The sequence below is a fragment of the Callospermophilus lateralis genome, unplaced genomic scaffold (genome assembly GCF_048772815.1).
Source record: "Callospermophilus lateralis isolate mCalLat2 unplaced genomic scaffold, mCalLat2.hap1 Scaffold_63, whole genome shotgun sequence".
Taxonomy (NCBI): domain Eukaryota; kingdom Metazoa; phylum Chordata; class Mammalia; order Rodentia; family Sciuridae; genus Callospermophilus; species Callospermophilus lateralis.
In genome coordinates, this window is record NW_027514713.1 from 7289570 (window position 1) to 7433748 (window position 144179).

The 144179-nt window shown below is 46.2% G+C and overlaps 1 protein-coding gene and 2 pseudogenes across 2 annotated transcripts; 2 read left to right on the forward strand and 1 right to left on the reverse strand.

The window, feature by feature from the left end:
• The first annotated feature begins 52328 nt into the window (after positions 1–52328).
• On the forward strand, positions 52329–101838 carry LOC143389482 (protein-tyrosine kinase 2-beta-like; annotated as a pseudogene).
• A 3249-nt stretch (positions 101839–105087) lies between these two features.
• Positions 105088–113494, reverse strand: LOC143389555 (neuronal acetylcholine receptor subunit alpha-2-like). Of its 2 annotated transcripts, XM_076842537.2 has the most exons (6): positions 113470–113494; positions 112342–112493; positions 111937–111981; positions 109565–109674; positions 106255–107209; positions 105088–105213 (listed from the first exon to the last, which is right to left on the reverse strand). In XM_076842537.2, exons 2-6 carry the CDS (start codon positions 112387–112389, stop codon positions 105088–105090), a joined length of 1284 nt encoding a protein of 427 aa, XP_076698652.1. In that variant the 5' UTR covers positions 112390–112493; positions 113470–113494. The 2 variants fall into 2 exon arrangements, with proteins under 2 accessions (XP_076698652.1, XP_076698653.1); XM_076842538.1 differs by lacking the exon at positions 113470–113494 and having other exon boundaries at positions 112387–112494.
• A 27824-nt stretch (positions 113495–141318) lies between these two features.
• Positions 141319–143031, forward strand: LOC143389480 (rap guanine nucleotide exchange factor 1 pseudogene; annotated as a pseudogene).
• The last annotated feature ends 1148 nt before the right edge of the window (positions 143032–144179 follow it).

A 144179-nucleotide genomic window follows, 5' to 3' on the forward strand; every position in this document is an offset into this window, starting at 1 on the left:
TCTGACTCTCCAAGGAGCATGTGACCCATAAAGATTAGGAAGGCCTCTTATAAGATGTTATCAGCATTACAGGTCATTCATACCCATGGCCATAAACTTGGGCTCCTCTTTAATTCTAGGCTGAAAGCCCAGTGGACAAAAGAATAACACTGTTCTGATGGCCATGATTGCCGCCCTAGGATGCAGCCTGGTGCCAGACACATGGGCATCATTCAATGTATACAGCATGCACCCGAGTGTTATCCTAATAAGGAGGGCTTTTAAAAAAAGAAAAACATTAATTTGAATATGTAAAATTTTTAGGATAATATTTTATATATTATTTTAGTGATGGACCTTTTAAATCACATACTATATAAAATAATACATTATCTTAAAAATACTGCATTCCCCAATGCTCTCTGATATAGATGGCTTTGAGCAGTTTGCCCGTCTGTGACGCCAGCATCCATCTCAACACTAGGGTCTTCCTATATCAACTCTTGGTTCTGCACATACCTCCATCCCCATAGTCTAGGGAGAAATGGCTGTTTCTTATTAATCCAGAAGGTGTTTATTTTTTAATAACAGCCTTTTTGAGAAATAATTCACATTCCATAAAATTTACCCTTTAAAAATGCACAATTCATTGGTTTTTCAGATTGTGCAATCATCACTATTACTAATTGCAAAATGTTTCATCACTACAAAAGAAACTCTGTCCCATTAGCAGTAGTCTCTCCAGCCGCTGGAGAGTTTCTATTTTTATGGAAAAATCTTTTCTGGTCATTCCATGTAAATTGCCTTTTCTGAATGACTTCTTTTATGTAGCATGTCATAGTATTTATCAGCACCTCACTCTTTTTCATTGATGAATAATATTCCATTGTATGGATCTGCCACATTTTACTTACCTTTTCATTTACTGATAAACCTTTGTGTTGTTTCCTCTTTTTAACCATTATAAATAATATCTCTATGAACAATCATGTACAAGGTTTTTTGTTTTCATTTCTCTTAGTTATATACATAGGGGTGGAGTTGCTGGGTCACATAATAACTCTGTGCTTATCATTTTGAGTAATGACCTAACTATTTTCCACAGTATTTGCATTATCTTCTATCTCCACCAGCAGTGCATCGTGGCTCCAATTTCTCCACGTTTCTGCTGACGCTTTTTGTTGTCTGTGATTTTGATTTTAGTCAAAAAGGGATCTTAGTTGGGATGAAGTGTATCCTATTATGATTTTCACTTGTGTTTCCCTGATCACTAATGATATCGAGTCTCTTTTCATGTGTTTGTATGTCTTTTTGGAAAGATGTCTATTACAATATTTTTGAAAATTTTTATTTTTATCCCAAGTGCCCCCCCCCAAAAGATGTTATTTATTTTTGATGCCCACAATCTAACCACTTAGTTCATTTCTTTTACAAAATGCCCTTCTATAGATTTGTTTATGACATTTAGCATTGGTTTTGATAAAAGTCACTGAATCTATATCATAGTAGTACCCCACCTGCTTAAAAAAGTCAAACCATTCTATCAAATGACCTTTGTAAGCACCCCAAACTAGCAAAACTACTGAAGTGGTTTCAGGCTAATATTTTTTCCCCAGTCTATTTTTGTTTAAAATAAGGCAGTTGAGAAAGCAACCCAAAATATAAAGATCTGTAAGGATTTGACTATAGAATTCCTCATTTCTGACAGATAGTTAGGGAAGGAGAGGTTTACCTTATATTTTACCATATGTAACATTGAAACACAAATGGATGTTGGATAGAAGAATGTGGATGTGGATGGATGAAGGGATAGTGGGTAGATGGATGGATGGATGGTGGATGGATGGATGACACTCAGATGGATGATGGACAAGCAGACCAATGAATGAATGAACAAGAAAAGGGATGAGTGGAACAGCCATGGCAGTCTTTCCCTCTGTGGGCTGGGGCTGTAGCTCAGTGGTAGAGCACTTGCCTAGCACAGGTGAGGCACTAGGTTCAATCCTTAGCACCACCTAAAAATAAATAAATAAAATAAAGTTATAAAAAATGCTAAAAAAAGATTTTCTAATATCCACTTAGAAAACTGGCATTAGCCTTTAAATTACATTTCATAGAACTGTATATAAAAGAGTTTTAAAAACAGATTTGTGGTTACAGTTTAGAAGTAATATGCATTTTCTGTTGCCTCATATATCTTGACTATGTTCCTTTAAAATGGGGGAACCTGAGGCTGCCCAGTTTCTGGATGTGGTCAAAACTCGGTGACCAAGTGATGTAGCTTCTGATTCTTTGTCACTGGAAAGGACCTTTGTGTCTGTGATTCACACAAGGATGTTGGGTTTGCCTTATTCAGGTCCCATCTACACTGAATCCTTGCTCTTTCCCCAAGCACCTTTCCTTCTCTCGCCTCAGCATGGGACTGTGTGGTCATCTCAGGGACCAAACTCACCATGATTCACCACCAGTTTCCACAGAAAGACTCCCTTCCCATTCTTCCCATTTGGTCCTCCCCCAGAAGACATATCGGAGCTGGCAAAGGGAACTTGAAGTCTAGGGTGAGAGTGAGGGAAACAAAGAGGAAGAATATCAGTTAAGAAGATAAGAAGGGAGCTGTGCCCAGACATGAAGAAGTGGCAGACATAGTCCCACTCTCCAGAGATGACTTTTAAAGGCTCAGACCCTGAGAGAGAAGAAGGGAAGACAATATTGCTCTCTGGAGAAAGCTTCACAGAAGCAGCTTGAAGGGCAGGTTCCTGTGAAGTTGGTGCTGGGAGCTGTGGTGGGGGAGCAACTGCAAAGGGCAGCGTGGACAGGGCCGGGACCCCTTCCTGTTCCAGTGGGGTGCAGGGGGTTGAAAATAGGGCTTCAGATCTGCATGGATCAGATGAGCATCCAGATCCTTTCCACAGGACTTTAGTCCACTTCTAGATAGAACTGAGTGTGTTCCAGTGGAGTGACAGCTAGTCCTTCCACGCTATGTCAGGAGTGTCTGTCTGTCCTCCAGGTGGATGTTTCCCTGGATTTTGAACATCTGCAAGGAAAAAGCCCTTATTCTTCCCCAAAGTCATGCTTCCTTTTTCAGGGGTGTGGAGCTAGTGGCTTTGAAGCAGTGAGTCTGGAGACCACTGCATTCCAGTCAGCCCTCTGTTTAGGTGGGTTCCGCATCTGCCAGTTCATCTAACAGTGGATGTAATGGGGCCTATGATGTTCACATCTGTACAGAAGGTGTGCAGATTTGTTTTCTTGTCATTACTATTTTAACAATGCAGTGTAAGGACTATTTACCTAGCACAAACACTGTATTAGGTATTATAATATGCAGATGAGTTGAATGTACAGAAGGATGTATACAGGTGTGCAAATATGGAAATACTGTGCCATTTTATATAAGGCAAGAGACTTGTGCATCCATGGGGTTGTTATCTACGGTGTGGGGGGGGTCTCAGCACCAGTGTCCTGTGGACAACAATCATGACTGTATTTACTACAGATCAGGAGCTATGCTGAACACTGGGGATGCAGAGGGGAGCAGGAAATTACCCTCAAGATGAAATAGCCATGCACACAGTCATGTGAAAACCAATTGTGCTGCCAGATAGTGGTGCAAATGCCATGGAGCCACCAGGCCAGAGCTACCAGTGTCCCCAAGGAAAGGCTCAAAAGGCATCACAGATGAGGAAAGGCTGTGAAGAGTGGATAGAAGTGACCTGGACAGAAGAAGGTGGTGAGGTGCTTTCTAGAATGAAAGCACACGTGCCACTGGGGATGCTATGAACAGCCCAGGGGGCTGGACCTAGCAGGATCATGGTGGGAATAATCCTGGTGGGATGCAGACAGGCCTTCTATCACAGTGGCTTGCCATTAATATTATTCTCCGGCATCAGGGAGCTGTGGGATGTGTAGGATAGGATATGTAGCTGTATGAGTTTTCATGAGAGGAGAGTCAGAGTTTTGTTTTGGAGAGGAGGACTCTGGCCCCAGACGAGTGCTTGTGTCAAGCACAGAGAAGCTCTGAGTGGGAGATCTGCAAACAGGCATTCTGGCCAAGGGCAGCAGGCAGGGCCGGGCCTGTGCACAGCCACAGGAAGTGCAAGCCCTCCAGGGGCATGATCAGGTCCACAGTGCCTGCTGCCTGCTGCCAGAGAGGCTGGTGGTCAGGGCTGGTCCCTAGGAAGAGCCCACTTTCTGCTTTCTTTCCCTGTACTCCTGTTTGCAATAGGGGCATGGAGAGAACAGTGGGCTTGGCCAGGTGAGCAAGATGAGACCTGCCTCCAGCAGGAGTCACAAAGGGTGAGACGTGCTTACTCCACAGGGTGGGGAACCCACAAAGAGGACACCTACCTGAAAATCAAGAGGGTGACCAGGCATGTGTTTTTGCCTGAGAGTTGGAAGGGAAATTGCATAGGAATGCTGGAGCAAGGAAGAAGTCCAGGAAAAGGCTCTAGGGGAGGCTGAGGGCTTGGGCAAGGACAGAGGCTGGCATTCTGCCTCCCCCTACCCCCCTCCCAGAGCACTTGGATGCTGCATCCTGTTGTGCCTGGCACATGTTTTCTTGAGATAAAAATTATTTTTCACAAGTACACGCCTTGCTAAATGGAGTGGTGGGAAGGCAGGGGCCTTGCTTTGTGCCCTTTGCCTCCTTATCCAGCAAATATAGAGATTCACAGCTTGCACTCAGGGAACATTCATCCAGATCTGAGGAAGTTTTAGGGAAAATACCTATGGAAAAAGTACAAATGTGGAGATGGTTTCCAGTCCCTGTGGGAACAAAGGATATCAGAAGGATTCAGATTCAAAAAAGATGCACAAAGTCTCATAAGCTGGTGAGGGGAATTCAGACACAAGGGAGCCCTGGCTCTGGGATGAGACCACTCAGGTGGAGAATGTCCCAAGGGAAAGCATATGTGATGACCCAGGGGAGTTGGTGGCAGCGATGGCCACTTACTGACCACACAGTGCCAAAAGTTCCTCCAGTGTAGAATGGGGGTCATGCTTCTTCAAGGTATCAGAATCACCTGGAGGATCTTTAAAACCTAAGTCCACAATTCCAGCTCCAGGGCTTCTGACAGCATGTGGAGGCTGGGGCATGAGAACTGCACTTCTGACAGGGTGGCAGGTGGCCTGGAGGTGACACGTTGAAAACCACCTGGGCACAGGCCCTGTAGGACAGCACCTCAAGTACCTTTCCATTTTCCTTCCTCAGGGGTGTGCATGTGAGGCCGCTCACCCTGGGGTGCCCTTCTCACATTCCTGTGCCTGTCCATGGAAGGACTCAGATGGCCATTTCTCCCTCTTTCATTCAGGTTTGCTCTTAGAGTTCCAAAGATTGTTCTGATGCCAATCCTGGTTGAAACACTCTGCCAACTGTCTGCCCACGGTGCCCTGACCACCAGGGTGGCTGCCCTGGATTGCCTTTGTCCACAGTGTCATCTCAGTCAAGACCCCTCCCCCATATTCCCACCTTCCCCCTAAATGGGTTCCTGTCCCTGACTCTGCTGGGACTATCCTTCTGCCTTACTGTACCCTGTATTATATATATGACTTTCCCAGTTAGTTGTGGAATCAGGGGGACAGAGTCAAAGGTCCATGCCCCTCATGGGTCACAGTGGAGACCATGTACCACAAGGGTTGGCTGAACCACAGAGAGGAGCTGAAAGCAAACCAAAACCAGCCAAGAGCAGTTCGCATTGGCCCTTGCTGGCCACCTTCTGGAGAGTGACCTACAGAGGCCTAGGTGATGGGGAAGAGGTGGCTATTGCAGAGCCCACCATGAGATGAGGTGACCCAGAGCCAGAATTGGTGGGCTCCTCAGTCTTGACAATAATGCAATTACTAATCTTCTTACTCAGTGAACTGCCACCCCCAGAGCTGTATTAGGAATGTTTTCCTCAGGCAAAGAAATATGCTGTCTTTGATATCCAAGCCTGCCTCAGGAATTTCATTTTATGATTTATCCCTCTTTTTTTTAATTGTTGGTTTTTTTTCCCTACATTCCTGTACTTCTTCCAGATCCTTTCCTTCTGGATCTCTTCATCAACACAGCCAAGCCTTCCCCTGCATCCCTTCAACACTCACATGACTTCCAAACACAGTTGCTCTGCACCAGGCCTATCTTTATTTCTTGTCCCTCATTCCTCTCCAACAAAGCCACCATGTCCCCCAGGTTCAATGATTTCCCCTGACCTGCAGACCCCACATGAGTCCCATAAACCTGAAAAGTTCCAGATGCATCTCCGGGACACCTATCTAATAAAATGGCAGCATCATCTTGGAGAGAATTCAATTCACATGACATCCTTGAACTGGTTTCAGTTCAGCTTCTCCACAGAGGTACTCTTGGAAACTGCCCTTCAACTTGTACCTAATTCATTAACCATTACCATTGTCCCCTGAATTCTGGCCTTTCTCTTAAAAAAATAATCCCTCTGAGTACATGTCTCAGATTGAAGAAAGGACCATTAGTCTTGGTTCCTGATCCTGTCTTTCACTTTTCAGGAAAATGGCATGTGTGTCCCCTCAATTATTTGTGTGCCCGCTCTGCTATGTCCTCCCAGGCCTCCCTGCCCCAGCACAAAGTTGGAACTGATATTTTTGCTTTTTAAAATATGGATCAACAAGTCTCCCAGTTTTGGGTGATGGACATTGATTTGCACTTAAGCAATTCTCCAGTCTATCAGGGAGGCAGGCCATAAGGCTGAGACAGGACTCAAGCTCAAGTTGTGGCCCCTCTACTTCCCAACCATGTGACCCTAAGCACTTCTCAGCCTCTCTCAGCTCAGCTTTCCTACCTGCTAAATGTTCCTGGTAATCGTGTTTTTCCTACAGCAATATTACAAAAATTAAAAGGAGATATTCGCATTCATAATGCATTACACAGAATAGGTACTCAGTCCATTAGCTATTCTGTGTATTGGTGGCCACCACATCACTAGAGGACAGATTAAAGGTCAGTGGGGCATGCCTCTTGCCTAGCTGACCACACTTGGTGCAAACCCGAGTTCCTCAGCCAGTGTCAGCCCCAGGGCCTCATAGGATCTCTGCTGGTTTTAGGGCACTCCCTGCTCACCATCTCTGTACTGACCTCTTGTTTAGCCACATCACTCCAAGGTGCACAACTCAGCTCTTTCACCAGTGACCCAGGAAGTCACAGACCAGACAGAAAACTGATGATTTTGTGGGCTACAAAGGAGAAAAAGAGAGAGGAAAATGTGTGATGTGAAAGCATGTAGCAGTCACCACTCCTCTGGCCTCCTCTCCTCCTGCCTTTTCCTTCTTTCACAGAGCAAGGCACTAATTACCCCCTCCTCCCATCCTGGCTCCTGGAGCCTCACCTTCTAGCTTTAATGGGGCAAATTTCTACACAAATACTTTTCTTCCTAGAGGGACTTCTGTCTCCATCTCCTCTTCATCTCTTACAAGTGTTTAAATAATGATTCTGTGTCCTTGAGGCAGAGAAGACTGTGCTTACATCTGGGTGGTCCTGAGAGGCAAGTGGAGGAGCTGCCCATCACTGGGATGGAGGCCTCAGTGGCCTGGAGAACAGCCATCATCTGGAACTGACATCCTGGGAATTTTGGCAAAGTGAGCCAAAGTGAGGTGCAGATGGCTGCTACTGTTTGTGAGGGGAAGGGGTGCTTTCCCCAAACTGCAGACCTGACATTCTGACTATGGGACTGGGTAACTTATTCATAAAGAATCAAAGCACTGACTTTATGGTGAATGAGGAGATGAAGGAGAGGTAGGCTGGGAAACAAATGAGACCTCCGACAGGCCTGACATGTTCACGGGAGGGTGAGTCAAAGAAGAACTGCAGCAGGAGCTGCAGATACAACAGCTCTTTGGAACCCAGGCACCCGGGCCCTGGAGTCCGCAGTGAGGGCTGCAGGCTGCATGGAGGAACTTAGGAATGCAGGAGATACGCCAGTCACTGGTTACAAAGTGACTGAGCCTGGCAGGATCCTCTGGTCCCCAGATGGTTTTCACCTCTCCTTCCTTTGCCAGAAGAGCTATCTCTTCTACCCAAGCATTCCTCATCCCCATCTTGCTTCCTATTTCTTCATGTTCACCTTGAATTCCTCCCCAACTTTCCACCATACCACATCTGTGAGGCTGCCTGGCCCCCCTCTTGCCTGGGTCAGATTTAGTGGCCACAGCAGGCACCCTCCTCCTTCAGTGTGTGAGTGAGCCTGCAGAAAGCTTTGCCTATCTTTAAATCCATTTTCAGCCCTGTCTAGTGACCTGGGCATTATCTGGCATGTAATCAGTTCTCCACGTAGCTTTTAGAACTCCATTCAACACGTCATGAAGGGTGGTTCACTGTGATCCCGGCGTCGAGGACCTGATTCAGCTACATATCTGGTGCTCAAGGCCTTGGTGGGTGTTGGAAGCACTTCTCCACTTGTAGCTCCAGTGTTCCATTTGCACATGGGAAATAGCCCAAGAAAGAGGCTGTGTAGGTTCTCATGTTGAGTCTGTTCTCCTAGAATTCTTTGTTTTCTGCTCCATGCTGCCATAGTAGAAAGTAACATAGAGTCTCCTCTCGTCTCAGAGAAAGGGAGCATCACAAAGGACTGGAAATGTCCCCAATGAACAAAGCATTTGGGAGAAGAGGGTGGACTGCTCAAAGTCAGCTAGTGCGAACTCCTTCTTGGAGAGAGGTTTTATTTTCCTCCAGTGCCTGCTAGTTTCGTCCCATGTGTTCCATTATTAGATGCTTCTTACTTCTAGAAGGTTGTTCCTCTCACTGAACTGAAATCTCACATGTCCTGGTGCTAGAACTGCACTGTGCAATAGCCCAGGATGGTGGCTGCTCCTTAACACAGCCCTCAGAGATAAGAGGGCCACCTCCCACTCACTCTCTAACCTCGGCTTAACATAGAAAGTTGTTCCCATTTCTTTGCTTGCTGTAGTGGTCCAGATGCACTGCCTCTGTGGCCCTCCAGGGCTGGACGAATAATTTTGTTACCATCTTGAAAAGTCCTAGCCAGCGGTAGACATAACCACAAAAAACAGAACCTCACAGCTGGTGGTTTGCAGCCTCCTGCTGTTGTGAGCTCCTATCTTCTCCTCTATACATAAACTTTATGTTTTGCAATACTTTTTTTTGCTAATTAAGTTTAATAAGTAACATGCATCTACAAATCCCTTCATGTTTGAATTCCTCAGCCTGACATTTACGACCCCACAACTCCTCTGCGGTTCTCCATTCTCCCCACCTTGTTCCTCATCAGTCCTGTGTTAGTCAACTCGGGCTGCCATAACAAAGCACCAGACCTGTGGCTTCAACAGCAGACCTTTACTTTCTCCCAGTCCTGGAGGTTGGAAGTTAAAGGTCAAGTTGTCTGCAGGTCTGCTTTCTTGGAAGGCCACTTATCTTGGCTTGCAGATGGTTGTCTTCTCCTTGAATCTTTTCAGAGTCTCCCTCTGTGTGTGTTTGTGTCCTAATGCCCTCTTCTTCTAAAGTCAACAGTCAGATTAGACAAAGGACCACCCATATGAACTCATAGTATCCTAGTCACCTCTGTGAAGGCCCATCTTCAAATGAAGCCATATGCTGAGATACTGGGGGTGGAACATGTGAATTTTGTGGCTCATAATTCAGTCCAGAGCTCTATGTTCTACTTTCATCTAGTTATGCTGACCTCATCTCCTCTTTTCAGAGCACACCCTTTATTTCCATCTCTGTGCCTTTGTCTCTGCTACCCTCTTGTCTTCCCGGGATGCTCTTCCATTAATCTCTGATGCTAAGCATCATCCAGTCTGCTTAGATGCCTATGGAGATAGACTATTTCTCCTGATGTATCCCATTCTGCTTGCTTCTAGAGACTCACCTCATAGCAAAGCTGCCTTGTTTCACAAACTGAAGGTGCTTTTCTATCCAATTTAGATAAAATGATCTCTAGATAAAATGAGATCTGAGTAGCATATGAAAAAAAATATTCAAAGATCCCAGGAAGGTGAAATCTGATACCTGAAACCTGTCTATTGGAAGGTAATGCTCTTGGGGAGCAGATTTTTTTTCTTTTGAATTTTTTTCTAATTAGTTATACATGACAGTAGAATGCATTTTGACACATTGTACACAAATGGAGCACAAATTCTCAGTTCTCTGGCTGTACATGTTACAGAATTACAATAGTACTGTAATCATACATTATATAGGGTAATAATGTTGGTCTCATTCTACCATCCTTCCCATCCCTACAGCCCTACCCTTCTCATTCCCCTCTGCACAATCCGAAGTTCCTTCATTCTTCCCCACCCACTCCCCTCCCCTTATGGATTAGCACCCACTTATCAGAGAAAATATTTGGCTTTTGGTTTGTTTGGATTTGCCTTATTTGGCTTAGCATGATAGTCTCCATCTCCATTCATTTACCTGCAAATACCATAATTTCATTCTTCTTTAGGGCTGGGTAATATTACGTTGTGTATATATACCACATTTTCTTTATCCATTCATCACTGAAGGTCAACTAGGTTGGTTCTATAGTTTAGCTATTGTGAATTGAGCTGCTCTAAACATTGATGTGGCTGTGTCACTTTAGTATGCTAATTTTAAGTCCTTCATCTATAAACCAAGGAGTTGGATAGCTGCTCAAATGGTTGTTCCATTCCCAGTTTTCTGAGGAATCTCCATACTGCTTTCCAGAGTACTTGTACCAATTTGCAGTTCTTGGGGAGCAATTTTAAGTAAAATCTGGCCCTATTCCTATGCTGAAAATACTCAAATGGTTCTTCATTTGACCCTGATCATTCAGAAGTCCTGTGATCTCTACCTGTTTCCTCTGCAAGACAAAATACTCCTAAACAGCACTTGCCAAGACCTCTCAGTTGAAGCAAAATCAACAGAGCCTACTTTTTATATTTCAAAGTATAAATCTGTATTTTATTTTCAATTTTTATTTGTTCTAATTAGTTATACATGACAGTAGAATGCATTTTGACACATCACACTTAAATGGAGTATAACTTCTCATTCTTCTGGTTGCACATGTTTAGAATCACACTGGTAGTGTAATCGTGTGTGTACACAGGGTAATAATGTCTGCCTACTTTTCTTACCACTTCACTTTCTAGCTCTTCCCCAGCCTGTGCACTCCAACATGCACACCTCCTAGAACTTCAGCCTTGTGCATCATCTCAGTGCTGTTTCCTAGTAATAATATGCTTAGCAACCAGTAAGGGAAGTGTGATCACACCTCCCAGCATTGTACTTGGAGCACTGCAGACAATACAAACAGTTCCCTGGTTTCTCTCTGCAGCTAGAGGAAGGTAACTGTCAGAGGTGACCAGCATTATGCTCCAGAGATAGTGCTCATCATCTGGGGGCCTGAATTGGTTGCTCTTTGGCTTTTACTTGGCATTGGGTAATATCTTTGTGGGGGCGGCTGGGTAGGTTGGTTCTTGAAGGGCCGGATCTCTCTGCTTGCACTTGGTCTCAGGATGCTTGCAATGTGGGCAGGGCAGCTAGCAGAACCCTCTCTGCTCCCACACAGCCCTGCCCTTCACCAAGCCTTTGTCCCACTATCCCCAGCCGCCTTGCTCCCCAATGAATCATCTACTTTCAGGGAGTCCTTCTGTGCTCTGGCACTGCCCTGGCCCCTGCCTGGTGGCTCTCTTGCTCTTCCAGTGCCCTGTGTCTGCCTTTTGGATGCTTTTCTGTGATGCTGGACAGCACCAACTTCCTGGTTGAGGCATGTCCTTCCCTCTCCCTTTTCCTCAATTCATGTGCATCCCAGTGCCCAGTCTTTGGGCCAGACACCATACAAAGTGAGGTGAGGCGCCCCACCTCCTGCTCTCATTGGCATTATGATTAAAAACTGGAGACTTCGCTGGGGATTCATGGGTGTCCATGTGTGACACAATATAGAAAGGCAGATGTCTGAGTCTGAGATATGTGTTTCATACTCAGATATTTTTCTTTACTGTCCCTTTGACTATGTAATTTAGGCCACATTTCCTTAACCTAAGTATTAATATTCTAAGGAAATAACTTTGCTGTTAATCTAGAAATTTCACAATGACCATGCTGGGCACTGGGCCAGAGTTGAGGGTAAAAATAATATGGTCTGGTCAGAGCGTTATACCCATATTCATTTCCTGGTTTTGATGTCATAGTCCAAAATGTCACCATTGGGGAAAGATGGATCATGAATACACAGGACTCTGTGTGCTATTCTGAAATTTCCTGTGTGTCTATAATTAACTCAAAATGAAAAGTCGAAAAAAATAGCTACAGGGTAAAAATCCTGAGAAGCTGCATGAATCGGACCATGGAGGTGGTTATTAATATAAACACTTCTCAGAAAAGGTGATGTTTTTGTTGAAGACCTGCAGTCAGTAGCAAATTTTTAAAAATGGAAGTAACCCACATGACCTTCATTGGGTGACTGGTATATCCATTCAGTGAAATACTACTCAGCAATATAAAAGGATGGAATCACAGAAACACACAAACACCTAGATTAATCTCAAGTGTGTTATGTGGGGTGGATAAAAGTCAATCTTGAAAGGTTATATGCTGTTTGATTCCATTTACTAACATTCTTAAAAGGACAATATTGTGGAGACAGAGAACACAAGATAATTGCAGAGATGAGGGGCTGAATATGACTATAAGGGAGTCCTTTCATAGTGATGGAGCAGATACGTGTCTTGATTGGGGTGGTAGTTACATGACTATGGACATGAGATGAAATTTCACAGAACTACATGCACACACATACATGCACACAAACAACTCCATGTGAAAAGTGGTGAAAATGGAAAAAGGTCTGTGGTCTGGTCAAAGTGTTATACCCATATTCATTTCCTGGTTTTGATGTTATAGTCCAAAATGTCACTATTAGGGGAAGATGGATCATGAGTACACAGGCCTCTGTGTGCTATTTGTGCAATTTCCTGTGCATGTATAATTATTTCAAAATGGAAAATAGAAAGAAATAGCTACAGGGTAAAAATCCTGACACTTTTGTCTCCTGGGCTTTTCTTACCACCCAGATAGTTCCAAGGCCATCTGAATTGGGGTTTACCTCATCTTCTTCCCATCATGGCCAGTCATTTGCTCATGGACATGTGGAGAGGGAGGTGAAACCAGCCTCCCACCACAGAGGGGAAGGGAAAGCTCATATCCTCCCAGATCCTCAGGCCACCTCGTGGCTGCCTGCTCCCTCGCCAACGTCCAGGCACCATTTCCCAACCATCAGCCTAAAATTGGCTGTGTTTGTGAGACACCGGTGATGCTGTGCCATGTGTCAGGAGCCAGGCTGTCTTTCTCTTTGCTGTCTCAGTGCCAGGCATCACTTTGCGGGTTGTATGAGCAGGCCAGGTAAAAATGGCAGCTGGTCTCATGAAGATTACATCAGGTGGTCTGGATGCAGACTTCCTGGCTCACCTCACATATGACCTCGAAAATTTCTTATTATCTTTGAAGCTTAGTATTTTTTTGTTGTTTGTTTGTTGAGGGATGGGTTACTCAAAGCAATTGGATTAACTAAACCAACCTCCTTGGATTCCTCTGTAGCCACATGAGAGGTTTCACCTAGTACTTAGCACCGTGTCTTAAATAGGAGCTGCTCTGTGTTCTCTCTAGGTTTGCCCGTCCTCTGTGGACTCCACTCCCATATGCACTGCCTAGAATTGTCTGAATTCCAGCAGGTTATGCACAGGGCTAAGGACACAGCTTAGTATGGAAGGTTCCTTTGACTTGAACACTGCACAGTTCTGCTAAGCTCAGGCCAAATGAAGTTGTGAAGGAGAAAAGGAGGAATTCTTTTTGTCTTTCTGCTGATATTTGTGTCATATTCTTTTAAATTCTCTGTGTTTTGGTGCATATAAGTTTATGATTGTAACTTCTTGTAAATTTTTCCTTTTTAATATCTTAATTTCTCATAACTGTGCTAAATGGTTATTTTATATGTCATCTTCCTTTCATTTATTTTTTTTTGTTATATTCCTATTTATTCTGTATATATACATCATAGGATGTATCATTTGATCCACAATTCACCAATTGATATGCATATGATTCACTTTCATTCACTCCCTGTATCAGAACCCATGTATTTCTCCATGTTGCTTTACTTGCTTTTTCAAGAGATTTCTTTTATAACATATTACTTTTAAATTCCATCATCATTTTCGAAGCAAAACTCAAACACAGTTTGTTATAATTAGTAACCGTAATATTACCACTAGATGTATAACTACTTGGATTGAGTGTTTCTATGTGAAGACCAGTATTCAAGCATCATCTCTATATACGTAGACCCAGGGTACACCTATTTTTATCCCCAAACTCTAAATGATACTGTTTCAAAACATGCTCCCAGAAATGGTGGAAGAAATACGCATGTCACCTGCTCCATGTATTCCTTTCATCACATTATCTTCTGGACACAAAATGCAAAACTCACACTTATCTTATTCTTCTACCACAGACTAATTTTAATGAGAGCATGGATTACTAAAATCATCAACATCTGCAGTGCGTATTGTTTTCAAATTTCAATCCTATGGTGATTATACACATTTTTCTTCCTAGGATAGTGTATTCAACCAGCCCCCTGTTGAAAATATCCTGATCGTATCACTCATTTTGTACTTTGCCAGATCAACTAACATTCATATTGATATTTCCCCAAGTGCCTCGTTGTGACTAACTCTTCATGTGTGCTGACATTCCCATTTATACTCTAATAGAAATTCATTCGATGGCAAAAAGGGCCTCTGGTCCAAACCCTAACCTCACTCTTCTTCTTTACCCTACACTGGAATCCTGCCTACTATCTCTATTTCACTGGAAGTTCTCTTTTACATTCAGTAGTCCCAGGTACATGATCTTATGCCATTGTATATGGATTTAGAGGATTCATCTCTGCAGAACATAATTCAAAACTATGTATCCAAACCAAGGGCCCAACACACTTGTGTGCTTCAGATCTTACCTACTTTTCTATTTTCCTACTTACATTTCACCTTACATTCTTATGAATATCCCAGTTTCCCAATTCCTGTATTCATTCAGCAGAATGACTCCTAATCCAAATGGAACATGATATGACCCTTAATCATACTCTGTTCCCCCTATCTATTTTCACATAACAGCATGTCCTGAATTGATCTTGCCATACAGGTATGTAGGGAATCCTACAGCTGCTGAGAAGCTCAAAGGTAGATGCAGAAATGATCCCTGGAGCAAATGTAGGCAGCTAGGTAGGACCTGTGAGGTCTAAAGTCACCTTCTATGACCAACAACCCAGTCAGGATGAAGGGATGTGGGTGAATCAGCCTCTCTCTTCTCAATGCAGGGAAGATGGACCCAATCAGGCCTGTGTGGATTGCTGATCCCGGGCTCCTAGGGTATATAGACCTTTCTGTCTTGTGAAAATGTCCCAGGAAGGTGGGGCAGCCTCCATCTCATGGGACCCTTGGAAACAACTGTTAGGACAAAGTGGTTGCCATGGCAGTGACCTCATTCACTTCCCTGAAGGAAGTGACCTCACCTCACTTCCTTGGTGATGGAACTCTCTGAACTTGGGATCCAGGAGGCAAGGCACCCAGAGGCAGTTCCAGTCCCAGTGGGCTCACTTGTTTGTCTGTACCAAGGCCAGAGTCATTCTTTCATGGCACCTAGTGATGTGTGGAGAGCCAAATGCCTTGAATGGTCTGAACAGGGGACTTTCCTAAGAAAGAAGTGTTGGCTCATTGCAGGCTCCTGACAACTACACAGAAATGGCCAAGGAGACCAGAGCTGAGACAGGAGAGGCCACTGCTAGGGAACATATTTTCACCCACCATTCAGAGGACAGAGTGGATAGATGCAGATCAAATACAGGGGTGGTTTGTGTGTCTTAGTGGGTGTGTGTTTCAATTTGTCATTTTGTCTCATGTCCTGAGAACATGAAGGCAAATAGTTTTTGTTGTTGTTGTTGTTGGTTTGAAATGGACTGTTAACTAGTGAGTCTTTCTATGTCAATGGATCCCACTGGGTTTGTGGTTAAAGAGAGTGAGAGAAGAATGCAGCCGTGAATGTGTCCTGTCTAGTGAAAAACTTTGCAGGACTCATCATGGCCAATTTATGAATGGACTGCTGCTTGCCTTGCAGATGGGCAACACCTACCAAGATCCTTAGTTCCTTTATTCTTCCTGAATTTTGGCCACTCTCTTCCTGGCTTTGTGTCCAAGATGTGTACCACCTTCAAGCTCTGTGACATGGCCATGGACTGCATTGCTGAAGGGAATGCCAAGCATCTCAGAAAACTCAAAAATTAGCATGACTGGTAGGATCTCTCTAGGGAATCCCTGCTTGGATAGATAGCAACCCAAGTTGCATGATTAGGAGCTGTCAGTGCCACAGTGTTCAATTAAAGAGAAGCTTTTCTCCAGGCTTCTTTCTTATGTATTGTTTTGTTCCCCTGAATGTCAGGGAGGTTTTTGCCTGGGGGCACTCCTTTGGGAATCCTCAAGAAAACAGTTTCAAATGGAAATGAAGAGGCCTAATCTGTGCCTTTTTAGGTAAAGTGCTTTGTAAAAGCTGTGTCTGAATCAGACTCTTGGCCCTGGGTGTGGCTGTGAATTACATTCTCAGCACCCCAGGAAACTCAAGAAAAGTCCCATGTGTCCATCCAAATCTAAGAGGATGAAAAAGAAGTGTAATCTTGGATGAAGTCTCTTGCCTTCCTCTGGTCAGGCTCCTGACCCCTATGAAGTAAGAACAGGGATCCTCTGGGTCAAATGAGTTGTTGCAAGCCCTACAGTAACTAGCACACAGGTGTTTGGGTTTTTTCATGAGTCCAGTACACATAAAGAATCTACCCCTGGCTGGCAGGAGGCCTCTAATTGGAGAAGCAGGGTAGTATTAACTACAGGACCATTTTATCTATCCTGTTTCTCAGGAAGGGTGTCCATGCCACCATGACATTTGGCATATGATGGGCATGAGAGCTTACTTTGCACACCATCTTAGACTGCTCCCCTTGTGGAAACCCCCAGCCAGAATGTGATGATGAGTGTCTGTATGGAAGAAGATGAGGGCCATGTGGGAGTGTTTTTGTTAGAATCGTGGTCTTTTGTGTGGTGGTTGGAAAAGATGACTGGGTCCAGCTCAGCTTGAACTCTGGTGTGATGCCATTAGAGACAGTTCTGGAACTGATCTCAGAGAACTATTGCCATGAATTGTGTTGGGATTTTAAAAGGCCAGGCATTTGAGGAGCCTTTGGAAACTGAGATCTAGGCCAAGGGTGGCTTTCTCCAGAGCACTGGGAATCTCAGCCAGGAGTTTACATCATTTTCCTGTTAAAGCCTTTTCAGCTATAGTTGAGAGCCAAAACTCACATGAACCTCACATTTTAGACCCCAGTGGGCCTGGATTCCTGTCACCTTTTGCCACTCCTCAAAAAGCCTTGCCTGCATGGGATCTCCAGAGCTTTTACTGAAGGGATATTCCTCAACACTTAATGGCTCCTGAATGAATCAAAACCCACAGTGCCAACTTCTTCATTCTTGAAATATGGCTAGGCCAATACCTTGAAGTTTTTGAGAATCCCATGACCAGAAATCCCTGGAGAACCTTTAGATCTCCTGTTGCTCATCATGACTGAACCAGCGAGTGCCATTTTTGACTGAGTGGAATTCATGACCATGGTGAAGAACAGAGATGCCAGTGAGTAGGATCCAGCAGGGAACTGGGCCTAGAGAAATGGAGTGCAGGTGTGTGATCCAACATCTGTGGTGGGCCCCTGTGGTTCTGTCATTGGCTTCCAAATGACATGTGACTGACAAGAAGCAGCCAGCAGACCCATTTCCTGGCTCTCAGGGTTCTCAGCGTTCTCCATGTGGTTTGTTTTCAGATTCTGCATAGCACAGACACCTGGGCTCCGGATCCAGGACAGAAGCCTACAAAAAGATTGAAAAAAAAAAATCTTCCTTTTATTTAGTAATGGACTGATTTATATTTTTCTACCTCTTTCTTTCTATTTTGTTTTAAGATTTTAGATTTAGTTCTTGTAAGATTCATATTTAATTCACAATTAATCCAGATTTTTTAAAAAATACTAAATCTAAAGATCTTTATATTTTAATGGGAAATTTAAGCTATTTATTTTTAAAATTTATTTATTTTTAAATAGTTTTAATTTTATTTATTTATTTTTAAAATTCTGATACATCTGAATGTTTCTCCTTTATAATACACTTGTCACTAATGTGGCAGTACTAAGAGACGGTGCCTTTAAGAGGGATTGGGTTATGAGGGCTATTCCCTGGTTAAGGCCTTTTCAAAAGAGGCTTAATAGCTGCTCCCATGCAGCTTGCCAACTTGCCCTCTGCCTTCTCCCATATAAAGTGTGGGCCCTTGACTTTATACTTCCCAGCCTCCAGGACCAAGAGAACAAATCTGTTTTGTTTTAATAAATTTCCCAGACTCGGGTGTTTTGTTATAGCAGCACAACATAGACCAAGACAACTTTTCATATATTTAATACATTCCTACTGTATTATTTCACATTTTCAATTAGCTGTGTCTTATATTAGACCTTCCCATGCTCTTGCCTTTATTGGATTGATTGCTATTATTTCCTCCTTTATTGGTTCTACTCTCTTGGTGGTTTTATGATTTTGAACATGGACTTGAATTGAAAGTCTAAACATGGGTTAGTTGCATTCTCCTCCTCCTCAAGGTGGAATGGCTTGGTGACACCTTGACTCTAGCCTTTCTGCCCCTTTCTTCTAAGCTATTGTCAACTAGCGTTTGAGTGTGGCCTTCCTTTTAACATTCTCATTCCAGGTTAGCAAGTGTTCTACCACTCAGCTGCCCTCCAGATCCTCTACTTGTTTTTAGTCCTCAATGGCTCTGCTCACTGCAGTTCTTGATTTTTGATTCTGGCTTGTGTCCCCTGCCTCTTACTCAAGGTTGGCAGAGGATGCATGTGGATCATAATTGTGAACCAGGAAGGGAGTGAACTTTTCACATATTTTTGATTGTGGAAATTTCCTGCAGAGTGTTCCTTGTTCCTCTGCCTGAATCATTTGTCGCCATTTCTGGGTTTGTTTATGTTTTAATTACTTGGGTTGGAATTCCTGCTGCACTGAGTAGAATAGCACAGACTTTGGTTATTATTTTTTTTTCTTTCTTTTTTTTTTAACTGGAACCTGGCCAGAGGTCAGGCTTCCCCGTGTTTGGAGAACTGGTAATCAGTGTGTCTAGAGCCTGTCTTTGAGTTAGGGCAGCTGTTTTTTCTCTGTGTTCTGTTTCTGCCTCACAGGGATCTGAAGTCTGATGTTACCATTCTGCATGAACATGAATCCCCAGGCCCAGCTCCTGGGGATGATCCTCTGATACCGCTGGGGCCTCCCCAGCTTTATCACCCACCCACTGCTCTGAATTTGAGTGTCATTTCTGATAGCTGGAGATTTCCTTGGTGCCACATGGTTGTGACTGAGGCTTTTTTGTTATGTCCGCCCCCACCCCCACCCGGAGCACCCATGCATTTGGAGGGGTGAGGCCCAGTCTGCATAAGGTCCATTTGTTGGAGCCACTGTAACCCACACATGCCCACATGCCATGGGTGGAAGTTTACTTCATTTATTCAGGCAGCAAATGTCACTGAGGGAACTATATCCTAGGGCTACTGTGATAAGGCAAGAGAAAGAATCCTCCCCACCCTCCCAGAACCCCTCAACCGGAGGGGCACACAGAGTTGACTCCAACAGCCTAAATAAATATGACTCTGCAGCTCTGGAAATGCTTCCAAGACTGTACCTGCTGTCAGGGAGGCCTGGTCTAGCCAGAGGTCAGGAAAGAGGCAGGGAAAGGTCACAGAGGCCAGGACAGCTAAGGGGGGCCAAGCTACAAGGCCCTTCCTCCTCCCAGCCCTCCCACCTTTACCTGGGAGCTAACCTGCTCCTTAATCAGGTAGAAGAAAGCCAGAGTGATTAATACCTGAGGGTAGGGTCAGGCAGGGGGCAGGCCTTACCCAACATGAAGCCCAAATGCTGTGAAGCAATGACATGGCTCATGCTGGGTTAAGAAACAGAAGCATGAGCAAACTCTGCAGGTGCTGAACCTGCCAAATCTTGACAAATGGAGTGGGGTGTGGGGGTTAAGATTCCATTTTCCTTGCCCTCTGGGTCTAGATTTCAGAATTTCTTCTTCTAGATGATATCAGGAAGAAGGAATCATAGTTATTCTCTAAATACAATGTGTTGGTCTTTGAAATATCAGAGAGGTGATGAAGGAAAGGTCAGGCAGGGTTTGAGATTTTAGAGGCAGGAGAGTCTTGGACTGGGAGGGGCAGAGCTCACCCTCTGACTTGGGTGGGACCGTGGGTGGGGTTCATGGGCACCCACCTTCTCTGTAAAATTGGGAGGGTATACAAAGGCTGGAAGGACCCTCTATCTCAGCACCCGGCATTTCCAGGGCTCCCAGGGTTACCTCCTCCCTGGGCCTGGCACCTGGATTGATTGGCCTGGAGCTTGACAGCCCCCTGCTGCCTCACCCTCCCCACTGTGTCAAGAGAATGCAATCTGTGTGCTCTGAAGGCCCTTGCCAAGTGTGTTCATGGCTTACTAACCTGGCCAGGTCTGCATCACGGGAGGGGAAGCCTGGATCTCACTTGAAACTTCCTTTTATGCATACAAATTGCTGAACAATCCCCAGCAGCCTGTCCTAATCCAGGTCTGGCCCTGAGCCTCTGATCATTTTGCTGACCCAGTTTGTCATCCTGGAGGCAGGGCCTTGAGTTGAAGTCAGAGCCTCTGGCAAGGCGTGTGTCTCCCTCTCCCCTCCCCTCTCCAGCCCTTCCCTGAGGCAACCTTCTCCCACTCCACTTCCGGGGTGTGATTCATAGGCAGCTCTCTATAAGTATGGCAGGTATGTGTCATTTCATTATGCTAGAGAGAAAGATGATGACAGACAGATGGCAGTGTTAACCATTCCTGCTACTTCCCTGGCCTGAGCAGGGCTGGACAGTTGCATCCTCGTAGGGATCTGTCCTGTCCTTGGCACCTGTTCCCACCTATCCCTCCTTCCCTGACACCTGGAGTCTTTGGCAAACCAAGACCCCACTCACTCCCAGCACTGTCTGTTTCCCAACCAATGCTCCCCTGCAACCCTTTGCCATTGCCCAAACACCATTGCAGCAGCCTGCCCATGCTGAAAGAGAAAAAGGAACAGTTTTCCAAGTCCCCTACTGGTCATCTCTCAAAGGAACTTAGCAGACCAGAGTGAAAGTGTCGGATGTGGGCAGAGAGCCAGCCCCTCACAAGGCTTTGGAAGTGGGGTTCAGTAAGCTTTGTAGTGTCACAGATCAGGAGCATTGTCCCAATTCTTGGTGGCAAAGGACACCTGAGATCCCCAAATGGCCAGACTGGGCTGGGAATTCTTGTATTTCTCCTGCAATAGCATCAACTTCTGCCCTGCTCATGGTGGGAAGTGGGAGAAGGCTCAGTGCCTGTTGCTGGCTGAAGGCCCTGAGTCTGGGATGTAGGACGAGGGCCAGCTCCTTCTGTTAGGTCGTGGCACTTCTGTGCTTGGGCCCAGTTCTGAAGGATCCTCTTCAACCCGCTAGAAAGGCTTTGGGGCAAGAAAGGTGAAGGACCTGAAGAGGACATCTTGTGAGAACTCTTTGAGGGATTTGAGGCATCTCAGAATGAAAAAAACTGGGAAAGCAGATGAGCGGCTTTCTCATAGCTTAGGTGGCCATGTTGGTCCCCATGGCAGACCCAGAAAGTTACAGAGAAGTACATTGGGAATTTTTTAGCATATTTACTTTTTAGCTTTTTAAGTGGACATAATATCTTTATTTTACATTTATGTGGTGAGGAGGATCAAACTCAGTGCCTCAAGTATGCTAGGCAAGCCCCCTACCACTGAGCCACAACTCCAGTCCTCTATGTTGGGCTTTCTAAGGAAAGCTTCCTAAACCTTAGATCTTGGAGCCCATGGAAGAGGCTGCAGAAATGCTGAGATAGGGAGTCCCCTTTGTTACCAAAAGAATTCAAGCAGAAAGTGGCCAAGAGGGAATGCCGATCTGTGCTAAGCTCAAGTGAGGCCAGGGTGACCTCTGACAGCCCTCTCTACTCTGAGCCTCTGTGACTCTGATTGGGATCTAGCAGAGCCCTGTAGCCAATCCCTGACTTTCCCATCACAGACTTCCTCTTCTGAGCAAGGCAGAGGCCAAGGTGTCACCAGGCCTATATCTGGGGTGGGTTATTATGTGATGACTCTTGGATGAAGCCCCAGGAATGTCTGCCCTGTGATGAGCTGGTATGGTCACTTAGCATCTCTGGGACATGGATGCGTAAATTCTAACCAGTCGTTTCACCATCCCCAGTCTTGTGGGTCACGATTACTCTCCCTTGCTCTGAAGAGGAGGAAGTGAGGATATAGCCAGGCTGCTGCAGAGCTAAGATTAGATAGCCTGGTGGTTGTTGCTCCCAACATGCTCCTGCATGCAGAGCAGCCAGGTGCTTGCAAGCTGCCAAGTGTCCTGGAGCCTGGCACTCTCCATACGGCCCACATGAATCCAGCTGGCTTTCAATCCTCACGACTCCTAAACAGCTGCATTATTATTGCCTTGTTACAGGGGAGGAAGCCCAGCCTGAAACCATTGGCAAAGGGCTTGTGATATGGCTGGCCAGGGGTGGAGCTGTGACCTGCCCCCAGGATGCTCTGTCTATGCTGCCAGCTGCCAACAGGAGCTGGAAGTGAGCATTCAAGGAGGGTCCCATTCACCTGAAGAGCACAGCCCAGGGTCTTGGGCAAGGCCCATTCAGCTCCACACTCACCAGTGAATGATAGACTCCTCTGGATGTTCCAGGTCCTATGCCAAATATGACTTAGAAGTATGTCCCATACTATTCCAATTTATGAGAAACCGGTAGCCCCAGAGTGAACGTATCTGCAAGTTGTACCATAAAGGGTGCAAGAGCTTATCCTACTGTGGGTGTGAAGAAAGACTTCAGGGCGGAGGTGGCACAGTTAGGTGGACTTGCAGAAAGGAGCACTGGACAGGCAAGAGATGGGGTGAGGGGAGCAAGCTGCTGCATTCAGGGCTAGAGGGACCAAAGAGAGTTTTGCCATGAATTCTTGAGCTAAGGGAGCACTATTGACTTCCCCACTTTCTCTGCCCTTCCATGGATGGCCCCAGGGCCAAACAGAACTTTCCAGACCAACTTCTCACCTGACTTGATGACTGGCCTAAACTTGGTCCCTCTTATTGGCTGATGCTTCTCCCCCAGTCAGCTATGGATTCCTGTAGATTCCACCTTGGAAATCTCCCTTCACCTGTCCCTTATTTCTCTTCAGTGTTGTCCCCAATCTTGGTGAGACTCTATTCTTGCTAAAATCAATGCATGGGCCACCAAGATGCTGCCCCAAGGGTCTTTTCCTGCAAGTCCATTCCTTACTGTGAGTAGAGTCACCATAACCTTTGTAAACCCTGGCACTTTTGACAAAATTGTTAGCAAGTCCAGAATTTCCTGCTGCTTTGTCCCCATTCGCTCTGAGTTTTGCTAACAGCTTTGCCACCCTGCTCCTCTTCTTTACAAGACCATCTGCCCTGAAAGGCTGGGCTCAAGCAGTGCCACTCTCCATGAGGTAAGATTAACTGCTTGCACTTGCACAGCCCCCTGTGTAATCTGTATCTCTCTTGTACTTTCCACACTGTTGAGTGGCATTTTCTGGTGGAGAAGTCTGCCCACCTTGATGTTGGTTTCTGGGTCATTCTTTCCTGGTATTTGTATTCTCTCTTGCCCACCCACCGGGTAGATACTCAAGAGTGTTTATTGAATTAATTGTAATCTCAATCTTTGCAGTTCAGCCCCAGTCCAGCCGAGGGAAGGCAGGAGGAGACAGGTCACTTAACCTTGGCAGCTTTTTGGTCATTGTTGTTGTTGTTGTTGGAAAAGGAACAATTAGCAAGAATAGGGACCTATCCAAGACCTGCTTGCTTTCCTCATGATCCAAGGTAGATGCCATATGTCTCCTTCAGAGATGGTATTGTGTGCCAGTTAAGGATAGAAGAGCCAGATCTGCCATTTCATAGCTCTGTGATGTTGAGAAAGTCTCTTTGATCTGTCCATGCCTCACTTTCCCCATGTGCATCATGGCTGGAAAACAATAGTACCTATCTCTGTTTTGCTTTGAGAAATAAATATATTAATAACATTTGTCATTGGCACATTTAAAAAAGTATAAAATAAATGTTTATTACCATAAAGTTATTATTATCAATAGCCTGTGTCCACTCCTAGACACAACAGGCCCACAGCTTACAACTAGAAAGGCTTGAGATGACCCTGATGATGGGGACCACTTGGTTGGTAATCTGCCTTCCTTCCACCAACCAGAAGCTCAGGATTGGAATATGGAGCAAGATGATGAGGGACTTAATGCTTACAGTCCTGGGGAAGGACACCAAATGACACGCATCATACTTTGTTCCTTTTTCTTTTTTTTCTTGGGGCTTGAACCAGAGTTACTTAACCACTGAGCCACATCCACAGCCCTTTTTATTTTTTATTTTGAAACAGGGTCTCACTAAGTTGCTTAGAACCTCACTAAGGCTTGTTGAGGCTGGCCTTGAATTTACAGTATTCCTGCCTTGGCCTCCTGAGTTGCTGGGACTACAGGCGTGCACCACCATGCCTGGACATCATGCCTTGTTTCTGTGCATTTCCGTTGACACCGAGACATTGTAACCTGGCTGGCCTGCCTTTTGTGACTTCTCTCCTCTGCCACATACACCCTGGTCCAATCAAGCTTCTTTGTCAAATAGGACATGATCAATCTGATACTCTACTTTTCTTTGTCAAATAGGACACGACCCACCTGATACTCTACTTCCTGTGATTGGAAGGAAGTCTGAAAACCCAAGAGGTGACTCATAGCTCTCTGGTCTTCGAGTGGCACAGAGCTTGGAGTGACTCCATCCCATACCCAACCTGAGAGTTAGTTCAGCTCCCCTGGCTTCAGCCTCTTCAGCACCTCTCACACCCCCCTCCTCCATCTCTTTATCCCAGGGGTGGTGGCTCCTTCTGTGGGGCAGGGCTATGGATAGCTTCTCCACTTCCTTTTATGCTAACCTAGTTTGTCTCCTGTGTGGACAGCACAGTCTCCCCAGCAATGTCCAGCTTCCAGATTTGAGTGCTGGTGGTTCTTGTGGTGGTAGGCCAGCCTTCACCTAATCAAATCTGGGAAGTCTTTCCTCCAGCCAGATCCTGCTCTGCCCCAAATCCTACAAGGTCAGAGGCCAGAATCAGAGCAGGCATCTGGGCCTGGCAATAGCTTCTAGTGCACTGAGTTCTCCCCTACCAGCTAACCTTCCACTCCCAGGCAGATATTTCCTGAGCAGGGGTCCTGTGCAGGTCAGTCTTTGCGACATGCAAATTTCCTGGGACTGAACTATGTCCCCTGAGAATACAGGAAGTCTCATGTGAAACACAGAGCACAGAGTAGAGGTTGGGAGAGGACCAGGCCTGAGGTTTCTGCTCCCAGTATGTCATGGGTGTTCACGTTTGTGTGTGACAAGAGCAGGCACTAATGGGAAGGGATAGGGGTGGGATATGTAAAAGGGAAGTAGTCAGGCAGCCCGAGAAACAGATCGGAGAGGAGAGAACAGGAGGGAGGCCATCCTCTGCTTGCCTGGCATTTGCAAGCTCAATTTGAGGAGGTAGAGAGTGCTGAGAACAGAAAGTTCTAGAAAGGTCTGAACTACTTCCATTTTTAGAGGCTCTCTGGATTATAAAAGAAGAAAAAGAAATGCCAAAAGTAGGGCAGCAGACTGTATGATGTATTTTAAATGTTGACTTTTACCAATTAATAATTTTATGCACACATGCACACACACAGGCACACAGGCACTCACGTACACAAATTGAGTTGAATAGATTCATGTAGAAAAAATGTTCATGCTCATCTATTCCATGAGCCTGAGCCAGGTGGCTTTCTGGTTTGAGGAGTTGCCCAGCAGCCTCAGCCTGAGAGATTCTTTAACAGACTTAGGGAGGCAGGTTTTATCGACCATTAAAGGAAAAGTCCCAGGTGCTATGTCAGGATAGCTCCTGGACCCTCATGACCTGCTGGGGCCCAGGAGGGGCTGAACAATCTAGGTGTGGAAGTGTCTGGGCCTTCCCAGATGGGTCCAGCCAGTCAAGTATCCATTTCACCAGGGAGACAGGCTGTGGGCCCCCAAGAAGACACTCTCTCCCTCTAGGCACCCTAAGTCAGGCCTCTGCAAGTACAGAATGTGTTGCAGGGGAAACTCCTGTCAGGGTCTCGGATTCCTCATCGGGAGCCAGGAGACAAAGCAGCCCCTACAGAATAGAATGCTGAGGACTCAGGCCAGGCTGGGCCTGCTCTGGGCCCAGGTTGGCAAGCCTAGGCTGCCCTTGTTTTAACCTGCCACATAGCCTTGGGTCATTCTTTCCCTCTGCTGCAGGGTGACCGTATGACAGTTAGGGACTCATTAGAGCTGATGCTCATGTGGTGTGGGGAAGGGAAAGAGCTATGTCCCCAAACACACTGCTCTTTCTACTTTCCTTCCACTGATGAGGATGCCCTCCATGTCCTAACTTCCTCTTCTTGACCAGACCGCATCCTTGACCTGCTTAACCCTGTTCACCCTGCTATCATTGCTGCTTAACTAAGGTCCTCTTAGTAACTGTCCATCCTGGTTCCCCCTCCTTGCCCTTGGCTATAAGTCCCCAGCTGCTCCTCTGTGGTTGGAGTTCAATACCAACCCCCCCCCCCAGCAAGTCTTGGCTTCTTAGTAATACTCTTGAAAAAGTCTCTCCTATTGAACTCCATCTGTTGTGATTTCTTGTGCACTCAACACACATAAACTATTAACTCGGGTGCTCCACAAACCATCTTCTCTCCTGCTCTTGGAAAAGTTGCTTGGGAAGGAGATTGAGGTCTATGGAGACATCACCTGTCCCGCGTGGCCAAGGTGTCCCTGTGAGGTACCAGCTGGCCAGGCTCCCTGTGTTCTAGGAGTGACTTTGCTCCCTGGAGCTCTGGAAAGATAAACCAGGACTGCCTTGAGGAGAGAAAGTGGGAAAGGGTGGGTGGGAGTAGAAAGAACTCTCAGGAGCATCTCGCCTCTCCTGGCCCTTCTGTGCTCTTATCCCTTGGAAAGGGCTGTTCTGAGCTTGGTTCCTACAGAAGCATTCTCTGTCATTAGAGCCGTTTCTCAGCATATCTATTTTGGAGTTGCAGCTGGATGCTTCCCAGAATAAACAGAACTGTGATATGGGGATAAAAGAAGAAAGGAACCTCATCTCCTCTTTGTGTTTTTGCTCGTCTCAAAAGCTTCCCAACCTCCTCTTCCCTCTTCTTAATGGTCTTGCCCTAATACCCCTTCCTCCACACTCCCTGCCCTATAGCTCTTCTTCTACCATCTTATAACCATAGAGGTTCTTCATAGGCATGTAGGGAACCCTGCTATGGCCAGGCTGTGTCCTGGGCTCAGAGGCTCCAGGCATGTCTACCTGCAAAGACCCCGTGTCAAGTGACACAAGGATTCATATACAGATTGAGTGGTCCCTTCTCTGAAATGCTTGGATGCCAAAAGTATTTCATATTTTGGAATGTTTATATATAAATAAAAAGAGATCTTGAAAATGAGACCCAAGTCCACAGGTGAAATTTATTATGTTCCATGTATACCTTATACTCATAGTCCGAGGGGTAATCTGAGACAATGTTTGAGTGCATCTGCATTTAGACTGTGACCTGTCACATGGGATTGGATGTAGAATTTTTCACTTGTGGTGTCGTGTCCATCCTCAAAAGGTTTTGGATTTTAGAGTATTTCAGATTTTGAGTTGTCGGACTGAGATGCTCATCTTGTACTAAGGACTTAAATGGAAGAATGTAAAAGCTGACACAGCCGCTTCCTGCTGCAGTGAGGCAACTGAGGTCCCCTCCTGGGACTGCTGTGCTCAGGTTCTCAGGGCTCCTGAGAGGTCAGATAGGGCCATAACACCTGACCACACAGGCTTTCCTTGGGTCTCCCTCTGTCTTTATCAGCACAGCTGTGTTGTAAAAGTCCTTAAAAAGGGAGCTGCAGGGGACAGAAAGATAAACCAGACTATTGTTTGTCTCAGACAAAGCTGTTTTGCTTACCCAGTGTATTTATGGAGTGAATTGGCTCCCAGGGAAATTAGGGATGCTTTCTTGAACCTGGAGTGAGAGGTTCTGGTTATGAACAAGCAAAGGAATAGACTTGTGTGTAGACACATCTGAAGCCAAGTCATTTGTCATCTTCTAGCACCTTCTACAGCAACTGGGTCTGGCACCCTTTGGGGACATGTGAGCCTCTCACCTCTGCGTTGGTCACAGGGTCCTTTGCCCCTGTGCTCAATGTGTTTTTTCGTTGGTGAGTTGTGCCCAACTCCACTCACTCCCTGTCCCTTCTCTGCTATCCTGCCCTGTGGCTTTCCCCACAGGCAGCTTGAGAGCACAGGAGTTGGTAGTCCTGGACCCTGGACATGGGGTCTCAGACGCTTGTCCCTCCCTCGGAGTGATCAGCCTCCTCTTGCTCTGTGGTCTCACTTTTTGTCCTGAGCATCAGGTGGCCCGGCTTCTCTGATACCAAATGCAACTCTGAGTAAAGGGGGCAGCTTGGACTTGTGCAGTGGATTTCCTCTCGTGGTTTTGTTTTATTTTTAAAGATGAAAACTGTGGGTGGATTTCTAAATGAGCCTTTAGAAACCTCAGTGGATAGCTCATAGCAGAGCTGTCTGTCTAGAGGTGGCCATGGCTTCCTGAGTTGCAAAGGGCCACACACTCTGGGCATTTCCACCACCTAGGAGGGTCATAGGTGTAAATTTAAATGTCAGTGGAAACGAGACTGACTCTTACATGTAGAGTGGGAGGAGAATGTCAAGACAAGAACGTGGCTCCTGCCAATCTGGAAGGCAGCATGGAGATTCCTCAAAAAACTAGGTATGGAACCACCATTTGACCCAGTTATCCCACTCCCCAGCATGTATCCAAAGGAATTAAAATCAGCATACTACAGTGACACAGCCACATCAAAGTTTATAAGAGCACAATTCACAATAGGTAAGCTATGAAGCCAAGCAAGGTGCCCTTCAACAGACGAATGGATAAAGAAAATGTGTCTTATATACACTATGGAGCGTTACTCTGCCATAAAGAAAAATGACTATGACATTTGCTGTTAAATGGATGGATCTGGAGACTATCATGCTAAGTGAAATAAGCCAATCCCCCAAAACCAAAGGTTGAATGTTTTCTATGATATTTGGAAGCTAATCCATAATAAAGTGGGGAGGAGAAAAATGGAACTTCTGTGGATTAGATGAAGGGAAATGAAGGGAAGGGTGGGAGGAGGGAATCAGAAAAGGAAAGACAGTGGAATGAATCTGACATAACTTTCCTATGTACATATATAAATACACCACAGTGGATTTCATCATTTTGTATATCCACAAGACTATAGAGTCCTAATTAGAATAAGATATATTCCATACTTATAGAATTATAACAATGTGTACTCTACTGTGATTCATAACTAAAAGAAAGAAAGGAAGAAAGGAAAAAAGAAAGAAAGAAAGAAAGAAAGAAAGAAAGAAAGAAAGAAAGAAAGAAAGAAAGAAAGAAAGAAAGAAAGAAAGAAAGGTTCTAAATTCAAGTGAATTTGGGAGCATATCTCAGTTCCACCATTTCTGAACCCTATGGCCTGAGACCTTACACTAGTTATTTAGTTTCTCTGGGAGTCCATTTCTACATATGTAATATGAGGATATTAACAGTTTTAAAGAACAGCACATTATTTAACTCGATGAATCACATTTCTGAGCACCTTTTCTGCACCATGTGGATTACAGCTTGGGAAGGACTGTCACAGTTCTGTCCTGAGGAGGCTTGTAAGTTCTGCTGTTACATGGATTACACAAGAAAGCATATAGGCATTGATTAGTACCATGCCTGACACATAAAAGGTGCTTGATAATTGGGTGTCTTTTCAGGAACGGTGTCTTTAATTCTCCTTGAGATTAGAAGCAGGAGAGATGGGCCTTGAGATCAAATCTTCTAGAACTATAGAATAGTGAAAATCATGCCACCTCACTTCTGAGCACCTCAGGGAACAGGTAGTGTGACATGGGACAGGAAAAACTTCCAGAGAGCTCAAGGCTCCAGCTTTTAAAGATCTGAAGAAATGTCACATTGGAAAGGGATTGGAGAGGACAGATGTCCACCCACCAGCTAAGAGAAGTCAGGTTTGTGCTGGAGGGAGAAAGGCTGGGACAGAAGGCAGTGAAGGCCCAGGCTGAAGGGCATCAGGGGCTAGAGAGGGCTTCATTGTTAGTCTGCAGGCTGCTAGGGGTGGGGGGTTCCAAACGTTTTTCATGAATGCATAAACTCTGAAAATTTTGCAGAGCACACAAGAGGTAAACTGGAAGGTATTTGGAAACCCAAAGCAGACTGTGTAAAAGCCTAGAGTATCTAGGATTACTTTCAATCAGATGCTACAAGACTCGCGTGTGCAGACACAATGTCATTAAGGAGGAAGTCTGTACTCACAGATCCCTAGTAATAGGAGCCACACAGGTCATGCAGGGACCCTGTGCAAGTCAGGAGGATGAAGGAGCATTTATTGTGGTTTCCATGGGAAGGAATAGGTACAGCAGGGTGAGTAGGTTTAGGATTGGCTGGAGTGGGTGATTTCAGCAGGCTCTGGGAACAGGGGTTTTCCCCAGTTTTCTGATACTTAGCTGGGGTGCTTAGGGTAGGAGGATATTGAGCCAGAGGTGACCTGAGAGTCCAGCCTTACTTCCTCTTCAAAGAGACCTGAGCCCAGGAGAGATTTGAACCACTCTGTTCAAAGTCTCATGGTTAATTAAACCAGGTACCTGGAACTCAAGGCTTTCCCACATTCCATGAGGTTGGAAGGCACTGGAGGGAGCAGGCATGGGGTCCTCAGTTGTGGGAGTGCATGGACACTGTGATATAGAGGCTCAGAAATGCCTCCCACCAACAGTATTGCAGCTCCCTGAGGCACTAGGAAGATGGGGGCAATAGGAAGGTAGGGGCTGTAGGGCAGACCCTGCCAGACTAGTGAGGCTGCCCTAACTCTAAACCTGGCCTGGACACAGGGAATTCTTAGAACCCAAGGTCTTAGAGCCTGGATGCAGCCTGGGATGAGACCTCGATCCAGTCACAGCTGTGCCCTGAATCAACTGCTTCTGCTGAAATGAAGATCCTGTTCCCCACCCATTCATTCTGACTGGTAGGTCTAGGGTATTTACGTGTTTCTAATGATTTTAACCAAGAAGCATCTGAACTCTGGAAACCAGCAGACCAGATGCTCTCTGAGACCCTTTGGTCTGGGCTAGTCTACATGGGTAAATCATCACCACTAAACCACAGAGAGGGTTGGACAGAGGAAGCTATGCTTGAAGGTCACAAGCTACTAGGCCACATGGGCTGAGAAGCAGAAATCCTGCCCCTGGGGCATTGCTCTTCCTCTTGCCTGGAGCAGCCCCTTTCTCCCTGAGCAATGAACTGGGGATGCCCACTGTATGTAAGGTGTGCCTATTCACATGGACATCTGGTGCAGCATTTGCCCACATGACCTTTTTTTCCCAGAAGGGCAGTGGGCTGCAGTGGTGATCAGGGTAGCCTGTGCTCTGGATCCTCCTTACCCTCACCTGGCGCACAGCCAGGCAATTAGACACTTGACAAATGATGGCGATGTTGACAGCCAAGAATAGAGCACAGAGTGGGAGGTTAGTCTGCTCAGCCAGTGCTGTGTGCATGAAGTGGATGTAGTTGCCACCTCAGCTGGAGGATGAGCAGGGACCAGAATTCAGAGTGGACAGAGCGCCGGACAGGAGCCACACATATAGACTGCAAGGCCATGGGTAAGGATCAGGGTACTCAACCTTCAAGGCTGATTGAGCTCCCAAATTCCAAGACCCCAAGACCTAGGCCAAGAGAAGAGGAACTATAGGATAGGTTCAGGCTGGGCAAATATGGGCAGGGCCACCAGGCATAGCTGTCTTCCTGGTCCCTGCTGGGAGTGGCCTTTCAAAGCTTCTAGCTGCCATCACTGATGTCACCAGACCTCATCAAAACTGATGCCTACAGGTATCTTGAGGTTGGGACTAAAATGCATATGAATAGCAGATGGTCCTGGTACAGAAAGATCTGTGAACCCCAAACTCTTGTGCTTTCTATAGTTTAGTGTTTAGAAACAGAGACTGGCTGTGCAAAGCCAGAGCAGGGAGGGCCAGACTCAGACCCTGCACTCCAAGGTAGCCTGTGCTGGAAGTTGTGGAAAATTCCTTCAACACATTGTCGTGAAGACCTCTTGGACACTGAAAATGGTCCAGCAGTGGAACAGATGGCTGTTCTCAACAAGATGGATCCCTCTGTCCAAAGCATTTATGCAGATTCTTGAAGGAACAAAAGGATCTGTGATTATTACTAGTAGCTGGCTTTGGAGAAGTGTAGTTTACAATTAAGTGCTTTATATACATAAGTATTGCTAATCGTCACAACAGTTCTAGGACAAACAGTTTCACATGCCCAACCTCAGTGAACAAGCACACTGATATTTGGGGAGGCACCAGGATTTGTCTCAGAGGAACTGATTGATGAGTTTCCTCCATACCCAGAATGGTGGAACTTTCCCTTTCTGGAGTCCCTCCATAAACAGACCCTGAGAGGCTTATTCTCGCTCAGTTTCTGGCTCCAGTTGAGTGTAGGTCTTAGTCCTTTCTGAGCCAGTGTCTCCTCCCTATAAAGGGCCAGCATCATCTCCAGAGAGGGGAGGGAGGAGGGAAGCTACCACAAGCAATGTGTGAGAGGGAGAGCATTTGTATTGAGGTCACCATTAGATGAAGACTCAGGGCCTGGGCAGGGAGCACATTGGCTCAGGCCAGAAGAAGCCTTTCCATGAGGGCAGGGCTGGGTAGAGAGATGCTGGATGTGGTAGAGAAGCTTCTGGAAAACAGCCCTCTTCTGTTTAACTCTGTACCTAGGATCATCTGTACAGTCAGCCTGAGGGCTCACATGGTCTCCAGCAGCCACCAGGGGCATACTTGAGAAGGTGGGCCTCCTGACAAGCTCAGAGGTCCTTGGTCCTATGGCAGCAGAGGACCCCTACTCTGTTCCCCAAGGCCTCAGCTTTGTGCCTTTGGAAGTCACTTCTGCTTGCTCTGCCAACCTTGTCTGCCCCGGAAGGTGACCCACATGCAGTCCCCTGAGCCTCTGGGCTCTGTTCCCTCCCTCTGGCCTTCAGACTGTGATGAGCTGTGAAGTGGGCTTTTTTCTGACTTCCTGTGTTCTTCAGAAACCTTAATGAACGAGAGTTGAAGGAAGAAAGGCCAGGTACCGTTACACCAAACACCAGCTTTTATCTGATGTGAGCTGAATTCATGACTTTGACAGATAAAACCCATGATTCTGACTACTCTGTCCCCAGCTTGGCTACAGAGCAAATGCAACTGCTTGGGGTCTTGAAGTAGGGCCTAGGACCCTCATTATTTTCAGACTTGGGTCAAACTTATCTAAAAGAGAGCTAAAGTGATCCTTCACCATTGAAACCAAGCCAGCGTTGATGGGAAAAACTTAATTTCCTCTCTACTACAACTGCTTTAATTTCTCTATTTCCTCTTATTATAAAACTCAATGTAAATATGCATGTTATCAACTTTTTGTCACTGTGATAAGAACTTGAGAATAACAAGTGAATGGAGGAAGAATTTATTTGGCTCACAGTTTCGGAGGTTTCAGTCCATGGTTGCTGGCTCCATTGCTCTAGGACTGAGGTGAACGAGAATATGATGGTGGAAGGCTGCAGCACAGGAAAGCTGCTCAGCTCATGGCAGCTGGGAAGCAGACAGAAATAGAAGAGAAGGGGTAAGACCAAGGGATGAGGTGTAGTCCCCAAGGACATGTCCCCAAGGACCCACTCCCTCCACCAGGTTCTACCTCCCACAGCCTCCTCCACCTCCCGGATCCATCCAGCTATCCATGGATTAATTCACTAATGAGATCATGTTCCAGTGACTTCTCAAAATATCCCACTTCTGAACATTACTGCACTGGGTTCCAAGCCCTCAACTCACAAGTCTTTGGGGGACGCTTGATATTTAAACCATAACACTATGGGAGTACATTTGTATAGTGACTGTGCATATAATATTTGGAGTTTGCATATTCCTTTAATTGAATATGAATTACTTTAATTGAACCATCTGCTTATTAATTAATTATGAATGAGGCTCTGTACCCAGGTGAGATGGTACTATGGCAAAAACATGATGTTGCTTCTATTTTTTTTTTTTTTTTTGGAATGCTAAGGTATCTGTCCACAAACTCCCATTCTCAGGGTCTTGCTACTCAAACTGTGGTCCACACTCAAGTCTAAGGGTTGGTTCTTTCCTGCCCAGTCCTCTCCCAGGTCTAAACTTTTATGCCTGGCTCTGGTTCCATGTGATCATTTTCTTTTATAACTCTTAAAACCCCAAGAGTTGTCTTTCTACTGTTCACGTTCAGGAGAATGTCAATGAGGTTTTCTCTTTTATTTAACTCTCTAATCAGGGAGGAAAACTACTAATCAGATTGAGCAGTGGTGGGGAAGTTTCTGGAGAAGAGCTTTGTGCTGGGGAGTTTCTTGGGACTACACCCAGACTCTCCACTTGGAACTTTCACAGCTGGAGTTTCAGAAGACCAAAGTTCCCCCAAATTTTGTAAGCTGTGAACAATTGAAACTGTTTTTTTCTCTTTCTGCCCATTTCCCAATAAAGGGCTTGGATAACCAGAAGAAACTAAAATAGAAACCAGCACTGTACTCTGAAATAAGAGGTCCAGAGACACATAGGCATTTACCAATTGTAACTCATTAAGATCTGTTGCAACACCAAGCTTGGCATGGACACCACCCTGAACACTGAACGTGTGGTTCGGAGGAAGGGATGCACAGTGGGAGGTCTGCCACCTGTGAACTGGGAGACCCCAGTTCCATCCGAGAGACTGCACCACTTAATCTCTCAAACTCAGTTCTCACCAGTGAGTCAAGGACCAGAGCAGTAGCTCCTCATTCTCACTGGGCAGGCATTTATCATCACCCCCTGGAAAATGGGGAGATGGTTGTCAAAGGAGACAGAACTTCTAGGACACGAAATTTGATAGCCCTAGAGGTCTAATGTCCTGTGATTTATCACACTGTATTACTGTATTATGTACTGGATATCTGCTGAGAGTGGATCTGACATGTTCACACACACACACACACACACACACACACACACACACACAGTAACTCTATGGAGAGATGAATATATTAACAACCTTTATCACAATTATCACTTCATTATGTATATGTATATCAAAATATTACACATTGTACATACAATTGGACATACAATTTCAACTAAATATTTTTTAAAAAAATAAAGCTGGGCATGGTGGTGCATACCTGTAATCCCAGCTACTTGGGGGACTGAGGCAGGAGCAACTTAGCGAGATCCTGTCTCCAAATATAAAATAAAAAAGGGCTGGGGAATGTAGTTCAGTGGTAGAGCACCCTTGGTTTCAATCTCCATTACCACAATTTTTTAAAAACATTAACTAAAAACTATTAAAAATCAAAACCAGGCTTGATGGCACATGGCAATAGTCTCACCACGTGGGAGGCAGTAAGAATTGCTTGAATCTAGGGGTTTAAGGTCAGCCTGTGCAACATAGTGAGACTGTCAAAAACGTTTTTTTAAAATCACAAATAGAGAAGGCTGAGCCCATCCACACAGGTCTGCACTCTAGTATGGAGCTCAGGCCTGGGAGGTCCTAGCCTCACCTCCCCTGGTGACACACTGATCGACTGTTTAGGGGGAGGGATGCATAGTGCTTCTCCAGGTTATGTTTCTAACCTGGAAAGTTTAAAATCCAGAGCCCCCAGGGCACTTCTCTGGGTGTTCTGTGGGGTAAGGCCTCCTTGGTGGAAAGGCCTGGACTCTGGCTTACTGCCAGGCTCTTCATTACTGTGGGTCGGGGCAGCAAAGTGCCCTCATCTGGAACCCTGTCCAACTCCATTGGAGTCCCATTTCTGCTCTCCACTTGCTGTGTGACCTTGGGAGTTACCTGCTCAGCCTCAGTTGCCCCATGGATGAGACAGGGGATACCAGTACCTCCCTGTTGAGCTATTATTAGGACAGAATGGACTCATGGTGTAGGTGAAGTGCTAGGCTGGGACAGGGTGAGGAAAGTTCTCTGTTTAATTTCTCATAAATGAGCCCTTTGAAAGCAGGGAGGGGTGAGAAAAGGGCCCAGGTGGGGCTAAGGTATGAGGGCTGCAGAGCGACCCACAGTTGCAGTGTAGGAAGGAATCTTGAACCCTTGCAAGACACTCTGGGTTCCTGACAGACTATTTAGAATCAGGGACAACTCCTGTGGTCTCAGTCTCTCCTGTCAAATTTCACTGAGATGTCTCTCTGCATTGTTTACCCCAAACCTGATTTTTTTTTTGATAGGATCCAGAAATTTCCATTGTAGGTGCCATATGTGCTCTCTAGTCTAGCTTTGTGGCAAGAACATTGGCCACCCTCTCCATGGGCTGCATGAAGAGCACAGGAAATCAGACCACAAGAAAAGGCTCTAGAGGCAGATGCACAGGAAAGGGGGACAGCTTTATCCTTGGGGACAGACTGTACATATTTTTAAATATGTTTAACCAGTTTAACAGTAAGAGAACAAAGACCTTTTAATTGCATGTAACTTTAAATATAGATGTGTTTTTGTAGTTATAATAAGTATGTAAATTCCATTCTCTGTCACATTACATTTTTATATAAATCTTTTCATGTGCAACTATTCCCCATATTCTTTTCATAGTATATCATGATTGGTATTGCTTAGCTTTTCCTCTGAGAATTTCCCTGAGCACTTTGTCTGGGTTCTCATGATTTCACTATAATCAGTGTTACAGGTGTGAACATCTTCATGCAAATGACCCACACCCCCTGTGCGGTATGTTTCCCACAGGTGGAGGACCAGGTCAACATTTAAGTTATTTTATATTTAACTAAGTTGTTATTTAGGAAGCCAGTGCTGAGTTCATTGGCAACTGTACCAGTTTCTTCATAAGATATAAATGTAGGTGTTTTTTAAAATATTATTTGTCTTCAGGTCTCTTGGCTTGTTTGATGAGTTTCTAGTGATTCCTTAAAGTATTTTTTTTCATTTGCAGTTTTAACCACTGAGGGGTTTCCCATGTATTTTTCATCTTCCCAAGTCTTTCACACACAGGTGGTGTCCTGTTCGCTTGACAGGGCATCTAAATTGGTGTTTTATCCAGCTCTTGTTAAAATGAAGGCTGACTGCTGCAGTGTACAGATGGGGGCATTGTCAAGTTGGATGTTTTTGATGTTTGTTTACATGAAGCAAGTTTTTGGTGCAGACTGCATTTGCAATGAGTGGCAGATTGGAGGCTAGCAGGTGGAGATGCTTGTTCAAGGAATGTTTGTGTTGCTTCTACGGTGGTGATGGATGCACAGGACAACACCTGTGCTGTTAGACCTGTGTTTGTGCTTTTGTATTTTTTTAATAAAGAAAAGTACTGAGTCTTCTTTTAACCACCAATTGTTTTGGGTTGTTTCTTTAATGTATCCTATGAGATGCCTTAAGAAATCTCTATGCCTCTGACATTGCCACACCTATTAATAGTGTTGAAAGCTCACATTTATTCCAGGGCCACATGGCTAGATGCTGATGAGCTTACAGTGAGCAGTTTGGGTTCTATCAGAATTCTGGAAAGCAGGTTCCTCGGAGCGCTTCTTGGGCACAGAGACAGAGGCGCGGGCAACCTGAAGACTTAGGTTCTGTATGAATGTGGGGTAAGACGGGAAATCTGAGTTCTGGTCCAGGCTCTGCCACTTAAGAAAGGAGGCCCTAGGCTGGCTGGGTTTATTGGGTCACTTTTTCTTATCCTCAAGCTGGGAGGGACATCTGCCTTGGGAGACATCGGCAAATTAGCAAGGGTACAAACACATTAATGGGCAACTGTCATTCAGTTGGCCTTCCATGTCTGAGGGTTCTGCATCCATGGGTCCAACCAACTGAGTATTGAAAATGTTTGAAAAAAGAAAAAACCCTCACCTGTACTGAACGTGTACAGAGTATTTTTAACTTGTAATTATTCCTCAAATAAAAGGGCAAAACGACTATTGACACAGCATTTACATTATATCAGGTATGAGTCATCCAGAGGATGTGCTTAGCTTAGATGCTAGTACTGTGCCATTTTATATAAGGGACTTGAGAATCCTTAGATTTTGATTATCTGCAAAGTTCTGCAATCAGTAATCTGCAGATATTGAGGAATATTAGTAAATATATATATATATCCTCCTCCCTTCTTTCCTCTGTGTGTTGCATTTTATTTTAAACCTTGACCTGGTTGAAGAAATCAGATTCATCTTTTTTTTTTTTACATGGCAGCTCAACCATCATAGGAAATCTGTAATCCATCCTGCCTTTCCCAGACTCACTTCTCCCTTTGGTCTCGGCGGTCTGCATCCTGCACCAAGGTCCCTAGCTCCCAGGGATCCAATTTCCACACCTAGAACACAGACTCTTAAGCCTCTGGGCTCTTATCAGGCAGTGCTGAGCTGGGACAAAGTGTGCAAAGCCCAGGGGAATTACTATTCTCCTTTTAGGGATTTTCTAGAAACCCCAAAACTGCATTAATGTTTTGTTTTGGGCAGCCACATCACAGTGACTAACAGTGAGTTTACAGTTAGCTTTAACCCTGTTGTTTTTAAACCATACTGCTGCTCAAACCACATCTTCTTCATCAAAAACTGGGGAGAACTATATGTTGCTGTTTGCCTTTAAGAAGGCTACATTTACTTCATTTTCTAAGTTACATTTTGTTACATGGGAATGTCCTGACAGCTTGTGAGGACTTCAGGGATCCTTTATTTATTGATTTTTACTTGTAGATGGACAAACATCCTTATTTTGTTGATTCGTTTTTACGTGGTGCTGAGGATCCAACCCAGTACCTCCCACATGGGAGGCAAGCGCTCTACCACTAAGCCACAATTCCAGCCCCTAGAATCCTTCTTGATCCATGGCATGAGTCATAACCTCTTCCAATCCTTTACTAAACTTGCTGCCTCTCATTGGATGACCACAAACTCCTTCATACCAAGTTAAAAGGTGCACACGAGGGGCGTTTAGAACAAAAGTCGGTCCTTAAGGTTAGCATGGATATTTGATCAGCAGTCTTGGAAGAAACCATTCCACCACTTATGAATTTTTCTGCTTATTATCTAGTCTTCTCCTTAACTTTTCAAGCAAATGGGAAAGAACTCAGTCAAAGATCCAGCCAAAGCATTGATTCATCATGGCACCGCACCAAATTTCCCTGCCTGACCACCAACTCTAAATCCTACTCTCAGAGGGAAATGAGATTTTTTCTGGGTTTGGTGGCAAAAGCTGAAAGCATGATTCAAAGTGGAGAGTCTACTTTGGGGTTAGAGATGACAAAGAGTGTGGCTTTGAAAATTACAGCTTCTAGGAGATTGGACAGTAGCAAGTTCCTTGCAGAAGGGCCACCTCTTGAGTTGTGGAGCTTCTGTGTCTCCTGTACTTCACTGTCTTGCTGTGCTGGGTGATGATACCACTATAGGAACAAATGGACATCAAGGGTCAAATGCTGGCTGGAGACCAGTGACCCAGAAATCTGCACTCTTTGCCTGGGTTCTCTCACTGTCCTCGCAGTGGTGGGCTGTAACCACCTCTCATAAGTGGTTGGTGCCCATTTCTCTCCAATTCTGCTTTCAGTGAGGTTACTCTTGTAGCTTAAAATTGGCCAGAGAAACTTAGACCAGAGAAATTGTCCAATGCTACAAAATGAGTCCTCCCCTCTCTGGTTTGACGTTGGCTAACATGCACCAACCTATACTAATGGCTTCACTATCTCCCAGCTCACCCTGGTGCTCATCTGTTGCCAGATTTATAATTTTAAGATGAAAATCTGCTTTTCAGCAGAAGGAAGCTCAAATTTCTTAACATACTGCCATCTTCTAGCCTTATTTCCTGGCAACTCCTCACCTATTCTCTTTCTCAGGCTGACATCATGTCATTTGGCTTCCTCATCTTGCTTGGTCTCCAATCCAGTCCTCAGCCCTGTCCTGAGGTCTTCTTGTGCCAGGCCACACTGTGACTGGTGTGTGAGTGTGTCTTTTCCCACTGTTCTGAATGAGAAGGGTCTGTCTGTTAGGCAGAGACCCTCTTCCCTCTTCTGCTTATCCTCATATTTCCAAGCTCTGGCATGACTCCTGAGACACAAGAGGGTAGATAGGGAGAGAAGGGAGGAGAGGGCACAGGGAAAGGAGGGGAAGAATGCAAGAGGAAGGAGAAAAGCCATTCGTGAACTGCCAGATAAAGAGCAAGGGGATTGTGAATTTTTTGAAGGGTCTGGAAAGCAGTGGAACACAGAGATCAAACTGGAGGAGAGCTGAATCTGGCCAGCTGAGGGCAAAGGCCTTGAGCTGGCGAGGGAAGCAGAGGTCCTCTCAACAAGGAAGAACAGGGTAACATGTCTCATGGCACCCTCCTGCCCTCCTGAGTCAGCTGACCCCTTGGTGGGCATGTGCTGGCAGCTGAACTACTCCTGGTGGATAATGGGCCCCGGGGTGGGAAGCCAAAGACGTGGTAAAGTCTCAACAAATGCTTTTAGAATTGTTCTGAATTATAGCTGGCAGTAATCACAACCTTTCTGGCTCCTTCCTTCATGAGGTAATGGGGAGGGATGCCTGGAGAGAAAAGAAGGGATTAGCCCAGTGCTTGGGCTCAGGGGCTGGCAGCAGAATGCTTCCATGCAGGAACTGGGGACTGAAAGGGCTTGGGCAGTGAGGGGGCACCACTTGGAGCCAGCAAGGCCCAACCTTGCCCAGAGACACAGGAACGGCTCCCTGACACTGCAAAGCCACTCACAATGAGTTAAGTGGCTGCACCCAGCAGGCCTATGTTCCCCATCATGTTGATGGGGAAATGGCAAGGGAAGTGACTCAGACAGAGTGGAAATCAAGTGTGCCTCTCGTGTCACTCTGACTTCAATCTGGACCCAAGGGACTGGTGCTCTGTCTGTCTTCTGTGAGCTTCCTTCCACAGAACATGCTTCTGAGTGCTCAGGCCAGAGCAGTAACCTGCATGTGAGCAGAGCAGGAGGGAGAGTGACCTTCCTAGGTGGTGGGTGGAGAGAGGAAGGTGGGCTTTGAGGTGAACGGAGCCTCTTAGCTCTGGAAGCTGAAGAGGCTGTGGTGACCACCCGGTCCCACACTTACAAGGCCAGGTGTTCTTTTAAGAAAGTGTGGTAAGCCATTGTTGTAGATTGTGGCCGCCATTAGAAGATGGCGCCGGCTTCCACTGTGGCCTGTGATAAACAAATTCTTTTGTGGAGAGTTGGCACGCTATCCCTTGCCACCCTATAAGAAAGATCCACGCGGCGGCTTAAGATTGGTACGTGGGAGACTTTATTAGGCTGTGCTTGGGCGCTCGCCAGGAGAGAGGGAGGTCACTAAAAGATACTTTAATCAAGGTCTGAATAAACTGCTGAAAGAAGATTCCTGAGTTGCGTCTTCCTTGCGGGCAAGGGGTCGCGACAAGTGGTGCCGAAACCCGGGAACCAGAACTTTCAGCAGTCAGGGGTGGTGCACCAATTAGTCCCAGGTAAGTAGGACCCGCGGTCAAAGCGGAGATCAGTCCTAGATAATTGGGACCCGCTATCAAAGCGGAGATCAGTCCTAGATAATTGGGACCCGCTATCAAAGCGGAGATTAGTCCTAGGTAATTGGAACCCGCTATCAAAGCGGCAGCTCCTCTGTAAAGCCAGAGAGAGCATCACATCTTATTGCAGCTGCACTGTGTACTTTCGCTCTTACTTTCACTTTTGTTTTTTGTGTGTCTTTTGTTGTGTCATGGGTGCCGTATCTTCAAGTCCGCTTCTCCTGGCCCTAGATAACCTGTTACCTTCCAAGGGCCTAAAAGTGAAACGTAGTACTTTACAGAGATTTTTACAGAAGACAGATATTGTTGCACCGTGGTTCGCGTTCTCGGGCAGTCTTACTCTGCCTAGCTGGGATAAGTTAGGCACAGACCTTGACTTTGCTTCTGAGCAGGGCATATTAGAGGGTGGGGTGATACCCCTTTGAAAGATGATCCGTAGTTGCCTCGCAGATGGCAGATGTCAGGAAGCACTTACTAAAGGACAAGAAGTTTTAGAGCAATTACATGAAGAAAGATCAGAAATGGCAGGCAGTGAGGTATTTCAGGAGGGTGGGAATGTGCGGAGCGAGAAACAGGGGAGGAAACAATTATCTCCGGCAGGCAGTGACGTATTTCAGGAGGATGGCAATGTGCGGAGCGAGAAACAGGGGAGGAGGCGATTGTCTCTGGCACGGAGTGAAATATTTCAGGAGGAAGGGAATGTGCAAAGCGAGAAACGGGGGAGGAAACGCTTGTATCCAGATCTCAGTACACTGCACACACTCCCATGCAAAAGTGGGTCAGAAGAGGAGGACGATGAGGAGGAGGAGCTCGGGAGACTGTCTCGGCAACTAGGGAGTCTAACTATGGGAGAAGGGAACAAAAATAAACAGGAGCTCAGAAGAAAAAAAAAAAAAAAAAAAGGATCCTCCGGACCCGCCGCCGTACGGTGGGGGTATTTCGAGGAAAGTTTTCCATGCCCAAACATAGAGGGGGCTATTAACATTTTTACTGATGGTTCCAAGTCTGGAATGGGAGCTTATGTAATTAATGACTCTCCCCCTATCCAGCATCAATTTGCTCCTGGAAATCCACAATGGGTAGAACTACAAATTGTTATTGAAGTTTTTAAACAGTGTTCTTTTCCTTTTAATCTTATTTCGGACTCCAGCTATGTGGTACAAGCACTAAAAGTCCTGGAGGCCGTGGGAACTATTAGTGATGCCCACAATGTGTCTGTTTACTTTACTCAGCTTCAACAGCTTATCTCTAACCGCACTGCTTCTTTTTATCCAATGCATATCAGGGCTCACACCTCTCTTCCTGGTCCGTTATCCCAGGGGAATGCCTGTGCGGACTTAGCCACTAGAGGTCAATTGATATGCTTGGCTTCCTCCTTAAAGGGGGCTAAGTTGTTTCACCAAAACTTCCATGTTAATGCATTAACACTGCGCAGGCGTTTTTCCATTTCAAGAGCGGATGCTCAGCAGATAGTATTGCAATGTCCCCATTGTGTCACATTTCTTCATCCCCCTAATTATGGAGTAAACCCACGGGGATTAAAGCCATTGGTTGTTTGGCAAATGGATGTGACACATATACCTGACTTTGGTAACCTTAAGTATGTGCATGTTTCCATTGATACGTGCTCTGGAATTATCCATGCTTCTGCTTTATCGGGAGAAAAGGCACGTAATGTCATTACTCACTGTTTAGAGGCATGGGCAGCATGGGGTGCACCTACATCCCTTAAGACTGATAATGAACCTGCTTATACTGGCAGACAATTTACAGCTTTTTGTTCTACTATGGGAGTGCAACTTACTCATGGTTTGCCTTATAATCCTCAAGGATAAGGCATTGTTGAGCGTGCTCATCGCACCTTAAAGGAAACTTTACAAAAACAAAAAGGGGGAATAGGAGCTGAACACACTCCTAAAGAACGCCTGTCCTTAGCTCTCTTTACCATTAATTTTTTGAATTTGGATATTCATGGTCGCTCTGCGGCCGATAGACATGTGTCCCCTCAGCCCTCTGTGATTGGCTATGTTAAGTGGAAGGATGTTCTTACGGGCCAATGGAACGGCCCTGACCCCGTGCTGACATGGGCACGAGGATCTGTATGTGTTTTTCCCCAGGATCGTACGGAACCATTGTGGGTCCCTGAACGCTTGACAAGAAGAGTCTCGACATCAACTGACCAGCAACAAGAGATACCACAACAATCCTGTGATGAGGATCTTCATCCTGCTAAGTGCTCTGGCTCTGGTGCTGGTGCCGATGGCACAGGCGACACCAATGCGGTGGTGGGCAGTGCCACGGGCATGGCCAATGCCGATGCCGGTTCATGGTAATTCTAGTCTTCTCCCCACTCTTTTTTCTACCTCATGTGAGATGTCTGCTCCCTGTGCCTCTCCTAGAGGGGACATGGAGAGAATTTTTAATCAATCTCAAGTTAATCTCACAGGAGTTTTTTGTTTCAGCCTTAGAAACGCTAATTGCATTAGCCTTAAGACCAAAAATTTGACTAACTGGGAGGACCCATTGCGGTCCAATCAGGTCTCAGGAAGCATTATCAGTGCTGTATTGAGCAAGGTAGCTTCGGGGAAGCAATCAGGCTCAGAGACCCCCGCAAACAGCAGCTCTGCTCTTAACATAACTACCTTGGCTATTATCTCCGAGGTACTAATCCCAGTGCCTCCTTCTTCTAGTAGTTTTTATAATGCCACTCATTTCAAGGCCTCTCCTTACTGTTCCCCTAATCTTGATTTCCCCCCAATATTTACGCCTTGTCAGGATCATTCTTGGGAGAAACATCAAGTTGCTAAAGGTTTCTCCCTTTCCCCCTCTCTTAATAGGTATGTTTATAACTTTAACAATAGTGCCAGCTCCTCTACAGGAGTAGGTTGGTCCTGGTTTCAATGGCTGATTTCCAATGAAAAGGGGGCTTCAGCCGATATTTCTGCATTGGCTCAGTTGGTAGGAGCCAAAAGTTGGCTGGCTAATATTTCTGGTACTGTTAGGGAAAGTGAACAAGGTAATAGACTTACATCTGTTTCATTCAACTCTCTGTTGTATAATGCCACATTGCCTCCTGCAATGGTCTGTGTCCAATCCCCCTTCTTATTCCTTTTGGCTGAGGCCACCTCATCGGGGATGCTGGATTGTTCTCATACTACCTGTCTCTTATCTGAGTGTTGGAATGGTTCCTGGACTGTAGCAGTGGTTATGAAAATTCCAACTTTCGTCCCAATCCGGGTCACTGTGGATCCTGATAAATTCCCTATTGTTGAGCTACTTAGAGTCCGCAGAGATTTTGGAATCACAGCGGCTATAGTGACAGCCGTGGCGGTATCTGCTGCTGCAGCGGTTACGGCCGGAGTGGCTATGGCCAATCAAGTACAAACTGCTGCAACCATTAATCAAGTTGTCCAACAAACTTCCACCATACTTAAATCCCAAAATACAATTAATCAACATATTTTGTCAGGGATTTTAGCTGCCAACCAAAGAATAGACTTACTCCAAGCTCAGGTAAAAAAATTGGCTGACTTAGTGCTTTTGGGTTGTGTTGACCAACGTGCACATTTATGCATAACCTCTGTCAGATTTAATGATTCCAGGAATGCTTCCTGCATCATTGGCGAATATTTGGCTGGAAATTGGTCCATGGAAGTGGAAGACATGATCCAGTCTCAACTAACCCAGATAGCTGTCTTGAATAACACCCGTGTTGATCCCGTGACTTTGGGTCAATTCACCGATTGGATATCTTCTGCCTTTTCCTTTTTTAAAGAGTGGGTGGGGGTAAGCATTTTTGGTGCAATGTGTTGCTTCGGTATGTTTCTCTGTTTGTGGTTTCTCTGTCGCCTCAAGGCCCGCAATGCTCACGATAAGGCTATGATCATCCAAGCTCTTGCAGCTTTAGAAAATGGCAATTCACCTCAAGTCTGGCTTGCGCAGCTTAAACAGTAAATCTTTGACATGGTTGTTGCACCCCAAGTTGTTATAACATTGCACTGGGATCGGCATGTCTTTCCTCGTTATTCTCTTAATGTTGGAAAGCCCTTGCACTCTGCCAGTCTTGCTGCCATTGCACGCAGGTGGGTTTCCACACTAATGCTTCTCTATCGCCTTAAAGTCCATGCCTTTCTTTCAGGGTGCTGTCAACTCGTTTGTCGTTGTGTACAGCCACAGAACAGCCTCAGCTGTCCCCCTTCGTCCACCTTCATCACGATGCAGGATGCGAGGCAAAGCACTGCACTTGAGTGATCCCTCAACGGACCTCAAGGAAAGCATGTCCTATTGCATGCGGGTTTGACGTCCACGCCCCCGCCCTACGAAAAAAGGCGTCGGCTGATATGGGGTCAGGTCTGGGGAAGGCGCCTCCTTAGGACTGAACCATACATTGCAGCCGCTTCTGCACAGTAGGATAGGACCTCTACTTTCGCCTGCATTGTTTTATAAATTAGAAGGGGGAACTGTTGTAAGCCATTGTTGTAGATTGTGGCCGCCATTAGAAGATGGCGCCGGCTTCCACTGTGGCCTGTGATAAACAAATTCTTTTGTGGAGAGTTGGCACGCTATCCCTTGCCACCCTATAAGAAAGATCCACGCGGCGGCTTAAGATTGGTACGTGGGAGACTTTATTAGGCTGTGCTTGGGCGCTCGCCAGGAGAGAGGGAGGTCACTAAAATATACTTTAATCAAGGCCTGAATAAACTGCTGAAAGAAGATTCCTGAGTTGCGTCTTCCTTGCGGGCAAGGGGTCGCGACAAGAAAGGGTCTCAGTAGTACATTTCCAGTTCTTTCTTCTGCCAATTTATAAGCATTTTTAAAACATATGAGCCAGGAACTTTACTGAAGTATCCTCTGATTCTCCAGAAAAGTTCTGAAGAATTCAGCCTTATGCCCCAAAAAGGAAACCAAGGCCTAGAGGGGTCAGTCACCTTGTCCAGATGCACAGCTGGTAAGTGGCAGACATGTCCAGCCCCAAATTACCAAAAACTATTTTTCTCCTTTCATCAATGAATGAGCATCATAAATACAGGAAAAGGTAGACAGCATAATGTTAGAATAGGACTGTCCTTCAAATTGAGCTTTATGATGAATTTTATGCAGTGTCCTTATTTTTTCCATTTTTCCATGGACATGTGAAAAAACATCAAGGCCACCATCAACCTATCAGCCACTGTTGGGGAGTCTTATGTCTCCAGGCGTCAGAGCCAGTAGTGGCAGAGCTGTGACATTACCCCATAACTGTGGTAGCAGGACATGACACCTGCTCCCAGCAGTTGGTAATTAGCATTAGTGAGAAGGGAGGTGTGACATCACGGAGAAGGGTGACACAGCTGATTCATTCAAACCTGGATTTAAAACCTATGTCCTTGGGGCCTCCATGACACATCACTAGGACATTACTTACTGTGGACTTTGAAGTCAGGCAAAATGTCTGCCACTTACCACCTGAGTGATCTGGACAAGACTGTAGGTCTGTTTCTTCTCTCAGGCATGACATGAATATGACCTACCTGCAGAATTTTTCTGGAAAATCAGAGATTATTTATGTGAACTCCCTGGCACACAGTATATGTTCAATAAGGCGTAGCATTACCCTACAATGTCTTCAAGGGCACGAATTCTCTTTTTCTGTGATGTTTACCCCTGTAGCCCTAACATCTTTTTCAGGCCAGGATCACCTGTGAAATCTCCAAGGGATGTACATCCTGCCTCAGTCGCCCCTCCTTCAGGCAGGTAAACATCTTGCCATTCAGGAAGAGCAAAATTTATCTTCTTCCTGAAGCTTCTTGGACTCAGAGATTGAACAGCCTCCTTGAGTACCCATTGCAGGTTAGGGCCAACAAGTTCTTATAGCCAATCAAGACCTTTCCTGTTTTAATCTGGGCCCATTTCCTTGTGTTTGTTATTCTTTGACTGTGACTATGGCAGACCTGAGGGCTGGAAAGCAAGTTGGAGCCCAGCATGGCTCAGGGCCAGGGTTTTTGCTAATGCCACAGCATATAGGCACCTCTGACACCACTCAGTGGGTCTGAGGCAGACCAGGACAAGGGAGGAGCAGAAGCCAGGGCTGGGAGAGTCAGGAAAGAGGTCTGGAGAAAGGGTCAGGGCTTTTGTCTCACACATTGAGGGTCAGAAGAGTGCAGTTATCCAGAGATTGGCTATTGATGAGAAATTCAAATATTCAGGCAAAATTCAAAGGAACAAGCAAGTTCGCTTATCAGGAAGAGAAGCTGGAGCCTTCTAGAGGACTGTGCTTACCTCTACCTGACTCAACTTTCAGTGATATATGTTAGTATCTTGAAATAAGCCATGGAGGGAATATTTACACCATGGAAATTGGCAAATGCTGGTAATCAGAATTTTTTTTTCATTATAGAGAGCCATTGGCAGGAGGAACAAAATATGGGAATTGTTTTAGTCAGCTTTTTCACTGTTGTGACTAAAAGACCTGACCAGAAAAATTGTAGAGGAGGAAAAGTTTATTTGGGGCTCATGGTGTCAGAGCTCTGAGCCCATAGACAGCCAGCTCCATTCTTAGGGGCTGGATGTGAGGCAGACCAACACGGCAGAAGACAGTGACAGAGGTAAGAGGCTCACATGGTGATTGGGAAGCAGAGAGAGACTCCACTCACCAGATACAAAATATATACCTCAAAGGCACGCCCACAATGCCCACCTCCTCCAGCCACATCCTACCCATCTTCAGTTACCTCTTAGTTAAACTCTCTCAGGGGATTAATTTACTTATTGGGTTAAGCTTCTCAAACCCCAATTATTTCTCCTCTGAACCTTCTTGCATTGTGTCACACATGAGTTTTTTGGGGACACCTCACATCCAAACCATAACAGGAACACATGCAAGATTTTAGAAAATAGGCAACTAATAACTGTTATGAGATTTGCCATTGAATTCTGTTAATGAACATCAATTTATGTTTTCTACTTCATTGTCACAACCTTTCCAAAAGGAAAACAGAGCAGGTAGCCGTGTCCCCATTGTATAGATGTGGAAAATGAGGCAGAGAGAAGTTAAGATACTTGTGTTAGGTCCTGGAGGTAGTCAGAAAGTGAGGTGGAACCCAAACACAGGCAGAGTGAGCATGGGGAGTGTAGAGGGGTGAGTTCTCCAAGACCCCAAGGACAGGTAACCTGGATCTTTCTTGTGTGACTTCTCTCAGGTACTCTACTTCAGAGAGTTTGGGGAGTTCATTACAGATCTGTATCTACTAGTGAGAGTTTGGGGCACCCTTGAAGAAGCAAAGTGCATAGTTTACACTAGGGCTCACTCCTGATGCTGTACTTCCTATTTTTTGGACAGAAGCATAAATACCTGTATTCACCATTACATTACCATAGTGAATAGTTTCACTGCTAAAAATTCTTCATTATCCACCTATTCATCTCTCCCTTTCCCCTAACCCTGGAAACCATTGATCTTTTCACTGTCTTTATATGTTTACTTTTTCTGCAATGACATACAGTTGGAATTCTACTTTGTAGCTTTTTCAGATTGACATTTTTACTTAAAAATAAATATTTAAGGTTCTCCCATGTATTTTGTGGCTCCAAAACTCATTCGTTTTTAGTTCTTATATTTTATTGTATGGATGTACCAGTTTGTTTATTCATTCACCTACTGAAGGGCATCTTGGTTACTTCCACCTTTTGGCAATTATGAGTAATACTATTACAATTATCCCTGTGTACATTTTTGTATGGACACGTGTTTTCAGTCCCTTTGTGTAAATACTAAGTGGTGTGATTGCTAGATCTTATCATAAGAGCATGTCTACTTTTGTAGGAAACTGTGAGGCTGTTTTCCAAAATGGCAGCATCATGCTGCATTCCCACCAGCAGTAAAGGGGAGTTCCTGTTGCTCCACATTCTTGTGTCCTGTTTTCTCTTGAGTTTAAAAGCACTATCTGCTTTTGTACCATCAGCTGTAGCATCTTAGGCACAGAAGCACATGTAGATTCTAATATCGTCCCCTCAGACTTTGCCCTGTCCCTGTCACAGGCATGGACTTCTAACTGTCCCATACCACTGTGCTTCCACACTCCACCTGCCAGTAGATACATATAACACTGAAGATGGAGTTTCCCCAGATCCTACCAATGAGATCTCTGAATTATATAGACATTTTATTCCTAAAACATTCTCTCTCATATTCTTACCAGGATATTTTAGGAAGTCACTGAAGTGTCTTGTGTGTGCTCACTGGAGTATCACCCTTTGGTAAGAATGCTGGCTGGGTTGAGGTGACATCTCTTAGGGCTCCCAAAGCTTCAGAAACACCAATTCCCTTCATGAAGGCTATCTGGGAGCATGCGGTATAAGCAGCAGATATGGGTACAATGCCCTTCTTTCCAACTTTTAGAGCATATTCTTACAAGCATGACATTGCAGCATTCCCAGTGGCCATTGGGAAGCCAGGCTATCAGCTTTCATTTTAGACTCCTAGAAGTTCTGTCTTAGTTTGGGCCATTATACAAAGTACCATAGACTGGGTGACTAGAACAACAAGCTTTTATTTCCCACAGTACTGAAGGCTGGAAGTCAAAGATCAGGTGTGAGCATGCTCAGGTTCTGATGGGGGCCTTCTTCCTGCTGATACATGTGGCAGAAAGAGGGTGACAGAGTTCTCTTGGGTCCCTTGTAAAAAAGATCCTGACTGATCCTATCCATAAGGTCAAGCCACCAGCTCTGCATCTTTATTAAAGAATTTCTCTGTTCTCCCTTGCATAGAACTGACTAGAAATGCTGGGGACAATGGCTGTATGAAGCAGAGTCTAAATGTCCCAGGTCTCTCATGGTCTGGGTGGGTGTATTCTGTCAGGTGCCCGGGATTCCCAGCAGAATTAATTAAGCTGTTCAAGTGATCCCTCAACAGACAGCTTTTTGGTAGCTATCTTGCCTTCCCTTCACACATTCCATACTCTATGAGTGGTATTCCCTGGGATCACCTCTCAAATGACCTCCCCTAGATTCCTTGTGGCAGGTCAGGGGGAACTGAGATCCATCCCACTGCACAGCAGACACTGGTACCTTGACGTTTTCAGTGATGTTTCTGGGAAGATGGAGTGGACACTTCCATGATGCTGGGTGGATGGTGTATAGATATGTACATAAAGATGTACATGTATATGTAGCTTCCCTGAGAACTCTGAGCCTGGTGTGTCCCTTTGTCCATCTGCCCCTCAGCTGAGGGACAAGCCCTGCTCTTCCCCTCATCATTACAATACCTCTTTGAACCTTCCTAGTACACATTTGCTTTTTAAAATAAATGGTTCCTCAAATCTGCTGTCTAAATCTTTTTTTTTAACTAGTGCCCAGCATAGTATGTTTAATTTTATTTTAAAATCATAGGCTGTAATTCCACTTTTTAAATATTTGACCCCACACTTGTTTTTTAATATGGCCAACTCCATCATGTTTCCCCCAACTTCTGGTCCAGAAATTTTCCCTCCATATCATAGTATCTTTTGAGATCTTTTTTCTGTAAGGGTAGATTTCACCATGAGAGCTGAATGTTAGGGCACTCCTAGAAATTTAAAATATACTAGTGTTCAGACCTCAATAGCCCTTTTGTAGACAGGACCCAGAGTTAGTACTCTTTAAAACTTCCCAGGTAATCCCAAAATAGAGCTTCAGTTGACACCATCAATCCAAAGCATTTCCATCACTTCTTTTGGACAACCCTGTTTAGACCTCTAAAAAGTAGGTCCTTGGAAGTCTTATTGGATCCAGAGAACAGGATCAGTTTGCTGAAATTTGGGGTGAACTACAGATTCATAGGATTCTTATAGCTTGATCTGCATCAAGCTAGGCTATCATGAGAACTGGATTAATCTTAGAGTCCAGCCCCTCCAACCCTACAGAATACACTTTCATAATACTGGAGAGAGGGTGGGAATTGTCCTTTGTGTGCTGAGGTATGCTCTATTTGATGAGTCCCTGTGGGATCCAGGCTTCCTATCATGAACGCTCTGGCTAGCAGCTGAGGCTGTGGACAGTCAGGACATCATTCAAAAGCCAGGTTCACCATCTATCCCCTCTCTTGCCTTCTCTGTTCCAGGTCCCTCAGAGCTATTCATTCTCCAAATCTGTCTCTTTTCTGCTTTCTCCCCCTTGTCCCTGTTTTTCTTCTGCTATTTTCACCTGCCCCACTTCTCACTTTTCTGCTCCACTGTGCCTTGGAACCAGGCTGTGGCCGCCTCCTCTCAAAGCTGCATTTGCTGTATGTGGGCCCCTTGCCTAGGAGCCATTGTGTGGGGAGAAATGGGAGGTAGAGGGGGCTTCCAGAGGAGAGGGCTAGCATGCTTGGAAGCTCCAGGTCCAGATTTTATACCTGAATGTTCATGCATCCTGCTTCCACCTGCTGCAGCTTCCCAAGAACATCCAAGAATGCTGGATGCCTTTAGGGGAGTTTTCAGGAAGAGGAGAATAGGTCATTTGCTTGGTGGTTGCACCTGGGGGGCTAAGGCATGAGGGATTCTAGGCACTCATTTCAGTACTGTCTCTCTGTTGTCTCCACAGGACTGAGATGTGCTGGTCCCAGCTGCTGTCTGAGAGGATGTCCGGGGTATCCAAGCCCCTGAGCTGAGTAAAGGTGGGCACATTCGCTGGCCTGAGGGTCCCCCAGAGCCCATGGTGGTGGTACCAGTTAACATGGAAAAGGCAGATGTGTTCATCCTCAAGGTTTGCTTCTAAAGCAAATGGGAAGAACTGGTCAAATGCACTGTGCAGACAGAGATCCAGGTAAGCTGGAGACCTGTGCACTCTGTTTGTCTGTTCCACCCTCTGCTTCCTGGACAGTTGAGCAACACTCCTTCAGCCCAGCAGGATCTCCTGTACTGCCTGGCAGAGGGAAGTTGGCATCAGGAGAGATGTTCTCAGCTGATGTGGCCAAACTCCTCTCCAGGTGTGCAACTCCATTTCCCTAGGGGCTTGGGGGACAGATGCTACAGCCTTGGTTTGAAACCCTGATTGTTTGTTTGGACTTTGTTCAATTCATTTCAACTCGTTAAGTATTTATGACATTTAAGTCTCTGCAAAGGACTTAAAAGCCCCCTCAAATACTCTCCAATGTAATTGGAATTAGAGGCATATGCAAGTGATTACATTTTCAAAAAAAGCTATCTAAGATTTCTGCTGGACATTTAGAGGATGGAGCTGGTGGGGCATTTAGAGGATGGTAATGAGCTACAAATGCCCTGGGGTAGATGGGCGTCACCAGGCTCTTTTGCCAGAGCAACAGCTCAATGGGCTTATTCTTACTTAGGGTCCTAAAATCTGTTAACAGATCCAGGTATCCACCTCATCAAGGCGTCTAGATACCAGGAATTCAGTTCAACTTAACTAAGTCTAAATGAAATTGTCATTAAAAGCAGAGTTCCAATATACTGGCTGATTTCACCACCTACATGTATTGAACAATAGCTACATGGGAACAGTTAGGTGTGTCTTTCTATACTCATGATCTCATTAAATCCTCTAATGGCCCCAAGAGATGGATTCAGTGAGAATGCATCTTTCCTCTGCCCAGAACATTCCTTATTGTTAATGGAAGGGAAAGTCAAATGGGTTCTCAGAAGGCTGCTTGGAGGATTTGTGATTTGAACAAGGAAGCAGGGAACTTGGAGGAAAGGCACCAACTCTGGGACAGCTGCCTGAGCTCTTCTCCATGGCATTGCCAACCCTTCCTGTTTCCTGAAAACCTGTGCCTCTCAACTCTGTGAGTGGCTCTTGGCAGCTTGGCCACATCACCATCTCACCTGCTGTCTGTTACGGCATGCACCTGCCTCCGCACACCAGAGCAGAGTGTAATTGATTAGCTCACTATGTTGGCCAGTTACCATTGTTGATTATGGCTCCATTGACTCCTTCTGTTTCCTGTAACTGATTTGATTAGGGCCTTGATTACTTGTCATATGGTTTCTGATATGGGATCATAAATGTGCCTGAATATAAGCCCTGGCCCCCTTCTTCCGGGGGACATTTTCCTATCTTCTTAACTGTCCATTTCATGAGTCTTCCTTCAGGTATGTCATTTTCATACATACATGATGCCATCCACTGTGAGCCTCACTATCGTAATTTTCAGAAGTTAACCTGATCTTCAAGTTTGAGGAGCACTCATTGACCTTTTGTGCTGAGAAGCAGAGAACATCTGGTTGGTTCAGCTTGGGACAGGTTTTATTGAGTTAACAGTGAGAAGGGCCCTAAAATATGGGTGGGATTTAAAGCAGAGACTCTGGGGTAAGAAGGGAGCAACAAAGATAGAGGCTGGGAGGCTGCTGGATGGTGGGTAGTCTGGCTTGATGGAAGCATTGGATTTATTTAGAAAAGCATCTCAAGTCAAGGCCAAGGTAGAAATTGAGGGCAGATAAAGAGGCCTAGAACATCAGGTTAGAAATTTGGAGTTGGGCAGGCACTGGGGAACAGCACCTAGTTTTTAGGAAGGGGGAGAGAGATTTTCTTAGAGTTGTGTGATGGCCTGGTGGGTGTCTAAGGGGAGGAAGAGCAGGAGGCCTATAGAAAGTTCAGTAAGGCCCAAGCTCAAGAATGGCTACCAGTTCTGGGGGCATCATCTGGAGGAGTGTGGGGACAAAGTTGAGGCAGCAGCAACAACAGAAGGATGGAATTGCCTTCTAGGAATTTCTATCCACGTTTTGACTTTTTCTGCTTCCAGTGTCTCCTGCTGGCTAAAGGTCACCTTCTAATGTCACTGATTATTACAAATACCTGTGGCCATAAAGCCACTTGGACTTCCAGCCATGAGCTGTCCTACCCTTAGTGGTGTGTGGCCTTGGGTCTAAATGCTTAACCTATCTGCACATCAGTCTGCCCCCTGGGGACCATGTAGCATTGCTGTAGGATTGGAGATGGCAGATGAAATGTATCTAGTGCACAACAGGGTCTCAAATAATTGGAAATATTGGTTGCATGGATGAGTTTTAGGTGATTACCCTGCTCAAAAATCTCTGAGGATCACTAAATGCCCAGAGAATGAAGTTCAAGTTGTCTTCTTTGGGTATTTATCCATTCATCTTTCTTATTTTCAAACTGAGAAGACAATCACATTAGTATTTTAAAATAGCACATGGTGTTCTGAAAGATGTTAATGAGGTTGCCCTGGAGAAAGGGTCTTATCTCAAGGAAGCTTAGAAGATAATTTGTTAAACAATTCTGAACAGATTCTTTTATAGCAAGCTTTCTCAGAACCTTTAATAAGCTAATATGCCCAGTGAGTCTTTGAGACAGGGGCACAGAAGTATTATTTTCTACCTAGCTGTTTCTTATTGGCCTAAAGAAATGCTCTTTTAAAAGTTGGTCCACTAGTCTTCTGAAAAATCATTTAGGGAACATTTATCCCCAAACCCTGGCAGCAGAACACAAAGGGTTAGAGAAAGAAGCTGGCAAATGGGATGTGGGTTAGGAAGTGGTGGCTGTTGTGTGGGAGGGAACTGATGAGGACCTGAACTAAGGGAGCGTCACTGGGAACAGATAAGTCAACCCATCTGAGTGTGTCTCTGGAGGCAGAGTCAACAGAATTTGATGATTAATTGGATGTAGGGAGGGAAAGAAAGGAAGGAGACAAGGATGACTCAAGCTCTTGCCTGGGCAGCTGAATGGGAGCTGGCACCATTCATTGAGATAGGAGCAGAGAAAGGAAGGGCCTTAAGATTCCAGCTCTACTTGTGGTGTGTTTGAAGTGTGTTAGAAGCACCTCCACAGCGAAATGTGGGCCTGGAGCTTAGGAGGAAGAAAGGACTTGGAGGTAAAGATTTGGCATTGTCATGCGATGGATGCCAGGCAAGAGGGCAGAATCATCCATGGAGGTTGAGTTGAGCAAGAGCAAGAGTTCCAGTTGGGAAACCTTGGGAAGTTAATTTCCAGAGGACTGATGAAGAAAGAGAAGCAAATGAAGGAAAAGAAGAGTCCAAAAAAAAAAAAAATGAAGAGAACTGAGAGAAGCAGTCAGAGGGGCCAAAGGCCAAGGGGCTTTAAGGAAGGAGTGTTTAGCAATGTTAGGTGCTCAGAGAAGTCAAGTCAGGGGAGGGCAGAAATAGGGTCATTGCCTTCAGCCACAGGTGCCATGGGTGACTCTTTGCTGGGCAGTTCCAGTGGAGAGATGGGGGCAGGAATCATTGTGCAATGATGGTTGAGTAGAGATGGTGAGAATAACTAGCATTTTACAGTTTTGACTATGAAGTGAAGGAAAGAGGAGAAAGCAAGAGAAACAAAGTCACCAGCCCAGACAATACCACATGTGGTAGTCCTTGAGTGGAAAGGTACATGGCAGGTTGGAGGCTGAGAGTTCCTTAAGATTGGCTTCTTAAAACATGTTAATAGTTTTGATCTTTACTCCATCCCTTGTGGGAAGATGCTGATGTCATTTAATCGATATCCAGAGATTGTAGGAGATGGAAGTGACAGGCTTTGATGATGGATGGGAGGTGAAGAAATTAGGGATAGGGAGGTGTGAAGAGTGGCAGCTCTGGTTCAGGTGGACAGGGCCCCCTCCCTAAGATGATGAACACTGGAGGAGAGACTGGGTGGGGAGTGACGTGTTCCCCAGCGCAGTTACAGATCTTTCAGTGCAATTGAGGTGCTTTAACACTTTCACATGGAAATGTTGAGTAACCGTTGGTGCATGTTCTGGAGGGGAGAACTAGTGTGGGCACAGACAGTCGAGTGTGGCCAGCCTCAAGGTGGTGGTTGAAACCATGGCTGTGGATGAGGTCACTGTGGAAAGGGTCTTGAATAATTCCATCTTCCATTCCACAAACAGAGTTGGGTGCCCATGCCTGGCACCGCGCTGGCCGTGGCCTGGGGCAGCAAAGTACCCCAAAACACAGGTACACTCTCTGCTTTCTCTGGGTTTCCTGGCCAAGGGTGAGACCAAAATTGACTTAAACCAAAGAACAAATGATTACAAACTGAGGCAAAAGCTCTGACAGGAAGAAACAAGGCTGAGGAGAACAAATAACACAGAAGAGTTGGGTCTGAACATCAAGGACTAGCTTTGCTATTCAGAGCCCACTAGAGGTGTCCAGTAGGGAATGTCCAATAGGGAACCCAGGCCTGGAATCCTTGACTGAGATTCTCCTGGAGAAGTACCTCCCTCCATCTACTTCCTGACAGCCTCCTTTCCCTAGCTTGGCTTTGACTTCAACCAATTTTTCATATCCAGCTCCATATCTTTTTTCACCATCCTCAGAGTACTCAAAATGCTGCCAGCACTTCCAAATTTGCCAAGCACATGTCCTTCCATAAGAACACTCCTGACATTCCAACACCCCCACTTGGCTGCATCTGATCAAATAGAAGCAATGGAGATTCACCCTGGCACAGTGCCTGCCGGGGCATGTTTCCAAAACATGTTTACTCCAGGCGTACTTGCTGACTTCGTAGAGTTATCTTTATTCCCAACTTACTTCTATGCAAATACAATAGACTCATGATGCTCGCCACGTTCAAAACCACAAAAGTACTCCCTGGATTTGGTTCCTAGGACCCCTCAGAAATCAGGTAGATGCTGGAGAGACTCAGCAATGTGCCAAATGAAAACCATACTTGGCTCTTCTTGATTTTCCACTTCCTTTTGGTTTGCTATTCAGAGGAAATTGTGTTTGTTTGGAAGCTTGGAATCTCTGTAGCAAGCAAAGGCTTATATCATTCTATTTTCTTCTAATGTGCTAATTTGCTTGTCTGGGAAAGAGGCTAAAATGGCATTCTGAAAACAACTTGCAGAGCATCACCCAGACGTGCCAACATGGGGTGTCTTCTTCATGATCATGATTATGTGCACGCAGTCCCCATCCTCTCTCTCTCCTTCTCCCTCTCCTTTTCTTCTCATTCTCTTTTAGGTGGGAGGGCTTACTATATGTCCTGGTTTGTCTCAGTTCCAGCTTACACATAATGTCCAGGGATAACCATTAGGAATGTCCCTGCCAAGCCCCAAAGTACAATGCATGTGAGGTTGAATTGTTTGGTCACCTGCTTCTAAGTGCCATGTTCTGTCCTCCCCGTGCCTGGCACACTGACTGCCTGTTTCGTGGTGTCTTCTCCCTCTGGCTGTCACCAGCAGACCCACTGTCTCTGTGTGTGCATCCCTATTATCAGACCATCTGTTTTTCTCTCTCAGGAGGGTAGTAAGAAAAAATGGGCATTCGTCCATGATATGGTGCAATGCAGAATTGCCGGCAGGACCCCCACTCCTAACCTATCTCTCAGCCAGCCTCCACTAGGCTGAAAAGCCAAATTTGAGATACATCTTCATTTTTTTCCTGAAGTGTCACTGCACTGGGAATTCATATTTGCATCCCCAGGAGGGACAGGAACTAAAGCCATTCTGTGTCCTTCCTGTCCTTCCAGATGCATTCCTCCCACCCAGAGCAGAGTCTCTGTATTGCAGGTGTGGTCCCTGGGTGTGGCTTCCCTGGAATGGGATGAGGGCAGAGTCCAGTTTCCAAGTGTGCCCTGTGCTTGTGTGACACCATCAAATTCCCATCCAACTTAGCTTCAAGCTTAAACCACTCACCTGATGTGGCACAGTGTGCTATGGACTGGATGTTTTTTTGCTCCTCCCCATTTTACATGGTACAGTCCTGGCCCCTGATGTGGTGGCATTTTGGAGGAGGGGCCTTTGGGAGCTACTTGGTCAAAAGGCTATATTGGACCTAATACTGAGTGTGACAGCATCAAAAGCTGTGGCCCCATGAATGAGATTATTGCCCTTACAAAGAGGTTGAAGGAAGCACCCTCTTCCCTTCTCTGCCGTGTGAGGATGCAGCAAGAAGGCACCATCTTGGAACCCTCACCAGACAGTGAATCTGGTGGTACCTTGATCTTGGACTTCCCATCCTCAGGGTCTGTGAGCAGTAATTCTCTGTTATTTATAATTATCCCTCTTAATGTATTTTATTATAACAACAGGAACAGACTAAGATAGGAGGTAATTAGATTTAGATAAGACCTTGAGGGTGGGGCCCCCATTATAGTATTAGTGCCCTTATAAGATGAAGAGAGGCCAGAGCACACTCTGTCTTAGCCATGGGAGACACAGCAAGAAGGCAGCTGTCTGTAAGACAGGAAGTGGACCCTCACAAAGAACTGGCACCTTGATCTTGGACTTCTCAGCCTCCAGAAATATAAGAAGTTTTGTTTAGGCTGCCCTGTCTGTGGTATGTTGTTTCAGCAGCCCAAGGGACAGAGACACAGGGCCAGCAGCTCCCTGAGTTTGGAGGAGCAGTCTGGCCTTCAGACCATTGGTCCAGGTTCTTGGTTTCCAGAGCATTCCTGCTGCCCTCATTCAGATGCAGCTAGGGCAAGGCCTCAAGTTTGGGATGCAAGGTTTGGGTACAAGAGGAAAGGAGGGGAGGGCTACCTGTACTAAAAGAAAACCTACCCTAATAAGAATAGATGAAATTATAGAAGGCCAGCTCCCCGTGCATGAGAACATCACTGGCATAGGAGAGGAAAGGCTCAGCCAGGAAGTCACAAGCTGGTACCACAAAGACACTCAGAATAATATAGAAGAGGCACACTCACAGGCCTCCTCCTTTCTGCACCCTCCCCATTTCCTGTGAGTGCTCCTGGCCACCCACCCACACAGACACCTACTGAGGCAAGCGCAAGGCAAACATGCAGAGTTCTGAGCCCCTTTGTTTATCTGTATGCTTAGATTCATGACAACGACAAATTAGCAGTCAGGTGTCTATCTTTTTATTTTTAACCTGGTGGTTGCTTTTCTAAATGTCCTTTTTAGAGGCTTTTATCACCTCAAACTGAATGCTTTCAGAGTGAGAAGTTATGCTAACTTTTATTATTTTGTTCTTCTATCACTTTTTTGAAAATTATGCCTTATGTGTTGAGGACATGGAACTCAGATGGCCTTTGAATCAGTTTCCTATTTCAGTCATAATGTATTACTACAAACCTGGGGCTTCAAAAACATAGGGATGGTTCCTTTGCAGTTCTGGAGGCTGGAAGTCCCAAATCAAGGTGTCAGTGGGGCCTTGGTCTCTCTGAGGGCTCTAGGACAGATCCTTCTCTGACTCTTCAGCTTCTGATAGTCCAGGTGTTCCTTGGCTAATGACAGCATTGCTCCAGTCTCTGCCTCTGTCTTCACACACCCTCCTTCTCTTTGTGTGTCTTTTATATGAACATTGCCATACAGGTTATGAGCCAGAATGACCACAGTCCAGAATGACTTCATCTTGAAATTCTTAACTCAGTTACATCTATATAGACCCATTTCCAAATGAGGTCACCTTGAGGTTCTGGAGGTTAGGACATAGGCATAATTTGGGGGACCCCATTCTTCTACCTCTTGATAGCTGTCTCTCAGTATCACTGTGTTTGTCACTGGTTTCTGTATGTAGGCTAGCACAGACCAGGACATACAGATGTACAGACCTAAGTGTGAGCTTTCTGCACACACTCCACCCAGACACACAACTGGCGTTGGAACTGAGCTTTGAACTTGGCTGACACAAGTCTACCCCTCCTCTCCACTTCCCAGAATTCTCAGCTGCTGGCCACCTGCAGGTTGTGTGCCCTAATGTGAGGCTTCCTGTGATGTTGCCAAGCATGTGACCCCCTAGGGTGTTGCCTTGTCACTCTTCAGGTGATCTCCTCCAGTTCCCCTACCTATGATTCTAACCTAAGTGGTGCCATATGTGTACTTCTAACTTCAGTCTCCCACGACTCCCAGTCTCTTCCCCACCTGCCAGGTTGCCGTCTCCACTGACCATATGTGCAGAATCAAACATCACCACCAGTCTTCTCCTCAGTCTTTTTCATTACCTGGTGCTCCACTCTTTGCCAACCATGTCTCAGGCCTTAGAGCTGTCATGACTTCGTTCATTCTCTCGAACTCTATTCAGTCCACTAGGAAGTCCTGTCAGGCTCCACCATCACAAACACCCAGATTCTGACTCCCTTCGACAATCCATTGCCTCTTTCTTGGTCCAAGCCATCAGCATCTCTTGTCTGGAATAACTCATTTGCCTGCTAACTGCTCTGCCCTTAGACCCACATGCTCCACCCTATAGGCAGCAGCTATGGTAAATTTTTAAAACACAGGTCAATTAGAGGGACATGTTTAAGGCATAGCTTAGATCATATCATTGCTCTGCTTTAAACTCTCCAGTGGCTCCTTATCTCACTTAAAATCTACAGTCTCACCTTGGTTCACAACAGGGTTTACAAGCAATTATTGTTTTCAGGCCAAATACAGCTGGTTGCTCTCATTTTTGTAAATACAGTTTTATTGAACCACAACCACACTCATGTATTATCTATAGCTCTTCTGAGCTACAGTAACAGCGTTGGGAATTTGCAACAGATATCCTATGGTCCACAAAGCCTCAGATATCTTCTACCTGACCCTTTACAGAAAACATTTGCTGACACCTGGCAGAGCCTCCCTGACCTTTCCTCCTATCAGTTCCCTCCATGCTGTCTCCACCCCAGCTCCTGTGGCACCAAGCGCACTGAATCCTCACATCCTCCCACCCAGGGCCCTCCATAATTTCTAGACCATTTGTCTGGAAGGCTCTTCTACAAAAAAGCAGCTCTGTTTCCCTTTCTCTTACTTCCTTCATTTCCCCAATTTGCTGAATTAATTAATGGTCCTTATTTAATGATGGATGGACCAATGGGTTCCAGTTATAAAGCCCAAAGAGAATGGCCACAAATCCACATTCTCCTCATTGTCACCACAATTGGGGTCTGGGGCATGGCTGTCAGTGGGCTGTAGCTATGGGTATATAACAGACCCACATGACAAAGACACTTCTTGTCTCAAATGTTAGTGGTGCCTGTTGATACTCGTTGATGACAATTGTGGAGCATTATAGTAAAATGGGTGCCTGGGACCCATCACTGGACATGAGAAAAACCTGCTTTACCTGGACCCTGAAGTAACCCACGTCACCCACCCCTCTTGCTGAGGCACATGCTACATGTTTACTTCATAGTGAATTGGAAAGTCATTACTTTAACAGGCAGAAATTTTTGAAGAAATACACCACCTGGTACTTTTCTTCCTAATCTTTATTATCCATCATTATCCATCATTCCTCCAAAACTTAGCAAAAGGCCCAAACTGGTGGTATATTAGCAAATCTGAATATAGATAGAATGGTTTTACCTTTAACAGAGTGGTTTTTTTTTGGGGGGGGCACCTCTCATGCACTGTAAGTCAGCCACAGAGAAGCTCTTGTTCCTTCTTCATGGCTTCCTTGTGCCTGCTTCTGGTCTCACTACAGAAGGGAAAAGGGAAGCTGCTGCTGGGCTGAGTGGGGTGCTGGGGCTGAGGCCCTTCATGGCTCTTGATCTGAGCAGAAGAAAGTTTTTTTTTTCATTCTTTCTTTCATCCAGCTGGCATGGCTGCATCAGCTGTGACCATGGCCTGATTGTCCCACAGGATCATTTATCATTTACCACCCTTCACCCACCTCTGCTGGTACTGGCTTCAGCTCGCCAATAGCCTCGGGTCCTTTTCTTTCTTTTTAATATTTATTTTTTAGTTATAGGTGGACACAGTGTCTTTATTTTACTTTTATTTTACTTTATGTGGTGCTTAGGATTGAACCCAGTGCCTCACTCATGCTAGGTGAGCATTCTACCTCTGGAGCCAGAACCCCAGCCCCCCTCAGGTCCCTTTCTAAAGACTGCTTTCTTCAACACTGCACCCCTTCCTTGGAGCTTGCAGGTATTGAGTGACTGCATCCCACAGCTCTGGGCCCACAGCTCTGGCCCCTTCCTTTGGCCCCTACCTACTGGGTTTCTGCCTAGGCACCAGCTCCCACTCACTCAGGCAAGGCCTGAGCCGTTGGAGAGATGCTCCATCCCCTGGTCTCAGACTTCCTGAGCCAATCAGTTCAGCTCTTCAGGTTGACTTGACCTTTGGGCCAGGTCAAGCACCTACTGTATGCCAACCACTACACTAAGCTCTTTATGTATCTGTGATCCACATAAGGCCGGCCAGTCTTAGTTCAGTGTCACACTCCAGAAAATGTTAGTCTGACATCTAAAAATAATTGGAAATATATTTAAATCTTTATTGTCATCACTTGGAAAGGTATCACTGGAAGATCACTGTTAATATAGGTAACAAAATTTCTTAAAATTCTCATAACCATTTACCAATTAGAACTAAAATGATAGTTGGTGTTTGTCTTATCAAAGATCAGACCTAGACTGTGGTTTTAGTTCGTATTGAAAAATGTCTTCATTAGTTTCCCAGGGCTGCTATAACAAAGTCTCACCAAAAGGGTGGTTTAAAACAATGAAAATGGATCATCTCACATTTCTGGAGGCAGGAAAGCCAAGAGCAAGACCTCAGCAGGGCCACGCTCCCTCTAAAACCTTAAGGGAACCCTCTCTTGCCTCTTAGCATCTGATGACTTTCCAGCATGCTTTGGTGTTCCTTGGTTTGCAGATGTGTCACTCAAATCCCACATCTTCACCTGGCACTTCCACTGCATGTGTTTCTCTCTACGTTTCCAAAATTCCCCCTTTTGGAGGATACTGACCATATTGGATTAGAGCCCATCCTAAAGTTTTCATTTGAGCTTGAGTAGTCTGCAAAGACCCTATTTCCAGATAAGGTCACATTCTAAGAACTAGAGTTTAGGACTCCAATGTGTCTTTTTGCGGGAACAAACTCAATCCATAACAGTTTCTTGCTGGATTCATAAGCAAAGTCCATTGTTATCTCAGTGAGAAAACAAGAGCTCTGTCAAGGGCAGTCAGGAAGGGATTTCCAGAGGACTTAAGTGTGTACTGGGCCTTAAAGGACACCTGTGATGACTGGGAGATCTCCAGGAGAAGTCAGGAGACAGAGGGAGCCAGGCAGGAAGATGATGTAGTCAAGCACAGAGAAAAGCAATGGCATGCTGTGGTGAGGGTGGAAAGACCAGCCCTGGGGCTAGGCAATTTGTGGGTCAAGAGGGGAAGACAGCACTGGGAAGAACAAATGGAGGGACATTCCAAAGGGCCTTTTAATCCTAATGCTAAAGAAAGTTTGGTTCTTATTCTCTTTTCATATAGAAAACAAGGAACCAATGGGAATTTTCAACTGAAGTCACTTGATTTAAATTTGTTCTCAATCTTAGAGTGACACCTTTTTGGAAAAAGTTGAAGCAAGACTCTCTTGAACCAAGGCTTAAGTAGATCTTATTCATTAAAGGTTGAATTCTGTTATCTTTAAAAAGAGGATCATTTAGTCTTGGTAGGGCAATGAGTAAGGAGGCTGAACTGAATCAAGCCCAGAACATAGTCTACAAGCCAGAGTCCCAGTGGGACTCCCAGGAGGCAGACCCAGCTTGGAGGCCTGGGTGGAAGAAGTGTGGACGAGGACTCTCACAAGATGCACCTGGAACAGGAGATGCAGGATCGGCTGGGGAAAAGCTTGGCTGTGACACAGTCCATTCCACATGGAACTCTGGAGCTCTGGAGCTAGGGCAGCTCAGTGACATTGACCCAATCAGGATGAAAGGACAGGCCTTGATGACTATCTATTGACCAATCACTGTATGTGAGCCATCCTTCATCAGGGATGTGACCTTAGCCAAGGACCATTTTTTGCAAAAGAGTGGAGGATGATGGGGACCTCATTTATCACATTGTTTTGAAAATCCAGCCACTGACATACAGTATGTCTAATAAGCTCAAGGAAAACAAAAAGATTAGGTGTTGCCTAAAAAGAGATGAGCCTGAGAAAATAGACCACAGAGATTACAGGGGAAGTACCTCAGTGTGATTGATGTGGTTAAAGACAGAGAAAGTAAATGGAGAAGATAAGTGCTTGGATGTCCTTTCTCTTTGGGAGCATAGTCATTTGAGTGTCACTCAATGACAGGAGAAATACATCTCGAGGTGATTTCATCCTCATGTGAACCCTGTAAAGCACACTTACACACACATCTGATGTCACTAGATGGTATAATCAGTGTGACTGCTATCCTATATGTGGTCCATTATTGACTATGTAGTGCATGACTGTAAGTTTTCCTGCTCTTAGAGACAAGACACCCATCATATTCTTTCTTTGTTTATGACCTACAAGAGGAAAAGCCAGAGAATGGGGAGATAGGAGAAGTCTTCTGGAGGAGGTTTTCACACTATTTGGTAAAGAAAATAAATCATCATTAGCCAAATAGAAAGAGAAGCCCTGGAAATGCCAATGTTTGTAAGAAAGCACCAGAAGGCTTCTCACATCCAGGCTGTGCACCAAGGGCAGGCTGAGTGCCTGGAAGCTTCATCCAGGGCAAACAAGGCCTTCCTTCAGAAAACAAATCCTGGGCTTATCCAAAGAGCAACTGAGAAAACTAAGACCATTTTTTTAAAAAAAATCATGTTCCATATGGCAATTGAGCAAGTAGTATGCATCTTTTACTATCATTTTAAGGGAGTGATTTATGAATAGAGAAAGAAATATTGACTCATTAGTGACAGGTGAGGACAGTGGGTAGAGCACCCATGTTGCTGCTTCCACCATTTGAGAAGCTGTGCAGGTACCAGAGAGCAGCAGGGAGCACAGAAAACAGGACCACTACAGGAGCCAACACAGGGAGGGTGGCCCCAAGGCCCCGAGCTTGATCTTCTCTGACTCCTCCCTGAAACTCAACCACTTTCTTCTATCTACAAAATATAAGTTCCTCCACAGCTGAGGGCTCTGCATGCCAATGCTGGAGCCCCTAATTTGCTCTGCACAGTGTGAATGGGGTCGATTGTTGCTGATGGTTTGAAGGAAGACCCTTTCTGCAGCTCAATAGAGAACAACTGGGAGAGGACTGTCCTATTTTGCTAAAAGTGTGTCAGAATTGGATTCACACCCTGGTTTGAGAAACTCCAAAGTTACTGTTCTTTTTGTGTCACTTGTGGTCATCAATCTTCTTTTTTCTCCCTGCTATGCCTAATGGGTCAGCCCATTTTGTAATGCAAATTCTGCAGTCCATATAGTCTTCACAGGTTGGGGGCATAGTCCACAGGACACCCCTCCCCTCAGACCCAAGATGCAGGCTCCAGCATTCCCAGACCACCAACACTTTTGATCAACTGACTATGGATGTGGGAGTTCCCTCTATTTGCTTAAGTTTCACCAAACCAACTCATAGAACTCAGGAAAGTGCCATACACATGAATGATTTTAGTTTTGACCAGTCAAAGGAAGAAATGCATAACACAAAGTCCAAGAAGATCCCAAATATGAAGTTTCCATGTCCTTAGGATGCATCACCAATCAGGAAGCTCACCTGAGCCCACAAGTTTCCAGGGTTTTCTCAGTGTTTATTATGGGGGCCTGTTTGGATGGTTGATTGAATCATTGGCCACACTGAACTTAATCTCCAGCTTTCTTCCCTCCTTCAAGGTAAGGCCATCATGTGGCTCAAAGCTCCAACACTCTAATCACAGAGTTGGTCTTTCCAACTTGAAAGCCTGAAACATGGTTGACCAGGACCCATCCTGAAGTCATCTAGGGTCCCTCTTCGTTCATTAGCATAGATTCAAGTGTGGTCCAGGTACCCATCATGAATTTCAAAGGCAATCCTATCACTTGGGAATTCCAAAGGTCTAGAGGCTCCTTCCCCAGAACGAATGTCATAGAATAGCCAGATTCTTCATGATACAACCTCAGTGACTAATGGTAGTCATGTTGGTAGTTTCCCTGGAGCATCAGATTTGTCCCTGATAAGAATCTTCCCAGCACTGGACAGCCTCCCAGAGAGTGTGTTTGAGCTTAGAGAACTCCCAAGTTCTTCCTTTCCTGGGGCTGAAATCTATTTTTCTATGAGCATCTGTTAAGCAAGGAGTTATGAATTTCCACTCCAAGGATCTAGAGTTACCCCACTATCTTCTCTACAGAATCTTTCACTTCCAAGAAAGAAACCTGGAAATTTATTGCCCAGAGCAGGTCCTGGAAAGTTTCACCAACCATGAAACGGAGAGCTGGACTCTGTCCAACCCCTCTCAGACACCTCGGAAAGCAGCAAGGCTCTGTCTGGCCTGACAGAAGTTTTATTTATCCCCTTGATATAGTATTTTTCTTTCACATGTGCTAGGTCCTATAGGAGTCTCTCCTCTCTTTTTATTTTGTAATTATTTCAAATTTAACAAGAAGTTTGAAAAAGTAGTTCTAAGAATCCAAGTCACCTTCACTCTGGTTCCACAGTTTTTCAATGTCTTCTGCTTTATTTACTAGCTCTTTTTTTTTCTTAAGCACATTCATTCAAGCATGCCCTTCATCTTTTTTTAAAACTATTTGAGGGCAAGTTGTAGCAATGTTGCCCATTATTAAAATGCTCCAGTGTTTATTTTCCCCAAACAAGGGCACTCTCCTGCCAAGTTCCACTACAGCCATGTAAATTGGGAAGTCAGTGTTATTCTGATACCACCACACAACTCACACCCCTGACACCATCATTCAGCCCATATCCCTGATATCACTGTGCAACCCACAAACTCCATCTGACTGACCCAGCCATGTCCATGGCCCTCAGTCCAGGAGCATACATTGCTGTCATATTTCTTCTGTTTTCTCCAATGTGGAAGAGATCCTCAATCCTTTGTTCCACAGGGACTCTGGGGAGACCCCTCACTCTGGGTCTCATCACCAGACTTGGGCCTCAAACTCTTGGCAGGAACATCTCAGAAGTGAAGCTGTGCTTTTCTTGCCGCATGAAGGCAGGAAGCGCACCAGAGCTGCCTGTCCTAAACTGGGAGCTGCTAACCTGGACAACTGCGCAATTAATGCCTGCCAGGTTTTCTTTTGTATTTGGTTGACATCTGAGGAGCAATGCCCTGAGACTGTCAATCCTCTGCCCTCCATCAGACCTCCACTCTCCAACTTCATCATTCTTTGATGAACCGTGCACTGATTAACCAACACTGAGCTTGTTGCCAAATGGTGATTTCTATTTCCATCCTTTTCTTTACATTTACTAATTTGCCTTCTACTAAGAAGAAAAGCATTCTCTTCTCCCCCATTTATTTATCTATTCAGAGTCTATTTTTTCCATTGGATGTAATTTCTATCATTATATGTTAATACTTAGGTTGTCCCAGATTTGGCCATTCTGGGTCCCTTCAAGCTCATTCTGTCTCATTGTCATATATTCCCAACATCCTCTAAACATTTTCTCTTTTCCTGGCATAAAAATGACATTTTAGGCTCATCTTGTACTTTTCTCTTTTCTTCTGCCCCAGCTCTGGAATCACCCATTTCTCCAAGGAACCTTAGATAACTTTCAGTGAAGAAGGGTATTTATCTGTAAACTAAGACTTGGGTGGTTGGTTTGCAAATCACTAGGGAATGTCCTTGCCCCTAAGCCCTTTTGGTAAACAAAGCTCAGTCTCTTTCTCTCTCTTTGTCTTAAACTATAAGTCAAACACTATTTCTAATTCCAGTTCCTTATATGGGGTCCTCTATAGCCTTCCCCTCTCCATAGTCTGTGTACTCTTTCCACCAGTAAAAGTTTCCCAGCATCCTCATAGATTTCTTCTTTGCTCAGCCCCCTGTGTGGAGCCAATTTCCTAATCACCAGCTGACTCTGCAATGGGCCCTCAGCCTCAACACTTTGACCTTTGGCCATGCCACCACCTCCTAGGGAAGGAAAAGAAAAAGAAAAAGAGGAGTAAAACAGGAGGCTCCAAAATTTTGTTTTCCCAATCTAGTTTATGAAGCACCAGACTTTGCAAGAGGTTGTTGTTAAAACAATGTTTTATTTGTTTGTGTTTTTAGTGTTTACCTTGAGTCAAGTGATAGTCTAAAGGGTTCTAACTAATTTAATTTTCACAAAACCATTCCAAATACTGCCATTTTCCCCATGTTCTAGATTTAAACACAAAAATTAAAGAAATAAACAAACAAAAATGGATTCCAGAGAGCATCAGTGTTGTCCAAGGACATCTAGCTGGGTACTGGTGAGTGGTTGGGCCCTGCTAGAGTGGCACCAGGGCTTGCTATTCCTGATAGTTGCTGTGTTGCTGTCTGGCTGTTAGTGACTTGAAAGGAGCTCTCAGCTCCCCAGGCCTCTTTCATTTGCAAAGGACACAGATTTGTTCATAAAATAGCACAGAGATTTCAAAAACAGTGAAATAGCTTGGTTGGACTCATCTTCTTGCAGGTAACAATGATAAAATCAGGACAAAATTTTAAAGCCATCTCTAAGGACTGAAGAGTGTCTACAGCAAGCAGAGACTAAGAAGGACATCTGCTCTTGTGACATGGACTGTGATTAATGAGTGGGAGTGCCTGGCTTTTCTTTGGAGGATACTATCCAGTCTGGGAGGGGTGCAGGCAGAAAGCAGCAGCCTTGCTAGCCCAAGGTGTAAGTGGTTAGAACCCGGGGCCGGCAGAGCAGCAAGAAGGGAGTCGCAGAAATGGTGAGCAAAATGAATAATCAACTTTTAAAAATCCCAATTTAAAAAAGCATCAAAATACACCAGGCACTTAGGACTAAAGCCTATAACTGGAAACTATAAAGCATTACTTAAAGAAACTAAAGAAAATCTAAAGAAACAGAGAGATACCATGTTCAGAATTGGAAGACTCAGTACTGTTAAGAGATCCATCCCTGCGTCCCCACCCCATTAAACTAGAGATTTAACACAGTCCCAATCATAATAATGCTACAAAGTTCTGGAAAAGAACAGGGAAAGCTGTTTTTAAAATCAATATGGACATGTGAAGATCTAACAAACCAATAATCTTGGGGAGAAACAGAGATTTATCCCATTTGACTTTAAGATCCCTAAAACTACAGTAATGTGTACATTAATGGTATCAGCGAGGTGTGAAGAAAGATCAATAGAAAAGAGTCAGAATTCAGAAATAGACCTAAACTTAGATAGCCAACTGATCTTTTACAAAGACAGGAAAACCATTCACTTGGAAAGGAAAGTTAACAACCAATGCAAATGACTGTAGAACTATATGAACAAGTGTTTTATCCCTGCTTCACACCACACAAACATTCATTTAAAATGCATCAAAGACCTAAAAGTAAATATTAAATCTATGAATCTTTTTAAAAATATTTTATAGTTGTAGGTGGACACAATGCCTTTATTTTTATTTATTTATTTTTATGTGGTGCTGAGGATCAAACCCAGTGCCTCACCAATGCTAGGTGAGCACTCTACCACTGCTCCACAACTATGACTCTTATAAAAGAAGACACAGTATATCTTCATGACCTGGAGGCAGGTGAAGATTTCTTAGGACGCAGAAAGCACTAACCATAAAAGGAATTTTTGATAAATTATAGATACCGAGCCACTAATATGGAAATGATTACAGATCTGGAGAAGATATTAGTAAAACAGATCATACAAAGTACTTTTAGCTAAAATGTATAAAGATCTCCTAAAACTCAATCACAAAAACACAACATAGAAAAAAGGGCAGAAGACTTGAACAGACACTTCATTAAGAACGAGTGTGAATGGCCAATACACAAGTAAAAATGTGATCAATGTCGTTAGCCATTGGAAGATGCAGATCAAGGCACAATAATATACTACTAGCCCTGCCCCTCAAGTGGTTCCCACACTGATCTGCTAATACATGCATGCCGTGCCTCAGTTTCCCTACTGAGATGACACATATTAGAAAGATGACAGCACCTAATGTTGGAGAAGGTGCAGGGTAACAGAAGCCCCATGTCACGATGGAAACACAAAAGTGGAACAAGCATGGCAGTTTCTCATAAGGCCACACAATTCTACTCCTTGGTGTCTATTCAAAGGCCATAAGAGCATCTACACACAAAAATATTGTAAATTAGTTTTCACAGCAACTTAATTCATAATGGCCAAAATTAGAAATAGCCCCTATTTCCAAGAGTAGGGAGGCTAAATACACATATTGTGTTTTCTTTATAAAGTAGAACATCACCATTAATAAAAAGAAACACATTACTGATATATACAACAATGTGGGGAAATTTCAGATATTGTCCTCTGTGAAAAAAACTGTGCCAGACACAAAAGAATGGCACCTATAAAATGACCCCACTTATGTGAAGTTCTGGAGGGGGTGGTTCCTGGGAGGGAGAGGTGGGAGTGAGCCACGAGGGATGACTGAGGAGGGAGAAGAGAAAACTTTCCAGGGATCTGGAAAACTGCCTTTCTTAATTGGTGTGTGGGTTTCACAGGTGCATTCATGTGTCAAAATCATAGAGTTAAAATTGTGCATTTTAATTTATATAAGTTTTACCTTAAAAGAAGAACCACAGAATAAATTAATAGTTGAGTCACAGTTGGAGAGTAGGGGGTGGCACAGATGAAGCAGGAGGGGCAGAATGTTGGTCATTGCTGAGGCTGGGTTGTGTGTACAAGGGGAGCTATTATGCTCCTCTGTTCACCTTACATATGTTAAAGATTTTCAATAATAAACAGCACAGGGGCCCAGCCCTAAGGAAATTAGACATTAGCCTAATGAGTTTTAACTGGGGAGAGGGAATGCTCTCAGTTTAAACACCTGAACAGGGAACTCCAGATGGGGCTCAGGAGGGAAAAGGGGTTGGGTACCATATCATGAGGACTTTGTGGACAGAGTGGTAAAGATGAGTGGTATAAGTGGATGGAGAGTGACGAAACTGTCTACTTCACATCCTCTTTCCCATGTCCCTCTCCCAGTGGGTACCCTAGGTCATAGCCCTCTTCCACATCCTGAGCGTCAATTGATTCCCATGCTGATTTGTTACAACTGATGACATGTTCATGCTGTGCCTCAGTTTCCCCAGCTCTCTCACAGAGCAGTAGTCAACTTCTCTGCAGTAGTCAACTTTCTCTGAGGGGAAAGGGAGGTTTTAGGCTGAGGGTCATCTAGCATCCTGGTAGGAGGTAGCTGGACCCAGACACATGTGTGCTTGGGCAGATGAACAACTGGGCATTCCTTCATAGTCATATTATTTTAATATTAGTTTAACATTCCCCTAGTGGAGATAGAAAGAAACAGATTTTCTTCTGAGAAAAAAGATGTCATATCTCCTTCTTTTTGTTCCAATTAAGAGATTAGCTGCATTTCATTTACTAAATTAGAGAACTTCTTGGAAGGCATGGTAAAAAATAACAACAACAAAAAATCATGAAATCTAAATAATAAACTGCCTCTGCTCTTCCTGGTCAGAACAGCAACTGCCTGGGCATCGATCCGTCTGTCACACCACCAAGCCATCCAACAGGATAGGTCAGTGCCTGCGGGCTTCTAAGTTTGCATCTGAGCCATCTCTCTGCTGTCAAGAGTCGGCTTCAGTCACCCATTACGTGTGGAACCACATAAGAGGCTTGAGGAAAAATGTTGCAAAAGTGATGTCAGAACAAGGCAAGGCCTCAGAGGTTTACTTCCAGGCAGCCAGCTGCCCAAGTGGCCCTCCTGTCAATCCAGCTCTGGCTCTGGCCAGGAAGCTAGGACATCAGGCTGTGGGCAAGTGGCCCAGTTAACTAGAGGCCACCTTTCTTGTCATATCTTCATTTCCTATGACCATCCTTCTTGTGAAGGGACTGTGCCACTTGCTCCCTTGAGGTGAGTCTTGTCCTTCTGTATTGCCCTCTCCATCATCCCAGTGAATCAGCTTGGCCTAGTAGAAATCTAGAGTCCAGCAGGCCAGGGTTCAAAATCCCAGCATAATGCCATGGCTTGTGTGACCTACATCAGTTTCCTCTTTGTCACACAAGGACAGTGACACCTGCTTATTTCCCCATGTTGTATAGATTCAGTGAAATCGTGTGTGTAAAGTATCTAGCAGTGCCTGGTCTGGTACTCAGTAAGGATGGTGAACTTGGGAACCATTGTGAAGGTGCTTTTTACATGGCAGGTGCTCAGTGAGTATTAACTGGTTCAACTGGAATGCAGTGCAGAAGCATAGCACCTGTGTTGTCTCCTCAGTTCTGTCTCTGTCTCATTTTGGCTAAATGAACAGCATTTGTTCATTCACAACATACAGCTCACTGTGTACCACATCTTGCACTAAGTGCTAGGGAATCAGAAACAAGTACATAGTTAAGGCAGAATCCCACCCTAGAGACTCACACACCCTGGGGAACCCAGTAAGGAACACCCCTGAGTTGTGTCCCTCTCTTCTCTGCAGGAGATCATCACCTCCATCCTGCTAAGTGGGTGGATTGGGCCCAACATCCAGCTGCCTAAGTGCTATGGACTGAGGCTAAAGCACATGAAGTCAGATGAGATCCACTGGCTGCACCCCCAGATAAAGGTGGGTGAGGTGCAGGACAAGTATGAATGTCTACACGTGGAGGATGAGTGGAGGTAGGAATGTGGGGTGGGGAAGCCCTGGAGGTCCTCCCCAAAGCACTCCCCATCCTCAGAATCTTCTAGAAAATCCAAGTGGCATCATAGACTTAGACCTCCTACAATATCTAATGCATGCATTTTCAAAGCCTGGCATGGACTCACAGTAAATCTGTATCCAGAAATGTTCCCAGTTGGGATACTGTAGTGCTATGGTGAAGGGGAGCAAAGGATAGGGAGGATGGAGGGACCCACTTCCTCCTGGAGATTTGAGCTTCCCTGCATCACCCAGAGTCTGACCGCCTATCACAGGTATGACCTTCAAATCCGCTACTTGCCGGAAGACTTCATGGAGAGCCTGAAAGAGAACAGGACCATGCTGCTTTATTTTTACCAACTGATAAAAAGTTCCTCCAGAGTCCCATTGCACCCTCCAGGCCAAGTGTATCCATAGGATGATGGAAAGACAAAGCCCAGATTTGTCTTTTTTGCTATGCCTGAGGATCATTGTCAGTTGTTCCAACCTTGGTGCAGACCAACCTGTTCCATAAGCTCCCAGCTCCTCTAGGACTTCCTTGGCTTCCCAGGTGATTGGGCTAATGAAGCAGGAGCAGGTTAACATACAGGCCCTGGGGTCTTTCATAACTGGTTTTTAGCCAGCTCTGCCATTTACTAACCTGGTATTCTCAGAGACTTCATTTACCTGCATGAAACTGTCTCCTTGTCTATAAAATACTAATACCTACTCAATGGGGTTATTGTGAGGATCAAATGACATCATTGGCACTGTGCAGGTAAGCTGTCTCTGGGAAGATGAGACCCCTGGTTTAGAGCACCTGCCAATTCCCATGGTGTAAATGCTCCTTCCAAGACCTGATTCAAGCTACCAATGGGATATTCACCAGTTCACAAAACTTCTAAAGATGTGATAACTGGCTCTCTTGAACAATTGCCAAGCCTCTTTGACATGCCATAGCATTAAATAAGTGCCCAGCACCTGTGTGAAGATGTGCCAAGGAAGAGTGAGCTACTTCCATTATTTTCTAGCTGGTCTCAGCTGCATCTCCCCTCTGGTTTCCTGGACACTAATCCAGACAGGGCTTTGGAAAAATTAATGACTCCTCCCCAAATATGGGGGGGGTCAGTTCTCTCCAAATTGGGATGGGGTGAAGACTCTGAAGCAGGAAGAGAATGTGTATGAAAGTTCACCTGTGAAGGGGCTCAGGGGCCCAGGGGGCAGAGGCAGAGCTGAGAGGGAGCTCCCATCCTGCTCCCCATCCCTGCTCAGTGCTTGTCTGTGGTTAGGTGAGCATGAGACGGCTCTGAGGCAGAGGTGTGTCACCTCCTGGGGCCTCTGCTCAGGGAAGGGGACAATGACGGTGTGAGTCTGAACTGTGATCCTTCTCTTGCCAGCTCCGGAGTGACTACATGCAGTGCTATGCCAGCAAGGTCAGTGAAGGCATGGCCCTGCAGCTGGGCTGTCTGGAGCTCAGGTAAGTAGCCTCAAGGTCTCACCTGGGAGAGCTGGGCCAGAGGCTGGCCTGGACTTTCAAGCATCTAGGGTGGAAGTGGGAGTAGGCATGTGAGAGCTGAGAAGGGGAGGAGAGGAAGCCAGCAGAGTGGGCCTCTAAGGTGCTCGTCATCTGGTCCTTGGAATAAATGGGAGAGAAGGACAAGTTCCCTCTGCTCAGACCCCACCCCCTACCCTGCCCTTGCCTCTGGGCTGCCTGCTTCTCCCTCTGTCCTTTTCAAGTGTTTCTGCAAATGCTTCAGAGCACAAGGCCAGGCCCTGGGGCTGTTGGAATGTAGGGGTACCCATCTTTGCTGCCCACTATAGCACCGCAGCTCCAGGAGGTACTCTGTGTGAAATTAGCACAGCATTCAGCGATGTCCTCGAGCTCACAGTGTTTGGGAGGTGACAGATTTGTACACAATTAATCATAATATAAGGCAGAACGAACATGTGCCACTTCCAAGTGAAGCCATTAACCTTGCCTGCAGGCAGCAGGGAGAGGGGATTTGAACTGCTCCTAGAAGGAAAAAATACCTCTTGGTTGGCAGATAATGGCACCCAGTGGGACATGCATTCTAGCCCGCCCAGGGATGGAGGAAGAAAGGCATAGACTAGAGAATGGGGGTGGGGTGAACTTGGAGAGCGAAGATGGCTGGCATGTAAGAGGCCATGATAATGGCAGGCTAATGACATCATTAGGACAACAGATACCATGTGCCTTGTCCTGCCTTCCAGGAGTCCTGCAGCCCTATACCCTGAATGGCATCCTATAATCTTCCCCTCTGGAGTTAGACAGTTCTAAAGAGTTTATCTTTTCCTTTTTGTTGGTGGATCTCACACTTAGGGCTGTGGTATCACTTGGAAACTCCAGTGAATCACCTGTCAGTCATCACTTAGTGAAAACAACCCACAGGGGGATCTATTTGCATTCCACTTCACATTTTTACATCCTCCAGTCATCCCCAAACTGTTATTGGTTGTGGCTTCAGTGCCAGGGCCTGTGCTAAGAGGCTGGAGGATGAGGCTCTGGAAGAGAGTGTGGTCAGGAATAGGCAGGCTAGAGAGGCTGCTCTCTGATCAGCCAGGATTGCTCCCAGGTCTGTTTCCTGAAAAGAAACAGCCTCATGTCTCCTGAGTTTCAGGAGCATCAGATAGAGGTTCCTATTCTTACCAGTGACCCCTGAGGTCAGGGGGTGTGATGATGGGGAAAGAGCATGGGAAAAACCTACTTTGTAAAACTGATAGAAGATTTTTCAGGTCTGATCATTTTTAAATGAAAAGGGTAGATGGAATGTGGTTTTATATGAAGTTGGGCTATTTTATATTGAAGTGTTGACTATTGTCACGAACAGAGTCAGATATGGTTCTGAAAATCATACCATGAAGTCAACTCTTCCAGGGATGTGACTCTTGCTTGAAAATCATGGGTAACAGTCTCTTGTCCTGTTAACATCACAGATTATACACTTTGCCTATGGCTAACGGCATCACCAGGAAAAGAGTATGCATTGTTTCTTGGTGTAAAAAAGAAGTATGGAGGTGCAGCAGACATGAGATTAGGGACATGAATCCTCTGTGAACTCAGATTAGATCCTATCTGGAGAACTGGATATAAAGATGTACAGCACAGGTCAGAAGCTGGGATTTCTGGGCATGCATCCTGGGGCTTCCATTGACTGTTATTCTGGGCAAGTCGTCTGATCTCCCTGTGCCTCAGTTCCTTCATCTGTAAAATCAGAATGATGGAACAACTTCACAGGGTTGTTAGGAGGAATTAGTGAGTTACTATATTTCAAGTACTTACAAATATGACAGGGACTAAAGTGTTCTGTAACTGTGTATTTACTTGGCTGACATTTTTCTCTCAACCCTTATTTTATTTACTTATTTGTCTCTAATAGACTTTTGTTCAGAGAAGTTTTAGATTTGCAGCAAAACTGAGCAGATGGCACAGATTTCTCTTGTGCCTCCTCTCCTGTACCCACACAGCACTCCATCATCGCCACTCTGTGAGTGTGGAGCAATTGCTCCGATTGATGCGTCATTATCACCCAAATGCCACAGTGCACATGAAGCTTCTCTCCTGGAGGTGCACATTCTCGGGGTTTGGACAAATGCTTGCATCCACAACTATGATATCATACGGGCTAGTTTCACTGCTCCCCAAATGCTGCATGTCCCCCCTCTTCATCCCTCCCCCCCACTTACTCCCCGCAACTGCTTGGCTTTATATTGTCACCTTGTTTTGCCTTTTGCAGAATATCATATAGTTGAAGTGCAGCCTAACTGATGTTTTATTGATCTAGTGGAGATGCTTTAAAAATGCCAACTATATTATTTAATCTAAATCTCCTGCTCTAAGTTAAAATGTGAAACTCATGGCCTATATGCTAGAAATAAGTTTGAGGAACCAAATTATTTGTCCCTCTGTGGCATCTTAAACAGACTCAGTTTTCCCCAGGTAGGAAGACCCCCTGTCTTACTGTTCCTGGAGTTCAGTGGCCTCCATTCACTGGATAGCTCCATCCCCGTGTCTCCCAGCATGCTTATTTTCTTGTGAATGACAGCTACTTATGTTGCTTGACAATATATTCAAAGACACCATTTATTAAAAATTGTTCAGGACATAATATTGTATTTTTATGCTCCTATTGGAGGTTTTTTTCTATAATTTCATGCTTTAGATGTTCTTGACCCTGTGATATGAAAATATTTTCCTAGATTTCTTTTTCTAGCTTTATAATGGTTTTATTGCTTATATTTATCTATGTTTAATCTATATCTATATTTATCTATATTTAGAAAATAAATATTCTAGATAATAGTTTGAGGTGAGGATCCAACCTTCCTATTTTCTAAACAGGGTGAGCAGTCTGAGCTCATTGCTTTGGGGTCATAAGTTACTTGCTTCTCTCTGCTTATACTATTAGTAGCACAAAACTGGTCCCAGATGTCTATAGGACACCTGCCTTAAAGTATTACTGAGTTATTATTTTTTTCTTCTTGGTACTAGGGATTTAACCTAAGGGTGCTTTATCACTGAGCTACATCCTCAGCCCTTTTTATTTTTAATTTTGGATCTCACTAAGTTGCTGAGGCTGGCCTCTAACTTGAGGCTCCCCTGTCTCAGCCTCCCAAATCACTGGGATTGCAAGCATCAGTTACTTTAATGTAAGATTGGACAGTGTCTGAAATAGTCAGTGAAATGACTAGACACAGCAATCCTGACAGGGAAGGGAGGCTGGCATATGCAGGGACATTGGCTATTTGGTCTCAGCTGAAACCACCATTGCTACAAATAAATATGTCAGTCATACATCAGTTACTAATGGAGATACATTCTGAGAAATAAATCATTAGGTAACTTCATTGTCACATTAACACAATAGAGTCCATTTACACAAACAAAGACAGCTATGACTCTAGGTGATATAATCTTATGAGACCACCATGATATCTGTGGTCCATTGTTGACCAAAAGGTCATTATGTGGCATCTGACCGTACATACAAGTTTTCATGAATGCATATATTTTTAGGAGAAATGAGACTTGAAGAAGATGTGTCATATATTAATAGATGCCACCTCTGGTAGTAGGATTATGGATTATTTATATTTTCTTTTACAAATTCAAAAATTTTAACATGTTCATTTAATAATTGTTTAGGTGAACACACAAACATATGCACACATTTCAGAGAGAGCAAATAGGCAAAAAAGAAAGTGCCCAGGAACCCAGGACCTGAAGGTGAAGGTGGTGTTCCTGGCCTCCTGGGCTTGGCCGCCATCTTCTTCCTCAGCCTCAGAGCCCACAGCCCAGGAGCTGGGTCTCCCAGAGCACAAGGATGTTGCCTTTCTGGGAACAAAGTCTGGGGGATTTCCTAGTCCTCACTGTTTTCTGAAGATCCAATTTTACCCCCCTGCCACCTTGCTCCCTCTCCGCAAATCCCACCTCTGGCAGGGGAAGGGCCTCCAGGCCAACTCCTGGGCATGAGTGCCCTTTTATTTTATTTTATTTTATTTTATTTTATTTTATTTTATTTTATGGCCCTGATGGCCTTCTTCTCTAGTTACCTAGTCTCCCCCCTGTAACTCCTTTCTCTCCAGGCAGTTCTTCAAGGACATGCCCCACAACGCCCTTGACAAGAAGTCCAACTTCCAGCTCTTGGAGTAAGTGCAGGGCTGCCTCCTGACCTGCCTCCTTTCCTTCCCTCCAGAGCCTCCTTTCCCACTCAGCCCTGGACCAGAGCCGGGTAGTCAGGGCCTTTCTCCTTGTCCCCAAGCCCTGGTACCTCCTCCCGACTAGCCAGAAGTCCTGAGCTGGAGAGAAGGAGAGTCAAATGCTGCTTCTATTTCCCTGTTTTCAGAAAGGAAGTGGGACTCGACCTGTTTTTCCCAAAGCAGATGCAGGAGAATTTAAAGGTGAGAAAATCAAAGGGTGAGGGGCCCAGAAAACCCTTCTTTGTGCAAATCCCCTGGGCTAGAACTACAAGGATTGGGCTGGGGATCCTCAAAGAAGCTGGGGCATCTGTGCTGTCTTGAGCCAGGACATTGGACAGCCAAATGCCCCCAGTGGGCCACTTCTGTGGTGGAGAATCAGGACGGGCTGCACTTGGCTCCAGCCTCCCAAGAAGCAGCCTGAGCCCTGGGAGGCTGACTTCCCTGCCTCCCGCTCAGGGTTGGGGTGGGCCCCGCCTGAGACTACTGAGTGTGTTTTGAGGAACAGGTCAGTGTTGCTTTCACGGCAGGAGCCCTGGGGGCATATTCCAGCATGGGCATCCTCCCAGTGAGACCTAGTGAAGGACAGGTGCCAGGAGGGGCAGGGCCTGGCTCATCACTGCCAACCTCTCCCCAGCCTAAGCAGTTCTGGAAGATGATCCAGCAGACCTTTCAGCAGTACGCCTCACACCAGGAGGAGGAGTGTGTCATGAAGTTTTTCAATACCCTGGCGGGCTTTGCCAACATCGATCAGGAGACCAATCACTGTGAACTTATTGTAATGACCACCCTCCTTATTCTCTCTGGGCCTGGGTTCTGGGCCTGGCAGGCTAGGGGGCCAGGGAGCCATTTGGGGCCAGGAACAGTGTTCAGACAGCAGGGCCTTGCTGTTACCTGCCTGTGGCGGAACTCATGTTAATCCATGTGCCAAGCAGGGAGCTGAATGTTGGCCTCCAGCTGTGGGAGGTGGGCAGGTGGGCAGTTATCCAGAGGGGTGAGCTGTAGAGACAGTGGTCCCTGTCTAGCTTAATGGGCCTTTCTTAGAGTGTCAACGCACCAGGTGGCAGAACAGAGATAACAGTCCTCTCTCTCCTCTATTCCAGCAAGGGTGGAACATTATAGTGGACCTGGTCATTGGCCCCAAAGGCATCCGCCAGCTGACAAGTCAAGATGCAAAGGTAGAGAGCACTGAGGCCATGCCAGCCCCTGGATCAAGGTCTTAGATTTCCGACTCCTTCTCTGTCTGCCCAATCATTCATCTTCCCCCATTCCTGAGAGCAGAGAGCCACACCCTTGGCGTGAGCTCTGTGGACAGTGTTTGGGGATGGCAGCTTGGGCAGATGGCTCCTTATTGCAGACATAGGTGCAGAGAGAGAGAGAAAAGGACATGCTTGACATTCTCCTGGTACAGAGAGAAGAGTAGCTCTGTAAGTGGCAAAGGGAGGCAGTTCTGGGTCCAGTTCTGATTCTACTGCCACCTTGACGTATAACCTTGGGCAAGTCCTGCCTTTCTCCACACCTCATTTTCTCTTCTGTAAGGTGAGGGGCTTGGGCTTGATGATCCTTCCAGACTTTCTCCCTTCATCTGCAGAGAGACTCCCAGTCGCTCCTCCCTCCCCCTCCTGACCCATCTGTATTGCCTAATCCCAGCAATGGGATGCTCTTAAGGCCCCCTTCTCCACAGCCCACCTGCCTGGCTGAGTTCAAGAAGATCAGGTCCATCAGGTGCCTCCTGCTGGAGGAGGGCCAGGCTGTCCTGCAGCTGGGTATTGAAGGCGCACCCCAGGTAAGCCTCTCTGGACACCTGGAGTCTCTTCAGGGGTATCACTTTGGGTTAGGATGCCCTTGGGTCGACATGACTGTGACAAGCAGGAAGCCAGGGCTTCTGTGGCTTTGAGGATCTTGTTAAGAAAACTGCACCCATGCCCTAACAAGGTGCTGGGATGATGGTTTGTTTTTTTATTTTAATGTCAGAAAAGAAGTAGGGTCTAATATTGACCAAGTGAAAATGATTTATAGGTCAAGATCCCAGGGATGGGGGGATTTCATGGTGGAAGAATCAGAGACCTCCAACTGCAGAGCATCTATCTCTGCTCTCACCAGTCTGTCCCTGTTCCACTCTGTTTTCCATTTTTCAGTTTCTCCTTTACATAGGGAACACCCCACATGGTACAAGGCATCCTGCTTTCTCACTAGTCTTCCCAGAGCTCAAGGTGGTCAGTAGGAGGGAGCACAAGCACGCCCACTAGTGGCAACAGGGAAGGCCAGCAGAGATGGGAGGAAGTGTGGGTTGGGGTTGGGGGTCCTGCAGCAGGGTTGGAGATGAAGGTCCTGCAGCCTCTCAAGCAGCACTAGAGGGTACAGTGTAGCCAAGGCTTGCGGTCTCACCTTTGGCTGGCTTTTTCTCTGCAGTCTTTGTCCATCAAAACTTCATCTCTGGCAGAGGCTGAGAACATGGCTGACCTCTAAGATGGTTATTGCCAGCTTCAGGGGAAACATAAAGGCTCTCTCATCATCCATCCCAAGAAAGGTTAGTTTCTCTAAAAGGCACAGTGGACAGCTGCACACTGAGCCAAGCCTGCAGGGTGATGTAGAGGCATGGGGGCGTGGAGCCATTGGCCCTTGAATAAACGCATTCTTCAGGGGTGTGAGGAGGCACTCAAGCAGCCCTGCAGGTGCTTCCTGTGGGGCCATCCTGGGTCGCCAGCTACAGGCCCTGGTCCTGGACAGCCACCCCTGGTTCTGCTAGTCAGAGCTTCATAGAGGCCAGCTTCTGGAAGTGCTGTATTTGTAGTAACAGGGAGATCAGAGCCATTGCTAGGACATGGGTGGACCTTCCTCATTTTGGGACCAGGGTCAGCAAATAGGTCTGAGATGGATCACAGGGTGCTGGCAGGAGGAAGCCTACAAGGAGGATTCTGATTCTGGTCCAAGGCCTACATAGCTTCCACCCTGATGCTGAGAGGGGACAGAAGGTGGGGAGGGGTCTCCTTGTGGAGCAGTGACAGGCCCTCCATCCATCCCGGACTCTGTGTCCCTGGCTCCAATCTTCCCTCCTGTCCTCTCTCTCCAGATGGTGAGATGCGGAACAGCCTGCCCCAGATCCCCACCCTGTGAGTACAGTGGGGATTTGGAAGGGCCCTGAGCTCAGCCAGTGTGTGCTGGGAGGAGGATGAACAAGCAGGGTGCCCCCACCCCCTCATTTTTGAGAGAACTCTAGACCCTGGCCTTTCCCACAGTGTGTTGCCCTCCATGCAGCCCCCTGGTGACATCCTGGGAGGATTGCTGCTGAGCCCCATCCCAGGCCCAGGCCATGCCCCAACTTGTTGCAGCCAGGTGGGCTACTTCTGCTATCAGGCGGTGGGTGAGGGGGACCAAAGCTCTGGGGGAGCTTTGCAAGCTCTGGGTTCATCTGCCTCCTGCCCTATCACCTCCTGCAGAAACCTAGAGGCGAGGTGGTCCCACCTCTCAGAAAGCTGCAGCATAGGTAAGCCTGCCCACCCTGCTCACGGCCTGTGCCCACCTCCCCATGTTTGGTCCCTCTGCCTGCTCTTCTGACGATTCCCTCCAAGTTACAGAAAACAACCTTTCCTATCCCTTCTCAGTGCTGGCTTTAAAATATCGCCAGTTGTAATAGCAAGCATATATTGAGTAGTCTGTACACATACTGAGTTTGTCGTAATGAGAGGTGGCTCCAAACAAAATCCACAGACCACATGACTACGGATAGACATTGATTTCTCACAGTTCCAGAGGCTGGCAAGTCCAGGGTCAAGGAACCAGCCGATTCAGGTGACTGCCTTATCACTGTGTGCTCCTGTGGTGCAAGAGAAGGAACTCTGGTGGCCATTCCTCCCCTTATAAGGACACTAATCTTGTAATGGGGGCTCCACTCCCTGACCTCATCTAATTGCCCCTCCAAGCTGCATATCCTAAAACCATCAAATTTTGAGTCAGTGCTTTGAAACACAAGCACCCAGTTCATAATGGTTTTAAATGGGTGGTAGGTATGTTTGAAGGAGATGGATTTGCCCTAGATAACAAAACAGAGACTTGAGCCAAGACACCCCAGGCTCAGTGGCTGCTCCAAAGCCTGGGACAGGAGCCACATACTTGCCCAGCTTTCCCCCTTCAGCACCCTGACCTCTGGCTATGCTGGGCTCCAGGTGGGAGCCACACCCAGGTTCCTTGCCTGATGAGACATCTCACCCATGTGCTGGGCATCCTCCTGTCATTCCAGAGTCAGAAATCTATGCAGAGATTCCCAGCGAGACCTTGAGATGGCCGGGAGGTAGGTCCTGGACCCCGCCAAGGTGACCAGTCAGGGGTCTGGGAAGTGACATGATGAGGATTCCTGGGACACCACCGTGGAGCTTCCTGCCCTCCCTTCCTCCTGCCCCAAGTGTGCTCAGGAAGCAGCCAACCTGGGATCCTGTGGGTTGAGAGCTGAGGTCCTCCCCTGATGGATTGTGTGCTTTTGTGTGTCTGTGGGATATGGGGGTTCTAAGAACATGGACCTGGGACCCAGGAAACGGGGTGATGGCTCCTCCATGGATCTGGAGCAGTGGAACATTCTAGATCCCCTTTCCCAGCCCAGCCTGTGCTTTTTGGCTGAGGTGTTATGGGGTTCTGGGGCACCAGGGGATGCCAGCTAGTCTGTGTGCCCAGAGGCTGTGTTCTCCATCTGTGCAGGTCCACAGTATGGCATTGCCTTCGAGGATGTGGTTCTCAACCGTATTCTAGGAGAAGGCTTCTTTGGGGAGGTCTATGAAGGGGTCCACACAAATCACGTGAGTCCCAGACTCTTCCTGACTTTTTGTCCACCTGTCTAGGGGTGAGGCTTTGGTAGGAGAATACACGGAGGGCAGGAGGGTGGACCCAGCCAAGTGGAAGTTCATCTGGGGCACCTCTAGGTGGACAGGCTTCACCTTTGTGGCCATGCTCAGCAAGCCTGGGGAGGGCAGTGCCGGGGTGTGGGCAGGGAAGGAAGGAAGCACAGTTTGAAGCCAAGTTTAGAGAGAACAGGGCCAGCCAGCCCACATTTCATGAAGGCCTGGGGTCACCTGCTAACCAGGGCAGATCACGCGGCCCCTCATCTCAGCATCTTGGTCTGAACAGCTGAGCTTGAGCTCTTTGATCTCCAAACCTCATTCTGGGTCTAACCCAGCCTGGTCCAGAAGAAAGGGGAAGAAGAGGAAGAGAAGGGGAAAGGGGAGAGAAATGGAAGAAAGGAAGGGGTGGTGTGTCCTGCAGAGGCCAGGTCGCCTTGCCCCTCAGCAGTTGGCAAAGTCCGTGGGAAGGACCTGCTGAGGCAAGGGCGGGAACGGTTTCCTTTGAGCACTAGGCTGGACCAAGCTTCCCTAAACCCTCTTGTTGCAAAAAGGGGATAAAATCAATGTGGCTGTCAAGACCTGCAAGAAGGACTGCACCCTGGACAATAAGGAAAAGTTCATGAGCGAGGCAGGTAGGCACACCTGGGCGGGGCCCAGACTCCCTGGCCTTCTAAGGAAGAGGAGAGGGGAGGGTTCTCCTCCCGCTTTCCCCATTCCCCTGTGTGACCTCCTGCTCCCACTTCAGTGATCATGAAGAATCTCGACCAGCCCCACATCGTGAAGCTGATTGCATCTTCGAAGAGGAGCCCACTTGGATCATCATGGAACTGTACTTCTATGGGGAGGTGAGCTGAAGGAAGCAGGCCAGGCACCCTGAAGATAGCTGGGACACCAAGGGAGCAAAGGACACTTCTCCCAGTTTCCTGCCTTCCATACTCAGCAGAAGCAGAGGCCCTGTTGATAGAGGAAGTCGCCAGAACATCTTGCTGACTTGGGGTTTGCCCCAGAGGAAGGGGAGGGTCAGTGGCTGCCAGCCGCCCTGGCTCCATGCTGGGGTCCTGACAGCACCTCCCTTCCCACAGCTGGGCCACTATCTAGAGCGAAATAAGAACTCCCTGAAGGTGCCCACCCTTGTCCTATATGCGCTGCAGATATGCAAAGCCATGGCCTACCTGGAGAGCATCAGCTGTGTGCACAGGTGGGTACACGGAGACAGAAGGAAAGCGAAGCCCATCCCTGACCCCAGAGGAAACTGAGGATCAGGGCCAGAGTCCCACAGGGAGGAGCTGGAGTCCCTGCCTGGGCCTGCACCAAGCAGCTTAGAGCACTTGAGCACCTCTACAAAGTGTTTTCTCACTAAAAAGCCAAAACAGTTGTATGGGCCTCAGAGAACTGTCAATAGAAGTAGCTCCAGAGCAACTCCAAAGCTTAGCATCTGACTGTAGCTGAGACCTTCTGCCCCTCCCCTGCAATGCCAGGAAACCTCCTCCCACCCTCTCAGAGCTTCACCTCCTCCAGCCTGCCCACTTAGCTGCCAGGGGTCCAGGAAGAGGATCTGAGCTAATAGAGCACCTGGAGATCCTGAGGTTGAGGCCCAGCACCACCCTCATTCCCCAGCCCCTGGGGCTGTGGAGCTGTCTCTTCCCCACCTGGCCTTGTTCCCATTCCCTAAGAGGAGGCTACTGCCATGGGAACATAGCCCCCAGGAGACTACCTGGGCACTTACCAGGTGCTTCCCCACCACTGACGTGGCCTGTGTGGCCTTGTGCCTGACCCTATGCAAAGCCACACAGGAAGCATCCATTCATTCAGTGAGTATTATGGAGCTCCTCCTGGGTGCCAGGCACTGTCCTAGATTCTGGGACAAAGTTGTCACCAAAACGGACAAACCTTGTCCTTGTGAAGCTCATGTCCTAGCATGAACGTCAGGTAAACCCTGTCAGTGGCTGCAGGCTAAGGGAGTGGAATGATGGGTCGGGCCCCTTGGGGAACTTAAGCCTGCATGCTTTCATGTCAGCATTTTAACAACAGAAGCAGACTTTTTGGAGCAGAGCTGCCTGCGAGAAGCCAACATGCCCACTGGTTTGGGGTGGGGAGCCATGCTAGGACCAAGGCCATCAGTACCAGTAGCTCCTCTAGGAGGCTGGAGCTCACCTCGCAGGAAGCTAACTGTATACAACCTCTTCCTTCACTCACCTGCTTGGAACCTTCCTTCAGCTCTCCCACCTGCCCCAGGGTCCTAGGCAGTGCCTCACCCTGGTATCCACATCCTTCTCTAGGTATATCACCGTCTGGAACATCCTGGTGGCCTCCCCAGAGTATGTGAAGCTGGGGAACTTTGGCCTTTCTTGATACATTGAGGATGACACGTATTACAAGGATGAGGGAACTTCCAGCCCCTGCTTTGTCTCTGAAACCAAAATCTCAGGAGCCTACAACTGGGGAGCCCAGACCATGGGCTTCTGGACAGTAGGTTGTTTTTCTGGAAAGTTCTAGATCTTTCTTCCCTTAATAATGCCTGTAAACCTCTTTGCCCACCCCAAGCCTCTGTGACTCGTCTCCCCATCAAATGGATGTCCCCCAAATCCATTAACTTCTGCCGCTTCACGACAGCCAGTGACATCTGGATGTTTGGTATGAGGCAATTCAGGAGAGTGGGGAAATGGGCTCAAATTTTCTTGAGGATCATCCTCAAGAGGAGGATCATCCCTGAACCCAAATACCCCATTTTACTGTGGCCACTGAGAAGTCCCAGAGGTGGGGAGGTGTTTGTAGAGTCATAGGTGACATGAGCCAAGGACTGGCCTAGAAAATCTGGGTTCATCCTCCAGTAAAAGGCTCTGATAAGCATGGACCCCACCAACCAGCTTCGAGGACAAATATGGGGATGCCTTGGAGGGGAACTTCAAACACAAAACTCAGGTTTTTCATGAAAGGAGAAGCAGGGAGTGGAGAGTGCCTAGCTGGGTGTGAATGGGCAACCTCACCAAACACAGCACTTCAAGTTACCTGCCAGTTCTCCCACAGCTGACTATAAACCTCATCATTGTTACCCCCATTTTCCAGATAAGGAAACTGAGGCTCAGACCATTAAGGGGCTTGCCCATGATCATACAGGCTGCAAGAGGTGGTGCCTGCCCTATTATTGTGGCTCCTAACCTTCCCAAGAAGGATCTGGTGTTTCCAACATGGGCCACCTCCTGAACCTACAGAATCCAGCCAGCTCCATGTTGAGAGAGTCAGGAAGGGGAAGCCCTGGTTCATGTACCACAGATGTAGGTCATTGGTCCCTTGAGTGGACCACCATGGTGGGTAAGACCCCAGTGGCCATAGAGGGAGCTGCAAAATAACACAGACGCTCCCTGCTGGGACCAAGTGCTAATGGCCATAGTGTCCCCGGGGTGCCCACTTCCCAGCAGGGTGCCTGACGGTTTCCCCTCTGCCCTCAGCTATGTGCATGTGGGAGATCCTAAGCTTTGGGAAGCAGCCTTTCTTATGGCTGGAAAACAAGGATGTCATTGGGGTGCTGGAGAAAGGGGACCGGCTGCCCAAACCTGACCTCTGTCCACCTGTTCTTTACACCCTCGTGACTCGCTGCTGGGACTATGACCCCAGTGTCTGGACCCACTTCACGGAGCTCGTGTGCAGCCTCAGGTGAGCATGGGCTGGGGAGCTGGTGTGGGGGGCATTGGCTGGGTTGCCCCAGAGGCAAGCTGCTGCCGGTGGCACTGAGAGGTTTACAGCTAAGTCAGTGCACTCAGGGGCTCCTCAGGCCTATGCAGCAAGTGGCCCCATTCCCATCTGCTGAGTGGAAGAGTTCAGGTTCAAAGTCAGTGACTTGCCCAAGGCAGTGACAGGAAGGCAGGACATGTACCCAGACCTCCCTTCTGATCATCTCTGAGCCACATGACCACACAGAATGAGTTGGTCCTTGGCAGAGGCATGATGAGCATTGGGCACTCGGTACAGAAGCAGCTCTGTCAGGGGCTGAAAGGCTGAGGCCAGGTTCACTGTCAGATACTAGTTCAGAGACAAGGTGAGCCTGGGGAGGCCTTGCTCATCAGGGCATCTCCAACCCAGCCCTGTGCCTTGCTCATGCTGTGCCTAGAAGGTATTTTCTCTATTGGAATAAAAATATGTCTGGTGCAGCCAGACATGGTGTCACACACCTGTATCCCAGCAGCTTGGGAGACTGAGGCAGGAGGAATACAAATTCAAAGCCAGACTCAGTAACTTAGCGAGGCTCTAAGCAACTTAGGTGAGACTCCATTTCAAAATAAAATATAGAAAAGGTCTGGGGATGTTGCTCATTGGTTAAGCACCCCTTGGGTTCAATCCCTGGTACCAAAAAAAAAAAAAAGATGGCCCAGACACCTATCGTCTGCAGAGTTTGGCTGGAAAACACCTGTCTCCTGAGTGGGGTTCGGAGTCTGAAGCCTTATCTTTCTCAGTGCCAAGACACTTGTTCCCCTGGTACTGGAAGGTCACAGGTAAAGGGTGTTTCCATTTCAGAGGTCCAGGAGTCCCCAGTTTGCTTGGTGGAATGCCTGCCATCAGTGCTCCCAAGGGTGGTCCCCTTCATTAGGAATACTTTAGCAAGGAAGTCAGCTGACCTTCTCTGTAAAGGACCAGATAGTGAATCTTTGGGGCTTCTGTCCAGTCTTCTCATCTCTGTCTCCACAGCTTAAAAACAGTCATAGGCAGTAGTGAATGAATGGGGGTAGCGGGGTTCAATAAGAACATCAATACCATAATTTTTATGTGGCATACAATATCATTTTATTTTTATTTTTTTCAATTATTAAAAAAATGTGATAACCATTTTTAATTTGAAGCCATAGAAAAATAAGTGGGAGACCACATGTGGCCTTTGACCATGGTTTGCTGACCTCTGTTTTAGGAGATCTCTTGCTTAGTTGACCTTTAACAACATTAACATGTTGTTAATACTACTCATTGATATCATATAAACATATTGGCAAATTTTAGTGAGGGCAAGAAAATTACCCCTACAAACTGGCTGGTTGAAGGCCACCAAGGAGGAGGCTGGGAATGCCCAGGCAGGGGGCAGCAGGGATGACCGTGCATTTATTTGTGGGGCAGGGTCCCCAACATAGTCTGCAAAACCTCTAGCTTAAAAAGCTTCTCTGGATGGGTGTGGTATTGCACACCTGTAATCCTCTTTGGCTGGGTGTGGTATTGCATGCCTGTAATCCCCATGACTTGGGAGACTGAGGCAGGAGGATTGCAGGTTCAAGGACTGCCTCAGAAATTAGTGAGACTCTAAGCAACTTAGCAAGACTTGTCTCAAAATAAAAATTATTTTCCTCCTTCATTGGCTGTCCTGATTAATTCATCTGCATTGTCCCTCACAAGGAAGATTGAAGAAGCCAGGGAGTTCTGGGAGAAATGTATTGAAAGCTGTACTTTGAGAGAGCAGAAGTTCTGAGTGAGGAGGGTGTGGTCTTAATCCATTATGGGATCTGGAGAACCAGGGGAGCATGATGGGGTGCCTAAGATTAGAGGTGTCTCCTTCGGAGCCAATGGGCCAGCCACCCCCCCCACCATGATGCAGTTTAAAGCAGGTTTCTCTGATGCAAAGGAAGGATACTCAAAGACCCAAAGGACCCCAGCTGCCTACCTCAGTTCACAGTCCCTTCTTTAGGGGAAATAAAGGTTTTGATTATTGTTTCCCAATCTTGTAGGGTAGGAAGGGCTGTTTTAAAGGTCAAATTTGGAGAATTCTTCCATGTAATCGTAATTTTAGAATCCTTTGATTGGCAAAATACATTGTGTTTGAAAACACAGAACCAGGCAGTATTCAAAAGTACATAACACTCTGGGGCTGGGGATGAGGCTCAAGAGGTAGCGCGCTCACCTGGCATGCATGCGGCCCGGGTTCGACCCTCAGCACCACATACAAACAAAGATTTTGTGTCTGCCAAAAACTAAATATATATATATAAAATTTTCTCTCTCTCTCTCTCTCTCTTTAAAGAAAAATAAAATAAAAACAAAAGTACATAACACTCATACCCATTTGAAAGTGTGGATTGATGGAGCCTCTGCAGTAATTCCAGAGGCCTCTGGGGTCTGTGATGCCCAGGTTGAGAAGCACTGAATTGGGGCAGAAAGGTGAGGGGCACTAGAACGGCTAACAGGTGAGGGTTGGGGGAGATGAATCCACAGCCCATTTGCTCACATCAGAAACCAGATGGTGAATTGTTTAATGACAAGTCAAACCCAGGCCTTCATCATGAAGTTGACTGGGACACTGGAAATCTAAACAGGGTTGGCACCAATAGCAGGCACAGAAAAGCAGGAAGTGTGGGGAGCTGGGGATATAGCAGGCTTCTGCTGCCCTGTTGGGTTAAGTCTGGCTCTCCAGGGACCTCCTCCCACCTTGGACCCATCCCTGTGGTCCTCCCAACTTGGTGCAGGGTGCCCTCAGGATCCATACCCCAGCCTGTCTCAGAGGGGTCCCCCAGATCACTCTTCAGAAAAAACATAAATGAAAATGGGATCAAGGCCCTTGTCCAGGCCTCTCCTAGTTTCAATGTCGTAGAGAGGAGTGACTCGCTTTGGCCCTCTCACCCTGTCTGACCTGCTGCCTTGGCAGTGACATTTATCAGATGGAGAAGGACATTGCCATAGAGCAAGAAAGGAATGCTCACCTAAAATACTGGAGCCCATTGCTTCCCAGGAACCCCCACCCAAGGTAAGCCACCCCTGCCCTTGCTATTAGTTCCATGAGCCACAACAGAGCCAGTGCCTGTGTGACCCACTGCCTGTTCAATGGAAGCAGGATGCTTTCCTACAATCCTCTCTCAGTTCTGCAACTCAGCTACTTATCAATCACCCCTTGTCATCTTCATGCCCTGGCAGGTGTCATCTGAGACAGCAGACACCTTGTGGAAAAGTCATTTCTCAGAACTTTCCCTTGGGAACCTGGGCACCTTTATTCTGAGAGTTTCCTAGGGCTAAGTTAGCTCTCCCTGAGGATACATGGATGGAGAGTATCCTAAGTCCCCAAAGTCCATTCTCTGTCCATGCTCTCCATGACAGCCTTGGGCTCAGGAGCCAGAGCCCAGCTGTTCCACCATCAGGTGGGGGAGGGGTCCAGAGACCATGCCTGTATTTGTCAGCTAGAGCTGCCCTAAAAAAATCCTACAGAATGAGTGGCTTAAATCATTCACTTATGTCTCTTCTGGAGGCTGGAAGTCCAAGGCCAGGCTCTAGCAACTTTGGTATCTGGTGAGGGCCCCTTCCTAGCTTTCAGATAGCCACCTTCCTAATGTGTCCTCACCTGGTGGAAAGAGAGAGAAACCTCTGGTCTCTCTTCCTCTTCTTATAAGGGCACTAATCCCTTTATGGGGCCCTATCCTCATGAACTCATTGAACACTAATCACCTCCCAAAATCTCTGCCTCCTAAACCATCACACTGGGGTACAGGACTTCAACATATGAACTGAGGGGAACACAAACATTCAGTCTATAATAATGCATAATGTAGACCAAGGTCTTTTCTCATTGTTCCTCCTGCCAGGCATGTGCTGCCCTTTCCCTAGGGCCCAATGCAGCTTTTATCTCCATGAAGTTTCTGTGAGTCCCTGAGCCCTCAGTGACCTCCTGCTCTGAATGTGGCTATCCATGGCTGTTTTGTCAGGCACTCCCACATACAGGGAGGCTGCACACACAGAGGTCATTAAACCCCCAATTAGCCATAGCCCAGGTGGCAGAGGCCAGCCCCTGTGACTTCCCATCTCTCAGCATGTAACTGGTGCTCAGAAGTGGAAGCAAAATTATTTTAATGATAACCTTGTCCACTATTGCTCCTTCGTTGTGAATACGGCTGAGCTACATTCAACCTGATGCTCCCCTTAGTGGGCCAACTCATTTATTAATGGGAGAAATGCAACTGACACTGCTCTATATCCTGTTTTCCAGCCCAGCCAGTCCAATGACCTCTTGCTGTTTAGACCCCCTCCACAAACCAACCTGCTCGCTCTCAAACTACAGTTCCAGGTAAATGTGTAACCAGGGGGCTTGGAATGGCCAGGCCCATCCCTTGTCAGGTGTTTCTTGAAATTCCATTCCTGTGCCATTAAGGAGTAGCAGCCATCTGCTCAGACGATAAAGATAGCTGGGTTGACTCTTCTTTGTTTCTTTGTTTGGCTCTTTGATGTGAACTTGAACTCACATCAAAAGAATAGCAACTCAGTCCTGCCAGACTGTCCTCAGCTAAGCAGACCTTCCTGTAGCCTAGTCTGTCTGTCTGCAGTGTCTGCTGCTTTGTGTACCTGCTTGTAGCTCCCTCCCCATGTCCAAGACTTCCCTGGCCTCCTACCCTGAGCAGAGCCTCTGAGAAGTAATCCCTAGGAACTGGGGATGGATGATGTCTCCAGAGAATAGAGTGGATCCCTGAGGCTCCCTGCAGAGGTCCTGGCCAGGACCTGGGTAGCCAGTGAAGGGAGAAGGGTTCCATCTGAGCCTTCTCCACCTCTGTCACCACCAACCATGTCTCTCACCAAGGCTGTAGGTCCCTGACTCAGAATGCCTCTCTCCTGAGTCCTTTTTTGTGTCTGGGTAAGAGGGAGCCCGGCTTCATCTCTATCCTTCTCTTTCATCCCCCAATCAGTGTTGCCATTCAGAACTGGAATATCTCAACCAATAGCAACAATGTCAGTTTACTGATGCTCCTTACAGGGGGCTGTTCCCCAGGTTTGTGTATCTCCTCCCAAGGAAATGCCCTATGCCTGAGTAAACCCAACCAAGAACCAACAGATAAATCCTTTTTTAAAAGAGAGAGAGAGAGAGAGAGAGAGAGAGAGAGAGAATTTTTTTAATATTTATTTTCTAGTTTTTGGTGGATACAACATCTTTGTTTGTATGTGGTGCTGAGGATCGAACCCGGGCCACACGCATGCCAGGCAAGTGCGCCACCACTTGAGCCACATCTTCAGCCCCAGATAAATCCTTTATGTGAAAATAAAGTGCTTTGATTCAGAAGGTGGAAGCAACGTCCTTAAAAACTAAACATAATTAAAATAGTGATGTTATTTAAATTTAAATTAAACTATATATAATTATTGAAAATTACACATACACACATACACACACACACACACACACACACACACACGGTTGGCTTTCCATATTCATGTGTTCTGTATCTATGGATTCAACCAACCAGGAATCAAAAATATTAACATTGGAAAATAAATCTCATTTATACTGGATATGTACAGACTTTTTTCTTGCCATTCCCCTAAAATTACTGTATGCCAGCTATTTGTGTAGTTACATTACATTAGATGGCAAAAGCAATCTAGAGATGATTTAAAGCATACTGGGAGATATATGTACATTACATGCAAATACCATGAAAGTTTGCTCAAGGAACTGGAGCATCTGCAGATTTGGGATATCTTCAGGGTGTCCTGAAATGAATCCCCCTTGAATATGGAAGGACAACTATGTGTGTGAGAATTTATTTATCAATGGACTAATCATATCTGTCAATTTGTAACATGACTATGAAACATAACTGTTTGGAAAAGGGCCCAAGGGAGGAGTCATGGTCTCAATAGCAGCCTGCATGGACCCTGTGTGTGCAGAATACCACTAGGGAAGTGTTAGGCAGATGAGAGGCCATGATGCTCCACCAGGTGTCTCCAACAGGGCCAAGGAAATGCCACACCACATTCTTCAGCAACTCTGAGAGAGCAAGTCTGTGTCCCCCATGATGCTCTTGTATCACTTCTTTGTGTTCCTGTTTGTAGCAGCTGATTGTCCACTCCCTTGCCTTGTCCTGTGTCTAGTGCTTCTTTGCTTCTCCTTAATAGGTCCCGGAGGGTCTGTGTCCAGCTCCTCTACGCTCACCAGCCCTATAGAGTACCCATCTCCCATTAACTCGCTGCGTACCCCACCTCTCCACCAGCACAATGTCTTCAAGCGCCACAGCATGCGGGTAAGAGGGCACTGCATGCTGAGTCCCAGCCCGGACTGAGGAAGCTGCTGGAGGGAGGTGGCCTGGGATACTAGGAACCCCACATTCTCAGCCTCAGGGGGTGCCCTCCATGCTTCTGTGTGCCAGTCAAGTCATCAAGGTGTTCTGTGACTCTTCCCTTTGCAAATATATCAAAGTTGGGATGAAGTTAGGCTCTGCTCCTGGGGACACCAGTTGGACACCAGCTGGAACTACCCTTGTCCACACTGGAGCTGTGGCAAATGATGTAAAATTCCCTTCCTTTTCTGAGCCCCAGAGGCAGATGCAGTGCATTAGTGTGGAGGCTGGTGGGTGGAGTGCAGCCAGGCCTGGTGATGCTGGAGAATAAAAGACCCTGGATGTTCTGCCCCACTCTGCCATCCTGCCTGATTGCTAAATCTCTCCTCCATCAGAGGAAAGAAAGGCTTTCTGGCAGCTGCTTCTACTGCTGCTGCTTTTGTAAAGGTGTTGCTGGGTGGGAAGGAGCTTAGGGGGTATTGTGGTTACAGGCTCATGAACTGCTAGAGAGGCTAAGCCACCTCCCCATTGATCGCTATGTCATCAGCGACTGTGAGACACTGAGTGCTTTGTGGAATATCTGTTGATTGTCAGATCTTATGTAACAAAACCATCTTTGCTTGAAAGCAGATGCTCACTTGCCACCAATCATCTCCTTTAATGCAATGACCTCTTGCCTTTTGTTGCCATGAAATCTTGACACATTTTACCAAACTGGGTTACAAAACAGGCTAAACTCACTATTTGAGCTCTAACTTGTATATATGTCTAATATTTCAGGCTCAACATATATGTCTCTAAAAATTTGGAGGCAAGGAAATATGTGTTTATCATAAGAGATTTGGAAATTTTGGGCAAGTATGTTGACATATATCTGTACTGTTATTCTTTATTTAGTAAAAATTTGAATGCCCATGGTAGCTTCAAATTCCAGGCTGCGAGATCTATTGTGAAATAAATTCTCCCCAACCTACCTCGTTTTTCTCTCTCACATTAATTTAAACAATTTCTGTCTTTTCATATGCATAACAATAATAAAACTATGGTTCTAAGCATGTACTATAATTTAGGCAGTATGCAGTTTCTCTACCCTTCTGCCCTCGACTCTTTATCCATAATTAAGTTTTAGGGAGCTTTACTTTAAAAATTGTGCTTTTAGAAAGAAGCTGTTTTGTATACGTGAGGGGCTGCATGGCCTTTGTCTAAGCCCTGCTCCACTGGGAGGATTTTGTTCCATTCCATAAAGACAGACTGTGCCACAGAAAAAAAAGACCTTTTGTGTCAGAGGTTTAGAAGTAATTGCTAAGAAAAAAATCTGCCTGCAAGAACATAATGAGCACTTCTTTAACCAAACAAAAAAGATTAAAAATATAGATCAGAAACACTGAGAAAATTCTCTCCCAGGCGAAGTGCTGACGAGGTTCCCTGCAAGGCAACTGGAAACATTAAAGCAATGCTCAGAGATGGTAACAACAATTTTCCTCCTGACTGGCCCCATGGCCTGGCTCATCTGGGGGCCTGTGGGATGCCTCAGAGTCAGGATGGCAGCATCTCCTTTCCGGAGTCTTCACAAGTCAGTACTGAATTTCCACAGGCCACAGTGGGCCTGTGCACTTGCGGGTGCTGTCCAGGATGCTGAAGGAGGAACACGTGGTTTTGCTTTCAAGGAGCTTACAGTCAGTCAGAAGGAGCAGGTCAAGTGCAGGTTCATGGGTAATGTGAGCCAGAAAGTTGTGGGGGACACGTAAAGGGTATTCAGAGGGGAGAGTGACTCCTGCCTGCTGCTGGCTTTCAGTGGGGCCCTGAAGGATGGAGAAAATTTGGAGTGGAAAAAACTGGAATGTAGGGATGGAAGAGGCAGGGGCAAGTGGTGTGGTGTTTGAGCAAGGAAGGGTAGACGGCGGGGGTAATGAGGCTGGCAGGTGTTGTGGCTCATGAACATCATTTTAAAAGACAAAGGGAGTGTTAACTGTCCATGACCTGGGAAGAATACCTAGAGTGTATTTCAGAAAAACCAGCCTAGACATTCAAGGTTGTAAAGTCTCTCATTTTTTTTCCTTTGGTCTTACTACGAAATTGAAAGACTCATTCTGTTGAGTCTTCTAATATTTGTTCGTTAAAGATTTGCTAAGATTAAGCTTGGAACACACAAAACATGAAAGTGGTGGCATTTGTAAAATTATACAGTATTTTCTGGACTCCAGTAACTCATATTTTCTGCATTGAATCTTTCTCAATCTGTGTATTTTTTTTTTACACCTAGATATTCTTATCTCTGTATATAGAACCTCAGGCACTTAGTTCCTTTTTATCACTATTTGTCAATAGTATAAAATGGTATGGGGCAGCCATACCATTGTGTTTACAGGTATTGACACTTAACCAAGGATATTTGTGGCCTCAAAATTTGTTCATTTTGGAGTATCAGATCTAAGCTTCAATTGCTTAATGAGTACTTATTCCTTTTTGTGTGGCTATAACAAATGCCTGAGGCTGGATACTTTATAGAGAAGAGGGGTTTGTTTAGCTCATAGTTTCAGAGATCCAAGAATAAAACACTGACCTGTGCTTAGCTCTGGTGAAAGCCTTCTGGCTACATCACAGTCTGATGGATGGCATCACGGTGGGAGCACATATAGGAAGGAGAGATCACATGGCAATACAGAAAACAAGATCCCAAGAGGATACATTTTTCATAGCAGTCCCCTCTCTCAAGAATTAATGCACTCCTTCCACACACGGCTCACTCCCATGAGAGAGCATTAAACCATTTGTAAGAGTGGCACCCCTGCAGCCTAGTTATGTCCCACCTGGACCCATTTCTTTTGGAGGTTCCAACACCTTGGCACTGCCACATGGAACCCAGCCTTCATCCAGAACATGAACCTCTGGAGGGCAAACAATGCCCAAACCATAGCACTCTGTCTCTGTGAAGTAGATCATATATTCAGCACTCTCAGGGTTGTAAAATACCCTTACATTCTGAAATCTGTTTTCTTTTAAAAAGGTCTAGCTCAGTGATCCTCAGCTGAGGTGTTTTGCTTCTGTGGGGACACTTGGCAATGTCTGGAGACATGTTTGTCCCAATGGGGAGGGCTGCAGGTACCTAGAGGGTGGAGGCCAGAGGCTGCTTTGCATCCTACAAGGAAATTTCCTTGAAATAAAGGATTGACTGTCTGGCCCCAACACTGGCCTAACTATTGTTTACTGATCCCCATGAGAAAAGGAACATCTTCTATTTTAAAATTACTATTCTCCCAGCAGCCAGTTCTATGCCTCCTTCATAGCATTGCTTAATGAGTACATACTGAATAGATCATTGAATAAGGAATATTTTAGCAAAAAAGCTAACTTGTAGGGAAGGTATTATTAGAAATCAAGATTGGTAACTGAAGCTAAATGAACTCTAGGTAAACTGTCCCAATATAGCTGTTTTTAGACTATACTGTAATATTCAAGTTTATTTTATAGGGTGTACTGGGAAAACTATTTTGAGAAGCTTGGCAGGGATTGAAGCTTTCTAAAAGTATATAGAGTTTTTCTAGAATTTTCTTTACATAATTTGTGTGTGCACTGGCCACTTTGAAGGAAAGGAACTGTTTTAGTTCATTTTGTGGTGCTGTAACAGGACACTGGAGACTGGGTGATGTATGATGAACAGAGATCGATCTTTTACAGTTCTGGAGGCTAGGAAGTCCAGCACCAAGGGCCACAGCTGGTGAGGGTTCTCTTGCTGTGTCATAGCTTGGCAGAGGCATCACCCATGTGACAAAAACAGTATGGGAAAATGAGGGAAGGAGGCCTAACTCGTTATTCTGTCAGTCTCCCCTCTTGTGCTAACTATCCCACCCCTGTGTTGGTGGCACTGACTCATTCATGAAGGCAGAGCCCTCATGGCCTAGTGATCTCTTAAAGTCCCCACCTCCCATGCTGTTGTGCAGGAGATTAAACACCCAACACATGAACTGTGAGGACCACGTTCAGACTATAGCAGGACCTGGAGTGCCTGTAGACTTCCTTGTCATGGCTGAGTCCTGTCACTGGCAAAGGCTCCCTGGGGAGTACTCAAAAGAATGCCCCTGGCACTCTCCCTCCATCCCAGATGCTAAGCGGATCACTCTACAGCAGGGGAAAAGCAGAGTAGTTGGAGGGACTAAACAGATAATTACACAATTGAACCATAAAAAGGAGGGAAAATAGGAAAACACCACGCTTTCCATTCAGCAGCTCGGTCTGTAGGTCCACAGTCCCACAGGTGAGTGAAAACAGGGTGAGGTTAATAAAGCTGGGGAGATCTGCAGAGCTTTGCTTCTTTAAATTTCATTCTTCATCTTGACTCATAGCTCCTGCACTTCTGGCCTTTGGTTAGATAACCCTGGAGGCTACCTTAACAAAGCTGAGTGGGACTACATGCCAGAGAACTGGAGGCCGCACCTGTGTCCCATGAAGCTTCCAGGACTGCCACATGGCACTTAGATGGAGAAAAAAAACCCAAAGGGCTTCCAGAAGCTGGCTTTGCATTTCTAAATCTATTAAATGACAGCAACATCACCAATGCCAACTGAGAAAATATAATGTTAAAATGTCATTGATAGTTCACGTCGCAGCTTGAGTACAGTGCATGTTTAGCAGTGTGTGCTGGGGTTTGTCATTCCTGCTGCCACCAGGGCCATGTGTGAGGCTGACACCTGATAATAACTGTCTGCATATAGGGCTGCCAGGCTAAGAACAAGCTAGGAAAAAGTGGCTGCAAGGCCGAGGCTTGTGACTCCCCTGAGGCTCTTCTGGGGACTGTCCCTCCTCCAAGCCTGGGATGGGGCTCATTGCATCTCTCCTTTCTCTCTGCTGTCCTCCCAGGAGGAGGACTTCATCCGACCAGGCAGAAGAGAAGAGGCCCAGCAGCTGTGGGAGGCTGAGAAGATCAAGATGCAGAAGATCCTGGACAAGCAGCAGAAGCAGATGCTGGAAGATTCCCAGTGGCTGAGGCAGAAGTCCTTGGTGAGCCTGCGTGGAGCCTGGGAGGGGTTTCCCTGCTCTCCCCGTGCCCTCTTTGCCTCCCACTAACTGGGACAAATGCATGCCATGCATTCTGGTGTTCAGTTCCAGAATCCTAAGTTTTTGCCTTTGGTCTCCTCTGCAGGACCCTATGGTTTACATGAACGATAAGTCCCCATTGGTAAGTCACCTGGAGAGGCCTCTTTCTAGAGCCACAGCCTGAAAAGGCCTTGTTGCCCCAGGAATCACCAGTCCCTGGGCCTGCCTGTCTCCTCCTTGGGGCTGCCCATCTTGGGACCCTCCCACCCCATGGCCATAGTCTCTAATCACACTATGGATGAGGGAGGGGGAACAGTGGGTGGTCCCCAGAGCTGTAGAAGTGACTGTTCTCTTCCTTTCTTTCCTTGTAGACCCCAGAGAAGGAGGCTGGCTACAGTGAGTGTTCCTGCCCTTCCTTGGGGAGTCCCCACCTGGGTCTCTGTGGTACCCCATCTTTGTTTACTGCCTGTGCAGGGGGCAGCAGAGTATATCTTCAATGTTAAGAACCGTCTATTTGCCTTGTTTTTAATGTGGCATGTGCAAAGGGGATCAGCTTAGAGTGGAGAGCTGCTCCCTGCTCTGACCACCTCCTGGGTCCTCTTCTCAGTCCATCTCCTGCCTGCCTTTATTTGGCAGAGTGGGTGATTCTCGCCTTTCCACTCCTCACTCTGGTGGAGGAAGGTTAAGTAGTTCCACCCACCTCCAACTTCTCCAAGCCCAAGGAATGAACAACACCAAGCCTAGGAGATCTCTCCGGAATCTTGTGCTGAAGTCAGGGAAAGGAGGGGGTGGAGCTGATGATAATGATAAGAAGAGCAAGGACAATGGAAACAAAGAACTTAACACAAGCCAGGCACCAGCCCAAGTCACAAGTATTAACTCATTTGTATTGTAGCAACTCAGAGACAGGCAGTATGTCTCCATTTTACAAAGGATGCAACTGAGACACCAGCTGGTTGATAACTTGCCCAGTGTCACCAAGCTGCTAATTAGCATGGCTCAGGGGTGAGCCTAGGCTCTCTGGTTCCAGGTGACTTCAGAGCTAACCCTCTTATTCTGCAGATGAAAATTGAGACTGGGGGAATACAGATGTGCTGTCTTGGGTGGCAGGGCTCTTTGATGGCGGAGGTGTGAGCAGAACCAGGTGTTCTGATTTCCATCCTGTGCTTTCCCTTCCAGCAGCTGTGCAGGGCCTGTGTGTGTCTTTGTTCATCAGAGTGGGCATGAATAGCAAGGCTATACTGGTATTTCATTTACTTGAGCCCCAAATGCTCAAGGAAAATCATTATAGCATCCTCACAAATCTACCCATGAGCAGCTGATACACCAGGGTGGGGGCTCCATGGACCCCCATTGCCTGCAGAGAGTGAGGCTTCTTTTTCATGGGTGGTCAAGGCCAGAATGTTGCTATCCCTTGGGCCTGTGTCTATTAAGGAGGAAGCATGCCAGAGCTGGAACTCCCATGAGGTCACCCCATCTCTGCTGTGACTTTGATTTTTTTTTCTTTCTATAGAAAACCACAAAGGCCAGCATGCTCTTCCCCTGCCATCTTCCTGGGATTGGGGACTAATACCCCTGGAGTCTCCTGATTATGGAGGAGAGGGCTTTGCTTGATCATCAGCGGGTATAAAGGCAAAGGCCAGCTGCTGAGACACCTCTACCCACTTACTCACTCACTGTCCTTCCCGTTGCAGCAGAGTTCACAGGGCCCCCACAGAAGCCACCACGACTGGAGGCACAGATAGGTGTTGGCTCCCCCAAGGTTGGATATGAATTGGAGTGGGGATTCCCAGGACTGAATAGTATGGTCTTTAAAGACAGCACCTTGCCTCAGGCTACCTCAGTTGGTTCATGTAGAAGCAGGGGTAGAGCCAGGCTCCTGTCCCCACTGCCTGACCCAGAGGAAAGCTCATATGTGCAGCCCTGGGGGAGGACGAGTGGCCCATGTCTCTTTTGAGCCACCCTTAAGCTTTTGGCACCCCTCACCCCGTCCTTCCAGTAGCCTGGGTGGCCACTGGTATTCTTTGCTCTAGAACAGTGGTTCTTGATGTCGGCTGCCCATTAGAATGACCTGACGGGCACTGACCAACCTGGACCCCAAGGCTAGGTGATGGTTCCATGGGTCTGGTTAGGCAATCACCAGAATGTGATTAGGCTCCCTGGCTGGACAGCCATTGTCCTGGAGGCAGAAGGGAGGGATACAGGCCCAGGAAAGGTCACTATTTCTCCACAAAAGTGTTCTTCCTGGTGGGCTGGTGGCTGAGTTGCCTATCCACAAAAGAACAGCAGTGGTAGCAGTGTCCTCCCAGGTCCCCCAAGCCCCCTCTGCTTCTTGTCCTTAGTCCATCCAGTCCACAGCCAACCTGGACCAGACCGATGACCTAGTGTACCTCAATGTCATGGAGCTGGTGCGGGCAGTGCTGGATCTCAAGAAGGAGCTCTGCCAGTTGCCCCCGAGGGCTACGTGGTGGTGGTGAAGGTGAGAGCCCAGGCAGAAGGGACCCAAGGAGGTGGGGCTGTCACCCCTGAAGAAGGGGGTGGTGTCTCCACCCATGGTCAAAGGGAAGTTGGTTCCTGGAACCCCCAAGATGTGCTCTGGCCAAAGCAAACAGGGCTTTGTGGAAAAGAAAATAGCAGGCTCTAACAGCTGCCCTGTGCCTTCCTCCTTCCAGCCCCACATGGGACTGACTCTGAGGAAGCTCATTGGGAGTGTGGATGATCTCTTGCCCTCCTTGCCATCATCTTCGAGGACAGAGGTAGGTGTCCTATCCTAGATGGTGTCGAATCTGTCCCTTCTCCCCATACCTCCACCTGTTCCTAGTTGCATTTCTAGCAGAGGTCCCTAAGCCACCTGGGCAGTCCCATTTCTGTCCATCAGGAGACTGCATAGCATGTCTGGGCAGCCACCATCAGAGGGCCAAGAGGCCCCCAGGAGCCTGGCCAGCTTCTGGGGTGAATTTCCTATCAGGTCTCAGATTGCCATAAATTTTTATTGAATGCGGATGTGCAAGAGGGCATGCCTTTCTCCTCTCCCCACCCTTTATCCTTTATCTACTCACTGGACCAAGGTCAAGGTGAATGTCTCATTGAAATCTTATCACTGAAGCCCTGGGAATCCCAGTGTTCTGCTGACACAGCCCTGTGATGGCCACCAGGGACCTAGCCTGATCCCTGGGACTTGTGAACGCATTATCTTACAAGGCTAAAGGGGTTTGGGGGATGTGATCAGTGTGAGGCTTTTGAGAGGGGGAGATTATGTGGATTACCCAAGTGGGCCTGTGTCCTTGTTAATGAGCAGCGGGAGGAAGGTCAGAGAAGGGCTGTGATGACAGAAACCAAAGTCAGAGGGACACTGCTGTTGGAAGGTGCAGTTTCAACCCAGGGAAAGACAGGGAACACCCTGCCCAGCTCTAGAAGGAATGCAGTCCAGTCCGCACCCTGGTGTTAGCCTCATTGGGCCCGCTCAGAAGTCTGACCTGCAGAACTGTAAAGGAATGACCTGTGCTGCTCGGAGCTGCTAGGTTTGTGGTCATTTGTTACTGCAGCTGTAAGAAGCTGATCCAGGGCTACTGGACATTTGTCGGTTGTCTGTCTAGAAACCAAATGTGGACCTCCCATGGAGCCCTGGGATCCTCTGCCTCTCATGGTCAGCCATCTGCCACATGATCCATGTGGCATGTGGCCCATCCCATCACCACCCTAACCATCTGCCTGCTCAAGGCAAGACAGAGCAGGGACACTTGGGACATTTCTCAACCTGCCTCTGGGTGGCAGCAGTAGCCCACAGAGGCACCCCATCTAGACAGGTACCATCAGAGGGCTGAGATGGCCACCAGGGACCTAGACAGCTTTAGGGCAAATTTCCTGAGGAGAGGTCAGATGTGATGTGATAGCTCTGTATCCTAGGGATGACCATGTACTCACTTGCTCATTCAACAAACATCTCCTGTGTTTCATGTGCTCAGTATGCTAGGCTCTGGGCATGTGGTGGTTAAAAAAAAATCCCAGATCTCTTGATTTGATGGTAGACAGTTACAAAATGGCACAAGGACGTGAACCCTGACCGTTCACCTGAATTCTGGTGGTGTGAAGGGTTGTTGCGACTGGATGGCGTATGGGGTGGGGTCAGGCCTCGGGGATCCCCTGATGCACAGAGGGGCCAGGGAATGGCTTTATTTGGGGGGGGGGGTCAGGAGGCTTGTAAGATGGGGGATGGGCTGGCTTTCTTGTACAGTGTATATTCAAATTTATTTAATGTGAGTTTGGTCTGGACTGACAGCTGGGTTTCCTCCTGATGGGGAATCTGGAACACAGTCCAAGAACAAACTGATTGGGAATTCTGGCACAGGACACTGTTGTTATCACACCAAGTATCCGGGGAAGGAGCAAAGAGACAGTGGCCAGGACTGGACTTTGGACTACAATCTGCTTTATCCCTGGCAACCTCCTCTCTTTCTTCCTTTACCTTCCCTGCCTTTTCTTACTCCTCTTCTCCGTCCACCCCCTTTTCTCATCTGACCCCTTCCTTTCTCAAGTGTTTGTGTTGAGCCTTCTTTTGCCTCCTTTCTATCAGATTTGTGGTTGAATTAAACTCATACCATTTTCTTTGTGGTTTGTTGGGCTGTGGTGTTGGTTTGATGTGCCCTTTGTGGGAGGAGGCTGGCCATGAACCACAGCCAGGCAAGAGATGGATGGTGTTCTTTTGGGTGCAGATCAAGGGCTGATGGATGCTGGGCCGTGGCCAAGGAAAGCACCTGGCAGTGGGACAGGTGTGCTCCAGCCCTTGGTCCCAACTGGTCAGTAGGGTACCTGACTCAGGGGCCGCTTTCCAGGAGGGACCCAGGGCAGTTTCGTCCATGTGGCATCTCTTTCAGCTGCACCCAGACCACTTGGGCTCTGGGGGGTCACACAGCTGAAGGAACAGCAGACTTGGCTTTATTTAACCACTTTACTCACATGCAAGATGGATGGACACGAAACATGAACAATACAGATCTCCATGCTGTCCCTGCAGCAGATCACCTTTGGGAGCCTCAGTTAGGCAGAGAGACAGGGGGTTTGAGGGCGGGGGCTACAGAATGAGGAGGAATGAGGCTAGAGGGCCATGGAGTGGGGGGGGGTCTCAGGAGAGAACTGAGGAGCAGGGCCTGGGCCAGGGTCACAGGTAGGTAGGTCTTTCCAGATGTGTGAAGGAGTGTTGTGTGCTGAGGAGGAGGAGGTTCAGAAGGACAGGACCCCAAGATGGAGGGGAGTCAGCAGTTTGCCCTACTCTGCTTCCTGCCTGGGGCTCCACACTGTCTGGACAGCCTGGTGTACACCTCTGGTGGCTACTGAGGTCCTGCCCTCAGGGGCTGGACAGAGCTCAGGAGAGGCTTGACCCACAGGCTCCACATTCCTCAGAGCAAGAACAAGCTGCACAGAATGGCCCAGAGCAGGTCAGACATGGTGAAGCTCTGGGGAGGACAGGAAAGGCAGGCTGGAGGGACACCCCAGGGCACTGGCATCACCCAGCAGGCGTGGAGCCCAAAATGTTCAGTGTTTCCCCTCCACCACACACAACATAGAGTGCCGGTGCCCCTCACCCTGTGCTGTGCTAGGTCCTAGGGAGAGGAGAAACTAAAGGATCCCTGGCTGGGAGGAGTTCAGAACTGAAGGAGCTTGAAGCAGAGATCCCCAACTCCAGAGAGGTGTGCTGACCACAGACTACAGGGACCAAGGCACTGTGGAAGAACAGCCAGGGATGGCCTTCCCGGTTTGTTCACTGCAGGTTCATGGGTACAGGGCACCCACAGCAGCAGCTCTCAGTTCTGGCTACCTCTCTACAAGGAAGAGGGAGGCATGATGCCTCAGGAAAGCCCAGGGGGTGCTAAAGGTGCTTTGGGTGGAGGGGAAGGCCTCACTCCACTGGCTCCCCCACACTTGCTCCCCGCTCCTTCTGTAAAGTCCCTTGTTCCTCGGCTGCTACACCACACACCTCCAAGACCTGCAAACTCTCACTGAACTACTTCCTCAGCCTGGTTTAAAGAGCCCAACCTGCACTACCAGCTTCCCCAACTCTGACCTGGGGGTTCCCCTGGGAACTTTGGGCTCATTCTTAAATCTAGACCATTGCTCATAGACCCTCCACCCCTGAGGCAGCCTCCCCTTCCCCCATGTGCCCCTCCCTCAAGGCCATAATTTTTCTCCTTGTGCTAGTCCCACCCCTCTGCAGGGCAGGGTCCTCCTTCTTTTCTAACTCCTCTGCTTGCTAAACCGGGATTTCTGTCCAGCAGATTCCCAGTACAGTAGCATCACAGTGAGTGCTCCAGGAAGATTTTCAGAGCTGGTGCTCTCTCCCCAGAAGCACCACAGGCAGATGGTGCTGGCTCCAGAGGGCACTCTAGAGGCAGCTGCAGTTAAAGGTGGTCATTGCTGGCTGGCAGGACTGCCTTGGAGCCAACATAAGGGACATGACATCAGATCATTGCTGCCAGGAACGGAGGCAGAAAGAGCCCCAGGGTTCCCAGGAAGCAGACAATGATAAAGAGCCAGAGGAAGATCCTGTCGATGACCATGGCAACACACTTCCAGTCTTCTCTCACCTGCGGGAGAAATGGGCTCACAGTGACAGAGGCCAGGTCTCAAGAAGTGTTCCTCTCATGCTCAGCCCCTGTAGGGACAACCACAGGGCAAAAGCAACTGTCCCCTGAGACCCAAGGGGAAGCTAAGACTGGCACAGGTGCAGAGATAGGGTGGAGGGAGAAACAGAGCTGGCCCAAGCCCCATACCACCCTCTCCTGTGTCCCACCTATGTCACCCTCCACACTGCCGGGGCTCAGCAGGTTTCAGGCAAAGGGACTAGAGGAACACAGAGAGGTGCTGGAACCATCTAAGGAGATGGACTCCCAGTGGCTGCAGTGATTTCAGTGCAGAGAAGGTAGTGGGTGGGGTAGGTGTGACTCAGGGCAGGTTAGTGGGTGGGCTTTGTGCAGCCTGGATTCCCAGCCCAGGCCAGGGATGGATGCCTAGCTGCTCCCAAATTAATGATTAATTTTCTCATTCACTTATCAAGGCTATCCAATGATCCTTTCCAGCCTTTCACCCTTCCCTAAGTTGATAAGAAAATGCTGATGCTGAGTGCTAGATAAGGCATAGGCTGCGGAGAGGACCAGCCTCGTACAACCAAGAATCTGCAGGGTTTGTGGTTGACTCATGAGCTTCACAGAGGGCCTCATGAGCAAAGAGGAGAGGGGACCATCTAGCATAAAAGAGGAAGGCCACTACCACAGGGGGCTAGCCCACCAGGCTCTCCTAATGCCCCCTCCAATTCCCATCCCTGCCAACTCCTGTAGGTAGTGGCATAAGCATGGCACTGCAGAGTCCACATCTAAGCATGCCCTTCTCTGCTTGCTGTCTCCCAGTTAGGCTGAGCAGGGATATTCTTGACCTACTGCCATCAAGTGTCCCAAGAGCCAGCTAAATGTTCTCTCCCAATTGATTTCAGACTCTTTGGAGCCATGAATGAGTGAGGCCAGCCCACAGGGAGGGGTCAAGGTTGGTCTAGCTACCACCTTGAGGTGGAAGTTTTCCCTGCTAAGCTGGTAGGGTCACCCAGGGGAGGCCCTCACCCAGATCTCACTCACCGAAGAGTCAGCATCCTCAGACCACAGGTGGTCAGTAATATAGTGCACACCTTCCAGGGCTTTCTGTATGCAAGGCGACAGCAAGACCTCAGGCTCCCCAGAGTGAGCCTCGGCCCTGGGCCCTGAGGCCTGTGGGTTCAGGCATCTGCGGCCATAGATGATACCCATGGAGGGGGCTGGATGGCCTGCACACACCCATCTGCCTTTCTCCTCTTCCTCCTCTGCCTCCTCTCTCTCCTCTGCATCCATGTTGGTCTCCAACCAGTAACAAGATGGGCCAAGTTTCAGGCCTGGGGAGTCATGTGGCTCCAATGGAGGCCGGTTCATCAGCAGCCACCAGGGCACACGTCCCAGCAGGGCCACCCGCACCCAATGGGGCATGCTGTGGGTGCTGGGGAAGCCGTGGTGCACGTTGAGCACGAAGACGGTGATGACAATGGAGAAGGTGACGAAGATCATAGTGAAGAGCTGGTACTCGCTGGTCAGCAAGAGCAGCATGGAGATGCACAGCGTGATCTTCTCGCCGCAGTCGGAGGGCAGGTAGAAGACCAGCACGGTGAGGCAGGAGATTAGCAGGCGGGGGATGATGAGGTTGATGGTGTAGAAGAGCGGCAGCCGGCGGATGACAAAGGCGTAGGTGACGTCAGGGTAGATCTCGGGGTAGCAGTCATACTTCTTGCTGTTGTAGGTGCCCGTGGCATTGACGATGGCCCACTCGCCACTCTCCCAGTAGTCCTTCAGGTCCACCGTCTGTTCCATCGGCTCCAGGTCGATCTTGGTCTTGTCATAGGTCCAGGAGCCAGACTTCATCTTACAATTCTGCTGGTGGAAGGGGAAGAAGGTGACGTCGATGCTGCAGGAGCTTTTGTAAATGTCGGACGGCACCCAGTGCACAGTGCCCGTGGAGAAGAGGTGCGCTGTGGTCAGGTGGGTAACCACAAACTCCCCATCTGCACTGCAGAGAGAAGACCAGCTGGGGGCTCTGCACACCCACCTGACCCACCCAGACTGCTGCAGAGAACAACCTGAACAAGGCAGTTCTTAGTTGGCCAAGTGTCCCATCTTTTGCAAGAGTATAAAATTCCCCCAGAAGATGGATATACTTGAGTTTTCTTTTGATATAACATTGTTTTAATTGCAAAAGTTGGAGTTTTGAAGAACACTGGAAAGTACCAAGAATTTTTAAAATACCCACTATTAACATTGTGATATGATACATGTCTATTCTACTGTCACGCAGACAATGATTCTGATGGTTTTGCATATTTGAGGTCACAGGGTGTATGCAGTTCCATTGCCTGTTTTATTCCTTTAATATTTTAGAGTGATAATTTTGAACTGTACTTTCCTAGCACACAGTGAGCAAGCAGCTTCTTAGGTAGAAGATCATGACTTTCCCACTTTGATCTTTTGTTCTTTGCTCAAGAGACCTAAGATTTTGGCTAGTGAGGAAACTTCCTGGAGCCCATGCATCTAACCTCAACCACTAGCCCCCCCCTAGGAGGCAGCTTGGCACCAACAGGAGGCTGGCTGGAGTGCTCAGGGAGGACTCAGCCAAGGGAGGGGAGGGGGCACCACAGCAGAGGGCCCTGCAGGAACAAGAAATAGCTGTGGCCAAGGAAAACCTTAACAGTGCTCACTGGAGCCACCAGGTGGGCATCATAGTGACTGTGGTAGATGAGGTTGGGGACTTCGTGGGAATGAGAATCCAAAGACCCACAAGGACTATGGGGACACTGGAACAATGGTGACCAGTCAGATGGGACTTCATCAACTCCCCCGTAGCTTCCTATGGTCTGTCCTAAAGTCCAGGGAATCAGAATACAAGGGAGTTTCCCATGGAGTAGTTCCAGGGTAGAGAGACAGACTGGCTGGAAACAGGAATTTTGAAAGAGAGTAACAAATACATCAGGCAAAAAGTCAAAAAGAAAAAAAGAAAAAGAAATTAAAGGCATTTTGGTCATTTCACATAATTGCCACTAGATGGCAACATGCACCCATTTGGTTGAAGGAACAGTTCTATTGATTGGCCAGAGTGTAGTGCCTGGGTGGAACAGATGTTTCTTTATATGTCTACAGAAGTTTGACTGGGCTTTTCTTGTGAAAATCAAGTCTCAGTGGTCATGGCTTTATTGACAATCCTGAAATGTGAAGTTGGATTTGACCCTAGGACTTTGCTCATATCTCTGCCAAATGCTCAGGAAGTAGAAACTAGAGTGTTCCTGGGTGCCAGCTCCTGGGTACAGAGCAATGGGGTGGGGGTGTGAGTCAGCAAACACAGGTACCTGCAGTGTCAGACCTGCCAGGTCACCCAGTGGCAAGTGTGTGTTTACCAAGACGGCTTAGGTGAGAGGGCGCTGGGCCTGCCCAGGACCAGACAGTGTAAGGAACTGGTGTAAGGAACCACTAACCTCTCTCGAGGTCTAGAAATGGACTCTCTCTCTCTATGTTTTATTGGTCAAAAATATCATTTCCAAGGTAGGGTCCAAGGGATTGGGAAGTGCTCAGTAAGCTGGTTTCTTTGCTGCAGGACTTAAAACAGCATTTAAAACGCTATTGTGCTCTGCTGGCTTCCAAAGCCCTTGGCAGGGGATGACAGACATACAGTGTGATCCAAAACCATGACCACAGAACCTTGTCATAGGTATTCATATCTTAAGGAAGCAGCAATCTGCTTTAGAAAATGGTTTTAGACAATTATAACACCTTCTTTTAAATTTGAACTTCTTAACTTCTCAATGAAGAATTGCCTGATACCAAACATACTAATAAAAATATAGATTTCTATTTCTCCTATCAAAAAGTATCTTAATTCATTGATTTTTGCCCACTGGGATCCTCTATATACTCCTCCCCCCCCACCCTCCAGCTTCTGTTAGATTCTAGTTGTTAGGGTGAGATTGATCCTTTGGGTCTTGAATCCAAGGCAAGTATAAGAAAACATGATTAAAGAAAAAACATACCCAGTGAATTTGTTCTTCAAAGGTGCTACTATAGGATGCCACTTACCTGGTCAGACAATATTGCCATCCTCTAAAATTTCAACTCTTAAGTGTTTTTAGAGAGCCTGAACCACATTTTCCAAAGGATACTCAGAGTTGGCAAATCTGTCCCATATCACCGTGCTACAAATGAATACATCTTCAGTGCCCAGTAAATGGTGTGTAGGAGGGAGAGAACAGAATGAAAGGAATAAAAGAATACAGAGGAGGAGGTTCTCTGCTAAGCATTGAGAGGGAAAGGATGAAGCCCTCCAAGTCCCCTTTACTGTCCCTCCTGGTGATCTTCCCAGGGCTCCATGGCTTCCTACTTGTTGGAAAGGACAATGTCAGGGATCCAGATAATCTCTGAAGGGACCCAAAGGGAGGTGATGTTGCCAAAATCAGCGAGGTTCCAGCACAACTTGTAGTCCCTCCACTCCTGCACAGGGGAGGGGTCCCATCACTGCCATGCCAGGGAGGGGCCTCTGTCAACCTAGGCTGAGCTAGGGATTCAGGAGCCCCCAGAGCCCCACCCAGCCCCACAGAACAGAGAGGCTGCAATGCCAGAAAAGGGCTCTGACCAAGGAACCAGGCACACCCTCCCAGATAAACACCCTCCTCGCTTTGCCCCCACTTCAGTAGCTAACTCCCAGGCAGGTGGTGTCCCCATCAATGCCCCTGGTTCTCTTTTGCCTCCCTGGCTGACTCCAGTGAGGCACTGCAGGATCTGAGCTGAAGTCGCGTTTCAGCACATCACAGTTTACAGAAGTGGTTAGATTCTCCATCCAGGAAGAGGCTCCAGAGACAGCCGGCCAGGGCATGCTGAGCAGGTGGAAGTGAGGACCACAGAGGGGAAAAGCCACCTGCCAGAGGCATGCGGCTAAGGCTCAGAGCTATTTGTGACCTCCAGAATATGTTCCAGAGACCTCCCTACCCAGGGGCTGGCCCAGGAGGGAGCAAGAGTTGCTCTGGACTTCACTCCTGCTCCCCCCAAATCATGTCCAAGTGAACCTATGTTTCTCTCCCCCTATCAGTTTTTATTCTCTCTCCATTCCATTCATCATGTTTTCAGTTCCAATCAACATTTTGGGGAACCCACATCAAGTTGGGGCATATTACTGTCCTCGGGCATGTGGTAGTAGGTTGAATCACATTCATTTTACAGATGAGGAAAATGAGGCTCAGAGAAGCTGAATAACATGCTCAGCATCTCAGGCTAGTCAGAGGTGGTGATGGATTGATAGCCCAGGTCCCGCAGCAGTGTATGTCCTCACCTCCTGCCCAGCCCCTGGCCCAGGTGACCAGACCATGGAGACAGCTGCAGTGACCTAGGTTCTAGGCCTACCCCAACTACACACACAGTACCTTCCTTGTTCTGTTCCCCAGTTGGCACATCTGTAAATATGAGCCTCCTCACGCTCCAACAGCTCTGGGATGTACAGTATCCACTCAGAGTCTCTGGACCAAGGTCTAATTTAAGTAGCTGAAACACCACACCCCAACACCATCCGGGGCCTCCTGGGGGACAGGGATTACAGAAAGGGCACTGGAGGACCAGGCACCCATTCAAAGGACTCAAACAGAGATGCCAATCAACATTCTGGTGGGTGTGGCTCTCTGCATGTTTACCTCTGCCCAGGGAGAGTCAGGTGCTGGTAGGGCAGGGCACCAGCTCCTCTTTCTCACATTCTACTGCCACCTCTATGTCAGAGGCCTTCAGAGCATCAGAGCAGATCTGGAGGGGTAAGAAGGGAGGGAACACACTGGGGTTCTCATGAGACCTGTGCTCTAATGAGTCTGCCCTAGGAGTGGCCCATCCAGGAGGGCCACATGCTCTTTGGCTGTCCTTCCACTGAGAGGTGGGGTCTATGGCCCCTCCATGAATCTAGCTGGACTCCTGTATTGCCCTGACCTACAGAATATGGCAAGATGGATGCTGAGCCCATTCAGGCCATCAGAGACCAGCAGGTTCTGCCTCTCTCTAGGGACCTTCCTTCTGGGAGCCCTGAGCCACAGGTGGGAATCTGACTTCCCTCCTGGAGACACCACAGGGAAAGACCGCGAGAGGTCCTGGGCAGGGCCAGGAGGCCAGCCAGGCCCACCCTTTCAGAACTTTCCAAACACCCCTTCTGTGAGTAAAGTTTGTCCTTAACCCTTCAGAACAGGACAGCCACCAGCCAGATGCTCCCAAGTAGTCACCATGCAAAGCAGAGGAAACACTCAAACTCCTGACCATGAAACTGAGATACAAAGCATCCAAGTGGCTGTAGTTGGCGAGCTTCGGGTTTGTCAGGCAACACAAACAGGGAACTCAGTGTTCTTTGGTAGAAGGAGCAGAGCCAGGCACACCTGGGTGCCCCCTTTACTGTCCCAGCCACACCCTGCTTCTCATTTTCCTCAGCTGTAAAATGGGCAGAATGAGACCCCCCTGGGGTTTTGGTGACAATGCAGCCTGTCCCCAAGCAGCAAGGACTATGAAATGTCCATTTCTAAGAAAGGCATCTCTGGCTCTCTGGTGACATGTCCAGGGAGTGGACTCAGAGCCTGGCCATGCAAGCAAAGTCTGCTGGAGAGGTCACTTGCAACCAGATGACCGAAGTGGCAGGTGTTCACCAACCTTGAATGCAGCACCTTGCTCCTGTCAGGGAAGGTGGGGCAGGGTCCGGCGATGACTGTCCCCCCCTGCTGGGAGAATCCTCACCTGCCTCAGCCAGACATTGGTGGTCATCATTTGGTTCTTCTCATCCTGGCTGGTAAGAGGGAGAGGGCAACAGAACCCGAGCACAGGATGAGTGAGGGGGCTGCAGGGATCCCCACCCACAGGAAGAGCCTCTGTGCGGCACCCAAGCCCAGCGTCCCTCCCAACATTCCCCTGGACTCAGATTCTTCAGGGTCACACAAGAAACCCCCCTGCTGCCCTCTGCTGCCCCAGAAGGGGATCTGAGCGAGAGAGGGGAAGGGGCTGTGGCAGCCCAGGAGGAACAGGCTGAGGTCCCCACTGTAATGGAGATGGGCTGGGAGGCTGGGACTGCAGGGGGGACCCTGGGGAAGAGCCTGGGGTCTGGAGGCTGATTCTGAGGGGCCCAGGATTGGGAGACAGGCCCACCACATCAATGGGCTGGGCAATGGACAGTCCTAAGCCCACGATCACCATGTCTGAGGTGTTGGGCACCAGCCGTGCCCAGCGGTTATAGCCCCTGAAGAGGTATTTGAAGAGGCAATCCTCAGCCTGGGTGTGAAGGCCTCGCTGAGTCAACACTGTGGGATGGGAGAGAAGAGGAGAGGTCTCCAGAAGCCAAGGAGGCAGCGGGCATCCGGCTTCCCATCAAAGCAGAGGCCGCCATCTGTGTGAGCTTCAGCTTGCTCATCTGTCAAGTAGGATGTGAATCCAGATTCCACTTCAAACCCTGTGGAGGACTCACTATGATAATGTTCATCAGAGCTGTGCAGAGCCCGGTAGCCACAGTGCACTCGCTCGTGCTGGTCGTCAGTACTGGACATCAGTACCTGTGTGATATTAGATAACAAAGTCAGAGTACTGCGGCACGGAGGGGGGAGATCCAGCCCAGGTCCCAGTTAAGGTGCAGGGAGGGGATTTGCCCCATGACAGCAAGCCTGGTGGTGAGCAGCATTAGTTCCCACCCAGTCATCAGAGGAACCAGCGGTGCCAGCCGTAGCCCTCGCCACTGAGGGCACCTCCCTGAGTTGTTCCTAAACCGCTGGCACTTGCCACCTCTCATCAACTAGGCCAACCACTGTCAATGGGTCTCTCAGGGGGTTTTCAGTACTCTGCCAATGGCTTTGGCACACCAAGGCTCTGCCACTGAGTGAGTGGATAGCTACTGCTCCAAACCCAGAACCGCAGCAGCTCCAGCTGGGACAGAAAGCCTGGCAAGGACAATAACTACCACATGTGTGTCCTGGGTGCCTGCTGTGACCCAGGTGCTAGGCACAGGCTTTCCTTCTGTCCCCACAATAGCTCTGGGAGGTCCGCTGCACTATTTGTGTTTTGCAGATGAGCAACACTGAAGCTGGGGACATTCAAGGTAACACAGCTGTTAATATCAGCGCTGTGACAGCCCCTCCACCTTCTCCCTGTGGAACCAGGCACCAGCCTATGACCTCTAACATCCTTGCTGCCTTGAGGACTGCAATGAGCCCACCTGCAGGATATCCCCCCACCTGGCACATGAGCACACAGCGGTGAAGTCCCAGAGATAAGGCAGCCACTCACCTGCTGGGAGCAGAAGGGGCCACCACAGGCCAAACTTCATCCAGAGTGGCAGTGCAGAATGGGAGGGGTCCATGGTCTCAGAGGAGGGTCTGGCTTCCCCTGCACATCCAAAAGAGGGCAGGTACAGCTTGCTGTGGTCTAATCTGGCAGGATGTCACCAAGCTGGCATGGCAGGGGGCCACTGGATTCTGCAAGGCTCCTTCTGCTGAACCTGATCAAAGCCAGAGAAGGACCCTTGAGTCATGCCTCCTCAACACTCCACAGAGGGGTGCAAGGTCTTCCAGGAGCACCGGGCCCTGGACTATCCCCAGCTTGACTGAGGAATCCATGTCTTCCACTTTCCAGTGTCAGCCGGCTGCTCTCCCTAGACAAGGCTGACCTACCAGGGGGCACCCACGTTCCCATCACTCTGGCTTCAGCACCTCATCTGTAAAATGGGGATAATTTCACCAGCTAGTCAGCAGAAGAGCACAGGTACCAGTCACAGTAGCCTAAAGGGGGAAATGGTTCAACGTCCACCAACTTATAAACAGATGAAAAAAGCCATTCGATGGATGTGATGCAATGTGATTCAGCTACAACAAGGAATGAGGTGCTAACATGGGGCCACCATGAGGAGGAAGCTGGGAAACAGCCCAGACCCCAAGAGGCCAGTCACAGAAGCCCCTGTAGGATGAGGACAGGAAACTCCACAGAGACAGAAGGACAACCAGGAAGTGGATCTGGGGAGGGAGGGTGGCGAGGAATTGCTTAAACATCACTGGGGGGTTCCTTTTGGGGAAACAAAAAAGTTCTGGAAATACACAGTGGTGATGACTTCACAATTCTGGGAGCATTTCTAAAGGGGCACTTCTATGCTATGTGAAGTATACCTTGAAAATGCTGTCGTTAAAACATACACACCTTCTGGATTAATAAGAAGCAGCCACTCTCAGGCCATGAGGATGGTGGTGTGTGCAGAACACAGCAATGAGATGGAGGCAGCGTCAAGAACGGTGAACTACTCGACTTGTCATGGCAGCAAGAGTTGGGGAATGCAGTATTTTAGGTGTATATATTATTGTATGTCCTATGTGATTTTAAACTTGTCACTAAGGTAACATGTTAAGTATTACCTTTAAAAGTGGGCCCATTCATGGGCTGGGATTGTGGCTTAGCGGTAGAGTGCTCCCCTAGCATGGGCAGGACCCAGGTTCCATCCTCAGCACCACATAAAAATAAAGGCATTATGTTGTGTCCATGTACACCAAAAAAAAAAAATGGCCCATTCAAATTAGTTTTTTTAAAGAGCTGTTTTTATTGGGAGAGAAGATGCCCTCTGCTTGGGTACACTCTGCATATGGGGTGCAGACATACCATTGGCTTTCTGCACAAGCTGTGGGAGCAGGGTCTCCTTTGGGGATGGTAAGAATGTTCTAGAACTAGATAGTGGTGATGGGTGTAATGGTAAGTTTTATGTTAAGTGTATTTTAAACACAATTTCTAAAAACAAACAAACAAACAAGAACAAGGCTAAGAGAGTGCTTTAAAAATGTAAGCCACCTTGTGCATGACTTAATTAGAATAACCGTTAACAGAGGCACAAAACCACATTCTCCTTCTCAGCCCTCCTTGTCCCAACATCTTAGCAGTGAGTCCACACATCACCCATGATCTTCTGCTTCTCCCCAAACCTGTCACACTGCTCGCTTCTGCCCTCTTGCCAGGAAAAGAGAACTGGCCTGGAGCTTGCAAATGTGGCTATGGGTCCTAGCCAAGTCACTAGGCTCTGCTGGGATTTTGGCTTATCCTTCTCCTGCCCTGCCTACCTCCAGGACAGGGGCAGGGAACAAGTAGGATGGTTGTGCTCCTGGAAGCTCCTGGCCCTGCAGTGGCTGGGCTGGGCACACTGCTACTAGGCTTGTCAAAGCACAAAGGCCCAGTGGCATCACACAGAGACAGTTCGTGCCAACTGGGGAAGAGAGGGTGTGGGAAGGGCTTGAGGAGAGTGTCAGTGTCCTGCAATTTCTGGGACTTATTTATTGCCACAGGCTCTTCCAGGGTGTATTTTGGGGCAAAAGGCTTCCCCACATCAGTTTTCCCAGGAGGTTTCAACACAGACTCACTAGAAAGTGAGATTTACATTTGTCCCCTGTTCCTTGAGAGAATACTGCCCCTTACCACCAGCAACTCTTACTCATCTGGTGCCACACTACCCCACTGCTACCCTGGGGTTTCCTGCTTCATTATACCTCTCTTAGAGGTGACTGGTTCCTTCCAGTCCCCCAAATGGTTCCCAGAGGTGGCTGTTCTGGAGAAGGGGTCCCCACAAGGGAGGGACAGGGGTTCTTGGAACCTGCCTCCCACAACAGACCCAGGCTCAGACACCTCAGGATTTGCTCTGACCACACACCAGGTGCGGTGGCACAGCTGCCCAGGTTCCCATGAGAGTGCAGATTCATGTACTCACCAACTAATGGTCCCCTGAGTGCCACATAAGATTTGTGCAGCACCCACCCACCTGGGATTGGCAGCTTCCCTGACCCTGGTGAGCAGAGCCGCTTGGTCCAGGGGTCTTTAGCCCTCACAGGGGACTGTCCCCCTTCCTCCAAGCAGACCCTCTGCAAAGAAAGCAGCATAGCCAGGCTCTTCCTAGGGAAAGCTCTCCTTGCTGTCCTGCTTTCTCCTCTTGTAACCGTTTCCTCCAGGTACGTATAGATCACCTGCAATCTCAGGGATTAGAAGCCATTTTACTTGTCTTTGACACTTTTCCACACTTATCAAATTTTCAACCATAAGATGCATCAGTTACTTAATACAATAGTGCGTTTGTTTATTTGTTTGTTCCCTTGCTTTTATAGGCAGCAATGCCTGCTGTGCTTGTATATGTTCTCCCTCAATCTCATGGGGAAAGGGGGCTCACAAAAAATCATGTAAACTCTATCCAAACAGAATGCAATAACCCTGGTCAACTGTTGGGAAAGGGAAGCCACTCAAGCTCAGATGAATTGATACACAAAACGTGGACTGTGCATACCGTGGAATATCACTCAGCCTTTTAAGAAGAAAAATTCTGGTACCTGCTACAACATGGATGAAATAAGCCAGACGCAAAAGGACAGATACTGTACAATCCCACTTACACGAGGGACCTGGAGTCACCAAATGCACTGAAACAGGAAATAGAATGGGTGTCGCCTAGGGCTGCGCAGAGGGGAGATGAGGAGTTGCAGTGTGGAAAGATGATGAGGTTCTGGAGATGGATGGCAGCAATGGTGGCGGAGCAGCCTGGATGGACACACTACCACTGAACTGCCCAGTGGTTAAAGTGGTAAATAAAAATCAAAGTCAGCTGTGCTCACCTGGGATTGCCTTAGCTGAGGCTTCCGGGCCTCTCATGGGGCCCCACAACTGGGGCATGGTCTGCAGGGCTTCTGGAGAAGAGCGGAAATCCCTGCTGTGAGCTGGCTTCTTCAGGGTGAAGGCTGGGTCTCTTTCCAAGTCTCCAGCCCAGGCTCGGCTCCCCAGACACCTTTTGCCCTGTGAGTTATAGGTAGGCAGAGCCTCCTGGGAAAGTACCAGGGAGGAAGAGGCCCTGGGAGAGTGGATGGGGAAAGCCAAGGCTGGCCAGGGAGTTTAGGACAAGACTACAGAAGACATTTACTCTCATAATCTGATTGTTTGCTTTTTATGATTTATCTCTCCATGACTTCATCCTTTACCAGGACCAAGGATGTGCTGGGTAACAGGACAGAGAACTGAGTTACTTGACCCCAGAGGTACACAGTGGACACAGGAAGAAAGACAACTCTGGGTTCTCATTTACTCATCCCCACCTGCTGCCGAGCTTGATCATATTCATTTAACCCCACTGGTTTCAGAGGCATCCAGGGAGGCCCAGGTGCACCCAGGCTTCCCTTCCAGGCTTTAAACAATTCCCCATGTTGGGAAGTCCCTCCCTGAGTCTGATTCTGAGTAAGCACCTGAGAATCTTGAGTAGAGCTGAGCTAAGCCACCAGCGGCTAAACTTCTTTACCACCCAGAGGAAGCAGGTGGCACTTCCCCTCTGTTCTCTGTTGTCTTTAGAACACCTGACAGCCACATACCAACTTTCTCTTCCTTTCTCCTCTTTCATCCTCTCTACCTTGAAGGACCTCAAGTGTCCCAGGCCCTCCAAATTCACCTGGGGATGTCAATGCTTACATATCACCTCATCCACACTCTCACCACCTACTGGAATTATTTTGTTGTTGTTTTGTTTTTTGTTTTGCTGGTTAAAACAAAGAGGAATTATAAATTTCAATTGCTTACCACTATCATTGCACAGGCATGATAGTTTTTCTTTTGAAGTTAGAAAACAGGGCTAGGTAAGTGCAGAGAAAGAGGAGGCCAGGGTTCCTTTGGTGCTGACCCCTGAAGGTTTTCCTGAGAACAGCTTGTTTATGCCACTTGCAGGTTCACAAGGCATTTCTGCAGCTTTGGGCTCACCCCACCCGCAAGGGTGTGTGGAGGAGAGACATTACTACCTATTACAAGTAAAATAAAAAGCCACACTCAGAGAAGTTGGCTGATTTGTCCAAATCCACATAGTTTAAAAGTGATAAAGCTGGGATTCAAACTCAGGTCTTTAGTTTCTGAATTATAGTGTGGCAAAATGCTCCTCAAGAAGTGCAATATGTGTGAGCCTCTCAGCCAGAACTTGCCTGCTTTCTATAACTCCTGGCACCGTGACTGCTATTGCTAAGCCACTATCAAAACTGAGGTCCGTTGGAGATGGTGAGAAAGGATAGGTGCCCATCCCAAAGCTGGGCTCACCTGGATCCAGGGTGCTCCATGTACAGATTACTAACTCCTTCCATCCAATATCATGGCTGAAAATTCCACAGTTATAATCTGTTTCACCTTTTAACTAAATACATTAAATAAAAAAAAATATTCCCTTATTAATGAGACTAGGAATCCAGGCATACTGAAATTGCATCATTTAGAGATGCAAGGAGAGATACTTGGACTCTCTGCAAGAAGTGCAAATGAGATATCACTGACTCTAGAGGATATATTCCTGCAACATGCCTCAAATTTGCATCCTTTATAATTAGCCCACAATGATAATTTCATTAATTTGTAACCAGAAACCAAAGTGGAAATTGTTCCAGGTAATTGACAGTAATTAGAGTCAATGTCCACAAAGGTATTTAAAGAGAAAGAGCTCTGGACTCTGACCCCCTCCATGACTGGAATGGCAGTTTTTTTTTTGGTTGTTGTTGGGGGGCAATCACAGTGGGGGTTACATTCCTATCTGTAAGGTCTGGGTAAAAGGGATGCACAGAGAAGCCTTTGCATAAAAGATGGTGTGGGCCAAGTGCTCAGACACCAACATCCCCTTCGGGTTGATGTTCACGTTATCCCTATTTCTCCCTCACACCCCCACACTCCATGCAGCCTCTCTCACCCCCTGAATCCTGGTTCCATTAAGTCAGTGTAACTTGAATCCTATTCCCCATCCATCTTCACCCTACAGCTGTTTTTCAGCTTTTTACCCACTGAGCCATGTTCTGCGCTTTTCACAAGCACCCCTTCCTCCCAAAAATCTGCTTGGGTCCCCCAGCCTCTCTCTGCCATCCAGAAGCCCCACACCTCATCCCATGCAAGAGACTCCCAGCTCTTGCCTAACTGGCAATACCATACCCCAGAGGAAACTCTGTGACTGGAAGAAATGTCACTGTTTCTCTTTCCAAACAGAGTGCTTCAGGGATAGCATACCCATTGCTTTGATATCTGCTCTGCATCACAGAGGTTTAACCTCTCAAGGTCAGGTACACTCTTAAAGGTCATCTGCACTTCCAGCCTCCAATTCGGGAATCCTCCCCACCTCCAGCCTCCAGAAATCCCAGTGTGAAGGAGTTGCTACCTCCCAACTATAAAGCTTCATGTAAGATGTATAGAATATTTACTGCATGAATAAATACATGAGCAAATGAGTGAATGGTAGAAATAAAGACATAGAAGCAGATACTCAAATAGCCGCAGCAGCTCAGAGGCATTATTGCTAACACAGGGCTTTGAACAGCCCTGACAGGACAACCAGGAGGCTAAAAATTTTTCCAGGAACAGGCACCTTCTGCCACTCAGACATGGCCCCCCTCCCAAACATCCAAGAGCTGCTAGTATTCTTGTGAACCCACACCCCAGTCTCCCACTATGCACAACACCCTTTGCTTACCTGTGGTCACAGAGGAAGACAGGCCATTTGAGGGATGCAGAGATCTGGTCTAGTCTGGAGATTCAGAATAACTGACATAGTCCCCCAGAAGCAGAGCAGCAGGGGCAGAGTGGAGTTCAGTCACTTCATTCCATGGTCAGATGCAGAAGCTTGGGAGTTAGGTGACATCTTGTCGGACTGGGGGAGATTTGCTGGAGGGTTGGCATGGCTTCCTGGGGATGGCTGGAAACTTCTGCAGAGTGATCAGTCTTCCTGGGCTGCCAGCTCTGGGAGCCAGAGAGCTTCATGCAGGTTCCATTGCAGAGGGCATCCTGGAGAGCCAGCCCCAGGGCACAGCAGGTGACAACTCAAACTGGACCCTGGCAGAGTAGCAATCCACCCTGTGCAGACTGACTGACTCTCTCTCTCTCTCTCTCTCTCTCTCTCTCTCTCTCTCTCTCACACACACACACACACACACACACACACACACACACTCATACCCTCTCTAGAGGGGCGGGGGAGGAGCCTGTGACTGTTCAGCCTGTGTCCAGTGGGGACAGAGGCAGCTTTGCAAGGTCTATGATGCCTCGCTTCCTGCTGAGGGACCCTCCGCCCCAGAGCCACCATCTGTGCTTCCTGAGCTCACCCTAGGTGAGCCTGCTCAGGTCTCTGGTCTGTCTGTCATAGAGCAATAGAGTTTTCAGTAAAATAGGAGGGAGGACAGAGCCACGGAGCCACCCAGTCTGCATGTCTCCCCTCCCCTCCTGTCCTGGATGGCCACTCCCCCACAACCAGACACCTGGGGACCACCAGCTCTCTCATGCTGCTGCCTGGCCTGGCTGCTTTTCTATCCCCATCTCAGCCTCCCTACAAGTGACCTTGCCTTCTGTTGTCTGGAGAAGTGAGGTCATTGTCTCCCAAATCCATAAACTGACCTCTGTCTCTTTTTGTCTAGTATCATACTTGCCTGTGACCTTGAACCCTAGCCCCAGGCATCCTCATAACTGTGCCTGTCCCTCCTGGAAGGCCATTCCCTCTTCTTGGAACCTGAATAAGTTTATTCCCTGCCCTAAAAGCTCTGTGTTCTGCTCCCCATGCTACTTGCTATCTCAGTTCCCTGACTTTGTTAAAAGCAGAGGCCCTGGATGGGGATTGCTGAGGTTGGGTTTCTGGTTCTGCTCCTAAATAACCATGGGATCTTGGGCAGGTCCAACTTTCTGTGCCTCAGTTTCCTTATAGGTCAAAGGAGGATGGAAACAATGGTTTCCACCTCATAGGCTTGTTCTGAGTTAGCGTAAACCCAGCAAAGTGCTTATGAGAGTGGAACTGTACACAGCACGTACATACACTCACATATGAACACACAGTCATTTACTTTTGTATATGACTGCTAGTGTCATCTTTGAGAAAATCATAAGGTATAAAATACAAAATATCCATTAAACACTCATAGTCTCTCTATCCATAATTAATTATTGTTACCACCTCACCATATTTCTACTTATATTTCTACTTCACCATATTTCTCACTCATTCTACTTCCTTAGTGGAGACTTTCAGATTGAGTTCTTTTCTTCTGTACAGTTTATGTCTTACTGCAATTGCTTCTCAAATACTGATCCCCATACTTATAACCTGGAAACTTGTGAGAAATCTCAGTAGCAGTGGGGCACAATCACAGGAATTACTTACTCCACACTGACTGAATCACAGCCTGCAATTTCAGGAGATCCTCAGGTGGTTCTTATTCACAGAAGTTTGAGAGAGTCTGCAAATGGCAATGTTTTCAAAGCTTTGGATGGCTGTCTTTTACACTAAACTCTTGAGTTCCTCTAGATCAGAGCCATTTATTTATTTTTGTGCCTCCTTACAAGATGTCAGTTTATGCCAAGAATTTCATATATGTTCAACAAGTGAAAGAGACAAAATGGAAACAAATGGTTCAGTGGTTATTTAAGTAGGAGTGACAAAGCCAGGGTTCCGTGGATGCCTCTGTGTTCAGAGATTTTTCTACCACCATGCTATGCCAAATACAGAATGATACACTTACAACAAAGATATTTTCAGTGGCAAAAAGAACTCTAGAACATGAGTTCCTCTTGTCACTTGGTTGAATATCTTTCCATTGTGTCATCTGGCCTCTATCTGTCAAGAGAACAAATGGATTGAACTTCTGTTCCCACAGTTCAAATTTTAAAGAGCATCTGCCAAGCTAGAAGAAAATGTATTTGTATTTCACAGTGTGTTTCAATTTAGTAGTTCCTGGATTATAGTCCTATAAGCCAAGTTCAATGTACATGTTTATTTCAAAGTAAAGACAGAGAAAGTAACTAAAAAAACAAAAGCAAAGAAGTTAGAAATTACTAGAATATGGTCAATTTACCAATTTGATTTTTACTATCTGGTGTAATAATTTTCTGGTAGAATTGAATGTATTTTTAGTATATTTATTTGGATGTGTGATACATAATGGTTACAGGTTTCCATGCTTGAATATTTTGAGCAGAAAGCATATGTTTGTATAATTGCCACCAATGTATTTTGCTTTGCTTTCAGTTTTGAAATAACAACTTTATCATGCCATAAGTGACTTAGTCATTCATTGTTGGTTTATTATTATATTTTCATCATGTGTCAAGTACTGCTATCAAGAAATTCTGACTCCATGAATCTTACAAATGACTGGCGGAAATAGCCAAAGAAGCAAGCAGCTGCAATGGACTTTCAGGAAGAAAGGAACACAGCATACTTGCTATAGTCAGAATGTTGTGTTCCCTGCAAAACTCATTAAAATTCTCACCCCCAAGGTAATGGTAGTAGGCAGTGGAGCCTTTGGGAAATGAATAAGTCATAAGAGTGGGACCCTCATGAATGGGATTCGTACCTTTGTTCAAGAGACCTCAGAGAAGTCCTCATCCCTAGCAATGAGATATTTTCTGTGAATCAGAAAGCATATCCTTACCAGACACTGAATCTTCTAGTGACTTGATCTTAGACTTCTCAGCTTTCAGAACAGTGAGAAATATTTTTTTTGCTTGTAAGCTTATGGTGGGTTTATGGTGGGTTTGTTTGTTTATTTGTTTGTTTGTTTGTTTTTTGGAGGGTGAGGCAGCAGCCTGAATGAGCTAAAACAGTACTAAAGGTCATCTAGTAAGAAAAAGGACCTGTCCCAGTTTTGGAGACCTGGAAACTATTTGCAGAGAAAATGACAGTGAAGCTAAATTCCAAAGAATGGATAGAATTTAATTGGGCAAATTACATAGGGTATGATACTCCAGACAGAGTAGAGATGCACATAAAAAGACTTAAGAAAAAAGAAAGAATGCAAGGCTCAATATAACTAAAGGTAGTTCAGTAAGGGAACAGCAGACCTTTGCTGGTACTGGGAAGGGAATGGTATGAAGAATGATGAGGGTTTAAACCAAGATTAGGGACTGTGCTGAGCTCTCTGTAAAGGGATGTGGACATCCTTCTAAATAGTAAGAGTAACTATGTGACACATTTCTAGTACTTACTATGGGCTCTGCACTGTTCTAAACTTTGCCAAAGTTGCACAGCTGTGAAGTAAGAGAACTGGGCTCTGGAAGGTGATGGGAAGTAATGATGTAATCTTTATTTTATGAAAAATAGAATGGCTCAGATGTGAAGGAAGAATTTGGAAAGATATTTTAGTAATCCAAGTGAAACAGGCTGAAGGCATGAACTAAGTTGAAGCAATCTGGAAGGAAAGATGTGATGAGTAGACAAATATTAAGGGGCTAGCATGTGATTCAGTGATCAGTTGAAAACTTTGAAGACCAAGATTAGCTTCTCAAAACAGTGCCTGCATCTCATGTTTTAGACATAGGTAATCAAACATATATGCTTCTCTAGAATGGTCTTTTTTAAGGGATACAACAAGGTTGATTTGAATATATAATGTGAAATAAAAACCTCAGAGAGCATAGAAAGGAACATAGAGTAACAGGTGATTTTTAAAATGACTGTTATTGTTAGAGCTGATAGAATGTTCCATGGAGGTTGACATAATAGAACCCTCCAAAATGACGTGTATTTTTTCCAACTTTGTTATGTTAACTTGATCTTGAGGCTGCCAAATATAGGCCACTAAAATAGTTCTTTCAGAAAATCTATTATGTTCACATAATTCAATGCAATCTATAATTCTGTTTAACCATATAAAAATACAAAGAACACAAAAGCTTTTGTTTTTGTCTACATATTCATAAAACATTGGAAATCAGGCAATGCACAATATATACATCATAGGTAAACAGAACCATATGTATGAAAAGTTAATGCAAAAAGTCAGACTTTACATTAACTAATATTTTATTTAAGTTAAAGAAGAACTTGGTGTTATGAAAAAGAACTAAAAATTCTCAAATAACTCTTACTAATGAAATTCACCAATCATCTATCTATAGTAAATTGTGAATTATCCAATAATCTCCAGTTGTGTTTGTGTGACAAAATACAACCACTATTGGCTGCCATAATTTGGGGTTAGTGTAGTTGATTAAAAGGAACTTCTGAATGCATATTCCTGCTCTGTGACCATGGAGCCAGTCCCTCAGCAAGATAGTCATTTTCAGTCTGACTCTAAGCTTTATGAAATAAAATCCTGTTTGGACCTGATATTAGTTTGAAGAGACTAGAGTACACCCATGGTCACACCAAGTACTTTCACCAGAACTTTCCCTTTAGCACAGATATGACTCAGGCAGGGAAAGTAAAACCCAAAAGTACCTTAACATCATGTTGCTATATGAACAGCCATTTCTCAGTGCTTGGTTCAAATCTATTATTTCTCTGTCATAATCCTATTTAGAAATTTGGATCCATTCTACAGCCAATGGAATAGCAAAATCTGCAAGTTTTGGCAAATATCTTTGCCTAAAAGGCGAACCTGCATCTCTGAATTCACAAGACATTATTCTGTTTTGAAAGTTCTATGTCATTCACATAGATGGGAGCTATTGCACATGAAATATCTGAAGATTTTCTCTTGGTTCAGTATTGGTCACCAAAAGATGGATCCAGAGAATTCCCTGTAAATATTTCTCTTGAGAATCTCCATGATAGACACACTGTGAAAGGAAAGCCAGCCAAAACTCTGGAGTGATATCACCTTTTCCTCTACGAATATTGTGGTCTTTCCCAAAGGAGAATGGAAAGATCTTGTTTTGGCTGGAAATATTTGGATCATCCTTAGAGATAACATCCTGGCCACTGAAGCAATGACTCAGATGAGGTGAATTAAATGGAAAGTCCCCAAATTTCCTCATAGAGAACCTTGAAACTAAGTTTCTCATGAATGGATTTCTGTACCAAAGATGCACACTATCTTGGGAAGTTGGTGGATCCTGAGTTTGTTATTCTTGTCTCTTGGCTATCTCAAGAGAGTCAGGCTTGTTAGAGTTGAGGAAGTTAAATAAGACTAAGAAAAAAATTTCAGATTTTTGCTCCCACATTAGAAAATTAGATGCAAAACAATGAAATTTAACTGTTTTTAATAATTTGTAGTTATACCTGCTTGTACACTCACATGAAACAATCCATTGGAACTTCAGAAAATCTAGCCAACTTAGTTCATAAAGAGTTCTTTAACCATGTAGTGGGTACTGCCAAGTCCTAGGCATATGACTCCACCATGTGGATGAATCTCTGCAAATAAATCTGACAATAATGTTTTTTATAAAGAAGGAGGAGAAAGTTGACGTTATTATGAAGTCTGGACATCAGTGGTCCTGCTCTCATTTCATAAATAAAAGGAGAACTAGAGAAGTTAGTGATTTATCCAAGGTTAAGTGCACAAGGACTAGGATCTTGGGACTCTTTTTATTAAAGCAGCTGTTTGGACTAAATCTTACTGTGTTTCACTCACTCAATAATTTTTGTTATTAAATAATCAGACTGAGCATGTTCAATGGATATTTACTTTTATATGTGCACAATCTAAGCTATTTTATATTTGGGAGGAATTCTGTTGAGTAAATGCAGTGAGGGAAGGTTCCCCTTTCCTCTAGAGAACTGGAAAGAATACTTATCTCCCTCCTTCATCCCAAGAGATAAGATGCAGATAAGTCACTTAGGTTTGAGGACAGCATGTCTGTGCAGGAATGTTGGATCCATAGTAAGTGATGTAATTACAAGCAACTTGGGCTTGTTCTGTAGGCCCCAAGGCCAGTCAGGAAAGTAGCCAACAGAAATGCTAGGTGTTACTGCCAGCATCAGCAATGAGGATCCAGAGATGTTACTGCTAGTGGCAATGACCTATCAGGCTATTTCTGAGATGTGAATTTAGATACATTTTCTGCTTCCCAGTTTCTCATTTAGTCCAATTCTTGAGCTTGGTTCTTTGGTCCTCTAAACTCTCTGAACCTATAGTCTTTCAAAGGCATCCTTTTCTGGTTATTAAGACAAAAGTCAGTTTTTCTTTAAATTAACACTTTGATTTACACTGAAAATATTAGCACAAATAAGTTGCAAAATGGAGCCTCTGAGAAACTGGAAAAATCAGGGTTCCTGTCTGACCTTATTGAGGCTAAAATAATTTCAATTCCTCATCATTTTAGGGATGAAATACAGATCTACCTGATTCTAATATGCAAAAATAAAGCAGCTAATTATAGCCTGTGGTTACCTGGAATGAAATCCTACTACTCTCTGGCTGTCATGGTGTGTGATTACCAAGGGAGGGAACATAGGTATTCATCTTTAAATCAGCCCAATCTAGGTACTGAACTTGTGGTAAAGAGGCCCTCAGATGGTTCCAGCCCACAATCAGAGTCATCCCTAGGCATTGAGACTTCTGAACTGAGGCTTCAGACTTCATAGAGCAGAGAGAATACATCCACAGTGTGTTACACTTGAATTCTTGATCTACAGAGTTCCATGATTATAATAACATGGTTATGAGTTAATTTTTCATGCATCAACAATGACCAGAAATACAATCTATACCAATTTAGTGGATAAGAGGTTGGTTGGAGTCCCAAATACTTGCAAAGCACTGGATTGGAGGATTATGGAGGATGTTTGGAAAATGAGTATTCAGAAGAAATATAATTACTCATAATGAGTACAAAAGGTAAATACAGTTGGCCCTACATCTCAGCTGGTTCTGTATCCTCAACTTCAAGCAACCACAGATTGAGAATATTGGAAAAAATAAGTTGCATATGTACTGAAAATGTGCAGACTCTTTTTCTTGTCATTATTCGCTAAACAGAAAACTATTATTTATACAGCATTTACATTGTACTAGATGTTACAAGTAATCCAGAGATTATGTAGGTTATATTCCAGTACTATGTCATTTTATACAAAAAAAATTAGCATCCATGGATTTGATATTTGTAGGGTTAGGAGAGTCCTCTAACAAATCTCCCAAGGATGCCAAGAGAAGACTGTATAGCTCTTGGAAAATTATATATCCATTAAAAGACCTATAGTGTAGACTAGGAATGAAGCACAGTGATAGAGCACTTGCCTAGCATGCTTAAGGCCTTGGGTTTAATTCCCATCACAAAAAGGAAAAAGAAAATGGAACAAATCATATTTAACCAATAAAAATATTAAAAAAAAACTAGTGTGAATAAGGTGACACATTCAGTAGCTAGAAGTTACCTTTCTCAGCAATATCAGTAGCCTCATGAACCAAAGAGTATTCTGGAAGGAATAAAGAATATTCCTGGTTTCCATAACCTTAACAAAGGGTCCACATTCTAGTAGCAATAACCAGCCATGAGCTCTTAATTGGCATCATACTAGAAGGACCAGAGAAATACTTGGTGCCAGGTTGTCCCTGGTAACTATAGTATCAGTAGAAGGAGCAGCATTTTTTCCTTATTTCAAAAGATATTTCTTCTAGTTTTGTATTTTTGTTTGTTAGTAGGTTTTGATTGGGGGGAGGGTTGCTTTATTTACATTTGTTTTAGCTTTCCCTGATTATTATTATTTTCTTCTGTCATTACACTATTTGCTGCAAGGCCATGGTATCTCATGGAATTTCCTCAGTTCAAAGGAAACAAGTTTCTTCTTATCATTTTCTAGAGAAACAAGCAAAGTAACAGGCTAATGGTTAAGGGTTTCACTGGTCTTATCATATACTACATGACTCAGAAGGAATTAATTAATAAAGACTTGAATGAATTTCACTCAAAGGTCAACCACTTGGGTGTCAGAGGTGCTGACCTGCAAAATATCATTCAGGTTCTGAACCACCTGGAGTTCTTTTCCCCTTCAGGTGTAACACACAGGTCTGGAATCCCAGGGTTGGAGATTGCAACGGAGGGTCTTCATATTACAATTACTGATTCACTTTCCAATTATTTGATTTCTGTCCCTTTGATTTGAGACCCTTATAGAATAGCATCAAAAGAGGAGAAATTCTCTGATGAGGGAACACAAAATATTCCTTTAAATGGGAAGCTAAACCTGTACCTAATGAATTTAAGTGTTTTATGTTCTATGTAAGCAGGTGGGAAAAAAGATTCTTAATATTATTATTTGTTACTGTGTTGCCTCATTCTCCTTAAAGGAAAGGAGAGTTATTGATGCAATAGGAAGAAAATGTCAGTTAGATTCTACCACCACCTGATTCAGGTAAGGCCACTGAGAGTCAGATCCCTCACTGTGCTGGATAAAGAACTCTAGCCCACAGGGATTCAAGCTTAAGGCAAAGCAAGTGTAGTAGAGGAAGGGAGTTACAAAATTCCATTAGACCTCAGCTGGAAAACAAGTCTAGTAATACCAAATACCTTTGACTGTATTTTGTTGCTGTGTTATTTTGTTTTTATTTTTGTCATTTTGCAACCTAGGACTGACTAGTACACCTTCTTAAATGGTTGTAGACTCATATTTTTCTGGAAAATGATAACAAAAACAAAATTCAAATTTTTAGTTTATATCTTATTGGAAAAATACAAATTTACATCTATTTTTAATTATATTACTACAAGCAATCCTAGCTCTTAGAGATATACTTTATTTCAAGTAAGTAGGCGAATAAAAATTTTCAAAATAATTTATTTGATTGAAACATTTAACCAAGTAGTGATTTAAACCCTGGAAAGAGGCTCATTTCTGGGATCTTACAGTTGTAGAGACTGTACCTGGGATGTTATAGGTTTTTAAGATGACCTTTTTTTTAATTAAAAGTGTTTTTCAGTTTTACATAAAATCTTTTCTGTGCCAACCATAGAATAGCATTTCAACTTGTTTCTACCATGAAAGTGAGCCCTTTTTTAAAATATTATTCATAATATAGTTTTGAGTCTGGCACTGAACATTACTACTTCAGTACATTGCACTAAGTAGCTTATCATTAGGGAAACATGTCAAAGTTTAAGCATATGTCATTATTGAAGAGACTATAACTCACTATGGTGTTACTATATTAACATACAAATATATTGAATTGCAAAAAATGACCAATAGCTATAGGATGAAAATAAACATTTTATAAATGTTAGAATTATTTGCCATAGAACAGAAAAACTCTGGACAAAATTTGGATCACACAAAGAAGATAATAAAATGATTTGAGGTTGAAGTCTTCCAAAATAAATTGGTAGTTATGGAAAAATATTATTTCAGTGTTTATAATTTGTTACAGAAAAATGTTCAATCAAGACCCCAAAATGATTAACCACAGACATTTTAAGTATATTCAAACATTTCTGCACAGATTGAACAGGATATATTTGGATGTTACACTAAGCAGTGCACCACTGCTGCTCCTGTGGGAATCACAGAAATTTCTTTGATTACTGCCCTTTCACTGTGTATTAATGAATATGTCATTATAGGTATCTTCATATGAGTCAAATTGTAAATTAACGTCTATGGACCACTTTAAATAACAAAATGGAGTTTTCAGAATGTCATATCTATTTATGTGAATTAATGCACAGTTTGGAATTTAATTTATAAATAAGTACCTTAAGGTGTGGTGAGCCGCTTCTGCAGATTATGGTCGCCATTGCAGGATGGCGCTGGCTCCACTGTGGTCTGTAACAAACAACTCCTTGTTTGGGAGAGTTGGTGCATGGTTTTTCAGCACCCTGTGAGAAAGTCCAAGTGGCAGCTTCGCATTGGGGCTTGGGATGCTTTATTAAGGCTGGGAGGGGCATCCAACAAGGAATTAGAAGAAATATCAAGAGCCTGAATAAACTGCTGAAAGAAGATTACTGAGTTGCGTCTTCCTTGCGGGCAAGGGGTCGCGACAAGTGGTGCTGAAAACCCGGGAACCAGAACTTTCAGCAGTCAGGGGTGGTGCACCAGTTAGTCCCAGGTAAGTGGGACCCGCGGTCAAAGCGGAGGTTAGTCCCAGGTAAGTGGGACCCGCGTCAAAGCGGGGATTAGTCCCAGGTAAGTGGGACCCGCTATCAAAGCGGCAGCTCCTCTGTAAAGCCAGAGAGAGCATTACATCTTATTGCAGCTGCACTGTGTACTTTTGCTTTTACTTTCACTTTTGTTTTTTGTGCGTCTTTTGTTGTGTCATGGGTGCCGTATCTTCAAGTCCGCTTCTCCTGGCCCTAGATGACCTGTTACGTTCCAAGGGCCTAGAAGTGAAACGTAGTACTTTACAGAGATTTTTACAGAAGACAGATATTGCTGCACCGTGGTTTGCATTCTCGGGCAGCCTTACTATACCTAGCTGGGATAAGTTAGGCACAGATCTTGACTTTGCTTCTGAGCAGGGCATATTAGAGGGTGGGGTGATACCACTTTGGAAGTTAGTTAGAGGATGTATAGTAGATAGTAAATGCCAGGAAGCTGTGAGTGAGGGTCAAGCTGTTCTTGAGCAACTACATGAGGAAAAGTCTGAAGGATCACATAGTGAAGTGGCAGAGAACATTGGGAGTAAGAGTAGTGAGAAGGCAAAAGAGCCTGAAACTAAAAATAGGAGAAGGCTCTACCCAGACTTGGCTGAATTAAAAACGCCTGAGAACACAAGCGGCTCAGAGAGTTCTGAGGACCTTGATATATTGTTACAACAACTACGCAAGATAAAAGTGAAGAAAAAGAAAAAAGGGATACAGGGCACGCAGGCCTACTGTAAAAAGGGGACGGGATCCAATATCGGTCAACAACACTCTGAGGAGGAGGAGGTAGAATATCTCGAAGAAGATATGGTGCCGGTTGCCCCACCCCCGTATGTGGGGGGAAGCCAAAATTCCGGGAGATGTTTTCATGCGCAAGTTTGGAGGACAGTTAATACAGATATGGGACTTGCATACCCTGTATTTCAGGACAATAACAGGGGAAGATATCATGAGCCTTTAGACTTTAAGATAATTAAAACCTTGGCGGAATCTGTCCGCACTTATGGCGTGGATGCCGCTTTCACCCTTACTCAGGTGGAGGGACTTGCTAGATTTTGTATGACTCCTTCAGATTGGGCTAGTCTAGTCTGCGCTTGTGTCTCCCCAGGGAAATATTTGGACTGGAGAGCATTTATGCTAGAGGGCGCTGTAGAGCAGGTCGCCCAAAACTATGCGGCGGGACACCCCCATTGGGACAAGGATATGCTTTTGGGACAAGGCAGATTTGCTAATCAACAGACAGGATTCCCTCCTGAGGCATATGATCAAATTAACAACATTTGCATTCGGGCATGGAAGTCACTTCCAAATAGAGGAGAGGTGTCTGGTAACTTGACTAAGATTCTGCAGGGCCCTACAGAACCCTTTTCAGATTTTGTAGCAAGGATGGTGGATGCCGCTGGAAAGATTTTTGGGGACCCTAATAGGCACCTACAGGGGCGTAAGCATCCTGTGCAAGGTCATCAAAAGCTTAACAGGTTTGGTCTGGGTTTTTCCTAGGGGCCACTGGGGCTCAAATACCCATAACATGGCTCACCGAGGAGCCTGTTTGGGTGCCTCAGTGGCCTCTTCCCTCGGCTAAACTGGCAGCAGCCCATGATCTAGTCAAAGAACAACTTGATTTGGGTCACATCCAACCTTCTACTTCTCCATGGAATACTCCCATATTTGTCATTAAGAAAAAATCAGGGAAGTGGCGCCTACTGCATGATCTACGAGCAGTTAATGCTCAGATGCAACTTATGGGGCCCATTCAAAGAGGGCTGCCTCTGCTCTCCTCTGTTCCTCAAGGCTGGCATATAATTGTTATTGACATTAAAGACTGTTTCTTTTCCATTCCTTTGCATCCTAAAGATTCACAACGTTTTGCTTTCACCCTTTCCTCGTGTAATCACGAGGAACCAGATCAAAGGTTTGAGTGGGTGGTGTTGCCGCAGGGGATGGCTAATAGTCCCACAATGTGCCAGATGTATGTGGGGAAGGCACTCGCACCTCTCAGACGTAAGCATTCCTCCACCAAGATCATTCATTATATGGATGATGTGTTATTGGCCTCAAAATTAGAACAGACAGTTAATGAGGCTTATAAAGAACTCGTGATGCTGTTGGCTCAACATGGACTGCACATCGCACCTGAAAAGGTTCAAACGGGGGATTCTATCAGGTATTTGGGAGCGACAATTGGGTATGACAAATTAAAACCGCAAAAAATTACCATCAGGACTCAAGATTTCCAAACTTTAAATGATTTTCAAAAATTGCTGGGAGATATTAATTGGATAAGAGGATATTTACATATTCCTAATATTGTGCTCCAGCCTTTGTATGCTACTCTTAAGGGTGATCCAGATCTTGCTTCCCCTCGTAGCCTCACTACTGAGGCTAGAGCAGCCCTTATAAAAGTAGAACAAGCTATACAGCATGCCACTCTATGCAGGCTCCAGAGTGATAAACCTTTCCAGTTATGTGTGCTTGCCACTATGCAGCAGCCTACTGGGGTACTGTGGCAAGATGGGCCTTTACTATGGATCCACCCACATGTATCCCCAGGAAAATCCTTAGAATATTATCCTGATGCTGTTGCAGCGTTGGCACTTAAAGGGATTCAACAAAGCATTCAATTTTTCGGCCAATCACCTTCTTCTCTTATCATACCCTACACTAAAGCTCAACTTAATGTTTTATGTGCTACTCTAGACAACTGGGCTATTCTGTGTTGCTCGTTTCAAGGGGGTATTAATAATCACTACCCTTCTCATCCATTACTCCATTTTGTTAAAGAACATCCCATCATTTTCCCTAAGGTAACTTCATCCAGTCCAATTCCGGGGGCTGTTAACATTTTTACTGATGGTTCCAAGTCTGGAATGGGAGCTTATGTAATTAATGACTCTCCCCCTATCCAGCATCAATTTGCTCCTGGAAATCCACAATGGGTAGAACTACAAATTGTTATTGAAGTTTTTAAACAGTGTTCTTTTCCTTTTAATCTTATTTCGGACTCCAGCTATATGGTACAAGCACTAAAAGTCCTGGAGGCCGTGGGAGCTATTAGTGATGCCCACAATGTGTCTGCTTACTTTACTCAGCTTCAACAGTTTATCTCTAACTGCACTGCTTCTTTTTATCCAATGCACATCAGGGCTCACACCTCTCTTCCTGGTCCGTTATCCCAAGGTAATGCCTGTGCGGACTTAGCCACTAGAGGTCAATTGATATGCTTGGCTTCCTCCTTAGAGGGGGCTAAATTGTTTCACCAAAACTTCCATGTTAATGCATTAACACTGCGCAGGCGTTTTTCCATTTGAAGAGCGGATGCTCGGCAGATAGTATTGCAATGTCCCCATTGTGTCACATTTCTTCATCCCCCTAATTATGGAGTAAACCCACGGGGATTGAAGCCATTGGTCGTTTGGCAAATGGATGTGACACATATACCTGACTTTGGTAACCTTAAGTATGTGCATGTTTCCGTTGATATGTGCTCTGGAATTATCCATGCTTCTGCTTTATCGGGAGAAAAGGCACGTAATGTCATTACTCACTGTTTAGAGGCATGGGCAGCATGGGGTGCACCTGCATCCCTTAAGACTGATAATGGACCTGCTTATACTGGCAGACAATTTACAGCTTTTTGTTCTACTATGGGAGTGCAACTTACTCATGGTTTGCCTTACAATCCTCAAGGACAAGGCATTGTTGAGCGTGCTCATCGCACCTTAAAGGAAACTTTACAAAAACAAAAAGGGGGAATAGGAGCTGAACACACTCCTAAAGAACGCCTGTCCTTAGCTCTCTTTACCATTAATTTTTTGAATTTGGATATTCATGGTCGCTCTGCGGCCGATAGACATGTGTCCCCTCAGCCCTCTGTGATTGGCTATGTTAAGTGGAAGGATGTTCTTACGGGCCAATGGAACGGCTCTGACCCCGTGCTGACATGGGCACGAGGATCTGTATGTGTTTTTCCCCAGGATCGTACGGAACCGTTGTGGGTCCCTGAACGCTTGACAAGAAGAGTCTCGACATCAACTGACCAGCAACAAGAGATACCACAACAATCCTGTGATGAGGATCTTCATTCTGCTAAGTGCTCTGGCTGTGGTGCTGGTGCCGATGGCACAGGCGACACCAATGCGGTGGTGGGCAGTGGCACGGGCATGGCCAATGCCGATGCCAGTTCATGGTAATTCTAGTGTCCTCCCCACTCTTTTTTCTACCTCATGTGAGATGTCTGCTCCTTGTGCCTCTCCTAGAGGGGACATGGAGAGAATTTTTAATCAATCTCAAGTTAATCTCACAGGAGTTTTTTATTTCAGCCTTAGAAACGCTAATTGCATTAGCCTTAAGACCAAAAATTTGACTAACTGGGAGGACCCATTGCGGTCCAATCAGGTCTCAGGAAGCATTATCAGTGCTGTATTGAGCAAGGTAGCTTCGGGGAAGCGATCAGGCTCAGGGACCCCCGCAAACAGCAGCTCTGCTCTTAACATAACTACCTTGGCTATTATCTCCGAGGTACTAATCCCAGTGCCTCCTTCTTCTAGTAGTATTCATGATGCCACTCATTTCAAGGCCTCTCCTTACTGTTCCCCTAATCTTGGTTTCCCCCCAACATTTACGCCTTGTCAGGATCATTCTTGGGAGAAACATCAAGTTGCTAAAGGTTTCTCCCTTTCCCCCTCTCTTAAGAGGTATGTTTATAACTTTGACAATAGTGCCAGCTCCTCTACAGGAGTAGGTTGGTCCTGGTTTCAATGGCTGATTTCTAATGAAAAGGGGGCTTCAGCCGATATTTCTGCACTGGCTCAGTTGGTAGGAGCCAAAAGTTGGCTGGCTAATGTTTCTGGTACTGTTAGGGAAAGTGAACGAGGTAATAGACTTATATTTGTTTCATTCAACTCTCTGTTGTATAATGCTACATTGCCTCCTGCAATGGTCTGTGTCCAATCCCCCTTCTTATTCCTTTTGGCTAAGGCCACCTCGTCGGGGATGCTGGATTGTTCTCATACTACCTGTCTCTTATCTGAGTGTTGGAATGGTTCCTGGACTGTAGCAGTGGTTATGAAAATTCCAACTTTTGTCCCAATCCCGGTCACTGCGGATCCTGATAAATTCCCTATTGTTGAGCTACTTAGAGTCCGCAGAGATTTTGGAATCACAGCGGCTATAGTGACAGCCGTGGCGGTATCTGCTGCTGCAGCGGTTACGGCCGGAGTGGCTATGGCCAATCAAGTACAAACTGCTGCCACCATTAATCAAGTTGTCCAACAAACTTCCACCATACTTGAATCCCAAAATGCAATTAATCAACATATTTTGTCAGGGATTTTAGCTGCCAACCAAAGAATAGATTTACTCCAAGCTCAGGTAGAAGAATTGGCTGACTTAGTGCTTTTGGGTTGTGTTGACCAACGTGCACATTTATGCATAACCTCTGTCAGATTTAATGATTCCAGGAATGCTTCCCGCATCATTGGCGAATATTTGGCTGGAAATTGGTCCATGGAAGCGGAAGACATGATCCAGTCTCAACTAACCCAGATAGCTGTCTTGAATAACACCCGTGTTGATCCCGTGACTTTGGGTCAATTCACCGATTGGATATCTTCTGCTTTTTCCTTTTTTAAAGAGTGGGTGGGGGTAGGAATTTTTGGTGCAATGTGTTGCTTCGGTATGTTTCTCTGTTTGTGGTTTCTCTGTCGCCTCAAGGCCCGCAATGCTCACGATAAGGCTATGATCATTAAAGCTCTTGCAGCTTTAGAAAATGGCAATTCACCTCAAGTCTGGCTTGCGCAGCTTAAACAGTAAATCTTTGACATGGTCGTTGCACCCCAAGTTGTTATAACATTGCACTGGGATCGGCATGTCTTTCCTCGTTATTCTCTTAGTGTTGGAAAGCCCTTGCACTCTGCCGGTCTTGCTGCCATTGCACGCAGGTGGGCTTCCACACTAATGCTTCTCTATCGCCTTAAAGTCCGTGCCTTTCTTTCAGGGTGCTGTCAACTCGTTTGTCGTTGTGTACAGCCACAGTTCAGCCTCAGCTGTCCCCCTTCGTCCACTTTCGTCACGATACAGGATGCGAGGCAAGGCACTGCACTTGAGTGATCCTTGAAGTGGACCTCAAGGAGAGCATGTCCTATTGCATGCGGGTTTGATGTCCACGCCCTGCCCCACGAAAAATGGCGTCGGCTGATATGGCTTCAGATCTGGGGAAGGGCCCTCCTTAGGACTGAGCCATACTATGCAGCCACTTCTGCACAGTGGGATAGGACCTCTACTCTCGCCTGTATTGTTTTCAGAAAACAGAAGGGGGGAACTGTGGTGAGCCGCTTCTGCAGATTATGGTCGCCATTGCAGGATGGCGCTGGCTCCACTGTGGTCTGTAACAAACAACTCCTTGTTTGGGAGAGTTGGTGCATGGTTTTTCAGCACCCTGTGAGAAAGTTCCACGTGGCAGCTTCGCATTGGGGCTTGGGATGCTTTATTAAGGCTGGGAGGGGCATCCAACAAGGAATTAGAAGAAATATCAAGAGCCTGAATAAACTGCTGAAAGAAGATTCCTGAGTTGCGTCTTCCTTGCGGGCAAGGGGTCGCGACATTAAGGATTACTTCAAATAAAACCATGCATTTGGACTAAATAATTTCCCCATTTTATCTCTTTACATTTATCAATGCATTAATTTATTGGCTGTTAAGATGGCTATTCAGTTTTTTTTCCTAACATAAAAATAAGTAAAGATAATAGATACTTCATAATCTTGTTCTTTTGGGCTTCCTGATACTCACACAAATTATTTAGTCCCTATTTATTTATATCCCAATTGTACCAAAAGCAATGTATGGCAGATTTTGAGAGTTTTTTGAATACATAAAGATGAAAACTTTTATGTTAATAAGTACATTTAAAAGAAATAAAGAAAAAATTAAGAATAGAAGAGTTTGAAGGAGCCAGGAGTGAAGTAGGCATCTTAAAACACACACTTGCTGGTGATGAGCTGCAAATTTGGCTTCAAGCTCTCCAGCAGCCAGATATTCCTTAAATAGCTTGGGGCTGTCTTCACATAGAAGCCAAAAACTAGTCTGAATGACCTTGAGGCTATTCACCTTGCTTAGTAAGTATAAGAATATTACAAGTAGATAGTCGTTTACACAATAGGTTTGCTACCGAGAAATTGTGGAGATAGAAATTTTGCACATGGAATCATGTTATAAATGCACTGATAGAGGAATCATAATTGACTCCTTTAAAAGAAAACTTATAGGGGAGTCCTATAACATGGAACCAATCTAAGTTTGAAGTGAAATCTGACTGTAAATCGAAGATCCTGCTCCTGAAGTATTCCCAATCTCTTCCTCCCTAGGGAGGCCAGCTCAAGGGCAAAATTCTTTAGTTTGTGACGTGTTTGTTTAGTTGGTTTGAGGTACTAGAAGTGGGAAAAAAATTACTTGCTTTTCCAATAACAAAGAAACCTCTTTGTCCATTTATCTATCCATTTTTTTATTGTGCTTATAAAATCTTTTGCATTCCTCAAGCAACAAAGGAATTCAAGAAGAAAAATTGCACAGTTTGTATTTCTATTTTAACAACATTACTTCCATGGATTCAATGTTCCCTTTCAGTTTGCTCACATTAGATGGGATAATCAAAGTATACAGAGAGATTATTTGGTGCTCTGCTTTTTAATTTTTCTCTATTTTTAGGCAGTTCATGTTTATAATTATTTGAGAGAGCAAAATATTGCAGGGATGTTTATTTATTTTGTCTTTTGTTGAACAATCACATTGTTCCTTAGGTTTCTTTTATAATTAACATTACATTTGAATTCTCTCTGCATTTATATATTTTTTTCTTTTTAATTATTGCCTTAGGATAAATTCCCAGGAATGGGAGTACTGTGCCAAACAGTATGAACATGTATAGTACTTTGCAAATGTTGCCAAATTGTTTTCTAAAAGGAATGCACCAATTTACACTTTCCTCAAGCAGTATCTGAACATAGCAGTTTTTCCCCAAAGTTGACAGTAATCTTGCTCTATCGTTTGTCCATCCTGTTTCCTCACTAAGTAGATGAACTCAAGGTACATGGGACTTTTAACTTCATCTGGAGTGACTGAAGAATCTTGTTTTCAAGATTTTTGTCTACAGACATTATGACATCCACTCAATGAAATATTATGCAGGAATAAGTAAGGAAAAACATGAACACCATAAAGTCTCATGAAAAACTTTCTGGAATTCAATTCAAAAGAAAAGGGAAACTTCAAGGTTTGGGCTTGTCCATGTGTGCTTTCAGCCCCATGCCATCTGAAAGACAAGTGTGTATACTCAGCCTTGTTGCATGCCAAAGACTTTCTTACAACACAGTCTGTTTCCAAGAGTAATACAAATATATTTTTCCAAGAACACTGTTTGCTGCCCAACCATTTCTAGCTACCTATGAATTTCAGAGGAAATGGACCAGATGAGAGACCTATACCTTTTCTGGGTGGGCATAAAAGGCCAATTTGAGACCTCCCCAGATCAATCTATCTAAAAAGATAGGCTATCTATTGATTTATTTTCTTGGTATTTTTCTATCTGGTCCTTGTCTTACTAATTGCAAAACATGTGCTTTTTTAGAATGCTTGACTTTGACTGTAATGTTGACACATATTCCTGGTAAATATTACCCTCTTCTAAATCTATTTACAAATAGATTTTGGGATGAGTTTGATTGTATTTAAACCCCTGTTTTGCCACTAAATTGTGATATTTTGCCCATTACTTAAGCTGGCTTTGACTTGGTTTATTCATCTGTAGAATGGGAATAATAATACAAATAGTAGTATGTGTTTTATAGGTCTGTTGTAAGGATTAGGTTGAGGTATGTAGGACCACATAATAAATCATTAAATAAATTTTCTATTTTGTTGTTATTATATTAGAAATCTGACTTTCTGTACTACACATGTTCTAAAAACCCAGTCACACTAACTTGCTGTGACCTTCATTTCCCCTCCTTGAATTACTATACTCAGGGAAGAGTACACTGTACATTTTGTCACTTTTTAAATTAAGCCTCGATTAAAAAAAAAAAGCTAAAAAAAAATAATACAGAAAATAAAAATAATAATAACAGCTCTGTATCAAAGTATGTATGGCACATGGTATTGTTTTTATGCATTATCTCACTAGTCCTCATTATAACCTTATGAAGTTGGGATAAGTTTTCTTCAGGTGCAGTGACAGATGGTTAGAGAAACTAAATAATTTGCCAAAGACCAAATACTAAGTGACAGAACATGAACTTGAAAGCAGTCCTGATTGTCAGAATATGTGCAGGACAAGAAAGAAAATGTACCTCAGTGTTATTAATGATTGTCTCTAGATAACAAAATTAGGAGAAATGTTTTAAAAATCTCTACACTTGTCTGTTTAAAGCATATTTCTTTGATAATGAGAAATTATTTAAATCAATTTCAAATAAAGATTATAGCACTTATAATTCACACTCAATAATAGTCTTTGAATCAATTTCACAGGCATTTCTACCATAGCCTCCTAAAAAGGAATATGATATTAGAACCAGAATTCTACATTTTGTTAGTGAAAATGTAATATGCACAGATTTTTTTAAAAAATTAACTGTAATCCAACATTAATTTTATGTTGACATCAGAAGGGCTCCTTGTGTTGGCCCTTCATGTTGCTGAGGAGACAGCCCCCACCCAATGTGTTTGCATGGTGACAGGCAACAGAGTCCAAGTGGTAGCAGAAATCCAACCTCCTGCCTCAGAGGAGGCAGGTTTGTCCCTCACTCTTAATCACTTCTCAGAATTTGCAAGGAAAAGAGAAGAAAGAAAGGCCATGTGTGACAGATTAGATTTATGGTCAACTAACATTTACCCTAGGGCTTGCTAGGTCAAAGATGATTCTAGTATTATTCTTTTCATCCTCCAGGGCCAGTGCAAAATAGGTACTATCCATCCCACCTCAAAGATGAGGACAGTTAAGCCCAGAATAAAACAGTGTCCTGGAAACTGCACAGAGGGAAAGTAGCAGAACAGGGACTGGAACGCTGGAACCCAGAATTCTTTTCTTTAAAAAATCTGCCAATAGGTTTGTCACTCCCAGTTCCCAGAAGTAAAAGTCAGTTAGTAATCTATTACTACAATAATTATATGTAAGAATTATCCATAAATTGAATATATATAACAAAAATAATTAGTAAATAAGAGAGTACAGGTCTATTTGCACATCAGTTCTACATTTTATTTGCTGTTTTTATGTAAAAACTAGTTCTTTGATTACCTCTTCAGATTAAAATAGTGTTTGCAAGGGCTGGGGTTGTGGCTCAGCAGTAGAGCGCTTGCCTAGCACATGCAAGGCCCTGAGTCTGGTCCTCAGCACTACATAAAAATAAATAAAATAAATGTATTGTGTCCAACTACAATGAAAAAATAAATACTTTTTAAAAAGTTAAAAAAATAGTATTTGCTAAACCTATTGTCCCCCCATGCTGTGAAAGTTGACAATTCATTTAGTAACTCAGAGAAAATAAATATCATCTACAAACAAATTGTTAAACTCAAAATATAACTATAACTATAATCACATTCCATGGGATATTTGTTAATTATTCTCTCCTCGGAGGTCTTTGGAAAAGTAATGATAACCAGTTCTGTGACCCATCTCTAAAGCTCATCATTTTTGATGCTTCTGTCAATTTATTATTTTATATGTCTGTCAACATGGAGATTAAATGTAGGAGAATGTGGACGTATATTGCTTTCAGAACTTTATGAGGATAAGGACACTTAGACAATGGAATGTGTTGTAAAGATTTTTTTATTTTCCAACAGGCTGAGCCGTCATTTGCCTGGAATGGTTTAGGACAGTTCCGCTTGGAGGCAGGGCTATGGACTCATTAACCTCCTAGCCCTGCAACTGTGTCAATCTCTATTCTCACCATGCTGTCAATCAGATACAGCTGCCTCTAGTTTCATTCTGGTTGGTTTCAGGGTGGCTGTGTGCTCTTGCAATTTTCTGTGTTGCAGGAGAAAAAAACATCTTCAATATGTGTTTATTGCAGGGCATGAGGCAGTGTGCATGGTTTCTTTACCAAAAGTCTCAACATAAAATGTATCCAGAGGCAGGTGGCGCCGTGGCCGCGGCCCAGGCCGGGCGGGTGGCGGCGGCGGCGGCGCGGCGCTGCGGCCTGCTCGCGGGCCGGGAGCGGCGGGCGGGCGCTCAGGCGGCGGGCCGACGGCGGAGCGGCGCAGCGGCGGCCCGGGCGGGCTGCAGCGCGGGCGGCGAGCGGGGGCCGTGGCCGCGCGGAGCCCACCATGCCGGCGCGGGCCTGAGGCGCGGCGAGCCAGGGCCGAGGCGAGCCAGGGCGCGCCGACCTGTCGCCCCGCGGCGCCCCGGCCCGGGCCCGATGAGCGGCGGCCTGGGCCTCTGGCGCAGCCCGGAAATGTCCGGCAAGCTCGAGAAAGCAGACTCCCAGCGCTCTCATCTCTCCTCCTTCACCATGAAGCTGATGGACAAATTCCACTCGCCCAAAATCAAGAGAACACCATCAAAGAAGGGAAAGCCTGCCGAGGTGTCTGTGAAGATTCCGGAGAAGCCTGTGAACAAAAACCTGAGCTGGCTGGAGGAGAAGGAGAAGGAAGTCGTCAGTGCCTTGCGCTACTTTAAGACCATTGTGGACAAAATGGCTGTAGACAAGAAGGTGCTGGAGATGCTCCCGGGTTCTGCCAGCAAGGTGCTGGAGGCCGTCTTACCTCTGGTGCAGACTGACCCTCGTATCCAGCACAGCTCAGCCCTCTCCTCCTGCTACAGCCGAGTGTACCAAAGTCTTGCCAACCTCATCCGTTGGTCTGACCAGGTGATGCTGGAAGGCGTGAACTCAGAAGATAAGGAGATGGTGACAACTGTGAAGGGAGTCATCAAAGCTGTTCTGGATGGAGTAAAGGAGCTGGTCAGGCTGACCATCGAGAAGCAGGGGCGGCCATCTCCAACAAGCCCAGTAAAGCCTAGTTCCCCAGCCGGCAAGCCTGACGGCCAGCCTGAGCTCCCCCTGACAGACCGAGAGATGGAGATTCTAAACAAGGCGACAGGTGTGTCTCCGTCAACTGAGCTGCTCCCAGACTCCACAGATGAAGAGGTTGCGCCCCCCAAGCCTCCTTTACCTGGCATTAGGGTGGTTGATAACAGTCCACCAGCATTGCCACCCAAGAAAAGACAGTCGGCACCGTCCCCTACCCGGGTGGCTGTGGTAGCCCCCATGAGTCGGGCCACCAGTGGCTCCAGTTTGCCTGTTGGAATTAATAGGCAGGATTTTGAGGTTGACTGTTATGCACAGAGGCGACTGTCAGGGGGCAGCCACTCATATGGCGGAGAGTCTCCCCGCCTCTCCCCCTGCAGCAGCATAGGCAAGCTCAGCAAGTCGGATGAGCAGCTCTCTTCTCTGGACAGGACAGTGGACAGTGCTCCCGGAACACAAGCTGTGAAACACTAGATCACTATGATCCCGACTATGAATTCCTCCAGCAAGACCTCTCCAATGCAGACCAGATACCTCAGCACGTGGCCTGCAACCTTAGCCCGCTGCCGGAGTCCTTGGGGGAGACTGGGTCTCCATTTCCCAGCCATCCTTTCCAGCTGCCTCTTGGAAGCTGTCCCCAGTCTGAGGGACCCTCTGCCCTGGGGCGGCAGACAGACACACCACCTGCTTTGCCTGAGAAGAAGCGTCGGAGCGCAGCTTCCCAGTCTTCGGACAGTGCTGGCTGTAGGGCATCCTATGAGCGGCACCCCTCGCAGTACGACAACATCCCGAGGACGACCTACAGAACCCGTCCCTGGCCCCAGCTCTCCCCTACACGCCCTTCGCTGCTGTCCTCCCCTTCCAGCAAGGAGGCTCCTCAGCCCCCATCGAGTTTGTGGGTGATTTTACTGCTCCCGAGTCAGCAGGGGATCCAGAGCAGCCACCTCCTCTACCAGAGAAGAAAAACAAACACAGTAAGCCTCTGTCGAGCTCCATCAGGAAGTGCACTGTGTAAGCCAGAGCAGAGTGGGTTGGGTTCAGGTAGTTCAGGCATTAGTCTGAAGTGAAGCCAGGGGCCTGGGTGTTTCATGAAAGGATGGCCACATCAGGGAGCCCTGTGCTCTCATCACTGATGGTTCTCAAAGCTCCGTAAGTTGACCTCTCCGTAAGTAAGTGGTCTCTGTAAAGTCTCACACTGGTCCCTTCCTGAGTGCTTGTCCTCTTCAGGTGTAGGCAGTTGACCTTTTGGCCTGAAGACACAAGTGTCGGGGCACACAGGACAGGTTGCAGCAATATCTGTATAAAGTGAGGTGGATATTTGAACAGAACCTCCCTGGTGCCCACGGGGTGGTTTTCTAAGGACCCCCGTTTAGCAAGACACCAGGTGCACCCTGGGTGCACAGTGTCCTATCTGCAGATGCAGGACCGCATGCTGATAGAATGACCTGAAGTGGCCTGCAGGAGGGGCCGAGGATGCCTTGAGAACCAGATGTTTTAGTAGAAATCACCAGCACTGGGGTGGATCTAAAACACTGAATACTTGTGTTTGGATATTTTCCAACTGAAGATTTGCCATAGAATTACTAAGCAGCGTTCTGGAAGCTCTGTTTCCTCCCAGCTCCCTAACTGTTGCACATCGCAGTCACCAGTCCCTCTGCCTCCCACTTCCCTGGCACTGTTCCCTGATTTTCCCTGGCAGACCAGCTGTCACCATTTTGATACATGTGGCCACAATGGTCCCAGGATTCCCTGGCCTGGGTGGAAGCATGCCACAGAACCCTACAAACTAAAATAGGGTCCATTCCAGAGTGCAGACCAGAGCACCCTTCCTCTAAGAAAGGAGGAGGGGCTTGGTTAAAGTAGCAGGGCTGCCTTGAGCCAGCTGGACCTTGAGAGGAGGCCGCTGTGAAGGTGTGGCTTCCCCACTCCTCCCAGCGGAGGGAGAGCCAGCTCTGTGGGGCTAGTGATGTCATTCCCATCTGTCCTGGAAGCCTGCTCATTAGAGACCAGGGTACTGGTGAGGGGTACACAGCAGCTATGCCAGGAATGTCCCCTGGGTGTCTCCCTCAGCACAGGGAAGCCTTTAAGGAACCCTTGGCCTCTCCTTCCACCCACCCTACCTGCAGCAGCATCCCCTTATGGACCCACCCCTTCCTTTCCTGA

Bases quoted from the DNA above. Each gene is read 5' to 3' on its own strand.
- LOC143389555 (XM_076842537.2), bottom strand. From the start codon at position 112,389: ATGGTGATCGTGGGCTTAGGACTGTCCATTGCCCAGCCCATTGATGTG. The intron at 111,982-112,341 runs GTGGGCCTGTCT...CTTACCAGCCAG, and splicing joins TTGCCCAGCCCATTGATGTG to GATGAGAAGAACCAAATGAT. The intron at 107,210-109,564 runs GTAGGAAGCCAT...TTCTCTCTGCAG, and splicing joins GACATTGTCCTTTCCAACAA to TGCAGATGGGGAGTTTGTGG.